At 42.5% G+C, this 137,500-nt stretch overlaps 1 long non-coding RNA gene, 1 other non-coding gene and 1 pseudogene across 3 annotated transcripts; 2 read left to right on the forward strand and 1 right to left on the reverse strand.

The window, feature by feature from the left end:
• Nucleotides 1-16,610: 16,610 nt before the first annotated feature.
• LOC145391902 (uncharacterized) lies at nt 16,611-96,366 on the forward strand. Of its 2 annotated transcripts, none has more exons than XR_013895915.1 (4): nt 16,611-16,720; nt 64,236-64,296; nt 88,795-88,873; nt 96,066-96,366. It is a non-coding gene; the product is annotated as an uncharacterized LOC145391902 (long non-coding RNA). The 2 variants fall into 2 exon arrangements; XR_013895916.1 differs by having other exon boundaries at nt 96,069-96,366.
• A 14,898-nt stretch (nt 96,367-111,264) lies between these two features.
• Nucleotides 111,265-111,381, forward strand: LOC145392027 (5S ribosomal RNA; annotated as a pseudogene).
• Nucleotides 111,382-125,522: 14,141 nt separating this feature from the next.
• On the reverse strand, nt 125,523-125,641 carry LOC145391985 (5S ribosomal RNA). Its single transcript, XR_013895927.1, has one exon. It is a non-coding gene; the product is annotated as a 5S ribosomal RNA (ribosomal RNA).
• Between the last annotated feature and the right edge of the window lie 11,859 nt (nt 125,642-137,500).

The raw sequence follows: 137,500 nt of genomic DNA on the forward strand, positions 1-137,500 counted from the left end.
CTGCTCTCGCTCTCTCTCTCTCTCTATCTATCTACCTATCTCCCTGATGCGTGTGTGTGTGTGTGTGTGTTTGTGTGTGTGTGTGTGTGTGTGTGTAAATTGCCCTAACCACCTAATTGGCTCATCTCCGTCTGTCTGTGCTACAAATACCCCTCGTCCATAATGACAGGCTGGCGAGCGTAGAATATAGGAAGCTACGTACATAGGGAGGCACGTACATATAGGGAAGGACGTACACATGGGAGGTACGCACACAGGGAGGCAATGTGTACACAGGGAGGCAATGTCTAATGTAAATATATACAGAAGAGATAAACACATAAATAAATAAAAAGAAACTAGGCAAAATAATAATTAATAATGAAATAAAAAAAGCATCACACTAGAAATGAATAAAGGACGTCAATTGCCACGTAAATTTTCTCGTTTCGTGTCTGTGGCGAAAATGTTCCCTGGTGAAGATGGGGAGGTTGTGGTTATTATATATTAATTTAGCCTCCCCCCCCCCTGCATCCTTTATTACCGCACCCTGTCACCTTCTCTCTCTCTCTCTCTCTCTCTCTCTCTCACCTCCTTCGTTTTTGCCGTACCCTGATACCTTCAAGCGTAATTTTAGGGAATGTGAAAGTCCTTGAATTACCCATCCATTTTTCCTCTCCCTGTGTGTGTGTGTGTGTGTGTGTGTGTGTGTGTGTGTGTGTGTGTGTGTGTGTGTGTGTTTTGAGGGAGCAATACGGAACTAAACACAGCTTCACAAATAAACTAAAAATGATATACTGTGGTTAAATAAGTGGTTCTCAAACTTTCCCAGCCCCAATACCTCCATGATCAACCCCAAGTCAGCCTCATATCCCTTCTCTATAATCAATTCTCCTCTCACTTTCTCTATAATCAATACTTCTCTCACTTTCTCTAAAATCAATACTTCTCTCACTTTCTCTAAAATCAATACTTCTCTCACTTTCTCTAAAATCAATACTTCACTCATTATCTCTAAAATCAATACTTCTCTCACATTCTCTATAATCAATTCTCCTCTCACTTTCTCTAAAATCAATACTTCTCTCACTTTCTCTAAAATCAATACTTCTCTCACTTTCTCTAAAATCAATACTTCTCTCACTTTCTCTAAAATCAATACTTCACTCATTATCTCTAAAATCAATACTTCACTCATTACCTCTAAAATCAATACTTCACTCATTACCTCTAAAATCAATACTTCACTCATTATCTCTAAAATCAATACTTCACTCATTACCTCTAAAATCAATACTTCACTCATTATCTCTAAAATCAATACTTCACTCATTATCTCTAAAATCAATACTTCACTCATTACCTCTAAAATCAATACTCCTCTCTTTCTCTAAAATCATTACTTCTCTCACTTTAAAATCAATTCTCCTCTCACTTTCTCTAAAATCAATACTCCTCTCACTTTCTCTAAAATTAATACTCCTCTCACTTTCTCTATAATCAATTCTCCTCTCCCTTTCTCTAAAATCAATACTCCTCTCACTTTCTCTAAAATTAATACTCCTCTCACTTTCATTTTCCTGTAAAAAGGCTGTGCTTGCTTTGTTATTCATATCCCTTCTCTTGTTAGTATTATTCCTTTCACTCTCGTTTATTTGTAAACTGTCTCTTGTTTTGTTTTTCTGTACTAGCACTGAGAACCCGGAGTGGAGTACATGATATTCTCTCTCTCTCTCTCTCACGATGCGCTTTTCAACACCCCAGGAACCCCTATCGATGTCCGCTACAGGTATTTACGCACGGCTAAAAGAACACCTGAGTTTTACCTGAGTTAATTGGACTGAGGACTAGGCAGGTATCATGTGGCTTGTAATTAACCGAGCTGAAGTAAAAAATAAACACTAACAGCATTTTTCTTACCTTGTTTTCAAAGTCGATGCTGCGGGTAACCTGATCTGTGTAGAGTTTGGTCAGTAAGAGCAGACCCGTAAAAAAAAAGAAAGAAAGAAAAAAAAATGGCAAGGGAAGTATGGGTAGTTGTCAATAATAATAATAATAATAATTTTGGTGATTTGAGAGAAGCTGTTTATCAATATCTTTTTCTATATAAATAATTAGAACATGAGACAGATGGTTGATTATGAACAGGAGTAGTAGTAGTAGTAGTAGTTATAGCATCATTAATAGTCTCTAGATACAGACTATTAATGATGCTAAAACTACTACTACTACGACTACTGCTGTTCACAATCTACAACCTGTCTCTCATGTTGTAATTATTTATACAAAAAAGATATTGATACACACCTTCTCTCAAATCATCACCAAAATTAAACCAGCCACACAACAGACAAGGAAGCAAACAGCGTAAATAAATCAATAAAAAACAAATCAATATCATCATTAACTCACTCAATTCCGTCGAGATGTCATCAGTTCACCAAATCTGGCGCGAAAGTGTTTGAATTTTTGGCGGGAAATCTTTTCAGCTGTGATTCCGGGCTCGGGGGCACGTGGTCCCTAAAGTTGGTAAACATTGGCGGCCATCTTGAATTTCCTGGCCCTGCTGATTGCTTCTCGTCCCTGGGGCCTGCAATTTGAGAGAGAGAGAGAAAAAAAAATTAAAGCTGGGGTTCTCAGGTTTTGTTTATTTTTCATTTTTTAATGCAACAAGGAATGTGTAATAAGTTTGCTCATTTACTTGTAATATGAACACGAAGAGAGGAGAGAGAGAACTGGAACGGAAAGAAAACCGTGCGATATTAAAGTGAGAGAGGTATGTGTAATATGGAGTTCTTTGCGATGATATATGCGTAGGTGTGTGTGTGTGTGTGTGTGTGTGTGTGTGTGTGTGTGTGTGTATGTGTGTGTGTGTGTGTGTGTGTGTAAATATTTTCGTGGGGTTTATCCACGTATACACTGTGTGCGTTCGTATATATGTGTGCAGCATCGGTAAGGTGTGGTGTGCGTTGGCATGAGTTAAGTGTGTTGTGAGCATGGCTGTGATTGTATTGGTTATATAGGTTTGGTGTGGTGTGTGGTGTGTGTATTGGTTATATAGGTTTGGTGTGGTGTGTGGTGTGTGTATTGGTTATATAGGTTTATGTGGTGTGTGGTGGTGTGTATTGGTTATATAGGTTTGGTGTGGTGTGTGGTGTGGTGAGCTAAAGTGTGGTGAGGTTAAGTAGGATGTGCTGTGTAGTGGCGGGTGGTGAGACGAGGAGGTGTGGTGTGGGAGATGCAGTGTGCGTTGATGTGAGTGTGCTATGTGCGTGTGTGTGTAGCATTATTGAGTGTGGTGTGAGCGTAGGTAGGACGCAACAGGTGGCGGGGTGTGGAGCCCTCGTGCAATATTCAGCATCACAAACCTACACACAGAACGGAAACAACAGAAAACAAGCAGAGTCCAATACTTGCACATCAAACTGACTAAAACATTATCCTCCTACGCATATATAACCACACTCCTCTCCTCATTTTTCTCCTCCTCGATTCTTTCTCCCTTCTATTCCTTCCTCCTCCTCCTCCTCCTCGTCATAATAACACTTCTGCTACATATAACCACATTCCTCTCCTTTTCCTCCTCCTCCTCTTCAATTCTTCATTTTCTCCTCCTCCTCATCATCATCAACAACTTCTTATTCTCCTATCCCTCCTCCACTGCTGCTTTTCTTTCGTCTACTTCTCCTCCTCATCATCAACAACAACTACAAATAATAATAATAATAATAATAATAATAATAATAATAATGAAACCCAGAATCTCACAACATCTCCAACACCGAATAAGCCAAATGCACCGAATGTGACCTAAAAGTGTCCCAAAAGACCTGCCATTGTGGTAAGGGGAAGGGATGGTCTGAGGGGCGAATTTTTCCCTCGCTCCCCCTCTCTCCACACACACACACATACACACACACACACACACACACAGAGCCAGATTTCCAGTGCACTGAAAACTCCCACAAAAAGCTCTTAACTCACCACTTTCTTGGCTTTTAGAGAGAGAGAGAGTTATGGTGGAATAACGGAGAGAAGAGGATGGGAAAAAGGGGAGGGAGGAGATGTTGATGATGATGAGGAGTGAGGAGGAGGAGGAGAAGGGGGGGAGGGAGGAGGAGGAAATGGAGGAGGAGGAGGAGGAGGAAGTGAATTTTGAAGGGCAAAGAAAACTCTGGAAAATTGCGAGAGGGAAGAAGTTGAGAAAGAAGGAAAGAGTGGGGAGGAATGGGGGGAGAGGTAGAAAGAGGAGGGGAGGGGAGGGAGAGGTAGGTAGGGGAGGGGAGGGAGGGAGAGGTTGGAGGAGGAGGGAATGCAGGGAGAGGTAGGAAGAGGAGGGGATGGAGGAAGAGGTAGGAAGAGGAGGGATTGCAGGGAGAGGTAGGAAGAGGAGGGAATGGAGGAAGAGGTAGGAAGAGGAGGGGATGGAGGAAGAGGTAGGGAAAGAGGAGGGGATGGAGGCAGAGGAAGAAAGTGGGAGGGAGGAAGAGGGAGAACAAGAAGAGAAGATGAAAAGGGGGCATGAAGTGATGGGAAAGAAGGGTAGATGAAAGAAGGAAGGAGAGAGAGAGAGAGAGAGAGAGAGATAATGAGCAGGAGGAGAAAGAAAAATGAAGACAATTGTGTGTCCCCTTGACAAAACATTTAGATGTTTACAAGTTTCAAAACCAACAGTAGGGAACGTTCACACAAACATCCAGCAAGAATAATAAGAATAATAACAATAGTAATAGTAATAATAATAATAATAATATGGAAGAACATAGCAGTACACACACACACACACACACACACACACACACACACACACCTTCAGCTTTAGAGGACAAATTTATGAACAAGATTACATGAAGTATTTTATGAATAAATCACATCCCTGCAGTCAAAATTAATACACAGTTTTAAAAAACGATACCCGGTATATATCCGAAGCACGTATGTCTGGTTTCATAATTTATACCTGCCTGAAAAATATAGCCATGATAAAAATAACTAGGAACATTAAATTACTTCTACCTTCAAATAAAAAGGAAAATAAGTTATAAATAAAATACTCTGCAGTGATAAAAATAGAGTAAAAAAGGAAAACTTGTGCATAAAAAGAAATTACAAGCAAAAATCAAAACCTAACAAAAAAAGTGATAGTAACTCCAGTACAGTACATATAAAGAAAAGACAGAAAAATAATAAGAGAACTAAGACAATACAGTGATACATTACAACTGTGGCAATAGAGAAAACAGGGTCCATTAATATTTTATCAAGATGCTGCTCTCTCCAAAAATACCAAGGTAAGGAAATTTAATGCTTTGTTTGGGTGAATAGGAGTTAATAAATATAGCCTCCTTGGCAGCCCCAGCTTCTTTATGCAACTGTCATCCATATATAACGCATCGCAGTACTCATTAGCTGTACGGATAGCTCAGTCTGCTGGTGTGGGAAGCAGGATCGTTTAGGTAGCTTCATGAAATTGCTGATCCATCCGACAATCAATGGACGACAATTATGACGATGATGGTGACGATGACAATGATGGCAATGATGATGGAGATGATGATGAATTTACATGTCTCATAATTTATTCAATCTTTTCATGCCTAATATATCTGTCTTTTCCTGTAGGCGTGATTGGGGTCCAGGAGAGGAAGGGTCGCTTATATCACACAACGTGGGCGGGCGAGAGGGACACCGAGAAGCGCGATATTCCCTTCTTCACAAAGCTATACACGCTAGCACAGATATTAGGTATGCCGCAATTTCCACCTATGCTGTCTATCTATCTATTGCCAGACAACTTTATTTCAAAGGGGTGGCCACAAAGAATCACCTCCATGTCACCCTGTCCTCTGTCAAAATATCTACCTATTCATGTATCAGACACTAACTTCATAAGGGGTGACCACAGATGAATTGCCTCTCTGTTACACTCACACTGCAAATCATCCCCCACACCACAACACACAACATACACCACACCAGCACAACATAGTCCTTCACCATAACCTCAACAAGGAATCACTGGGAGCAACCATTTACCCACCTATATCCTGAGGTCCACTGGGTTCAATACAAATAACAACCACAACCACCTCACCAACCACAACTAAAACAACTACAACCACAACCACCACAACAGATCCTCCCACTGTGTTTTGTCTCCAGTGTGTAGAAGAAACATACAAGGCTGTACAAGCAAAGGGCAAGTGTCAATCCTGGAATAGCTTAGATGTTGGGAAGGGAAACACAGGTGTGAGGTTCTGGCATGATCTGATGTCTAGTAAAGTAATGCAATAGACAGGTAGTGATCCTGGCATTAGTACTGACAATGATGATGAAATAAGTAGGTAAAGATATATAAAAGCAATTTGACGATGATGATATAAATAGGTAAATAAATACAAAATAATGATATGATGACGATGAAATAGACAGGCAGCTACTAAAAAATAATAATAGTTTCACAATCGAAGTTACAGTTGCATTAAAAAAACTTTACATTTCCCCACAACTGGTACCGTAAACTGAGAAGTGGCAAATTAGCTTTATACGTAGCAACAGAACTAATAGGCTATGTTTTTCCTTAATTTACTGTCTTATTAACTGGGGGGAACATTAGGAAAGATTTACAACAAGGACTTGAGGTGGGGAAAATAAAAAACTCATTCAGACACTGCTTATTGCAATAGGACTCTTAATTATGTTTCTATCAATCAATCTACCTGTCTTTCTATCTGTCTATAGCCAGATGAACTGAACCCCAGAAGGGGTAGCCACAAACAAATCACCTCCAAGTCATTTTCCTCTGCCATCAGGCTTTCCTTTCTCCAACTCAACCCCTGCTCTTTCATGTACAGTACCTCTCCACACCATTCCAAAAACCATTAGCATGCGACTGATATGCACCCTGGGTCTTACAGATGCTCCTGGATCTAAAAAGGTCTAAATTCACATGTCTCACATTATGTACTCTATATTATTCACGACGTTCTACTGTTAGTGTGTACAGTACAGTACATTACAATTATAATAAGGCATGTAATGAGTGCTTGCGCATGAGGGTAGTGGGGAAGGTTTGGGATACAAAACTACAGTATTTTCTGCATCTTTTAAAAGTGAACAACACATTCTATTGACTGGCTTTCTATGCCAATATTATATCGAAGTAATTAACAAACATAACCTGATTTTCTTCCATAATATTTACACACATCCTTTCTTTTTCTTTTTATGCTTATTTTTATTAAGCCATTTACTTTTTTTTTTTTTTTTTTTTTTTGTGAGCTTCTTTGCAGTATTGTATAAGCTTTATATTACTATAATACCGTATATGATAAATGGCTCTCTCACTGTAGGCATCATATTTTCAAACTACTTGAAACCATTATTTTCCATGCACCACTACATGAGCTCTGTTTGTAACTATGAACATAATTAAATTATAATCACCAACAAGAAAGAAAACTGACCTAGTCGCAAAAGAACTGAACTGTAGTGCAAGTTACCATGGTTGAGTACATGTTATGCCTGTGGTAGTGGCTGCTGTACTATATTGCTCATTGTGCTTCTTCCTCCCCACTGTAGGTATATTGACAGTAGTGCTGGTAGGTGTATGGTGTGGTAGTTTCCGTGGAGGGTTTGCCTGGAGCAGTGACCCTCATCTGCAATTCAACTGGCACCCGTTTCTTATGACCCTTGGTTTGGTCTTCCTCTATGCTAATGGTAAGCTGACCTAACCTGCCTTGTACAGTGACCCTGATTGTAGATGGAGGAATAAGTCTTTGGAACAATTGTAACAACCTATTAAGCTAGTTCAAAGTTGTGGAAGATAAAAACCTCGAGAACAGTTGTTGTTATCGGTGATGTACGAAAATTCAGTGCCACAGCCTCACAGAACTTTCCCAAACTGGGTGGGCATGGGTCAACCAGTGCAATGCCAACCATAACACAAGCTGTGTTTACGGGCGAGTGCGAGTAATAGCTCAGGCTGTGCTCTTAACAGCTGCTCTTAAAAATTTTCTGCCAAATTGGAGAAAATCGTCATTTGTAATCTCTCATTAGCAGCGCTTCTCTCACCACATTGCCACCTATCCTTTTGATCCTATGGAGGCCAGGAATAGCTTAACTTTATCTAATGTCACACCTACTCACTTATGCAGTCTTGATAATGCTGCTACACCCGAACAGTCGTATGGCCTGCAAGTTATCTGTCATTGCAATCATACAAAACTTGAATACGGAAAGTATAATTTTTGGTCACCTTTTACACACTTGGGCAGGTCTTAGGACAGGTATTTGTGCACTCTGCAGGTTAATCCTTCATGGTACAGGATGGTGGTATGGGTGAACTTGATTTTAATTTAAAAATTAGCCTCCTATTTTCTGGGAGGGTCCTAGTGTGAACAGCTGCACACTCCACACATATCTTTAAGGTCCAGGATAGTGAGATGGCTGAAAGCTATATTGAGGTTAAAAATTAGCTCTCTATTTTCCTCGCCTAGTGGTGCGATTTGCAGAGAGCCCCAGTCAGTTGCACTGTGACCTAAGTGCTTCAGTTCAGAAGATGGTCAGAGGTTTTTCTGTCGTAATCGTTACCAGGGGCATAGGATGGTCTTCTACCCTTAAATGTTCTGGACTAACAATGGCCTACATTTGGAAGCAAGCAAAATGGGATTTGGCATTTCTTATTAACTTTCCTCGCAGGTGCTCTGATCTACCGAGGGTTCCGGTATGAGAAGAAGAAGAAGCTGAAAGTGATACACATGCTGGTGATGTTGGCCGCGTTTGTGTTTGTCATCGTGGGGCTGGTGGCCGTGTTTGACTTCCACAATGCAAGCAACATTCCAAACATGTACTCCCTTCACTCTTGGATGGGCATGGCCACGGTTCTCTTATTTGCTTTCCAGGTTGGTAAATGAATAACTGAATAGTGTGTGTGTGTGTGTGTGTGTGTGTGTGTGTGTGTGTGTGTGTGTGTGTGTGTGTGTGTGTGTGTGTGTAAATTCTTTATTTGTTTTCCAGAGGACCCAGAAATAATACTCATAAAGTATTTGTTTCTCATGTAGAATGATATGTAAAGACATCAATCTATCAATCTATCATTTGCCAGGTGCCTTGTCTTGTAAAAAGTGACCACAGACTAATCGCCACCACATCGCCTTGTCTTATGCCATTTGACTGCCATCCCTCCAACTCACAGCTCTCTCTCTCTCTCTGATATCTCCCCACCCCACCATGTTACTAAAAGGGTAAATTTATTCCTACTGTGTCCTCTGGTAACAGTGGGTGGCTGGCTTCCTGACATTCCTGTTCCCGGGGCTGCGTGCGTCCGTGCGGGCAACATACATGCCGGTACATCAGTTCTTTGGATTGTTCATCTTTGTTGGAGCTGTCACAACATCACTTCTTGGACTCACCGAGAAGATTCTCTTTACTCAGTGAGTATCATATAATTGTTTAAATATGCTATGTGGAGCTACAGTGGCTTAAGAAGTAGCATATTTCTCTTGCAGTGCATTTGTGCCCCAAGTCTTAGGTTCAAACCTATACTATAGTGGTTATTTAGAGTGTATTTGAGTCTGTGTTGCCCTTTTATATGCTTGAATATGTCAGCATCCTTTCAGTGGTATATGCAGACAACCACACAAGCATAGTCATCATAACATCTTGATTTTCACACGCACCACCCTTCCTACAGACATCTCTGTAGGGGGAATTGTTAATTATGACAAACACTCTTTCATGGAAACACTACAGTCCTGCAATGGACTACCGATATACTGTAGGTGTGTGTGTGAGAGCATGTGGATTTAAGGCACAATAAACTCAATTTCTTTCCTTTTCTTAACCCAAACATAAATCTATACACAGCATGAACAAAAGAAATGCAAGTACTTAATCTTCTGGAATTGGATTATGAAATATGGCAGCTTTACAATAACTTTGCAGGGAGGGAAGTTTGGCTACAAGCTTGGTAACTACCCACACAAACAGGAAACATTCAGCCATAGGTACAATAATTTCAAAGCCCAAGCTGTCTTACACTGCAACAATATTAAATATCTCACATTTCTTTTTTTCCCTACGATTTGTGCGACTGTTTAAATCAGAATATTGATCAAGACAGCTGGTTTAGCTTCCAATCCTTAGAAAAAATCAGCTGTAACAAGGCTGACTCCAATATGAAGATTCCTTATGATGAGGCATGGCGTAACATTATTGATTCAACGATTTATTATTCTAATTGATCCCCAAAGCCTACAAAAGCTGGCCAAATGAGTGTATAGGTCACCCTCACTTTTACGACTGACCATTACATGATCATTTGCTTATACTGTACAATGTTACTGTTTTGGTACTTTCTGAATATACAATCACTATTTTCACAAGATTGCTATGATCCCCAGCGAAGCACTATTTATTCACTTCACAATCGCCAGTTTCACATCTGCATTTGCTGTGATCTCTGCCTTTGATATATGAGCAATTATCCTGCAGACATAACCTGATCATACTGTATAGTGAGGCTGACCTGTACTGATCAGTGCATTTACATTTATTACTGAGAAACAGAGTCTGTGTTAGAATAATGATGACGAATTAAACTGCAAAACCAAAAATTTCTCTAGATCCAGGCCTACAAAATATCCACCAGACTAGGGCACAATGATACGTGGAATTTTCATTTTGGGTGATTGACCATGATGACAATGACGAAGGATAATTTTGAGAGAGAGGTGATGATGACAGCAGTGATCAACATGTGACAGTGATGATGACAAGTGACGATGGCAATGACAACGATGATGATGATGTTAATGATAAACACCTAAAAACTTCCTTTCCAGTAGGGCGGACTACAAAGACCTGCCAGACGAGGGCATCCTGGTCAACGTAACGGGTCTGGTGTTCATCCTGTTTGCTGGTTTAGTTGTCTATCTCACTGCCACGCCTGCCTACAAACGCCAGACCACTGAGGATGAGGTTTTGCTAACGGACACTGTGCTGGAGTAAACACTTGGGAGCCGCATTGGGTTTGAGGGTTGTGGAGCCTACTTGTGAACTGCACTGTCACATTTTTCCCTTTTTTCTTGATGTTAATTTTCATTTATGTGCACAGTGACTTCCCAAAAACTTTCCTAAACAACATACTGCCTTTTTCTTTTCTTTTTTCTACAGTACCTTCACAGTAACCAACAGCAAAATTACCAGTAAATGTATTAACTATATATCTTCTAACATTTATTTTCACAGTGACATGACTCAAAGTGACATACGTACATGGAACTTGCATAGAGATTTTTTTTTTTCTTTCTTTCTTTTTCCCAGAGTCAGGTTCACAGTGGCCTACAGAAAGCTTGCCTATAAAGCGTATTTGCCAGCATATACAGATTTAAGTATCATTTGAACAAGAAAGTTTATATTTTCTATGATATTTTCAAACATCCATAACACACCTGTAGGTGGTTTGATTTCATCTGATAGGACTAGACTACTTCCGCAACTTGAAAATTAAGTCTTGATTGTGTGAAACTCATTGAGACTTAGTTACAAAGCAAGAATGAGTCTCCATGATTACTAATTTACCCTCCAACCTGACTACACCTGGCCATCAAGTAAGTAGGAAAGGAGGTATGGATATTAGTCAGATGAAAACAAATACCATCTATCGCTCTCTCCTCCTCATCACTTTCTGACAGCTTTAATTTGGACTGTGGTAGTATGAAAGGATGGTTTTAGAATTAGGAGGGTGATTATTGTGGAAAACGACCTATTTTTGGTACAGCTACATTTGACTTTAGTTGAAATTATATCTGGTTTGAGTTTAAATAACTGCAGAGTCAAATGCTTATGTAAAGGTAAATTTAACTACAGTACAGGCTGTAGTTAAGGCCACTGTTGAGGAACCATTTGCACTGTATTTGTACCTTTGGATTCATGTTTACTTGAAGAGTTTGTAACTTCTTTGGATTCTTATGTTTGAAGAATCATTTGCTGTATTTCTATTCATGTTTGTATTGGATCATATACATTTGTGAACATTGGATTCATGTTTGAGGGATTACAGTATTTGTACTTGTAAGCTTTGGATTCACTTTTATGTTTGAAGAATCATTTGCATTTGTAAACACTGGATTAATGTATGAGAAGTCATTTGTATTCATAAACTTTGGATTCACATCTATGTCTGAGGGATTATTTCAGTAATTTTGTTCTGTTAGAATTAAGTTTAGTTCATGTTTATTTGGTTAGGCAGTCTTGCAGATCAAATTAAAAGGTTGTGAGAGCAAACATGTTGGGTTGCTTTAGTCAAGTGAGGTTGACGAGTCAGGTCTTGAACTTAAAACTCTTTGGCTATGGTAAAGTGCGTCTTTGAGTTAGGTAAAAATCCGTGTCATCACCTCATATAATAGATGGTTCTTAAATCTGTCTATCTATCTCTCCCCAACTGCCTTAATCCCAAACGGGTGGCCACAAATGAATCACCTCCAAGTCATCCTGTCCCCCATCAGGATACCCTTTCTCCGACTCTTTCACATCCCTCTCTCTCATAAACTTCTCCACCCTATCCCCTCTCATCCGTACTCTCCCCTTACACTAATAATTCTATCTATAGCCAGATGCCCCATCCCAAAAGGGGTGGCTACAAACAAATCACCGCCATGTCATCTCCTCCACCATTAGGTCAAGTTCCCTTCCTCCAACTCTCATTCCTTTCTCACATACCCCCTCATCCCTCCATCTCATCCCTCAGTCTCACCCTTCCCCTGTCAAAGTCACATTAAATGTGCTTTGTGCATGATGGCTTTATTTGCACAAGTAGAATTATCTGCCATAACAATCAATCTGAATTCATCTGACAAAACTGGGCCATTCCCTCTAATCTGTCTCATGTAGTGGTTCCATTAAGTTTAATGAACTTTTGTTATGAAGTAGGAATATTTGATCACCAACCAAACTAACCATTCCATCAGACTACATTTGCCCCTCAGCCAAGAAAAGGAGTTATGGATTTTTCTATCAGGTTAGAATAAACACACTATGGCTTGAAAACAGTAGTTAGTTCTTAAAGCTCCGCCTCACTGTGCAACAAGATCATTTATACCATATCTGCAATTTCTTTTAAATAGTTGAATAAAATGTGAGTGAAAGTGTTAAGGGAAATAATTTTATGGTCATGTGGAGAGTGATGGAGAATGAGAGACCGACTAGAGGAATGGATGTGAGTGAGGTGGTGGAAGAGACCAAGGATGAGATGGGGGGATGAAGTGGAGATATATGCGTCTGACTAGAAGACTGTGTGAGTGAGGTTGAAGGGGACAGGAGGAAGGGTGGAAATTAAGGATGAGATGGAGGGATGGAGTGGAAAAATATATGGGAGGGGGGGAGGGTGAATTGGAGGGAGGACAGTCAAACAGAACAGGACAAGGCAACATAGAGGCAATTTTTCATGGCCACCCCTTGTACAATTAAGGCATCTGGCAATATATGTAGAGAGAATAAAATAGTTTCCAGAATGAGATATAAATTTCACATACCACTGCCAAATGGTTGAGAGAGAAATATCAGCTGGGAGTAGATTAGACAGAGAATATACCTGAAGTGTTATACCTAAGAACTGTCTGACGGTGGTTTGATGATCAACGGGATATAGAGTTGCTGTTATGGCCTAGTAAAGGTGCTGATATCAACCCAATCGAGCATGTGTGGAGTAATGTGGTAAATACGTGGGAACCTGGTCACGAGAGAACTTCGCAGGAGCTGCTACAACATGCCGAGGCTGAATGGAACACATTTCGTCGGAATCAAAACACAATATATAATCTGGTTGCATCAGTCCCAAATAGACTTACAGAGGTCATTGAAAAGGAAGGGGGATGGACCCACTACTAAACACGAGTGTATGTAATAGTAGGAAAGGGATAATCATAATGTGCAAGGGTCGTTTATTGGTTAGAGATGCTTATAAGTAGGGTCTTTGGCAATGCAAACCATAGAATAGAGCACATTGCAGCCATTGATGAAGTTTTTTCCCTTCTGAGTTAGATGCAAATGTATAGTATGTATAAAGTATTTAAATAAATATATTAATTTGTAAGTCTTTATTACAACACCGTTATGCATTCTGTATGATAATTGTCAATATGTTCATCATGTGATATTTTATAACAGCAAACATGTTGAACGCACATATCATAGAATGAGGAGAGTGCGGGGTTAGTGTGGTGGATATAATTCATGACCAAGGTTATGGGTTCGAAACTTGTTGCCACCACATTACCCTGCGGGTAGTGTGGCTTCCATCCAATTTTATCCTAACTGATCTACGTGCCCTTAAATGCATACCTCGGAGAGAGAGAGAGAAAAAAAATGCGAACATAAGGCATTTAACAGAAGTTACGCGGCCTGGCTAATAATTTGACAAAGTCAACTGGCGTTACTCAGAATAAAACCCATCTTTCATTTTGTCCGACGAGAAGTTATCCTGGGATAAATAAACTCCTTCGTCATCAGCCAAAGGAAAAATTCCCTGTTTAGCTCGAGCACGTTATTTACTCGCATTGCATAAGATCATGTGTATGTAGCCGGAATGAAGCTCATATCTACCCCTTTATCAGCCTGGCAAACTCCCTGTAAAAAATACTATTTTCTACCGACAGACTGAGTTAAGCGGTGAGACTCATCTCTCCTGTATGGAAATCCACCCCGCCTCTGTGTGTGTGTGTGTGTGTGTGTGTGTGTGTGTGTGTGTGTGTGTGTGTGTGTGCGTGCGCGTGTGTGTGTGTGTGTGTGTGTGTGTGTGTGTGTGTGTGTGTGTTGAATTGCGAGTCATCTGACTTGTGGAGCATTACTGACTGGGTTGGTGGATTGGTTAGTGTAGGCTGGTGGTTTCACAGGCGGATTAGGTGGAGTGGGTGGGCGAGAGGGAGGGAAAGGGTTGTTGGGTTGGATAAGTTGGGTGGAGTGGGGTTCGTGCATTAAGTGGGGTGGATGGTGGAGCTACGTGAAGGACAAGGCAAAAGACGGGTTTATGTCGTCCTAATTTTGAGACATACTATATTGAGTAAGGTTGTGGGTATGTGCGTTGATGGGTGGGGGTGTAGGTGGATGGACAGACTGTGGGAAAATAGGCCTCTGGGATTACGTCATATGAGTGAATATGTCCAAGTTGGGAATAGTTCAGTGTGTGGAAAATCGGTGCACAGGGGATATTATTCTGGAATCATGCAGAAGTAGGTATATATATCCAGTGGGATACAACAGGTCCATCGTGCAATACGTCTGTTGGTTAAGAGTCTGTGTTTCAACTGCACGCATCAGTCGGTGATATAACCACGTCAGATAATAGGTTTATGAGGAAAATAGGTTCGCTGTGAAAACTATGTCCATGGGTATACGTCCATGTAGGAAACCTGCATCCATGGAGAGATTCAAGGTCGACGGAAAAATTGGTCCATGGGGAGAAAATACATCAGTGGGGAAAATTAGTTCATGGGAAAATAGGTTTACGTAGAAAAGTAGGCGTCTTAAAAAAAAAAAAAAAAGTCATTAAGCAATATAGGTCCATGGGCGATTATGCACCGAGTGGTGAAATGTCCATTGATAAATATATTCATAGGGTGAAAATAGGTCCATAGGGGCATGCACTTACTGTAAACATACATAGAGCTATTTAAAATAAATAGGACTTAAAATATCCAACTTTTAACAGCGACCGTTGCCTGGAATTAGGCTTACCACTGCACACCTTGGACCAAACCCTATTACCACTTCGTCATCCAGCTATTATATTTCATAATTTACCTTCATTTAGTCATAAGCCAACCGAAACGAAAGGAAAAATCCCTGGGTAACTGTGCTGAGCACCTCATTTCTCCTCCTCATTCCTCGAAATTTCACAGGCATTCACTACTCTCTCTCTCTCCTGGTAACAAATGAATGCTTCGAACTTGTTCACGCTGTGTTCGCTGGTTCAAACCTACAGGAAATCGTGGAGTGGAGTCAAATATACATATCTGTCACTTGCTTGGCTCTATACGAGAAAAAGTTATTAAATAATCAGTGTGACATATTCCTGTTATCAGAGTCAAACCTTCAGAGTAAATATTACTATTGCTTTATCCACTAGTACAAGCCGAAAGCTGAAGGGATACTTTTCGGCAGAATTGCATCGAAGGCAACCTCTGTGCTCGTGAATGCGACGTTGCCACATATACGGGTTGGCTGGACGAGGGTGGCTAAGAACTCCTGTCCGCTAGGTTAGGCGAGTCCCTTCCACCATCGCTGACCAAACAAACTGACACAGCGGAACATAGCAAAAAACAACGGACAAACGGATTTCACTTGAAACGTTTACTTACTCCCCCAGAAATAGTCAGAAGAATATAACAGACTACAGTAAAAGTCCTTTAATCCAACACCCGATGGTCCGGAAATCCCGATGGTTCAGACTTTTCAACCCAAGGTCATTTTTAGCTTTTTCGGATACGAAATTGAGATAAAATACGAAAAAAATTGAGAACTATCGAAAAATGGCCAAAAGCAGTGCGCTGAACTATGCAATTCTGCACCCAAAACTTAGTCAACAACCCGCGCCGACATTCGGGAGGTTCCCAATCCTCCCAACTGTATGTTTACCCAGCTGATTGTGCGTGTTGTACGTTCCATGCGTTGTCTACCAAATTTGCTTGTTCTTTTTTTCAGTATTTCACTAGAATGGCTCCTACTACACCACCTACTACTGGTGAGAAGAGGAAGCATGTTATTAATTACTATTAGTAAGAAATTAGAAATAATACAACAGCTGGAGAAGGATGCACTGGTGAAGGACTTAATGCGGGAGTTTAATGTAGGCTGGTCAACCATTTATGGCTGTAAAAATAAAGCCAAGGAACTGAGGGAATATGTCACAAGCAGACAGTCTATGAAGGGATGTGAGAAAAGGAAAACTCATAAGAAACCAGCACTGGCACAGTTAGACACAGTTCTTTATAAGTGGTTTTGTGGAAAACGATGTGAGGGCAAGCCTATCAATGGGTTAATGATTATTGAAAAGGCCAAACAATTCTGTTAGGAAATGAAGATCGACACTGATGTGAAGTTTTCTGATGGGTGGCTTAGAAACTTTAAGACTCTTCAAGGGATAAGGGTAGTGGATGTGTCAGTGGAGAAGAGGTCTGCTGATGAGACTGCTGCAAAGGAGTACAGTACCATATTTTGTCAGCTTGTTAAGGAACACAGTCTCACTATTTACTATTATTTTTGTTTTTTTTAACATTTTCTGGTATCTGTCTGATAATCCGGAAAATCTGATAATCCGGACAGTCTGTGGGCTGCTGCAGTCTGGATTAAAGGGCTCGTATGGTATCAGGAAGAAGAACTAATTTGGTAAGGCTTCTGCTGCTTCAAATAAAGCGTGTGTGTACCTGGCAGACTTACTGGGTAGCAAGTTGAATCTTGGTTAAGTTAGGGTAGGTCAAATTTCTTGGTTAGGTTAAAATGTAGCTAAGGTTAGTAAGAGGTAGCTAGCAAAAGGTGACGGGGACATATGTTGGAGTAAGTGTCCGCTGTTACTCTCGAGAAACAGTTGATACAGCAGAAGGAACATGGCTAAAAACATTAGGGAAAGTAGTCTAATGTAACACATTCTTTTACCACCCCAAAAATAACCAGAAAACTTTCAATCTGGAAGAAGAAGTGAATTGGTAAGGTGCTTCTGCTGCTTAAAGTAAAACTTATTTTTTACCCTGGGAATTATTTCACATGTAGACTGTCAGATGTTGACTTTTTTTCTTTATTAAGCAAATCATGAGAACAGTACAGTAATATCCTGCTATATGAATCCCCTTTATGCAATACCTCGCCACTGTGATGTAAAACAATTAACACCCTTCCTTGCCTATCAGTGGCCAGTCCCTGGTTATCCGATGAGAATTGTTTGTTGATTTTAACTGATTTTTATTTTTTTCAGATTCTGATGATATTTTAGACTTAATATTTGTATTTAGGTTGAATTGTAAACTGTTTTTAGACTTTAATGTGTTTTAGACATAGATGGGGTGAACATTGTCATTATGAGGTACAATTTACTAAGTTTGATTTGTTTTTTCAGACTTTTATGATTTTCAGATTTTATTTTTGGGTTTAAGTGAGTTAGTTTAGCTTGTTTTAAAGCTGTCTGGGGTTTTAGGTAAGCTAGAAACTAGTTTTTGGACTCATTTGGGTGGGTTTTGGACTTGGTTGGGGGGAGATCCCAAGGCTCTCAAATGCATCCCTATACAGTCCGCGCAAATGAAAGTGGCGTGACTTGCCGTGGATGTAAAAAAAACAAATACAAGTACCGGTAGGAAGAAAATACAGAAAATGAGCACTTACCACGTTCTAGTAGCATGTAGGCATCCCCCTACGCTTAATGCATTCATCGAGGTGGTTAGGAAGAGAACTGGCGAGGTTTTGTAGTGTGGCAGGGTCAATTTCCTTCCATACCCTCATTATTGCTGTCTTGAGCCAGGCTACCGATGAAGTATCTGCTTCTCGTAGTTTTCGTTTTAGAATGGCCCAAAGGTTTTCTATGGGATTTAAATCAGGTGTTACCTGGCCAATCACTGAAGAATGGAAAGTCACAGTCTGTAAGCCATTGAGTCACTCCCTTGGCAGTGTGGCAGGGTGGACCGTCCTACATGAAAAAGTTTGCCTCGCTCTTGTCAAAGGAATCTGGCAGATGTTCACACAGGAGCTCCAGGTAATTGTTTTTGTTCATAATCACATTATCAGGAAGGAATACTAAGTCACCAACACCATGAAATGAAAATCATCCCCATATCATCGCTTTGTCTGGGAATTTCACGACACCCCTGGTGTTCTTGGGGTTAACGGGGTCGCTGCCTCGAGGCTGGGACACCCTGCCAGACGTGTTGCCAGTCACACAGAACACTGCCTCATCACTCCAGAGCACACTACGCCACTTGACATCATCCCATTGTGTGTATTTCTCGGCAAAAATCACTCTGTTCTTCCTTTGACGTACCGTCAGCTCTGATTTTGGCACTGGCCGGTACAACTGGTACTTCAGATCGTCATGGATATAATGTTGCACTGTACGTAAACTAACAGTACCAAGTAAGTTGGGATTGTTTTCTTTTATTTGTTTTGCTGAAAGACGTGGATTAATCTCTAGTTGACATCTGATAACATTTAAAGTCCGTTGGTTAATTTTTTTTTTTCCTTTGTCAGGATGTTCTTTGTGCCGTGGTAATGAGACACCGTCACCATCCAGAAATCTCTTTATCCAGCGCTGCACAGTTCTCAGTTTAATCTATCTATCTATCTATTGCCAGACGCCTCAATCCCGTTTGGGGTGGCCACAAACAAATCGCCTCCAAGTCGCCCTGTCCCCCGCCATCTCACTGCTCTGCTCCCAACTCACACCCCCCTCTCTCATATACCTCTCGACCCCATCCCATCATCTCATCCTCGGCCTCCCCCTCCCTCTTCCCCCCTCCACCTCACTCACATACACTCTCTTCATCAGTCTTTCACCCTCCATCCTCTCCACATGGCCAAACCACCTCAATGTGTTCCTCATAACGCTTCCTATCACATCCACATCCACACCACAACGCTCCTTTATATCCTCATTCGTCAGCCTGTCTCTCCATGTGACTCCACAGGCTCCTCTTAAATAACTCATTTCCACTGCTCTCACTCTTGACTTGTGTCCTTCCAACAACGTCCAAGCTTCACTTCCGTACGTTAGAGTTGGTATCACAATACTGTCATGTAGTAACTTTTTCACTTCCATGCTCACTTCCCTGTTTCTTATCACTGCTTTCAAAGAACCAGCAACCTTTCTTCCCTGCTGTACCCTTTCACGCACTTCACCCTCCAAACCTCCATCCTTACTCATCACACTACCCAAGTACTTAAACGTACTCACATTTTCCAATTCCTCACCATCCGGCCTCGCTGTACATTTACTGACTTCACCTCTCTCAAAGACCATCACTTTACTCTTCCCTACATTCACCTTTAGATTCCGTTTCTTACACACACTCCCAAACTTATCCACCAAGCCTTGCAGCTCCCCTTCGTCTTCACTCAACAACACAGTATCATCTGCAAACAACAGTACAGGGAGTTTCCAAACACTATCTTCTCTCACCAGGGCCACTCCAACATCCACTACCCTACCTTGTACCTCTTTTATTACCCCATCCATGTAAAGATTGAACAATCATGGAGACATGACACATCCCTGTTTCAACCCAACTTTCAAAGAGAAAAATTCACTTAGTTCACCATCCACACGCACTGCAGCCTTCGCACCATCGTACATACTCTTCACAGCATTCAACAACTTCCCATCTACTCCATATATTCTTAACACTTTCCACAATCCTTGTCTATCCACCCTGTCATATGCTTTCTCCAAATCCATGAAAGCCGCATACAACTTCTTTCCCTTCTCTAGAAACTTTTCCACTAAACATCTAAGAATGAATATCTGATCTCACAACCTCTTCCCTTCCTAAAGCCTCCCTGTTCTTCTCCAACTAATTTCTCTGTTCTTTCTCTAACTCTGTCAATAAGTATCCTACCATACACTTTTCCTGTTATACTAAGAAGACAAATGCCCCTATGATTACCACACACTTCTTTTTCCCATTTTCCTTTGTACAAGGGAATAATTATACCTGACTTCCAATCCTCCGGGACTCTACCTTCCTCCCAGGCCAATCTGCACATCTTCCACATCCATTCTACTGCTATCTCTCCCCCATGCTTCAGCATTTCACCACACACTCCATCAATTCCTGGGGCTTTCCCCAATGTAACTTTCTTCATTGCTTCCACAACTTCTGTCCTACTGATTTCTTCCTGTCTTCTCACCTCCCTCCTTCTCCCAGCCATTCCCCAGCCACTTATACTCGCATTACTTCCATCCTCTATGTTCAACAATTCCTTAAAGTGTTCTCTCCATCTGCTCACTTTTTCTCCCTTCTCCACTAGTAATCTACCATTTTTATCTTTCACTCCTCTGCTAACTTCACTTCCACCCTGTCTTACTCTTTTCACCTCTTTCCAGAACATTTTCTTACAGTCCCTCCACTTTACACTCAAATTCCTTCCAAATTCCTCATCCACTCTCTTCTTACTCTCTCTTACTAATCTTTTCACCTCTCTCTTTCTTTCTACATATAACTCTCTCTTCCGCCTCTCAACTCCTTCCACGCCCCTATTTCTCATCCATTCATTGTATGCTTTCTTCTTTTGTGCCACAGCCTGTCTCACCTCTTCAGTCCACCACGCTGTTCCTTTCACTTTCAATTTGCGGTCTCACAGACATTTTTGTTGGAGGAGGTATGTAAAGATAGGCGAGACAAAAAAAAAAAAATAACATACGAAAATCAATCTCTCATCTTAAATGTCGAGACCAACTGCCTAGCCTCGGCCTCCTACGCTCCTCATGGGACAATGTTGGATTGGATGATGGATGAATGGATGGAAAATCGATCGCTTTCCACTGCACTAACCTCCTCATATGACTTGCTGACACACACTGTCGTCAAAGTCAACAGTTAAAAAGGGTGCATTCTGGTTGCCAGATGCATGAGAAACATATCACAGGTAACGGTTGAACCAGTGAGGAGAGTGATTTGAAATACAGTGAGAGACGATGCATCATCTCCGTGTCATAAATTTATCGCTGCGTTGCGCCACTTTCATTTGCGTGGTCTGTACAGTACTGTACTTTTTGTGTTTGAACGTCCCCGGTAACTGATACCCCGGCTCAGTAATGGGTTTTCCCAAATGCACCTCATTGTTATAATTTGGACCTACTGTACTGTACCATTCCACTACGCAGTCTTCACAAATACTGTTCCACTATGCAGTCTTCACAAGTAGTAATACGTTTGGCTTGTATAATGCTCATAAATAGTTTGAACAGAACAGTCTTTGACTGTAACCACGGCATCACAGTAATATGTGGAATTCCATGGAAGTACGGCCAACCATCCAAAAATTGTGAAATGGATCTACAATTTTCAGAAAGTCCTGTGGCCTAGATCACATGTTTTTCTATCTATCTATCTATAGTCCGACGCCCTAATCCCGCAAAGGGTGGCCGCAGACAAGGCGCCTCCAAGTCGCTCTGTCACCCACCATTTGACTACCCTCCCCCCAGCTCACCCCCCCTCCCTCATATACCTCTCAACTCCATCCTTCCACCTCATCCTCGGTCTACCCCTCCCTCCACCTCACCTACATACACCCTCTTAGTCAGTCTTTCATTCTCCATTCTCTCCACATGTCCAAACCATCTCAGTGTATTTCTCCTAATCTACCCCACAATGCTCCTTCACTTCTTCATTCGTCAACCTGTCCTTCCATGTCACTCCACATGCTCCTCTCAAGTAACTCATTTTCACTGCTCTCACTCTTGACTTGTTCCCCTCTTGCAAGGTCCACGTCTCGCTTCCATACGTCAGGGTAGGGATCACAATATTATCATGCAGTGACTTCTTAACTTCCATACTCACCTCCCTATTTCTCATCATTGCTTTCAGTGAACCAACAACCTTCCTTCCCTGCTGTACCCTTTCATGCACTTCATCCCCCAAAGTTCCATCCTTACTCATCACACTACCCAAGTACAGTACTTGAATGCACTCACATTCTCCATATCCTCGCCATCCAACGTCACTGTACATTCTGTGACTTCATTCCTCTCAAACACCATAACTTTACTTTTGTTTACATTAACTTTCAGCTTCCTTCTCCTCCACACTGTCCCAAACTCATTCACCAAACCTTGCAACTCCCATTCATCTTCACTCAACAATACTGTATCATCAGCAAACAGCAACACCGGAATCTTCCAAATCTCGCCCTCATTCATTAGAGCCATCCCCACATTCACTGCCCTACCTTGCACCTCCTCTACAACCCCATCCATGTATATATTAAACAGCCATGGAGACATCACACAACCCTGTTTCAGTCCCACATTGAGTTCAAAGAACTCACTCAGCTCACCATCCACTCGCACCGTAGCCCTAGCTCCTTCGTACATACTCAACAGTTTCCCCTCCACTCCATATATTCTTAATACCTTCCACATACCTTGCCTATCTATTCTGTCATAAGCTTTCTCTGAGTCCATGAAGGCAGCATACACTTTCCCTTCTCTAAATACTTCTCTGCTAAACATCTTAGAACAAATATCTGATCTACACACCCTTTTCCCTTCCTAAATCCCCCTTGTTCTTCTCCAACTAGCTCCTCTGTCATGTGCCTAACCCTATCAATGAGTATTCTACCATATATTTTACCAGTCACACTAAGAAGGCAAATACCCCTATGGTTACCACATACTTCTCTCTCCCCTTTTCCTTTGCATAAAGGAACAATTATACCTGATTTCCAGTCCTCTGGAACCCTTCCCTCTTCCCAAGCCAATCTACACAACTTCCATATCCACTCCACAACAGTCTCACCCCCATACCTCAGCATTTCACCACACACTTCATCAATTCCTAGGGCCTTTCCCAACTTGATCTTCTTCATTGCTTCCACTACTTCCACCCTGCTGATCTCTTCCTCCCTCCTCTCATCTCTTCTTCTCCCAGTCATTCCCCAACCACTTATACTCGCACTGCTCTCACTTTCTACGTTCAACAAATCCTCAGAGTGCTTCTTTCATCTCCTCAATTTCTCCCTCTTCTCCACCAGCAATCTATTATTCCTATCTTTCACTCCCCTACTCTTTCCCCTTTCACACGGCCTTACTTCTTTACCTCCTTCCAAAACAATTTCTTACTCTTCCTCCATTTCACACTCAGATTCCTCCCAAACTCTTCATCCACTTTCTTCTTGCTCTCCTTCACCAGTCTCTTCACCTCCCTTCTCCTGCTCACATATACCTCTCTCTTCTCTCTCTCATCTTCTCCTCTACCTCTACTCGCTAACCATTCACTATATGCCTTCTTCTTTTGTTCCACAGCTCGTTTCACCTCATCATTCCACCATGCTGTCCCTTGTACACCCTTGCATCTCCTCCTCACTCCACAAACCACCTCACACGCTGCGCCTATCTCTTCCGTGAATATCTTACATAAGTCTTCCACCCCTTCCATCTGCTCTAGCTCATATCTTCCCAATCTTTCTTCCACTATGCTCTTATACTCTGCCATTTTCTCACTATCTTGCAAAATCTCCACTCTTCTCACAGGAGCTGCTTCCTCCTGTCTTCCCCTTCGTCTCCTCAACCATTTTCTTTGCAGCTTTATCTTGGCCATCACTAAGTGATGGTCAAAGATTCCATTCCCCCATCCTCTCCATGCTCTTGCATCCAACACTTGTCTTCTCATTCGCTTATCCAAACACACGTAGTCTATCATTGCCTTTCGTTCAACAAGTTCACCATCCATCCTCCTCATTACTCTCCATGTATACCGGTGGATCATCTTATGCCAAAAGTAGGTGTTGGCTATTGCCAACCCCTTACCAGCACAGATGTCCACCAAAGCACTACCATTCCCATCTACTTCAGCTGGCACACCCCACTGACCAACCACTCCATCCACTCGTACGTTCCCAACTTTGCCATTCATGTCTCCAATCAAAAGCACTCTCTCTCTCTCCTCTCAGATTTGTCCATACATGCTTCTACTCTCGCCCAAAACTCATCTTTCACTCTTGCCACTTGGTCCTCTGTCGGAGCATACACACATACAATCGCCCACGGTTGTATACCTACTTTCATCCTCACCCATACAGTCCTTGCACCCACTGTTCCATACTCTCTTATATTCTCCTTCCACTTCTTAATTATCATCAAACATACTCCCTCTCTTGCCCTCTCATTCTCAGTACCTCCCGCACATATACCTAAACCATATTCCCAGTCTCTCGCCCTTTCACATTGCCATTTAGTTTCAGTCAGTCCACATATATCCACTTTTGCATCCTTAAGCATCTGAACAATCTCTCTCTCTCTCACTTCATCATTCACTCCTCTCACATTCCATGTTCCCACCCTCAGAATGTCCTTTGTCCGTTCCGAAGTCGTCAACATGTGGTCTGTCCTGGTCTGAGGCACTTTATTTGCTTGTTTAGTTAGTTCTTTTTATGGGGTGGGGCACTAACCCACCACCAACCCTTTTGGTCGCCTCGTACGACAAGCAGGGATACTGGGGGTGTATTCTTGAGACCCCCCTACCCCCAGGGAAGGTAATGACGAACGTGTCAAATCAGTGTTTTGAGATAAACAGTGTTAAAAATTTGTTTCATTGTAGCTCATTAACAGTAGCCTGATTTCAGTAAACAATGTCTCAAAAAACAGAGCTGGTAAAATACTTTAAGACACATGAGAATAAAATACAAAATATATGATAGATCATGTTATAATGCTGTTCAGTTATTAACCCCATACCATTCTACCCCTGTGGAAAAAAGAAAAAAAACTAATTTGAAAATAACCAAAAATATGAAAAGGACAATCTCCAACCCATGTACAGTAGTGGTCTATCTATCTATCTATCTATTGCCAGACGCCTCAATCCCGTTTGGGGTGGCCACAAACAAATCGCCTCCAAGTCGCCCTGTCCCCCGCCATTTCACTACCCTGCTCCCAACTCACACCCCCCTCTCTCATATACCTCTCCACCCCATCCCTCCATCTCATCCTCGGTCTCCCCCTCCCTCTTCCACCCTCCACCTCACTCACATACACTCTCTTCGTCAGTCTTTCACCCTCCATCCTCTCCACATGGTGGATGTATTTAAGTGCTGTGGGGTGTGTGAGGATAACAGTAGTCTAGTGTATTGTCGGTCTACTGCCTTCTGTTCATCACTAACTTGTTTTTGATTAGGGCCAGTGCCTTGCTTGTCAGTTTCCACTGATCCAGCTACAGTCACTTTGTCGAGTACTGAACAAACTCTATGCTCATCTAAACCATGAACACTGATTGACAAACATCATAAGTCACATTAGCATACCGGTACTCAACACAATAACTAATCGTACATGACTTGCCTGTTTTATGGCCCTTTACATGAGGCTGCTTCATAGCAACACTTTTCACATGACTGGCAAAGTAACTGGTCTGTTTGGTATAATCACTCATTGCCTAAAAAGCTGTAACTAGATCATTTACTTCATTCATTGCCCAAGTTGTTGAAGCAGCTGAGCCACACTTCCAAGAAGGACCAGTTTTCCTAGCTGGCTTTTCCTTTTTTATGCTATAACTCATGTATTCATCCCCAGCATTTTGTTTTTGCTTGCCAACTGCATGTTTCCAAAAAGATGGATTACGTTTTCACTTCATGTTTTCACTTCTGCGTATGCTCAGGGACTTCCTGCTTGTTATCACTATGTTAGTCACTCATGTTGCAATGTAAATCACTGTAAATCCGAGGTGAAAATAATGTAATAAATCAAAAGCACATGTGTGTGGCTTACAGTGTAAACAGAACTGGGAAGGGCAGGATCTGACCACACCCATGAGCCAACACACCCACAAAACACAGCTGCTGATTGGCTGTGAGTGTGACGTCATCATGAGACCCACTGCTCATTGGTGGCCTGGAGGAGTGCTTGCTGACATGTTTATCTTTCTTCCACTACACCTTTCCTTGGGAGAGACACACAGGCCACGAGTACCAACCTGCAGCATGTTGGGACAAGAATCCCCTTTGTTGTATAGGACTTTCGACCATGTTGTAAAGACGAACATGCTTTTGAAAACGTTTCCACTGGATAGAAAAATGGTAGACGAGTGTGTTGCGACCTAAAGCTTAATTTTAGATGTTTGGTACGTTTGTCGTTATTCGACTAAATGCCACAAATACAGTTTGGTCATGCAATACAGTAGGGTTGCGTCAAGTGAAAAGCTGTTGCATAATGATTTACTGTACAGTAATCACTCTGATATCTGGACGCCCAATAACCGAACATCCCCACTACCCGGACCTAATCGTCCTGGGATCCAACATTGCCAAAATGGTCTGAAAACCCCAAAAAATTTGAAAAAAAAAAAGATTTTTTCCCGTCCGTAATTTGAACTTGCCGCGCACGCCGCAGGAGAGCATTGTTTTGGCGTGTCATTCCTCCGACATCCGATAGAGCGCCGCTGCATCCTCCCCACTTCCCGCCTGTCTCTCACCGCGAGTGTACGCTCCTCGTAATGGCTGCCCACGTGATCGCTTTTGTGGTGGTGCCCTACCTGCTGCAGGGCCTCCTGCTGCTCTCGGGCCTCCTCTAAGTGTGTGTGATGATGGCCCCGCCACCTGAGAAAAGGAAGAGAGTGGTGTTGACTCTGGAGAAGAAGAGGGAGATATTGGAGAAAGTGGATGCGGGTTGGTCTTCTTCCCGCATTCTTCACGAGTACAACCTGGCCCGGTCTACTTTGTTCGATATCAAGAGGTCCCGAGACAAACTCATGCAGTACACGGCTGACTTCTCGTCGAGAAGCAAACGCAACGTGGAAAGGAAGGTTATGTTTATCCCCAAGTTTGCAGAAATCGACCGATCCACGTTGATTTGGTATCGACAGCAACGTGCTGCTGGTGTGATGGTACTTGGAACGGAGCTGAAGGCTGCTGCTGAGAAGTTCGCCAGGCTTCACGACGCCCTAGACTTCAAGGCATCCGAGGGTTGGCTCTTCGCGTTCAAGTTGCGACATGGCCTTACCAGCCGTAAAGCACATGGCGAAGCATTGGACGCTAACGAGGATGGAGTTGACGAGTTTCGGCACAAGGTGAAAGGCTTGATCGACAGGGAGGGCCTAACTCTCGGTCAAGTCTACAATGCTGACGAAACTGGCCTATTCTATCGCTCGCAGCCAATGAACACTCTAGCTGAGGAGACGGAGAAGCGTGTACCTGGCCGCAAGCTTTCCAAGGAACGGATATCTGCTTTGTGTTGTGCCAGTGCTAACGGCATGCACCGGCTTAAGCCCGTTGTTGTTGGCCCTGCAAAGCAGCCTCGGTGCCTTCGTGGGGTGATGGATGTCCTTCCTGTCGTCTGGTACCATTCTTTGAAGGCATGGTTCACAGCTGTGATCTTCAAAGACTGGTTTCAGCGTCACTTCGTCAAGGAGGTCATCCATTACCAGACGAAGACACTGGGAATCCCGCGCGACCAGGTAAAGGCTTTCCTTCTACTCGACAATGCACCTGCCCACCCGTGCGACAAGGACTTGGTTGCTGAAAATGGCCGTATTAGGTGCATGTTTCTGCCACCTAATACGACTGCCCTCATTCAACCAATGGACCAAGGAGTGATCGTGGCAACAAAGCGCCTATACCGTCGGAAGTTCCTGGACGAGGTGATGGTTGTTCTTGAGGACGAGGACGAGCGCAGGGAGGGACGGGACACATGAGGCAAGTGGACTTTGGAAAACCTTCGCTGCTACAACATCAAGTGTGCGCTGTACAACTGGGCTAGTGCATGGAAGGAAGTCCCTGTGAAAACTCTTGAAATTTTTTTTTTTTTTTTTTTTTTTATAAATAACAGAACAGAGGAAGGAAAAACAAATGAGTAAAAAAAATAATCCATACACCAGATTACTGGTGTCCTCTGTTCATAAAATATCTGTAACAGTTAGACTTGAACAGTTGTGGGTTGAAATTTGGAGGAAAACAACTCTGGGGAAGCGAGTTCCAGAGAGATGCAGTTTGGGGAATGAAAGAATTCTGATAGGCAGAAGTTCTGCAATATGGTTGAGTGACATTCCAGTCATGAGCGCTACCAGATGCCCGTGTAGCACGAGGGAAGGCATGGAGAGGTGGCACCATGGACGCAACTTCGTCTGAGCATTTGCCAAAAAAATATCTGTAAAATAATGCAAGGGAGGCAACATTCCTTCTTACTTGCAGGGGAGGTAGTTTATATGTAATGGCAGGATTGTTAATGATTCTAACAGCTTTATTCTGAATTTTGTCCAGTTGTCTTAATGCAACCTTTCCACAACCATTCCACAAGGGTGAGCAATATTCAAGCTGAGAGCGCACATGACTCTTATAAATTATAGCTAACTGCTCATTGGCGAAGAAGTTACGGACTCTGTACAATAATCCAAGTTTCTTAGAGGCGGTTTTAGCAAGTGATCTGACGTGAGAGGTCCAGCTGAGGGCACTGTTAAGTGAGACACCAAGAATTTCAATACTTTTGGAGATGGGAATATTAGTAGCACTGCAGGTAATGTACGAATCTGGCAATATCTGTCTATTAGTAAACTGTATATATGTAGTTTTACTAGCATTAAAAGAGACAAGGTTGTTTTGTCCCCATTCACTGATTGTAGATAGATCTTGATTTATGGAGACGGCTGTACTGAGTTGAGAGGTAGAGATATTAGACTTTGTAAATGGATGTCTGAGTGTGAATGAACTATGTAGTGTTGAGTCATCTGCATATGAGTGAATGGGATTGTGAGTGACAGATAAGAGATCATTAATATGACCCGGAAATAGGGTTGGCGCCAGAACTGATCCCTGCGGCACGCCGGCGTTAATTGAGTGGAAATTCGAATATACATCATCTACTTTTACTCTTATTTTCCTGTCACTAAGATAAGAAGAAATCAAAGGAACAAAAGACGTTAGTCCATAGCAAGGGAGTTTGGACAGCAGGGAACGGTGCCATACTCTGTCGAAAGCTTTAGAGATATCAAGAGCTACTGCATGAGTTTCTCCAAAAAGATCAATTGATTGATGGATGGTATGAGTTAAGAGATTGAGTATGTCAATGGTGGATCTTTCGTGGCGAAAACCGTATTGTCTATCACTAATTAAGTTGTTGGATTCAAGATGTTTAACAATATGCTTATTAATTAAAGTTTCAAATACCTTACCAAGAGAAGCTGTGACAGCTATTGGTCTGTAATTGGAGGGGTCAGACGAACTTCCTTTCTTCGGAACTTGGTGGATATTGGCTTCTTTCCATAAATTTGGGAATAAAGAAGTTCATATGCATAGTCTGAATAATTTAGCTAGGACAGAGGCAAGTTCAGGGGAACACTTTTTCAAAACAATTGGCAGAATTCCATCTGGGCCTGGAGCTTTGTTGGTAGGTAAATTGTCTAGGATGGATTTTACGTATCTTGTCTGTATTTTAAGTGGGGCAATTTCAGGAGAATCAAGTTCCAGTACTGAGACATTCTGGCTGGTATCATCTATGGTAGAGTTTCTGGCAAAGGTACTAGCAAAGATATCTGCTTTCCCACGTGGGTCATTTGTAATATTGCCATCTGAAGATTTTAGTGGGGGAATGGAAGATGACTTGTTAAAGTTATTATTGAAAGAATTAAGAGTTGACCAGAATATTCTATTGTCATTAGGGTTGTTAAGCACTTTTGATGCTTGCTTTTGAAGAAAGTTTGATTTAGATAGATTTAATACAGCTTTTGCATGATTTCTAGCAATTTTAAATTGGGAGAGTGATTCAGATGTTTTCGATTTTAAGTAAGAGTTATATGCTAATGACTTTTGGGCTGTTGCTCTGGCACAATTGCCATCAAACCATTTTGGAGAGTTTGATTTTTTAGTGAATTGTTGACTTGGTATGAATAAATCCATACCAGCTAGTATTAAGGCGCAAATGTGGGACTGGGTAGAATTGGGATCACTAGAGAAGAAAGACTGCCATGGAACATCAGCAAGATAATTTCTAAATCCATCCCAGTCTGCCCTGTCAAAGTGCCATCGGGTGACCCTGACAGGTTCAGAATGGGGAGGTGTAGGATGGTTAACTAATGAGGCATTGATGAGATTGTGGTCAGAGGATCCAAGTGGTGACAGTACCTCTATCCTGTATTGATCTGGATTATTTGTCAAGAATAAATCCAAGAGATGGGCATTATGGTCAGGATTATCAGGTATTCTGGTTGGTTGCTTTACCAACTGGGTGAGATTAAACGATTCCGCAAACAGCTCGCATTCTAGACCAGCGTCGTCAGTCCGGGCAGAATGCAATAACCATTCAACATTGTGTATGTTAAAATCACCCAAAATGGTAATTTCATTGCCAAGGGCAAGATCAAGGTTACTCAACTGAGTGGATATGGAATCAAATACACTGGGTTCCGAAGAAGCATTGGGGGAACGATAAACTACACAGATATATTTGGTAATGTTTTGGCAATTTAATTTATATAATGAGTAATCAAAACTGGATGAAGTGAAGTTTAAAATAGCGTCTCGTCTGCTTCTCGGAACGGATGTGGAGTACGATTTTCTAGGGTTTGACGTGGATGACTTCCATGCACGGCTACGTACGCACGGCGACGATGTAGATGTGGACGATGTTCGTGAGTGGTTGGATGACGACGAGGCGCGATCCTGGGTATCAGACGTTGTCTGATATTGAGATCGTGTCTTCGGTTGCTGGTGTCAGTACCGAACTTGAAGATTCCGACGCTGAAGGCGACGATGATGCGGACTCCTCTCAGCAGGACACTACTCCAGCCATCCCCAAGCTGAGTGCACTCCGGGAACATCTAGAGTTTGTCCTAGACTACCTGGAACACCTGGACTGCGACAGGGAGATGGGGCCCTTGGGACTCGTGGAGGAAGTGCGTGCTTTCAGGCAGCGCATCATCAATCGTCAAAATCGTCGGTCATTGCGTCAATCAACCATTGACAGTTTTTTCAGGCCCGTGACCCCCGCTGTGCCCAGCCCTGGCTCCACTCCGTTGCCTCCCCAAGACAGGCCCTCATGCTCCGAGCCACAGCCCAGCACATCAGCCACGGTGGAGTCACCGCTCGACGTGAGTTTGTGGCTTTCTTCAGAGTCCTCTGCAGTGGGTACGCCATCACCACGACCCAGCGATGCACCCCTAGGTCGCCTGCCAGTGATATTCTTAGACTCTGACAGTGAATAAATAGCAAGAACTTCTCCACTAGACCACACGGGAATTTTGAGTGTTGTGCAGTGAAAAAAAACGGTGCGTTGTGTTAAGGATTTAAAGTTGTGAGAGAAAAGACTCAGTAGAAAAATAATGTAACGTAATTAGACTTGTTTGTTTTGCCTTTAGAAAATTAAAAAAAATTGGGAAAAGTTAAAGTGCAACACTAAGTTACAATGGAGCATTATTTGGACAAAAGTGAACACTGTGAAGAGAACGCACTTCTGTGTGTTATTGACTAAGTTCAGTGCAAGACTTCAGGAACAGTGTACTGCAAGTGCTTCAGGAAATCATTCTTACTGTGAGAGTCTGAGAGGAGGCGGTTATTCATCGAGGTGGCCAGGGACTTGCTGTAAGTAGCCAGAATGTTTCATACTGTACTTTTTTCCCTACTATACTTACCTCATTTCACTCTTTAATATCCTTTATTGGTGTGAATAGGGTGTTGGTAGCTATGCGTGTGCAGAAGGAGTGTGTTTTTCTGAGTTAGGCTAGGTTACGGTCCATAAGTACCAGAATGTTTATTAATGTATGAACATACTTCTAAACCCTCATTTTATGTTTCTTTTGCATTTATTTCAGTCATTTATGTGCCTTATTGGTGTGATTTGGGTCTTAAATAGGTGCTATGCATGTCCAGAGGGAGTTGTATAGGTGTTTCTGTGAGTTAGGGTCCATAAGTACAAGTCCATAAGCTGGGGCCCAATATCTGGACAAAACCAATAATCGGACCTACCTATGGCTCTATTACGTCGGATATTGGAGTGATTACTGTATAGTGTTGTTGATACAGGTTCAGTGGGGTAGTAGTAGTAGTTGTTCCCTAGACAGTCTGGCTGAACAGTCCCGAGTCCCTAAGGAAGGCCACGGCTGAGACCAGGCTTTCCCACAGAGCTCTCAGGGAGTGTATGTTGTGTTGTTGGCGTAGATGATTGTGTGCAATGCAGTCTTCCATAATGTGCTTCATAGTATGGGAAGCTGTGTTACATTCTGGACAGTCATCAGCGACGGAGTCATCCAGCCTCTTCTGATAACTCAAGAGGGCTGGATGATGCCCGCATCTCAGCCTGGCCAGGTGGACCCTGTCCTCACGAGGGAGGTAGGATTCAGAAGGGTGGATATCAGGAGGCCGTGCATGGAGCTGTGTGTTGTCTTTGAGTGACTGCATGGAGTGGAGAGTGATTTGAGTATGGATGTGCTTCTGGAAGCTGGTCTGAGGTGGGCAAGGGGGGAGGGATGGCTGTATTTGGTATGATATCGTGTGCTGGTTTTGATGTTCCTTGGTGTGTGTGGATGTGCTGCCATGTAGTGTAGTGGATGGTGTGGGTTTGTGGAGGCTGGAGTGAGAATTTGGGTGCCTCTCATGTCTAGATGATCCTTGACTTTGGGGACTTTGATTTCTTGGTGTAGGTGGTCTATGGGTATAGTAGCTGTGCAGCCCGTGATTATTTTTAGTGCCTTGTTGTTGTAGTGTGTTTTAGTGAGGTTAGAAGCCTAAGCAGGGCTTGCATAATTCATCACTGAACGTATTTGGTGTTTGTTTACTGTGGTGGTGGTTTCTTTGTTGTGTCCAAATGTTGTATGGGCAAGTGACCTCAGTGCATTAAGTCTTCGTGTTAACTGATCTTTAATATTTGTGATGTGTTGTTTGAATGACATTGATGTATGTTACACCAAGGATTTTGTGTGTGTGTGTGTGTGTGTGTGTGTGTGTGTGTGTGTGTGTGTGTGTGGTTGGGGAGTGTTGTTTATGGTGAAGTGTAGAGTGTGACAATGTTCTGCTGTCCAGTTTGTGAGAAGGGTCACTGTAGAATTGATTGGGGCTATTTTGAGCCTGTTTGTGGTGAACCATTCGTGTAGTGTGTTGAGGTAAGGTTGGAGGATGTGTGCAGCTGTGTTTGCATTTTGGTGTGTACATGTAAGTGTTAAGTTGTGCGCATAGGAAGCTGTGTGTATTTGTGATGTGTGGGGCGTGGGTATGTCGTGCATGTATAGGTTAAAGAGACTAGGGGACAAAACAGATCCTTGGAGGACGCCATTTGTGAAGTTTCTGATGTTCGAAGATTGACCGGCAAATGTTACATGTGCACATCTGCCTGCTAAATAGCTTGTCAGCCATCTTTTTGTGTTAGTGTGCATGTTTGTGTTGAATATTTTGTTTGTGAGGTTGTGGCTGGGGATGGCATCAAAAGCTTTGCTAATGTCTAGTGTGACTTGGAGTGTTCTGTGTGATGGGCTGGGTGAATTCATGCCATCTAAAACTCTGTGTAAGGTCTGTAAGAAGAGTGTTTATGGAGTGTAGCGGCCTACAACCGTGTTGTGATGGGGCTAGGGGGGTGTGAGGTGTAACTATAGTAGTGGTGCACGACTCTGAGGTTGTTATTATCGTACCCTGGCAACCTACCCGTCAACAATGCGTCTGATTTCGTGTATGAGATGCGTGTGATTCGTGTAGAATATGTTCGTGTATAAAAATATTTGTATATAACATTCGTGCTTAATAATATGATTCGTGTATAATATGATACAAAGTCAGATGCACATTTGAATGGTAGGTTGCCAGTGTATGAGAATGACAACCTCAGAGTCGTGCGCCGCGACTATAGTTGTAATACCAGTCGTTCAGTGACTTCTATTGGGTGTAGAGGAGTGTGACGGAGCTATGTGAGGAAGGTAACGTGGGGTCTTTGTTGGGTTTGGGGATAGTGATGATAATGCCATGCTTCCAGATGTTGGATACAGTGAGTCTTCGATATACGAAAGGGATAGTGACCAAAAGAAACTTTCGTAATTTGAAATTTCGTATATCGGAACGATTTTCCTCGTTGAAATATACATACTGTATAAATGGGGGATGCGTCCCAGGACCCCGTCGGACCCCCCCCCCTAAACTTAACCCCCCACTATTTTGAAGTAAGCAGTACCTGTATACAATTGTAGAGAAAGAGGTGGCCATATTCTTTCTTGTATATCTCCATTTTCTTCGTCACAGTCCCAGTGGTGGAAGCTGCAAGGCCTAAAGCACACCCAATCTCCGAGACTCCCTTCCCCTCCTCATGGGGTCTTATAATTTCCAATTTCCTTTCCAGAGTTAGAGTACGGTGCTGCTGCTTCTTTGCAGCGGGCTCCCCCAATGCTGGAGATGATGCAGGGTGCATGGGAGGCAGGGTGAAACAATACAAAAATGTGAAGAGCTGTGAAAATATCCTCACGTACAGCGAAGCCGCAAGGAGAGGAGGGACGTGGACTCAACTGAGAAGTGCGCTAAAATTTGTTTACCAGAGAGGGGTTAATTCGTTTTCTCATGGCAAGCGAGCGCGGTGCACATTTTGAATTTTTCATACAGTATTCCATAAACCCCTTCATAGCTGCCGGCCTTGATCAACACTTTACTGTTTCGGTGTCAGTGACATTGAGTTAGGGCATCGTATAAAAAACAGCGAACAATTATGGGAAGAGAACGAAGGTCACTGGAGTGTTTACACGACCCTACTCTACCATCCCAAGCAGTCAGGCGTTCTCTTTACTTCAGAAGTACTCGCTGATGTTTACATGCTTATGTTACATGTGCCCTAATTTTGAGTAAGTTTCTTTCAGCAAGAGAACATAATTTACCACTCTCAAAATAGTCAGGAAAATACAGACGACAAACTAGAGGAATATGAACTGAATTGGTAAGGTCTTTAGGCTGTATGCTTATGCGAAAGATTATGGATTGTACAATTTTGAGAGATGATATGGAACAAAAATGTTTGCTAATCAGAAGAAAAAATTACTCTTTCCTCCCACATGTTCTCGTAGGTTAGAATTCAGTTTCACATTCTTCGTTCGGCATCGCTCTTCCCAACATATTTCTGACTGACGGAGCACAGTTATTTCTGCTCCTTAAAGTTAGTGTACATTTACTGCTCATTCTTTTGTTCATTCTTACGTGTGTGTGTGAAAGAGAGAGGACAGATACAAACAATAACGTATTCCATTATTGCTTTCATAGATGCTGGCTTTGAACAACACCTTACTGTACCGGTGTCAATGACATTGAGTTAGGGTGAGCTATAAAAACTGTGAGCAATTATGAGAAGGGAACGAGGGTCACTGGTGTGTTTACACAACCCTAGTCTACCATTCCAAGCACTCAGGCATTCACAGTTCACTTCATCCCAGATGTTTTCATTGATGTTTACATGTTAATGTAACAGGCATCCTTATTTTATTAATTCTTCACGAATCATAGCAAATCACAAGATGGGTTTAGGGGAGAAAATTAAAATAATAAATAAAGCCAGGCGTGCCAGACGAGTCTTTTCACATATGTAAGAAAAAGAAATTGATTTTAGAACTTTGAAAAAATTATCCCAAGGCCAACCACGGGAACACGCAAATTTCTGAACCCACAGTTAGGGTGCAAAACATAGCCTTTATTTTAAGCAGTAAAAGCACCTTACCATATCAGTTCTTCCTGATAGTCTGTTATATTTTTCAGATTATTTCTGGGTTGGGAAATACAGTAAACGTTTCTTGTTAAATCTGTTTCCCCGTCATTTTTAGCTGTTCTGGTGTGACAACTCTTGTTATTTTGTAGAAATAATGGCGGAAGGGACTGTTCTTCCCTAAGTGTTTAACTAAACCAGACCTAACCAAGCTTGCCTGTGCCTAATAATTTAACCTAATCTAACCTCCAGTTGGGAAATTCGGAAGTGATATCCATATTTGAGCACGATGAGTTTCTTCCACTGCGCTGGAAACGATCGTAGGGGAAAGTGACGATAATAACAGGGATAAAATTTTTCAGCAAGAAAAAGTAATTTGCCGAACTGAAAGTTGTCAGAAAATTACAGAAACAAGCTGGAGGATTATGAATTGAATTGGTTAGGTCATTCTGCTGCTTCAAATGTACAATGAAAGACACAAGTATCTTCCCAAAGTCTGACTGAAGCAAGGTGGAAAAATCAAACCATTTGAAACACGCACTAGTAGAAACAGGGTTTTCATTGTATTTCGCCTGGTGTAAATTTTCTTCAGACAGAACTGGGAAGAAAATTGTGTCTTTCATTGTACATTTACCGGTAAATAAATCAGTCTAACAGTATTTGTGTTTTATTTCCGCCAGATTAATCGCGATTTCAGACTATTCAGGCATCTCTTCACATCATATAGTCTGGATAATTGGGCTATCTGTGTATATCCTTACGTATCGATTTTCGTATAAATGAGACAGATATTTTCGTATTGTGAAAATTGTCCTATATTCATCGCTTTCGTACCATCGAAAATTTGTACTTCGGGTTTTCGTATTTCGAAGGCTCACTGTATTATGTTGTGTGAGTAGCTGTAGTTCGATATGTTGGTGAGTGCTTGTATGCCTTGTGGTTCAAGGTGTTTAAGGTGTATGTTGCTTATGTTGTCTGGTCCACAGGCAGACGAGTGCTTAAGGTTGCTAATGATGTGCTTCGTCTGGTTGTAAGTGAAAGGTGCGAAGTCTGAGTCTGTGGGGAACTATCTCTTGCGTCAGATGACACGTCATTCGTCGCGATGGGGGTTTAGATGACTGACTTGTGAAAAGTGATTGATGAGAGTGTGTGCTTGTTGCTTGTTTGAAGGTATGGTGTCTGTTGTTGTGATGGCAGCATGTGATTAGGTAGTGTTGTTGTTGGAGAGTGTGATGCTGTTTAGTGTTTTGTAGAGATTGCTAGTGTTTGTTTTGTTATCAAGTGTTTGGAGATAATTATTCCAGTTTAGTGTTTGCTGCTCTGATATTTTATTGTTTATCTGAGTGTAAGAGGGAAGTCGAGGAACGATTGGGCAAATATGAATTGGAGCACATGGGGGACGTGGAAGGTGTGTGCAGGAAATTCACAGAAGAAATATGTGCAGCATGTGATGTGGTGTGTGGAATGAAGAGAAGACGGAGGGGGGTGCAAGGAACAGCATGGTGGAATGAAGAGGTGAGACAGGCTGTGGCACAAAAGAAGAAAGCATACAATGAATGGACGAGAAATAGGGGCATGGAAGAAGTTGAGAGGTGGAAGTGAGAGTTATATGTAGAAAGAAAGAGAGAGGTGAAAAGATTAGTAAGAGAGAGTAAGAAGAGAGTGGATGAGGAATTTGGTAGGAATTTGAGTGTAAAGTGGAGGGACTGTGAGATAATGTTCTGGAAAGAGGTGAAAAGAGTAAGACGGGGTGGAAGTGAAGTTAGCAGGGGAGTGAAAGATAAAAATGGTAGATTACTAGTGGAGAAGGGAGAAAAAGTGAGCAGATGGAGAGAACACTTTAAGGAATTGTTGAACATAGAGGATAGAAGTAATGCGAGTATAAGTGGCTGGGGAATGGCTGGGAGAAGGAAGGAGGTGAGAAGACAGGAAGAAATCAGTAGGACAGAAGTTGTAGAAGCAATGAAGAAAGTTAAATCAGGGAAAGCCCCAGGAATTGATGGAGTGTGTGGTGAAATGCGTAAGCATGGGGGAGAGATAGTAGTAGAATGGATGTAGAAAATGTGCAGATTGGCCTGGGAGGAAGGTAGAGTCCCGGAGGATTGGAAGTCAGGTATAATTATTCCCTTGTACAAAGGAAAAGGGGAAAAAGAAGTGTGTGGTAATCATAGGGGCATTTGTCTTCTTAGTATAATAGGAAAAGTGTATGGTAGGATACTTATTGACAGAGAAAGAACAGAGAAATTATTTGGAGAAGAACAGGGAGGCTTTAGGAAGGGAAGAGGTTGTGTAGATCAGATATTCATTCTTAGATCTTTAGTGGAAAAGTTTCTAGAGCAGGGAAAGAAGTTGTATGCGGCTTTCATGGATTTGGAGAAAGCATATGACAGGGTGGATAGACAAGGATTGTGGAAAGTATTAAGAATATATGGAGTAAATGGGAAGTTGTTGAATGTTGTGAAGAGTATGTATGATGGTGCTAAGGCTGCAGTGCATGTGGATGGTGAACTAAGTGAATTTTTCTCTTTGAAAGTTGGGTTGAAACAGGGACGTGTCATGTCTCCATGGTTGTTAAATCTTTACATGGATGGGGTAATAAAAGAGGTACAAGGTAGGGTAGTGGATGTTGGAGTGGCCCTGGTGAGCGAGGGTAGTGTTTGGTAAATCCCTGTACTGTTGTTTGCAGATGATACTGTGTAGTTGAGTGAAGACAAAGGAGAGCTGCAAGGCTTGGTGGATGAGTTTGGGAGTGTGTGTAAGAAACGGAATCTAAAGGTGAATGTAGGGAAGAGTAAAGTGATGGTCTTTGAGAAAGGTGAAGTCAGTGAATGTACATAAGTTGGATGGTGAGGAATTGAAAAATGTGAGTACGTTTAAGTACTTGGGTAGTGTGATGAGTAAGGATGGAGGTTTGGAGAGTGAAGTGCTTGAAAGGGTGCATCAGGGAAGAAAGGTTGCTGGTTCTTTGAAAGCAGTGATAAGAAGCAGGGAAGTGAGCATGGAAGTGAAAAAGTTGCTGCATGACAGTACTGTATTGTGATACCAGCTCTAACGTATGGAAGTGAAGCTTGGACGTTGCTGGAAGGACACAAGTCAAAAGTGAGAGCAGTGGAAATGAGTTATTTAACCCTTACACCGCGGGCATGTTTCCCAATGTTTTGCGTCTCCCGCGGGGTTATTCGGGCTCCGACAGACTCTCAAAAAATATTTGCCAAAAATCAGTTATTAGTCCTAGAATATTAAAATTATATATGCATATGGCACATACCTTCTGCTTTCTCCTGGGATGTTTGTTGAGCCTTCGTCGATTACCGTAGGACTTGTGGAGACCTCTGAAGTTGGGTAACGAAGTCTCCACTTTACACTTCCCGACAACCCGTAATATGATTACCACAGCCAGATATTAACACTATAAACACTACTCTATGCTTATCAAGTAGTTTGGGATTCATACTCCAAATAAAAACCACTGTGAAAGCAATGAAAATTATGAGTGCATATGACCTTCCCACTTGCGCTAGTTCGCTGTTGGTATTCTGTCATTTGTTATTCATAAAACCCTTCACACTTTATATTTCTATTACTATATAACACTTATATATATCTACAGTCTTTATCCATAAGTTTCCTTCAGTAGTATTAGTTTACTGTCACTGTAGGGATTCAATTTCTTTCAGTAAAATACGTAGCATTCACTTTCTTGTCCTGTATACTAGCATTGAGAGTGAATGTCACTTTCACCTTCACTCTCATAACTCATAGTATTCAGACATGCTTGAGTAAAACTTTCACTTTCATTACTCCTAGGGTATATACTCGTATTCTTATAATACTACTCATTTTCATTTCTATTTACGTTCTCTATTTTATTTACGTTATTTACATTTCTATTTTATTTACAGTGTTATGCACTGTCACTTGAAGTAACTTATAAGACTATTTTCCACTGTTCACGTATATTTACATTCATTACTTTCACTTGCTGTTTACACATTATTTACACATTATTTACAATTCCACTTGCACTGTTTTACTCAATAGAAAGATCGTAGTCACTCTTTTATCAATTGTCAGCCCTTTACCTCTTTCCACACGAGGTTTAGTAGGGGGTAAAGGTCACAGGGCCCTTTGCATGGGGGTGAAAAGTGCCTGAAGTTAGCAAGAGCAAACAGACGTACCTTCACATTGGAAGATAAGAGTGAACTGATGAGGGTGGGCCAGGGTGGTGGCCTACCTAGGGAAATGCATTACTGCCAATGTTAGCCTCTTGACAGCAGCTAATATATAGCGGTGAAATGATTGGCAGGAAATCTAGACAATACATTATAAATTAGGTAGTTCCAGGTGCATGTAAATATCACTTAGGCTTCTCCCTTCCCTCCTTATATGTATATTTATTACGAAAATAGATTATACGGAATATTTCAAGGGGAAATAAACAGCCAAAATTAGCGAACGAGTGCACGTGAGGTGTTGTCAGGTGATAATTAACCAATTCCAGGTGTATGGCACTCTCACTTACCTTATTTCTTTCTTGTATATATTATTTGGTATAAGAATAGGGCATAGGGCTTATTTCAATGGATGAAATCAGTGAAAAATTCCAGGGAAGATTTACTTAGCGTAGCACGGCCGGGCAGGCGAGAGGATAGGGTAATGGAGGGGGGGGTAGGGAGGGGAGTCAAGAACGGGGAGAAATGGCTAAATTGTCAACAACGGATGGGAGTACAGATGAGATTAGGAGTGCTGACTAGTGTTGGACATTGGCAGTACTGATAGATGATACAAGGCACCACTTGAAAGCCCGGTAGAATTCAAAATAACACAGAATCACAAAAGTTACACCCCGCGGTATGATCCCTTGCTCCCAAGCGTCACGAAAGTGACGCCCCGCGGTTAAGGGGTTAAGAGGAGCCTGTGGAATCACATGGAGAGACAGGCTGACAAATGAGGATATAAAGGAGCGTTGTGGTGTGGATGTGATAGGAAGCTTTAGGAGGAATACACTGAGGTGGTTTGGCCATGTGGAGAGGATGGAGGGTGAAAGACTGATGAAGAGAGTGTATGTGAGTGAGGTGGAGGAGGGAAGAGGGAGGGGGAATCCAAGGATGAGATGGAGGGATGGGGTGGAGAGATATATGAGAGAGGGGGGTGTGAGTTGGAAGCAGGGCAGTGAAATGGCGAGGGACAGGGCGACATGGAGGCGATTTGTTTGTGGCCACCCCAAATGGGATTGAGGCGTCTGGCAATAGATAGATAGATAGATCTGAGTGTTGAGTTCTTGTATTTGTTGTATGGTATCTTGTGTATGGGGTGTTGGGTAGTGTTGTAGTAGAGTCCCGTTGACTGATGTGGTCTTGAATTTCTGGTGTGAAGTTGGGGTTGTGTCTAATTTTGTTGCTTCTAGGGATGTGTCTTTTGTCAGCATTTTGAATAATTGTATTGAAAGTGTGCACAGCGGTGTTGATGTTTGTGATGTGTGTTGTCGGAAATGTACACTATTAGAATCCAGCCCACCGAGAATCCCTCACCTTCAGTACAGATAGTTAATATAAGGCTTGAAGAATTTTGTGAATAATATCAAACATTAATATCCTTGTGAGAATATAATTACTAAAACTGAACAGACAGTTACTTGTTTAGTAGATTTAGATTTTGATAATGTTATTGATATCGATATTATAGGATTGGACTATTCCTGGTTGCTGCATTTAAATAAAGCCTTGTATAATATATGTAAAATCACAATATAATGTTAATATGGGAATATATCACTATATACAGTAATCCCTCCAATATCCGATATAATAGAGCCATAGGTAGGTTCGGATAGTGGTCCTGTCCGGATATTGGGCCCCCAGCTTATGAACTTGTACTTATGGACCCTAACTCAGAAAAACACCTATACAACTCCCTCTGGACATGCATAGCACCTATTTAAGACCCAAATCACAACAATAAAGGACATAAAAGACTGAAATAAATGCAAAAGAAGCATAAAATGAGGTTTTTGAGGTAGGTTCATACAATATTCAACATTCTGGGTACTTACAAGTCCCTGGCTCCTGGACTGGTAGTTATGGACCCTAACCTAGCCTAATTCAGAAAAACACCTTCCTACTGCACATGCATAGCACCTAAGACACAGCATATTCACACCAATAAGGGACATAAAAGAGTGAAATGAGGTGATTGAGGTAAGTATAGTATGGAAAATACAGTAGAGTACAGTATGAAACATTCTGCCTACTTACAGCAAGTCCATGGCCATCTTGATGAATAACCGCCTCCTTCTGACAGTAAGAAGGATTTCCTAAAGCACTTGCAGTACACTATTCATGAAGTCTTGCACTGAACTTAGTCATTTGCACTCAGAAGTCCATTCTTTTCACAGTGCGCACTCTTGTCTAACTTATGCTCCATTGTAACTTAATAAGTGTTGCACTCTGCACTTTAACTCTTTCCACTCTTATAACCGTTTTCTAATGCAAAAACACACAAGTCTATTTACGTTAAATTTAGTTCAAAAATTGTCTTTTCACTCACAACTGTAAATCCTTAACACAATGCACTGTTTTTTTCACTGCACAACACTGTAAATTCCCGTGTGGTCTAGTGGAGATGTTCTTGGCGTCTATTCACTGTCAGAGTCCGAGAGTATCACTGGCAGGTGACCTAGGGGTGCGTCGCTGGGTCGTGGTGATGGCGTACCCCCTGCAGACGACTCTGAAGACAGACGCAAACTCATGTTGAACGGTGACTCCACCGTGGCTGATGTGCTGGGCTGTGGCTCGGAGCATGAGGGCCTGTCTTGGGGAGGCAATGGAGTGGAGCCAGGGCTGGGCACAGCGGGGGTCACGGGCCTGAAAAAACTGTCAATCGTTGATTGACGCAAGGAACGACGATTCTGACGATTGATGATGTGCTGCCTGAAAGCACGCACTTCCTCCACAAGTCACAAGGGCCCCATTTCCCTGTCGCAGTCTGGGTGTTCCAGGTAGTCTAGAACGAACTCTAGGTGTTCCTGGAGTGCGCTCAGTTTGGGGATGGCTGGAGTTGTGTCATGCTGAGAGGAGTCCGCATCATCGTCGCCGTTCTCGTCGGAATCATCAAGCTGGGTACTGACACCTGCAACTGAAGATGCGATCTCGATATCAGACAGGGTCTGATACCCAGGATCACCCTCGTCGTCATCCAACCACTCACGCACATCGTCCACATCAACATCGTCGCCATGTGTACGTAGACGTACATGGAAGTCATCCTCGTCAAAACCTAGGAAATCGTACTCCACATCCACTCCGAGAAGCAGATGAGACCAACCATTTTCTAGAGTCTTGACAGGGATTTCCTTCCATGCACTGGCCCAGTTGTAGATTGCAGACTTGATGTTGTAGCGGCGAAGGTTTTCCAAAGTCCGCCGGCCTCGCGTGTCCCGTCCCTCCCTGCGCTCGTCCTCGTCCTTGAGAACAACCATCACCTCGTTCAGGAACTTCCTTCGGTACAGCCTCTTCGTTGCCACGATCACTCCTTGGTCCATTGGTTGGATGAGAGCAGTCGTATTAGGTGGCAGAAACATGCACCTAATGCGGCCATTCTCAGCCACCTTGTCGCACGGGTGGCCAGGTGCATTGTCGAGGAGAAGGACGGCCTTTAACTGGTCACGTGGGATGCCCAGTGTTTCCGTCTGGTAATGTATGACCTCCTTGACGAAATGGCAGTGGAACCAGTCTTTGAAGATCTGGGCTGTAAACCATGCCTTCAAAGAATGGTACCAGACAACAGGAAGGACATCCATCACCCCACGAAGACACCAAGGCTGCTTTGCACGGCCAATAATAACGGGCTTAAGCCGGTGCATGCCGTTAGCATTGGCACAACGCAAAGCAGATATCCGTTCCTTGGAGACCTTGCGGCCAGGTACACGCTTCTCTGTCTCCTCAACTAGAGTGTTCGTTGGCAAAGAACGATAGAATAAACCAGTTTCGTCAGCGTTGTAGACTTGACCGAGAGTGAGGCCCTCCCTGTCGATCAAGCCCTTCACCTTGTGCCGAAACTCGTCAACTCCATCCTCGTTAGCATCCAAGGCTTCACCATGAGCTTTACGGTTGGTAAGGCCATGCTGTAACTTAAACGCAAAGAGCCAACCCTCGGATGCCTTGAAGTCTAGGGCATCGTGAAGCCTGGCGAACTTCTCAGCAGCAGCCTTCAGTTCCGTACCACGTACCATCACACCAGCAGCACGTTGCTGTCGATACCAAATCAGTGTGGAGCGGTCGACTTTAGCAAACTTGGGAGTAAACATCACCTTCCTCTCCACGTTGTGTTTGCTTCTCAATGAGAAGTCAGCCATGTACTGCATGAGTTTGTCTCGGGATCTCTTAATATTAAACAAAGTAGATTGGGCCAGGTTGAACTCGCAGAGGATGCGGGAAGAAGACCACCCCGCATCTACTTTCTCCAATATCTCCCGTTTCTTCTCCAGAGTCAACACCACTCTCTTCCTCTTCTCAGGCGGCGGGGCCATCATCACACACACGAAGGAGAGGCACGAGAGCAGCAGGAGTGCCTGCAGCAGGTAAGGCACCACCACAAAAGTGAGCACATGGGCAGCCATGACGACGAGCGTGCACTTCCGATGAAAGACAGGTGGAAAGTGGGGAGGATGCAGGGGCGCTCAAGCGGACATCGGAGGAATGACGCGCCACAACAAAGCTGTCCCACGACCCGCGCGCCAAGTTCAAATTACGGGCGGGGAAAAATCAGTTTGTTTTTTTCTATTTTTTTGCAGTTTTCGGACCATTTTGGGAATATTGGATCCCGGGAAGATTATGTCTGGTTAGTGGGGATGTTCGGATATTGGGCGTTCTGATATTAGAGGGATTACTTATAGATTAACCTGCCCCGTACCGACCACTTTATAACCCAACCTACCCCCAATACCCGACAGACTTTCTCCTCCAGTTCCACCTTAGACGATTCCGGTGCTGTTCCTCCATCACTTCCCCCCTCTGACTTCCTCATGGCTGACATTAAAATTTCTTCAGTTGATGTATTTTCTGCCATCACTGGCCTCAGTACTAACAAGGCATATGGGCCTGATGGGGTCCCTCCTGTTGTTCTCAAGAACTGTGCTTCTGTGCTTACACCCTGCCTAGGCAAACTCTTTCGCCTTTGTCTGTCAACTTGTACCTTTCCTTCTTGCTGGAAGTTTGCTCTCATTCAGCCAGTCCCAAAGAAGGGTGACCACTCCCAACCCTCCAACTTTTGTCCAATTGCTTTAACGTCCTGTATTTCAAAAGTTTTCGAGTCATTTCTTAATAGAAAAATTTTAAGGCATCTTTCCTATCACAACCTTCTTTCCGATCGTCAGTATGGGTTCCGTCAGTGACGCTTCACTGGCGATCTTCTCACCTACCTTTCAGACTCCTGGTCATCCTCCTTTCGGGACTTTGGCGAAAGCTTTGCCATTGCACTTGACATCTCAAAGGCTTTCGATCGAGTCTGGCATAAATCTTTAATTTCCAAACTGCCCTCCTACAGTTTCTATCCTTCTATCTGTGCCTTCATCGCTAGCTTCCTTTCTGGTCGTTCTATAGCCGCTGTTGTAGACGGCCATCGTTCTTCTCCTAGATCTATCAACAGTGGTGTTCCTCAGGGCTCTGTCCTATCACCAACTCTCTTCCTTTTATTCATCAATGATCTTCTAAGCTGTACATCTAACCCTATCCACTCATACGCTGATGACTCCACCCTTCACCTTTCCATTCGGTTCCCGCAACGCCCATCTCAACAGTTACTTCAACAAACAAGGGATGAGGCTATGGCACACCTAATGTCTGACTTGGCTCGTATCTCTGACTGGGGTAAAAATAATATGGTTGTCTTTAATGCATCTAAGACTCAGTTCTTACACCTATCAACCCAACAAAATCTTCCACAGGTATACCTACTAATGTTTAATAATATTCAGCTTAATCCTGCATCATCCTTGAACATGCTTGGGGTTTCATTTACTCGGGATTTATCTTGGAAAGATCATATTACATCTCTTGTAAAATCTGCTTCCAAGAGATTGGGTGTGCTAAGCTGACTCCGCTCTTTCTTTACCCCTGCACAATTGTTGACTCTATACAGGGGTTTTATCCGCCCCTGTGTGGAGTACAACTCTCATGTGTGGGGAGGCTCCCCACATACAGCACATCTCAATAGGGTGGAGTCAAAGGCTTTTCGTCTCATTAACTCTCCTCCTCTTACTGACTCCCTTCAACCTCTGTCTCTTCGCCGCACTGTTGCATCTTTATCTCTTTTCTATCGCTACTTTAATGGTCACTGCTCCTACGAACTGTCTGCTTGCATTCCTCCACCTCTACGACGGGCGCGTAGCACCCGTCTGGCAGCAAACTCTCATCCCTTTTCTGTCCAACTCTCTAATGCAAGAGTTAACCGTTACTCCCAGTCTTTCATTTATGCAACAGGTCAGCTCTGGAACTGTCTCCCTCTGTCTGTATTTCCTGCTGCCTATGATCTCCAGTCTTTCAAACGCAGTGTGTCCAGGCATCTCAAAATGATCGGATCTTGAATTTGGCTCTCTATTGTATTTTGTTTTTCTCTTGGAGGGAACTTTTACTGCGGGCTCATGGCCTTTGGTTCCTTCTTCCTCGCATAAAAAAAAAAAAAAAAACTTTTCAATTTTTTTTTGGTGGGGGGCTCAAACCTCCGCTTTTAGTGAGAAATAATGGAAAATCACCAAGAAAGTGGTTTCCTAGGCATTTAAATGGTTGGGACAGGTAAGCCTCCGCTCACCTGGGGCTCATATATATGGAGGCGCGATGCAGCTGCCGCCTTTTCTGTGGTGGGGTAACTATTCCAAACCACCCATGGTACAAAGTACAGTAATACATTTATTTAGTCAAAATTTACAGGTACTACAATAATATATTGCTTTTCAAAGAAAAATATAGGCGATATAAGCGTAGGTTCATTATTGTAACACCTGAGAATTGCCGAGTTTTGGCACAGTTGACTCCCTGAGACTGTTGTTTCAACTCACATTCTATTTCCCAACTTACATTATACTTTTCAACAATCATTATACTATGTTTAACTTTCTATAACACTTTATCAAATATTGACAGGCTTTACTATTATATTGAGCGCAATATCGTATATTGACATGCTTTACTATTGACCATGATATTCTCGCAAGCACACAGTATTACATTTTTATTTTCAACTTCAGGTATAGTTTTCCACAGAAATTATACCAATTTTCAACTTCTAAAACTGTTTTCACATATATACCTGACTTAGTATTATACTGTGCGTGATATTCTCACAAACACACAGTATTGCATTCTGTTTTCCAACTTTCATTATACTTTTCCACCAAGATTATTATCATTTTCCAACCTTCTGTAATTGTTTTCACTTATGTACATGACTTAGTATCATAGTGAGCATGATAGTCTCGTAAGCATACAGTATCACATATTGAATGACCTTACCTAGAGTATATACGCACATTATCAGTAATGTTGTAGTGTATGGAACTCCTTGAAACAGGGCTCAAGGCACAAGCCGACATTGCTATCGACACACTCGTATCTTGTGTCTCGTCTGCCTGTGCTTGCTCTGATTTTGGAGCTGCTGCACACATGACAGCGGCGCTGTGGTCTGGGGCGGTTTTGTGAAGGGTGGATGGTGCTGAGGAAGTGGCGTCCTGTGAGGCAGAGAGGCATCTGGGTGGCAGTGGCGATGCGGGTGCGGGGGTGGGGCCTTTCCTCCGTGTATTTCCCGATGATCTCTCGGGACAGCTCCCTCACAAACCCCTTGAAGTTCTCGGAGGTTCCTATAGTCAAGGCATGGAGGTAGTGGCAGTTGAGGACCGTGATGTCGAGCAGGTGGAAGAAGAGTTTCTTGTACCACTTCATCGTGGCCCTGGCACACTCCACACTGGAATCATGGAATCAGACTGGTCCACCTGCCTTCTTCATGTTGTACTCCACTACTGACTCCGGTTTCCAGACGTGAGCCCTCCTCTGGCCGGTGTACTCCTTGGAGTCTGTGCGGTGCATCAGGGGGAGTGTACCGTCGACAGGAGGGAAACTTCTCTCTTATGGTTCCATACAGTGGCGAGGATGTGGTTTGTCTTGAAGAAAACCACCTCATTCATGTTGAGTTTCCTCCCAATTCTAACCATATGACGGCGGTTTCTTTTCATAGTGCCACAGACTCCGGTGTCATGTTGGTGGAGGTACCGAGTGAGAAGCTTGTGTACCAGTTGTCCAGGTACAAGACGTGACCACGATGAAGTTACTCCTCTATCATGGTCTTCACCATGACCCCAGAGAGTCCTATACTCCGATCATCTGTTATGTCTGTCTGTGCAGCAGTGTACAAGACTATGTCTTGCACATAACCAGTTTTACAGTCACACATAACAAAGATCTTGAACCCAAAACGGTGTCTTTTGCTGGGTATACACTGGCGAAAGGAAATATTGCCTCTCCACAACACAAGACTCTCGTCTATGATGAGGGCTCTGTAAGGATAGAATGACGAGGCCAGTAGGTGATCAAAAACAATTCTAATTCTCCTCATTTTATCTATGTTATTTGCATTTGCAGGGTCATCTGCATCATAAAAGTGGAGGTGGCTCAGAATGTATTGAAACCTATTCCAACTCATAACTTTGCCAAAGAAAGGTGTGTAAGTAATCGGGTCAGTAGACCAGTAAGCCGGAATTTGTCCTTTCCATACAATACCCATGAACAGAACCAAGGCCAAAAATAGGAACATCTCACCTACTGTTAATGGGTAATCATAGCGCTGTGAGTGCCTGCTCGTCGTCCCCTCACGCTCACTTTCACTGCGCATCCTCCTGGCGAAGGTGTTTGTCTGCTCCACTATACGCTCCACAAACAGCACAGAGAAGTAAATGTGGAAGAAATCCACCCTGGTGGAGCCTTGATGGATGTGTGGAGCAGTGCAGCCAGACCGCCACTCCTCTGTGAAGGGGTGAATCGTGGGTTCAAAATCACTGCCATCCTCCCAGAACCACAACACATGATCATCTCCAGCCTCGTCACCCTCATTGCCTTCGTCGGTGTGTGGAGGAGAAGGTGGTGGGGGTGGTTGGGGAGGTGGAGAGCGGCACCCTTCCCCATTCATGCTCCCTTTACCTTTCCCTTTTCCTTTCCCCTTCCCCTTCCCTTTCGTCCCTTTCCCTACATCATGGGACTGTGGGGAGGGAGCGTGGGAATAATGCGGGGCGAAAGATGTGCTTGAGACTGGCTCTACCTCACCACCCCACCGCCCAGGTGCACCACGTGGGAGCCCCTCCCTTCCTACCCACACCACTTTCATTTTCACTTTCCCTACCACTTCTCACTCCTGCCCCTACACTGCCGTCTTCCCCAGACAAAACAATAGGCCTATACCTCACATACCCCTCACTCCTTCTGTTCCACGTGGCGAGATCCACTCTGACCCCAGCTACGTGAGAACACCACGTTCACCTGCTCTGTCCTCGCCCTCATCCTCATCCGTCCCTTCGTGCACAGGATGGAGAGAGGTGCGTCCATGTGGTCTTGCCAGGCCTTCCTTTGCCTTACGATAAGTCACACATTGCTGCATCCTAGGTGACGGTATCTCCTCATCACTACTGCTGGTCTCCTCAGGTAAAACATAATCTTTATGAAGGACATTATCGTCGAGTGGTGAATCACTGTCCCCAGTGAATGCCTCAGCTGGGTAGGCGTCCAGGATGGCTTGAATTTCCTCGTCAGAGAGACCTCGTCGCGCTATGTATGTCCTGGGTCACTGCTACAAGGTGAGTGGACGAGTCACAGGTGAGCGTGGGTCACGCGGTGTCGGGGAATGTCCCCATCTGGTAACGGCTAGAGGAAGGTGTCACGCGTCTATGTACCAAAAATCATGTAGAAATATGAAAAATGTGCAAACGGTGGGCCTTGCAATTGCAAAACGTACACCGTACGTCAGGGGGACTGAGTGTGAAAAAAACTCCCAACGTGCATCGTACATCAGGGGGGCGGGGCAGGTTAATATAAAGTTTAAGATATTTATCTTTGTCTATTGGATATTATGCAGCTGAATGATACAGCATTATTAATAGTGATTATATTGTACTGACCACCTAGATTTCTCTCTCTTAACCCAAACTTAACCCTCAATTGGCCAACCGAGAAGAAAAGAATGAAATTATACTTAACTGAAAGATTCCGTTAATTTATATACGGTGGTTAAATCACTAGGGTGTGGCGATGTGCGCCTTTAACCCAGTCTAGTTTGGTACTGACTCTATGCCGTGCATTTCTTACTTCTCGTCGAGTTCGACTCTTCAGTATGAAACAGTTGTTGTGTCAAACTCTTATTTGAAACAGTTATACTGTATTTCTTAGTTCTGAGTTCTACATGGCTATATTAAAGTGTTGAATTGAGTATTCAAAGCTTCAGCAGCTCGATCATAGGAGTTATATTTTTACAAGTTATGGTTCATATTAATTTATATCTCCACAGAAAGGGAAATTATTTCCTTTCCTTTTATTAGGAGTAGCATTTGCAAACTTCAAACCTAATAACCCTAAATATGTACAAGTTTACCTTTGAAATAAACAGATAGGAGGAATTTGACTTAAAGCAACCCTTCACTGAACTGTCGTTATAATTCAACAGGTGTACTGTTTAATGTTTCAAAGTGTTGTTCTGTTTTGCTTGTGAAGGCCTCCCAATTGGCTCTCTTATAATTAATGCATGTATGTCTGTGCCCAGCTGGGATGATTCTAGTTTTGGTGGTGATGATGATTGAGAGGTGGTCAGAGCCAGGGGTTTTGACCACTCTTCAGGATGCTGTGGGGGTGAAGTTTGGGGAGCAAAAGGTGATATCTGGAGATGATGGGAGGAAGAGGGCTTGGTGTGGGGTGTGGATATGTTGATGGAGAGTATTGAGGGGATTGTAATACCAGCCCTTTGACAGTGTCAGGGTTGTTGACATGCCAGGCTGACGCCTTGGCGTTGAAATCACCACTCAGGATGATGTTGGGTATGTTAGTGATGTGGTGTATTTGTAGAGAGTAATTGTATGATACTGTGGGGGACAATTGGGGGGGAATGTATGTATTGGCGATTGTTATGTGTGATTTGTTACCAGTGCATATTTTAATTGATTGTATTTCTGTTGTGGTGTTATGTAGGGGGAGAAGTGACTTTGTGTGTGCACTAGTATCTGAAAAGTTGATGGATTTGTGTACCAGGATGATGAGTCCACTGCTACCACCGTCAGCCCAGTCTTGTCGAATGGTGGTGAAATTATGAAATGTAGGTGTTTTTTGTGTTCTGTGTAGTTTTGTTTCTTGTAAGATGGCAATATGTATGTTTTGTTGTTTGATGAATTGTGTGAGTTCTTTTTTGGTGTTTATCCCATCTATATTTATTTGAAGAATGTTTATGTTGTGTGTACAGTGTGTGTTGGGTGCTACAGCATGGGAGGGAGGTGGAGGTGTGGGTGGAGGGGAAGCGGTAGAAAATGGTTGTGATGGAGGTAAGGGTTGGGGTGAATTAGAATGGGTTGGAATGGGAGGGGTTGGGGGATTGGATGGTGTGGGAAGGTTCAGTGGGTTAGGCTGAGGAGGTTTGGAGGAAGTAGGAGTGGGGTTGGTGGGGGGGTTAGTGGGTGGGGGGAAGGAGCATAAGGAGCAGGTCCAGGTGTTTGTGTAACTATTATTTTCTGGATGCAAGTGTTGTGCAGGTGTAATGGGTCCAGTTTTTGCAGGAATTCCACTGAACTGAACCCTTTATCTGTTGGCTTGAAGTGATAGGTTTTGAGCATGTTGGACATACGTATTTGTTGGCAGGTCCTGGATCTCTCTCAATGTCCCCGGATAGAAGAAGTCTTCGAGAAATGACCACCGGTGAGTCGTTTCTTGGTGTAGAAATAATGGTGTTGTTGTGTGTGTTGTGTTGAGAGATATGGTACTTTTTCCGGGAGACCGAAGCCACTCCCAGGTTCTTGGGCCCCATGAGGGGCCGGGTAGGTTTACGGTGGTTTGACCCCCATGCTGTCCTCCTCCTCTGCTTTGACAGTTTTTGGGGGTAGACCCACAGAGAAGATGCCACTGCTTCAGGTCCAGTTCAGTGGGGTTAGGGAGGGTGTCCTCAACTGTAAAGCCTAAAATGCCCCCAAAACCTCTGTCACAAACCTGTAGTGGTAATCTATTTGGGAGTACAGTAGTGCACCAACTTTCGCTACAGCAGGATTCGCGGAATCCACTTTCGCGGCATGCACCAAATATTCCCTAACTTCCACTTTCGCTTGAAAAAAATTGATTTTCGCGCACAAATTTTGGGTTTGGGACAATATTTTGAACTTTGAATTTCCTGCACCACCCGCCCCAACCCACCGCCATCTTGAATGACGTCATGTCAACACTCTGTCCACCCATTCCCGCCATTGTGTACGAGCGTGTTAGCTCCATTGTGTTGGATTCTCACGGTTCAGTGGCCTCTACTATACCTGGTAGTGTGGGGAAAGGGCCTGGTGGTGTGGGGGGAGAGCCTGGTGGTGTGGGGGGAGGGCCGGGAGGCAGTGGTGGTGATAAAAAGTGGCCGGGACATTCAAAGTCGGGAGGAAAGGCCAAGGCTAAAAGAGAGTATCGTGTTGGAGTGAAGAAACGGCAGTATAATAATGCATCAAGTTGCATCTGAGGAGGCAGAGAGAGAGAGTGGTAGCAAGGCAGCAAGAGGTGGCGCCAATACGTCTGGCGTGGCTATATAAGCCCGCCACGCGCCTCGGATACTTACCCCCAACATCCATTAAACACCTCAACCTGGTCTCTGTGGTATGTTTCTCCTCATATAATGTGTACTGTACAGTTTTTATTGTTTGTATCTCGCAATGCAATGTACAATAGTGATTTGATGTACTGTATTGCAAGTGAAAATGAAAATCTGATGTTACTTTAGGATAACCGGGAACCAATTAGCCTTTTTGCCATAAAGACAATGCCCCAACTTTCGCTAATTCCACTTTCGCGCATTATTTTTGGACCCAATTAGGCGCGAAAATTGGTGCCCCACTGTATCTCTGCATTGAGTGGCAAGCCAAATGATTTCCTGTAAACCAGGAAATCATCTGATATGCTTGATGGTAACCTTATAACCAGCCAACACATGTGTCTTACATGCCAGCAAGTGGGTTGGCGGAGGGTTAGTTCCCCTCCCCGGAAAACAACTACCTAAAAATACAAAGAAGAAGCATCGGACCAGGTGTGACCAACAGGTGATGACTAACTACCGAGCAAAGGACATGGTACGGATTGCGACTTTTAATGTAAGGAGTGTGTTTGGTGGGGTGAGAAAGAGATTGTCCAGGTGCTTGATGGTGCAAAAGTAGACATATGTGGTTTAACTGAGACTAAATGGAGGGTTGATAGAGTGGGAATATGGATGGGGTATATGTGCGGGAATAGGTAAGAATGAGAGAACAAAAGATGGAGTATGTATTGTTGTGTGCAACAGATGGAAGGAGAATACAAAAGAGTATTGTTCAGTTGGTTCAAGGATTGTGTGGATAAGTTTGAGAGTAGGATTACAAATGTGGGCGATTGTGTGTGTGTGTATTTACCTATTTGTAGTATACAGGAATTGAGCAATGCTCGTGTTGTCCTGTCTCCATATCCACATTTATCAAGTCTACCTTTACACACATGAATGATTATCTCATGCACCACCTCTTTGTCTGAGTCGTTCTAAATATTTAAGAATATACCTAATTGTGATATACACGGAATGTACTATGCTCGTGGGTTTCCGTCGCTGTTTCTTAATAAGTCGAATTTAACTTTAAACTCGTTTAAGTTTTTAGACTGGACGATTTCTTTGTCCAGGCTGTTCCATAAGTCTATACTTCTGTAAGGAAAGCTATATTTCTTGATATCCTTCAAGCAGCTTGACTTTTTCAATTTCATTCCATGTCCTCTTGTTGCTCTCTTATCCCATACAAACAGATCTTCTTTGTCAATTTTATCTACTCCCACCATGGTCCTGAACACCGCAATCATGTCTCCCCTCTTTCTCCTTTCCTCTAACGAAGGCAAATCCAGTTTTTCCAGCCTCTCTCTGTATGACAGGTCTGTCAGACTGGGGACCATCTTGGTTGCTGTTCTTTGTATTCTCTCAATCTTGTTTATATCTTTCTTTTTGTGTGGGGACCACACTACCGCTGCATATTCTAACCTGGGGCGGATCATGGCCACTATCAATTTTTTCATCATTTCCTCATCCATATAATGAAATGCTACTCTTATGTTAGTCAAGAGCTTATAAGTCTCTCCAACTATCTTGTTAACCCCTACACCGCGGGCTTGTTTACCAATTACTTGCGTGTGCCGCGGGGTTATTTGGGCTCCGACAGACTCTCAAAAAATATTTGCCAAAAATCAGTTATTAGTCCTAGAATAATAAAATTACATATGCTTATGGCACATACCTTCAGCTTTCTCCTGGAATGATTGTTGAGCCTTCGTCGGTTACCGTAGGACTTGTGGAGACCTCTGAAGTAGGGTAACGAAGTCTCCACTTTACACTTCCCGACAACCCGTAATATGATTACCACAGCCAGATACAAACACTATAAACACTATTCTACAATTTTCAAGTAGTTTGGGATCCATACTCAAAAAAAAAAACGCTGTGAAAGCAATGGAAATTACGAGCGCGTCTGATCGTCGCACTGGCACTAGTTCGCTCATGGTAGTCTGTCATTTATTATTCATAAAACCCCTCACACTTTATATTTCTATTACTATATAACACTTATATATATCTACAGTCTTTATCCATAAGTTTCCTTCAGTAGTATTAGTTTATTGTCACTGTAGGGATTCAATTTCTTTCAGTAAAATACGTAGCATTCACTTTCTCGTCCTGTATACTGGCATTGAGAGTGAATGTCACTTTCATCTTCACTCTCATAACTCATAGCATTCAGACATGCTAGAGTGAAACTTTCACTTTCATTACTCCTAGGGTATATACTCGTATTCTTATAATACTACTCATTTACATTTCTATTTACGTTCTCTATTTTATTTACGTTATTTACATTTCTATTTTATTTACAGTGTTATGCACTGTCACTTGAAATAACTTATAAAACTATTTTCCATTGTTCACGTATATTTACATTCATTACTTTCACTTGCTGTTTACACATTATTTACACATTATTTACAATTCCACTTGCACTGTTTTACTCAATAGAAAGATCGTAGTCACTCTTTTATCAATTGTCAGCCCTTTACCTCTTTCCACACGAGGTTTAGTAGGGGGTAAAGGTCACAGAGCCATTTGCATGGGGGTGAAAAAAGGCCTTGAAGTCAGCAAGATGAAACATACGTCCTCTCACTTCGGAAGATGAGACTACACTGATAACGTAGGGGCCAGGCCAGCTAGCCTAGAGGCCTGCTTTAGGGGTTATTCAGAGTTACCAATATTACTTCTTGAAACAGCTAAGTCTAGCACTGATATGATTGGCAGGAAATCTAGACAATACATTATAAATTTGGTAGTTCCAGGTGAATGTAAATATCATTTAGGGTTCTCCCTTCCCTCCTTACATGTATATTTATTACGAAAATAGATTAGAGGCCTACTTAGGAGATATATAATCAGAGCTACCAATGTTAAATCTTGAAACAGCTTTGTGTAGCACTGATATGATTGGCAGGAAATCTAGACAATACATTATAAATTAGGTAGTTCCAGGTGAATGTAAATATCACTTAGGCTTCTCCCTTCTCTCCTTACATGTATATTTATTACGAAAATAGATTATACGGCATATTTCAAGGGGAAAAAAACAGCGAAAATTAGCGAACGAGTGCACGTGAGGTGTTGTCAGGTGATAATTAGCCAATTCCAGGTGTATGGCACTCTCACTTACCTGATTTCTTTCTTGTATATATTATTTGGTATAAGAATACGACATAGGGCTTATTTCAATGGATGAAATCAGTGAAAAATTCCAGGGAAGATTTACTTAGCGTAGCAAGGCCGGGCAGGTGAGAGAATAGGGTAATGGAGGGGGGGTAGGGAGGGGAGTCAAGAACGGGGAGAAATGGCTAAATTGTCAACAATGGATGGGAGTACAGATGAGATTAGGAGTGCTGACTAGTGTTGGACATTGTCAGTACTGATAGATGATACAAGCCCCCACTTGAAAGCCCGGGTGAATTCAAAATAACACAGAATCACAAAAGCGATGCCCCGCGGTATGATCCCTTGCTCCCAAGCGTCACGAAAGTGACGCCCCGCGGTTAAGGGGTTAATGTGCTTTTCTGGTGACAAACTATCTTGGACCAGCACTCCCAAATCTTTCTCTTCTCTCCTTTTTGTGATTAATTCATTACCCAAAAAATAATTCAGTGATGGTCTCCTGGTACCATTTCCAATATTTTACATTTCTTTACATTAAATTTCATTTCCCACGTCCGGCTCCAATTGTGTATCCTATCCAAATCCTCCTGCAGTATTTTACAATCCTCCTCAACCTCTATCTTCCTCAAGATCTTTACATCATCAGCAAACAGACTCGCATAACTGTTCACTCCATCTACCATATCATTTACGTAAATCAGGAACATTACTGGCGCCAACACTGAGCCTTGAGGGACTCCACTTGTTACTTCCCTCCATCCAGACATCTTTTCCTTTATTACTGTCCTCATTTGTCTGTCTCTCAAAAAGTCTCTCATCCATTCCAGAAGTTTCCCCTTTAGTCCTCCTATATATTCTAGTTTCCACATTAGTCTCTTATGAGGTACCTTGTCAAAGGCCTTCTCTAAGTCTAAGTACACACAATCCACCCAACCATCTCTCTCCTGTACCACATCAATCGCTCTTGAGTAAAAGCTCAACAAGTTTGAAACACATGACCTTCCACTTCTGAATCCAAACTGACATTCAGCCAAAATATTCATCTCTTCCAGATATTTTATCCATCTGTCTTTCAGGATTCTCTCACACAATTTTGCGACCATGCTGGTTAGAGACACTGGTCTATAATTCAGGGGTTCTTCCCTGTTTCCTCCCTTGTAAATTGGTACCACATTTGCCCTCTTCCATTCTTTTGGCACTTTCCCCTCTTCCAGTGAGCATACAATTAAGCTGTGAATTTTATCTGCCAGTTGTTCTCTGCATTCCTTCAGTACCCAGTTAGAAATTCCATCAGGTCCTGGGGCTTTCCTTACATCTTGAGTTTCCAGTAATTTATACACTTCCTGCACCTCCACTTTTATATCTTTCATCACCGGAACATTTCTAATCACTCCCTCCCCTTCCACAAGCTCCTTTTCTTTAGTGAAAACTGACTGGAAACGTTTGTTCATTATTTCTGCTTGCATTGCCGCATCCTTAAAGACCTCTCCATCTACTTTCAGCTTGGTGATTCCTTCCTTTTGTTTCAGTTTGCCATTAACAAATCTATAAAACAGTTTGGGTTCATCCTTGCATTTGTCAATTATACCTTTTTCAAAATTCCTTTCTTCTTCCCTACGTATTCTTGTGTACAGTATTTGTTTCTTGTTCTTTTATATTCTTCCTTTGTTCTGTCGTTACCTCTCTTTCTCCAATTGTTCCACGCCTTATCTCTCTTTTTTTTGGCTATCATACACCTTCTATTAAACCACTCCTTTTTCCTGTTTTCTTTCCCTCTTACTCTTGGTACAAATTTTTCCACTCCCAAATTATAGAGGTCTAGAAAGATATCCCACTTCCTCTGTATCTCTCTTGTTTCTCTGAATTTTCTCCAATCCGCATTTTCAAAAAAGTTTCTCAATCCTGTAAAATTTGCTTTGCCAAAGTTGTATCTTCCCTGTCTATGAAGCTCATCTCTTGGCTCAACGTTTCCTATTAACATCTGGAACTCAGTGACCACGTGATCACTTTTTCCCAAAGGACAGAGATATTCCAATGATTCTATTACATCGGGTTCTTTGGTGAACAGTAAATCTAACCTTGCTGGTGTGTCCTCACCTCGAAACCGTGTCTCTTCTTTGACCCACTGCGTCATCACATTATTCATTATTATATTTAATAACATAGTACCCCACGAATCCTCGCCGCCTCCCGAGTACCATTCCTCCCAGTTCACCTCTTTACAATTAAAGTCACCCACCAAAATTATATTATTGCTTTTCTCAATTATTTTTTGCAAGTAGCTAGCCATATCTGACAACATCTCATGGTATTCGTCATCCTTCCATGCTCTCGTCTTTGGGGGAACATACACTACCGCCATATCTCTCTTAACATTCTCTCCAGTTTCTAATTTCATATATATATCACTTCAGCCCTGCCTTCTCCCATTTCCACAGTATCTACATTTATGTTGTTCTTCACTGCTATCATCACTCCTCCTCCCTTTTTTTCTTTTCTGTCTTTTCTCCACAGTTTGTATTTACCATCTCCCAAATGAACATCAATATCTTCTCTTAATTTGGTCTCTACAAAGCACATGACATCAGGTTCATGTTCTCTCAAGAAATCATTAATTTCGATCCTTGTCGATATGAAACCATCAACATTAGTATATATCACCTTCAAATTATTTTTGACATTATTAATACCCTCTTCTCTCCTACTCTCTGTCCGTACCACTTCCTCAACTTCTGATCTTTCACAACCATCCCCCCTAGTTTCCTTCACTTCTATTTCCTTAAATACCATTTCCTTACTTTCATATCCAATACTCTCCAAAAAAAGTATTACGTTCTTCCTCTGTCCTCTTATCATTTTTTTCCTTTACTTCTTCCTTTAATGATTTTAAAACTTCTCTTTCTTCTTCATTCAGATCTTTTCTTATTATAATATTTTCCATCCCCGCCTCTTTGCTTAATTTCCAGGTCACTTTAAGTATCTCATTTATTACACTTTCTGATGTAAACTTGACTCTCATTGGTCTTGTTTCCCCTTTCTTATAAGGCCCTATCCTCCTTACTTCCTCAATTTCTTTTACCCACTTGTCTCCTTCGGGGTCAATCTTGCCTAATATTCCTCTCACCATGTTCGTGTCTCTCTCGAGTCTTGCGAACCTAACCTTTTCTTCCTCTTCCCTGTTTCCAAATACTACCACACATCTGTTCCTTTCTACAGTTTCTCTCACTATTTTCTCTTTTTTCTTCAGTATTTTCACTACATTTTTTTCCATTTCTTTCTTGTTCATTTCCCTTTCTTCCTGGATGATCTCTCTTAAGCTGACCACTTCTTTCTGTTCTTCTTCTACGTGTGCCCACTTTGCCTTGTGTTCTTCTAGTACATTACTCACCTTCTCCGTTTTATTAGTACTCTCTTCAAGTTTCCTCCTCAGTTCAACATTTTCCCTCTTCAAATTCTTAATCTCTTCATTGGCTGTTTCGTTGGACTGGATTAGACTCTGTATGGTGGTTTCCGTATTTCCTGACACATCCTTTATCACTAGATTCTCTACTTTTTTTTCGAGTTCACTAATCCTCATAATTAATGTTTTCACCAGGTCCATGACATTAGTATTAGCATCAAATCCTTGAAATTCCATTCCCTCATTGTTTACATTTTCGGCCATCTTTAACGTACCGGTAAAGTACCTGAACAGCTGTTACCGAATAAGCCACAAACATTCATGTATACTATTGCCAACAAATCTTTACATTTTTGGTAGTCTACCAACTTTCATTATTTTAAATTTACAGAAAGACCTTAGGAGACAGGACAGACAAAATTCCTGGAACTACTCAAGGTTAGGAGCGATGCCTGGGACGACCTCTCTCTCCGGCGGTTCGTGTGTGTGTGTGTGTGTGTGTGTTCTTACCTAATTGTTCTTACCTAATTGTATCTTTACAGGAATGAGTCAAGCTCATACTGTCCCATGTCTTAAACCATATTTATCGTACATATCCTTAAATTTATGAATTGTTTTGGCACACACTATTTCATCCGGTAGTGCATTCCACTGATCAATTGCTCTGTTTGGGAAACTGAATTTCCTCACGTCTTTATCACCTCTCTTCTTAAGTAGTTTTTTGCAGTGTACTCTTGCTGATGCTTCTCCATATGTTAAGTAATCATTTATGTCTATTTTCTCCTTTCCTGATATACATTTATATAGCATTATCATGTCACCTCTTTTCCTTCTCTCCTGTAGTGTTGGTAGATTCAGTTTATTTAGTCTTTCTTCGTAGCTTAGGTCCCTTAAGCTTGGTATCCGTCTTGTAGCGGCCCTTTGAACTTTTTCAATCTTGTCTATGTGCTTTTTGAGATGAGGACTCCAGACTACTGATGCATATTCCAGGGTTGGTCTAATGAATGATGTTATTATCCTTCTTAGCATGTCTTCATTTATGTATGTGAATGCTATTCTCATATTTGCAAGCAGTGTATACATGTTCCGTACCTTCTCGCTGATGTGGTCAGCCGGAGATAGTCTGTTATTGATAATCACACCTATACTCAGTTTTTTTTTATTGAGGCAAAGATGCACTTGATAGGTTGGTGACGATTGGCTGAATGCAACATGTCCGAGTAACGTTTACTAACCCAAATTTCCCCATCAGATATATGTTGTCAATTAATAATAAAGAAATTATGAAGTAATGTTGCATTCTGCCAATCATCACCAATCTGTCAAGTGCATCTTCGCCTCGATAAAAAAAAATGAGTATAGGTCCTTCTCTCTTTCTGATGTGTGTAGGGTTTTATTTCCTAACGTACAATCCCAATCAGGCCTTTTTCCACTTTTACCAAACTTGATTACATGACACTTGTCCACATTGAATTCCACTTGCCATGTATTACTCCATTCATGAAGTTTATTTAATTCTTCTTGTAGCTCTTTACAAGACTCTGTGTTAGTAATTCTCCTTTGTATTTTTGCATCATCTGCAAACATAGCTTTGATTTCCAGTGTTAATGTCTACATCATTTATATGCACTAAAAACATGATTGGTGCCAGCACTGAGCCCTGTGGTACTCCACTAGTCACCTCTTTCCATGATGAGTAGTTTCCCCTTAGTACTGTTCTCATTTCTCATTTTATGAGAAAATCTTGCATCCAACAAAACAGTTTGCCTCGAATTCCTCCTTGATGGTACGGTTTCCATAAAAGTCTTTGGTGTGGTTCTGTGTCAAATGCGTTCTTGAAATCTAAATAGATACTGTCCACCCATCCTTCTCTTTCCTGTATTGTGTCTGTTACTCTGTCATAGTAGCTCAACAGATTAGTAACACATGATTTTCCTTTTCTGAAACCAAACTGTCTTTCTGTTATCATATTGTGTTCTTCTAGATGATTTACCCAAGCTTTTCTTATAAGCTTTTCTAATACCTTGCTTACAACACTGGTCAGTGATACTGGTCGGTATTTGAGTGGATTTTGCCTATTCCCTTTCTTGAATAAGGGGTCAATATTTGCTTTCTTCCAAGTATCAGGTAGTTTACCTTGACTCAAGGATTTCTTGAAAATTAAAAATAATGGTTTACTTAACTCCTTTGCACATTCTCGTAGCACCCAACATGAAATTTCATCAGGACCATTTGCTTTTCCTCTGTCTAATTTACTTAACTCCTCCTGTATTACTTTTTCTGATATTTGTATATCTGGTAGTATGTGTGGCCTTGCATGTTCCACATAGTCCCTCTCAAAATTTTTTTCTTCTGTAAAAACTAATTGGAAATTCTTATTTAGTGCTTCACAAATATCTTTCTCTTGTGTATAGGTGATTCCCTCGTCTGTAATGGATTGTATTTTATCTTTTACTTTGGTTTTGCTTCTGATGTATCTGTAAAATAGCTTTGGTTGATCACTACTTTTATTTATGATATCCTCCTCAAACTGTTTTTGGGCTACCCTCCTTATTCTTGTTTAATCGTTTCTTGCCTGTTTGTAATTATTATATGCCCTTTCACTATTGTGTGGATGTGGATGTAATAGGAACACACTGAGGTGGTTTGGCCATGTGGAGAGGATGGAGGGTGAAAGAGTGACGAAGAGAGTGTATGTGAGTGAGGTGGAGGGGGGAAGAGGGAGGGGGAGGCCGAGGATGAGATGGAGGGATGGGGTGGAGAGGTTTATGAGAGAGGGGGGTGTGAGTTGGGAGCAGGGCAGTGAAATGGCGGGGGACAGGGCGACTTGGAGGCGATTTGTTTGTGGCCACCCCAAATGGGATTGAGGCGTCTGGCAATAGGTAGATAGATAGATAGTTTTCTGTATTTATTCCACAACAAATCTCTTCTTTCTTTTGATTTTTTACATTCTGTATTGAACCATTTCTGTATTTTCTTACCTGCTTCTTTGTGTTGTGGGATGTACTTCTGGACTCCTATTTCATAAAATTCACAGAATTTTTTATATACAGCATCTAAATCTTGTCCTCTAAGCTCATTTTCCCAATCAACTTATAAGAAATACTTCTTTAGGTCATGATAATTTCCCTTTTTATAGTTTAGGCTCTTTTGTAACTATCATTGCTGTTAACTATGTCATATGCTATCCTGAAGTTGCAATTTAGTACTGCATGGTCGCTTTTGCTGAGTGGAAGGTGATATATTAAACTGTCAATATAATTTTCTTGCCTAGTAAATATGAGATCTAGCATTGAAGGTACATCGAGTCCTCTTTTTCTGGTGGTTTCCCTCACATGTTGCATTAGGAAAAACTCTTGCTCGAGATCCAGGAGCTTTTGGTCCCAACAGCTTTCTTGGCTTATTATGTCTAGAGTATTCCAATTTATATTTGTATTAAAATCTCCAGTTAGTATAATTCTTTCCGATTTCTCTTCTATTTTATGTAGTAATGCTCTTAAACTCTGAATTGTACTCTCTGCCAGGTCCTCATATACGTCTCTTTCCCATGTGTTTGATCTGGGTGGCATGTACAAATTGGCTACAATTACTTTCCCTTCAGATGTGTTGATCTCTTCTGCAATCAGTTCTACTTGTGACTGTATATCTAGTTTTATTTCATTGACTTTTAGATTTTTCTTAGTTAATATTATAATTCCTCCTCCTTTTTTTAAGTTTCTATTTCTTCTCCATATATTATATTCCTCCAAGTTTAATATGTCATTTGATATACTTGGTGTTAATTTTGTTTCAGTTAGGCATATTATATGTGGTTAATTTTCTCTGACATAATCGTTCATCTCTAATAATTTAGATACCATTCCATCCACATTTGAGTACATCAACTTAATGATCTTGTTTATATACTTGTCATGACTTGGTTCTACTACCTTCCTCCTTTTTATTCCCTCCTGTTCATGTACCACTTTTGTACCTGCAATCCTATTACTTTGTAAAAAAATGTGTTCTTCTCCTCTTCTGATCTTCCCTCATTTTTTGTTTTTGCTTCCTCCCTCTTCTCTTTCAGTTTGTGTGTGTGTGTGTGTGTGTGTGTGTGTGTGTGTGTGTGCACCAAAGCAAGATTGTGCAAGCAGAGTGAAAGAAGAGTTTTGGGGAAATGTAGAAGCGTGAATGGAAAAGTTTGGGAGGTATGAGACAGTGTTTGTGATTGGCGATATGAGTGGAAAAGTATGGAATGTGAAGATGTGTTGGGGTGCAGTTTGACCTTACACCTTGTCCTAGTTCCCTTCTCAAACTAAATTCCAAAAAATGCTACGTGTTTGACTGGGGAACTCTTGGCCTAGGTTAACCCCCATTTTAATTCAGAAGCTCTGCTCCAGAGTAACCACCTGGGTAAAGTGCTATTCATAAACAGAGTAGGTAATATGAAATAAAACTCAACGTGGGTTTTCTTTTCTTATTAACACTAACTTGGAGACATTAAAAAATATAAGGGGTTTTGAGTTAAGTATGAGGTAGCACCATAAATCACTAAGTTAGGTATCACTTATCCATTCTTTTCAGGTTGTCTCCATCAGTCCTCTGGCCTGATCTCCCCTGGCAGTCTGCACCTGGGGCCTGTCAGGTAGGTCTGAGTCCAAGCCTTCAAAGTCCATTCCAGACTTGAAACTCAAAACCCATTCCCATAAATCCAACATACTTCTTATACTAATTATGGTCTAATTAAAACTAACTGTGCTTTGGATATCTGTCTATCTATTGCCAGACACCTCAATCCTGCAAGGGGTGGCCACAAACAAATCACCTCCATGTTGCTCTGTCCTCCGCCATTTTGCTCCCCTGCTCCCAGCTCGTGCCCCCTTCTCTCATATACCTCTCCACTCCATCCCTCCATCTCATCCATGGCCTACCCCTCCACCTCACGCACATACACTCCCCTCATTAGTCTATCACTCTCCATCCTCTCCACATGGCCAAACCACCCCAGTGTATTTCTCCTGATGCTTTCTGTTACATCCACATCCACACCACAATGTGCCTTCACTTCCTCATTTGGGAGTCTCTCTCTCCATGTAGCTCCACTTGCTTCTCTCAGATAACTCATTTCCACTGCTCTCACTCTTGATTTGCATCCCTCCAATAAGGTCCAAGCTTCACTTCCATACATTAAAGTTGGTATCACAATACTGTCATGAAGTAACTTTTTCTCTTCCATGCTCACATCCTAATTTCTTATCACTGCTTTCAGAGAACCAGCAACCTTTTTTCCTTGCTGCACCCTTTCAATGACTTCACCTTCTAAATTTCCATGTTTACTTGTCACACTACCCAGGTACCTAAATGCACTCACATTTTCCATTTCCTCCTCACCCAGCCTCACTGTACATTCAGTGACTTCATTTCTCTCGAAGACCATACCTTTACTCTTCCCAACATTCATCTTTAGATTCCATTTCTGACACACTCTCCCAGACCCATTCACCAAGCCTTGCAGTTCCCCTTCGTCTTCACTTCTGCAAACAACAATACAGGAAGTTTCCAAATGATGCTCTTTCTCTCATTAGGGTTGCTCCAACATCCACTGCCCTACCTTGTAACTCTTTTATAACCACATCCATTTACAGATTGAACAACCATGGAGACATGACACATCCCAGTTTCAATCCAACATTCATACAGAAAAATTCACTCAGTTCACTATCCACACACACTGTAGCCTTAGCATCCTTATACACACTCTTCACGACATTCAGCAACTTCCCATGTACTCCAAATATTCTTAATATTTTCCATATTCCTTGTCTGTCCACTCTGTCATATCTATCTATCTATCTATTGCCGGATGCCTCAATCCCGTTTGGGGTGGCCACAAACAAATCGCCTCCAAATCGCCCTGTCCCCCTCCATTTCACTGCCCTGCTCCCAACTCACACACCCCTCTCTCATATACCTCTCCACCCCATCCCTCCATCTCACCCTCGGCCTCCCCCTCCCTCTTACCCCCTCCACCTCACTCACATACACTCTTTGTCACTCTTTCACCCTCCATCCTCTCCACATGGCCAAACCACCTCAGTGTGTTCCTCATAACGCTTCCTATCACATCCACATCCACACCACAACGCTCCTTGATATCCTCATTCATCAGCCTGTCTCTCCATGTGACTCCACAGGCTCCTCTTAAATAACTCATTTCCACTGCTCTCACTCTTGACTTGTGTCCTTCCAACAACGTCCAAGCTTCACTTCCATACGTTAGAGTTCGTATCACAATACTGTCATGTAGTAACTTTTTCACTTCCATGACCACTTCCCTGTTTCTTATCACTGCTTTCAAAGAACCAGCAACCTTTCTTCCCTGCTGCACCCTTTCAAGCACTTCACCCTCCACACCTCCATCCTTACTTATCACACTACCCAAGTACTTAAGGGGGCCGACCACCTTTTTAGGCTAATTTTCGATGATGTTGGCCGTTTTCTGTTATGCCATCCAGGGGGTAGTCTAACGCCCCCTCTAACCTCATGAGGAGTCATAAGGGTGAAAACCCATTCTAAAGCTGGTAAATTCAGGCTTATTTGAAGGTATCTCGAGCTAATACGCACGCCAGAAACGTGTTTATAACCAACATATTGTTTGCAAAGTTGTTTGCCATCCTAAATACTCTGACAGTTGTTTTATATTGACAAAAACGTATGTATTTATCACTACAGCCTTCTGTCTAGTGACATTTGGTAATCCCTCCCTCACACTGTCATCTGTCACGAAGAGAGAGAGAACATCATTCAGTGCCGGGTGAGTCCCTGTACAGAGTAGGTCTATGCCCCACGCCTCAATCATTCCCCTTGACACTCGCACCTTACTTGATATATTTTTCTATTCTCTTTTGGGCATACCAACAGCTTCAGCTAAGATGCCAAAGAAGCCTGCCAAGAATGCTAGAATGCGTGCATTACGCCTACAACAGCTACGCATGACAGATGTCCTGCCACGCCCACCATCACCCATCCCGCCTACACCTCCCACCAAACCTCCCTCACAACCTTCTACATCAGGCACAACACCTACCTCTCCACAACACCTACCTCTCCTCCTGATTATGATTCTTGGTGTTTTTACAAGAGGTGGGAGGCAGACAAGACCCAGCCATGTCGCAAACACAGTGATAAGCCTGGATACCTGAGCAAGTTGTCAGACGAGGAAAGGAAGATGGTGAAACAGGTTTACCTGGACTTGACTGATGAGAAACTGCTTAGTAGATGCCTGAAAGGACGGACCCAAAATCCCAACGAGAGCATTCATCACAAGCTATGGATGAAGACCTCAAAGTCCAAGTATGTTGGCCTTGGACGTGTCACATTTCTAGCTCACCAGGTGTCCCTAGAACACAACTTTGGCTATGAGGCGGCTTATTTGCTAGCACACCTTGGTTTTGGAGTCACAGATAATAAGATAGCTAACCTTCAATATCTCCAAAAAGAGTGCGTGAGGACCAGCACCCCTCGGAGGACCAACACCCGCCAGAAACGAAAGACACCCGATGATGATGACGATGAATTTTACAGTCCTGGGGCCTTCTAATATGACAATCCTGGCTACAATGAGTGGGAGGGGCGACCCATGATACCCTTATACTATCATATTATGTGAATTCTTTTGTTAGAAACAATAACTTTCTAATCGAGGGCTATACTTAGTATGAGGGGACCAGGTGCCAGTCAGTATATCAGCACATTCTTGCCTGTACCTTGTATTTACTTGCCTATATGTGTAAATCCATGTTGCATATACAATGAGAATAGTGTATAGTACCTCTACTAGCAATTTCATAAACCCATCTTTACTAAAACGCACGGTATACGTGTTCAAAACCTTCGAAAATCTTTGACAGCGATTTTCTCAAAATGTAAGTTATAGCACTTTCAAGTCTATTAACTCGAGAACCAATGCACCTACATAAAAACTAATGATACCATTGGAATCAGCGTAAAAAATACAATAATTACACACAGGGATTTTCCCCTAATCTTTTCTGTTCGTTCACACGAAGTACTCAAAGTCCGAAACTTAGCAAAAAAAATTAATTTTCTAATTACACTAATTTCCTAATACCCTAATTTCGAAACTAGAGCAGGTAAATGAAATCCCTAGCGCACAGTTATAGTAATAGTGTTGATATGCAATGTGTCCTAAGGAAATTACAATAAAAACATCTTGGTATGTCTAGATAGTGTATTCTATCTATCTATCTATAGCCCGACGCCCCAATCCCGCAAAGGGTGGCCGCAGACAAAACGCCTCCAAGTCACTCTGTCACCCACCATTTGACTCCCCTCCCCCCAACTCACCCCCCCCTCCCTCACATACCTCTCAACTCCATCCCTCCACCTCATCCTCGGTCTACCCCTCCCTCTCCCTCCCTCCACCTCACCTACATACACCCTCTTAGTCAGTCTTTCATTCTCCATCCTCTCCACATGTCCAAACCACCTCAGTGTATTTCTCCTAATCTTTTCAACCACATCCACATCTACCCCACAACGTTCCTTCACTTCTTCATTCGTCAACCTGTCCCTCCATGTCACTCCACATGCTCCTCTCAAGTAACTCATTTCCACTGCTCTCACTCTTGACTTGTTCCCCTCTTGCAAGGTCCACGCCTCGCTTCCATACGTCAGGGTAGGGATCACAATACCATCATGCAGTGACTTCTTAACTTCCATACTCACCTCCCTATTTCTCATCACTGCTTTCAGTGTGCCAACAGCCTTCCTTCCCTGCTGTACCCTTTCACGTACTTCATCCCCCAAAGTTCCATCCTTACTCATCACACTACCCAAGTACTTGAATGCACTCACATTCTCCATATCCTCACCATCCAACCTCACTGCACACTCTGTGACTTCATTCCTCTCAAACACCATAACTTTACTTTTGTTTACATTAACTTTCAGCTTCCTCCTCCTACACACTGTCCCAAATTCATTCACCAAACCTTGCAACTCCCATTCATCTTCACTCAACAATACTGTATCATCAGCAAACAGCAACACCGGAAGCTTCCAAATCTCACCCTCATTCATTAGGGCCACCCCCACATCCACTGCCCTACCTTGTACCTCCTTTACGACCCCATCCATATATATATTAAACAGCCATGGAGACATTACACACCCCTGTTTCAGTCCCACATTGAGATCAAAGAACTCACTCAGCTCACCATCCACTCGCACCGTAGCCCTAGCTCCCTCGTACATACTCTTCACAGCACTCAACAATTTCCCCTCCACTCCATATATTCTTAATACCTTCCACATACCTTTCCTATCTATTCTGTCATAAGCTTTCTCCAAGTCCATGAAGGCAGCGTACACTTTCCTTCCCTTCTCTAGATACTTTTCCACTAAACATCTTAGAACAAATATCTGATCTACACACCCTTTTCCCTTCCTAAATCCCCCTTGTTCTTCTCCAACTAGCTCCTCTGTCATATGCCTAACCCTATCAATGAGTATTCTACCATATATTTTACCAGTCACACTAAGAAGGCAAATACCCCTATGGTTACCACATACTTCTCTCTCCCCTTTTCCTTTGTACAGAGGAACAATTATACCTGATTTCCAGTCCTCTGGAACCCTTCCCTCTTCCCAAGCCAATCTACACAACTTCCATATCCACTCCACAACAATCTCACCCCCATACCTAAGCATTTCACCACACACTCCATCAATTCCTGGGGCCTTTCCCAGCTTAATCTTCTTCATTGCTTCCACTACTTCTGACCTACTGATCTCTTCCTCCCTCCTCTTTTACTATTTTGTACGAAAATTTCGACACAAAATTGGCCATAACTCGAAAACTATTAGACATATCCGATTTATTTTGGTATCAGTTTTAACTACTAATGGACCCCTATAACTGTGCCAAAAATGGTTATGATACCTTAAAAATTACCTGCCCCTCAAGAGTAAAAAGTGGGAGTCCCCCTTAAACGTACTCACATTTTCCAATTCCTCACCATCCAACCTCGCTGTACATTCACTGACTTCACCTCTCTCAAAGACCATCACTTTACTCTTCCCTACATTCACCTTTAGATTCCGTTTCTTACACACTCTCCCAAACTTATCCACCAAGCCTTGCAGCTCCCCTTCGTCTTCACTCAACAACACATTATCATCTGCAAACAACAGTACAGGGAGTTTCCAAACACTATCCTTTCTTACCAGGGCCACTCCAACAGACCCTACTTTGTACCTCTTTTATTACCCCATCCATGTACAGATTGAACAACCATGGAGAAATGACACATCCCTGTTTCAACCCAACTTTCAAAGAGAAAAATTCACTTAGTTCACCATCCACACGCACTGCAGCCTTCGCACCATTGTACATACTCTTCACAGCATTCAACAACTTCCCATCTACTCCATATATTCTTAACACTTTCCACAATCCTTGTCTATCCACCCTGTCATATGCTTTCTCCAAATCCATGAATGCCGCATACAACTTCTTTCCCTTCTCTAGAAACTTTTCCACTAAAGATCTAAGAATGAATATTTGATCTACACAACCTCTTCCCTTCCTAAAGCCTCCCTGTTCTTCTCCAACTAATTTCTCTGTTCTTTCTCTAACACTGTCAATAAGTATCCTACCATACACTTTTTCTATTATACTAAGAAGACAAATGCCCCTATGATTACCACACACTTCTTTTTCCCCTTTTCCTTTGTACAAGGGAATAATTATACCTGACTTCCAATCCTCCGGGACTCTACCTTCCTCCCAGGCCAATCTGCACATCTTCCACATCCATTCTACTACTATCTCTCCCCCATGCTTCAGTATTTCACCACACACTCCATCAATTCCTGGGGCTTTCCCTGATTTAACTTTCTTCATTGCTTCCACAACTTCTGTCCTACTGATTTCTTCTTGTCTTCTTACCTCCCTCCTTCTCCCGGTCATTCCCCAGCCACTTATACTCGCATTACTTCCATCCTCTATGTTCAACAATTCCTTAAAATGTTCTCTCCATCTGCTCACTTTTCCTCCCTTCTCCACTAGTAATCTACCATTTTTATCTTTCACTCTCCTGCTAACTTCACTTCCACCCTGTCTTACTCTTTTCACCTCTTTCCGGAACATTTTCTTACAGTCCCTCCACTTTACACTCAAATTGCTTCCAAATTCCTCATCCACTCTCTTCTTACTCTCTCTTACTAATCTTTTCACCTCTTTCTTTCTGTCTACATATAACTCTCTCTTCCGCCTCTCAACTTCTTCCACGCCCCTATTTCTCATCCATTCATTGTATGCTTTCTTCTTTTGTGCCACAGCCTGTTTCGCCTCTTCAGTCCACCACGCTGTTCCTTGCACCCCCCTCCGTCTTCTCTTCCTTCCACACACCACATCACATGCTGCACATATTTCTTCTTTAACTATCCTACACACACCTTCCACGTCTCCCATCTGCTCCAATTCATATTTGCCCAATCGTTCCTCCACTTCTTTCTTATACTCTGCCTTTTTCTCATCCTCTTGTAATCCTTCCACTCTCCTTGCAACTACTCCTTCCTCTTGTCTTTCCCTTCTTCTATTCCTCCATCTTACTTGAATTCTAATTCTGGCCACCACCAAGTAGTGGTCAGAAAGTCCACTCCCCCAACCTCAGTAAACTCTTGCATCCATTACACATCTTCGCATCCTTTCATCCACACACACATAATCAATCATTGCCTTCCTTTCATTCAGTTCACCACCCACCCTTCTCATCACTTGCTATGTATACCTGTGGATCATTTTATGCCTGAAGAGGGTATTGGCTATCACCAACCCCCTCCCAGCACAAATGTCCACTAATGCACTCCCATTCTCATCTATCTCAGCAGGCACAACTCACTCACCAACTATTCCATCCACCTTCACATTCCCAACTTTACCATTCATATCACCAGTCAAAAACACTCTCTCATTCCTTCCAAACTTTTCCATGCACACTTCCACATTTGTCCAGAACTCTTCTCTCACTCTTCTAGCACGATCTTGCATTGGCGCATACACCAACACTATCGCCCACATTTGTATTCCAACTTTCAACTTTACCCACACAATCCTTGACCCAACTGATCCATACTGTCTTATGCTCTTCTTCCATCTTTTACGCACAACTATACATACTCCTTCCTTTGCCCTCTCATTCTCACCTACTCCTGCACATATACCCCATCCATACTCCCATTCTCTCACACTTTCTCCTCTCCATTTTGTTTCAGTTATTCCACATACATCTACTTTCGCACCCTCAAGCACCTGGACAATCTCTCTTTCACTTCATCATTCGCTCCCCTTACATTCCACGTTCCGATAACTATGTCCTTTGTTCGGTCCTTGGTCGTCATCGTTTGGTCCGTCCTTGTCTGAGGCTTATTGTTTGTTTTGTTTAGTTAGTTGTTTTCCGGGGAGGGGCACTAACCCTCCGCCAACCCTTTTAGTCGCCTTTTACGACAAGCAGGGATACTCTAGGAACGTTTCCATGAGAGACCCAAGGATGAATATCTGATCTACACAGTCTCTTCCCTTCCTAGAACCTCCCTGTTCTTCTCCAACTATACTTGATTTTTTTCCAGCTAATGATCCACTTCCGTGAATGTGGCACCTGCACATTCCTGCCACATTGGTTCGTTTCAGTTTCATACCTGAAGTATCACATTTACAAAAAACATTTGTACCTTATATTCCAATTCTCATAAATGCTGTTTTGCATTGTCATTGTACTATACAAACAGACATGAAATGAGTATGTGTGCTTCACCCAAACGGACAATGAATTTGAGGAAGTTGAATTTGAATTTAAATTTTTATTGCTGTAAATGGTACAGAGTTGTTGCAGCTCCCTATATTAAAAAACAATAACTTTATTGTGGATCACACCTACTCCATTGCTTCGATACCTTCTCCCATATTATCCGTAAGTATATATATTTATTCATTTATTAGAGATGCAACAACTCTGTACCCTTTACAACACTAAATATTTCATTTCAAATTCAACTTCCTCAAATTCATTGTCCGTTTGGGTGAAACACTGATACATACTCGTTTCATGTCTGTTTTTATAGTACAGTGACAAAAACAATTTGTTTCGTCTAGCAAGATGTCAGACTTTATTATGGATCACACTTACTGCATTGCTTCGATACCTTCGCCCATATTATCCATAAGTATATACTGTATATCCATAAGTATATATATTTATTTATTAGAGATGCAACAACTCTGTGCCTTTTACAACAATAAATATTTCAATTCAAGTAGCAGCCGTGGCTCAGTGGGTTAGAGCGCTCCGCTCTAACCGAAGGGTCGGAGGATCGAATCCACCCAAGGGTCATTGGTAGACATCAGGAAGGGCATCCGGTCATAAAATGCTACACGCTCCAGTCCAAAGTCCTCTACCCAGGGGCAACGCCTTAGCCCTTCGGGGATACCTGGCGTAAAACCAAATTATTATTTTTTTTTTTTATAAATATTTCAATTCAAATTCAGCTTCCTCAAATTCATTGTCTGTTTGGGTGAAACACAGATACATACTCGTTTCATGTCTGTTTGTATAGTACAGTGACAATGCAAAACACTATTTATGAGAAGTGGAATATTAGGTACAACTGTGTTTTGTAAATATACTTCAGGTATGAAACTTAAACCAACCAATCACGTGGCAGGAGTGCACAGGTGCCACATTCACGAAAGTGGATCATCAGCTGAAAAAAAATCGAATATAATTCCTCTGTTATTTCCCTATCTCTGTCAATAAGTATCCTACCATATATTTTTCCTATTACACTCGGAAAACAAATGCCCCTGTGATTACCACACACATCTATTTCCCTTTTTCCTTTGTACATATACATGTCTGTTATATACACCTGCAGAAGATACTGAAAACCCACTCTTAAAAATATTCCAGGCAGTGGAAAGAGTGCTGGACTATATGTGTCAAGTTAGAAGGGGCCTACTTGAGGGGGATAGTGTCCTAGCTAAACTGGTTAGCTGTTTATTTTTTAGAGCCTACAGTCGGATACTTCCTGAACAGACCTTGTATAACCAACCCACCCATTCCCTACCTAAGGCCAAATTATCAGGTCAATCGTTCACTTTGTCAGGAAAGCACCAAATTTTACACGGGTGTAGAGTGGACCCATACGATCATTTTTCGAGATGGACCCCCCAGATTTGGCCCTCCTGGTGGCTGCCATCTTTGATTTCAAAATGGTAGTAGTAGTAGTTGTTCCCTAGGCAGTCTGGCCGAACAGCCCCGAGTCCCTTAGGAAGGCCATGGCTGAGACCGGGCTTTCCCACAGAGTTCTCAAAGAGTGTATGTTGTGTTGTTGGCGTAGGTGATTGTGTGCAATGCAGTCTTCCATAATGTGCTTAATAGTATGGGGTGCTGTGTTGCATCCTGGACAGGCATCAGCGATGGAGTCATCCAGCCTCTTCTGGTAGCTTAAGAGGGCTGGATGGTGCCCACATCTCAGCCTGGCCAGGTGGACCCTGTCCTCACGAGGAAGATAGGATTCAGAAGGGTGGATGTCAGGAGGCTGTGCATGCAGCTGTGTGTTGTCTTTAAGTGAATGAATGGAGTGGCGAGTGATCTGAGTGTGGATATGCTTCTGGAAGCTGGTCTGAGGTGGGCGAGGGGGAGAGATGACAGTAGTTGTGTATGGTATCGTGTGCTGGGTGTTGTTTTGATGTTCCTTGGTGTGGGTGGATGTGCTGCCATGTACTGTAGTGGATGTTGTGGGTTTGTGGAAGCTGCGGGAAGAAACTGGGTGCCTCTCATGTCTAGGTGATCCTTGACTTTGAGGACTTTGGTTTCTTGATGTAGGTGGTCTGTTGGTGTAGTAGTTGTGCAGCCTGTGATTATTTTTAGGGCCTTGTTCTTTATGGTCTGTAGAGTGTTGTAGTGTGTTTTGGTCAGGTTAGAAGCCCAGGCAGGGCTTACATAATTCATCACTGAACGTATGTATTGTTTGTATACTGTGGTGGTGGTTTCTTTGTTGTGTCCAAATGTTGTATGGACAAGTGACCTCAAAGCATTGAGTCTTGGTGTTATTTTATTTTTAATGTTAGTGATGTATTGTTTAAATGACATTGATGTATTGTATGTTACACCAAGGATTTTGTGTGTGTGTGTGTGTGTGTGTGTGTGGTAGGGGAGTGTTGTTTATGGTGACAGGAAGCGTTATGAGGAACACACTGAGGTGGTTTGGCCATGTGGAGAGGATGGAGGGTGAAAGACTGACGAAGAGAGTGTATGTGAGTGAGGTGGAGGGGGGAAGAGGGAGGGGGAGGCCGAGGATGAGACGGAGGGATGGGGTGGAGAGGTATATGAGAGAGGAGGGTGTGAGTTGGGAGTAGGGCAGTGAAATGGCTGGGGACAGGGCGACTTGGAGGCGATTTGTTTGTGGCCACCCCAAACGGGATTGAGGCGTCTGGCAATAGATAGAGATAGATGGTATATGTGGTAGGGGATTGTTGTTTATGGTGAGGTGTGGGATGTGACTGCGTTCTGCTGTCCAATTTGTGAGAAGAGTCACTGTAGATTTGGCTGGGGCTATTTTGAGCCTGTTTGTGGTGAACACCCCTGGGGGTAGGGGGGGTTTTCAAGAATACTCCCTCAGTATCCCTGCTTGTCGTAAAAGGCGACTAAAAGGGTTGGCGGAGGGTTAGTGCCCCTCCCCAGAAAACAACTAATTAAAAAAAACAACAATAAGCCACGGACAAGGACTGACCAAATGATGACGACCAAGGACCGAACAAAGGACATGGTTATCGGAACGTGGAATGTAAGGGGAGCGAATGATGAGGTGAAAGAGAGAGAGATTGTCCAGGTGCTTGAGGGTGCGAAAGTGGATGTATGTGGAATAACTGAAACAAAATGGAGAGGAGAAAGTGTGACAGAATGGGAGTATGGATGGGGTATAAGAGCAGGAGTAGGTGAGAATGAGAGGGCAAAGGAAGGAGTATGTATAGTTGTGCGTAAAAGATGGAAGAAGAGCATAAGACAGTATGGATCAGTTGGGTCAAGAATTGTGTGGGTAAAGTTGAAAGTTGGAATACAAATGTGGGCGATTGTGTGTGTGTATGTGCCAATGCAAGATCGTGCTAGAAGAGTGAGAGAAGAGTTCTGGACAAATGTGGAAGTGTGCATGGAAAAGTTTGGAAGGAATGAGAGAGTGTTTTTGATCGGTGATATGAATGGTAAAGTTGGGTATGTGAAGGTGGATGGAATAGTTGGTGAGTGGGGTGTGCCTGCTGAGAGAGATGAGAATGGGAGTGTGTTAGTGGACCTTTGTCCTGGGAGGGGGTTGGTGATAGCCAATACCCTCTTCAGGCATAAAATGATCCACAGGTATACATGGCAAGTGATGAGAAGGGTGGGTGGTGAACTGAATGAAAGGAAGGCAATGATTGATTGTGTGTGTGTGGATGAAAGGATGCGAAGATGTGTAATGGATGCAAGAGCTTATAGAGGTTGGGGGAGTGGACTTTCTGATCACTACTTGGTGGTGGCCTGAATTAGGATTCAAGTAAGATGGAGGAATAGAAGAAGGGAAAGACGAGAGGAAGGAGTAGTTGCAAGGAGAGTGGAAGGGTTACAGGAGGATGAGAAAAAGGTAGAGTATAAGAGAGAAGTAGAGGAACGATTGGGCAAATATGAATTGGAGCAGATGGGAGACGTGCAAGGTGTGTGTAGGATATTTACAGAAGAAATATGTGCAGCATGTGATGTGGTGTGTGGAAGGAAGAGAAGACGGAGGGGGGTGCAAGGAACAGCGTGGTGGACTGAAGAGGTGAGACAGGCTGTGGCACAAAAGAAGAAAGCATACAATGAATGGATGAGAAATAGGGGCGTGGAAGAAGTTGAGAGGCGGAAGAGAGAGTTATATGTAGAAAGAAAGAGAGAGGTGAAAAGATTAGTAAGAGAGCGTAAGAAGAGAGTGGATGAGGAATTTGGAAGGAATTTGAGTGTAAAGTGGAGGGACTGTAAGAAAATATTCTGGAAAGAGGTGAAAAGAGTAAGACAGGGTGGAAGTGAAGTTAACAGGGAATTGAAAGATAAAAATGGTAGACTACTAGTGGAGAAGGGAGAAAAAGTGAGCAGATGGAGAGAACACTTTAAGGAATTGTTGAACATTGAGGATGGAAGCAATGCGAGTATAAGTGGCTGGGGAATGGCTGGGAGAAGGAGGGAGGTGAGAAGACAGGAAGAAATCAGTAGGACAGAAGTTGTGGAAGCAATGAAGAAAGTTAAATCAGGGAAAGCCCCAGGAATTGATGGAGTGTGTGGTGAAATGCTGAAGCATGGGGGAGAGATAGTGGTAGAATGGATGTGGAAGATGTGCAGATTGGCCTGGGAGGAAGGTAGAGTCCTGGAGGATTGGAAGTCAGGTATAATTATTCCCTTGTACAAAGGAAAAGGGGAAAAAGAAGTGTGTGGTAATCATAGGGGCATTTGTCTTCTTAGTATAATAGGAAAAGTGTATGGTAGGATACTTATTGACAGAGTTAGAGAAAGAACAGAGAAATTAGTTGGAGAAGAACAGGGAGGCTTTAGGAAGGGAAGAGGTTGTGTAGTTCAGATATTCATTCTTAGATCTTTAGTGGAAAAGTTTCTAGAGAAGGGAAAGAAGTTGTATGCGGCTTTCATGGATTTGGAGAAAGCATATGACAGGGTGGATAGACAAGGATTGTGGAAAGTGTTAAGAATATATGGAGTAGATGGGAAGTTGTTGAATGCTGTGAAGAGTATGTACTATGGTGCGAAGGCTGCAGTGCGTGTGGATGGTGAACTAAGTGAATTTTTCTCTTTGAAAGTTGGGTTGAAACAGGGATGTGTCATGTCTCCATGGTTGTTCAATCTTTACATGGATGGGGTAATAAAAGAGGTACAAGGTAGGGTAGTGGATGTTGGAGTGGCCCTGGTGAGAGAGGATAGTGTTTGGAAACTCCCTGTACTGTTGTTTACAGATGATACTGTGTTGTTAAGTGAAGACGAAGGGGAGCTGCAAGGCTTGGTGGATGAGTTTGGGAGAGTGTGTAAGAAACGGAATCTAAAGGTGAATGTAGGGAAGAGTAAAGTGATGGTCTTTGAGAGAGGTGAAGTCAGTGAATGTACAGCGAGGTTGGATAGTGAGGAATTGGAAAATGTGAGTACGTTTAAGTACTTGGGGAGTGTGATGAGTAAGGATGGAGGTTTGGAGGGTGAAGTGCTTGAAAGGATACAGCAGGGAAGAAAGGTTGCTGGTTCTTTGAAAGCAGTGATAAGAAACAGGGAAGTGAGCATGGAAGTGAAAAAGTTACTACATGACAGTATTGTGATACGAACTCTAACATATGGAAGTGAAGCTTGGACGTTGTTGGAAGGACACAAGTCGAGTGAGAGCAGTGGAAATGATTTATTTAAGAGGAGCCTGTGGAGTCACATGGAGAGACAGGCTGATGAATGAGGATATCAAGGAGCGTTGTGGTGTGGATGCGGATGTGATAGGAAGCGTTATGAGGAACACACTGAGGTGGTTTGGCCATGTGGAGAGGATGGAGGGTGAAAGAGTGACAAAGAGAGTGTATGTGAATGAGGTGGAGGGGGGAGGATGGAGGGGGAGGCCGAGGATGAGATGGAGGGATGGGGTGGAGAGGCATATGAGAGAGGGGGGGTGTGAGTTGGGAGCAGGGCAGTGAAATGGCGGGGGACAGGGCGACTTGGAGGCGATTTGTTTGTGGCCACCCCAAACGGGATTGAGGCGTCTGGCAATAGATAGAGATAGATAGTGTGTGTGGTAGGGGAGTTTTGTTTATGGTGAGGTGTGGGATGTGACTGTATTCTGCTGTCCAATTTGTGAGAAGAGTCACTGTAGATTTGGCTGGGGCTATTTTGAGCCTGATTGTGGTGAACCATTCGTGTAGTGTGTTGAGGTAAGGTTGAATGATGTGTGCAGCTGTGTTTGCGTTTTGGTGTGTACATGTAAGTGTTATATCATCTGCATAGGAAGCTCTATGTATCTGTGGTGTGTGGGGTGTGGGTATGTCGTGCATGTATAGATTTAAGAGTGTAGAGGACAAAACAGATCCTTGGTGGACGCCGTTTGTGAAGTTTCTGATGTTAGAAGACTGACCGGCAAATGTTATGTGCGCACATCTGCCTGCTAAGTAGTTTGCCAGCCATCTTTTTGTGTTATTGTGCATGTTTGTGTTGAGTATTTTGTTTGTGAGGTTGTGGCGTGGGATGGCATCAAAAGCTTTGCTAATGTCTAGTGTGACTAGGAGTGTTCTGTGTGGTGGCCTAGCTAAATTCATGCCATCGAAAATTCTCTGTGTAAGGTCTGTAAGAAGGGTGTTTGTGGAGTGTAGTGGCCTAAAGCCATATTGTGACTGAGCTATTGGAATGTGAGGTGTGACTAGTTGTAGTATCAGTCTTTCAGTGACTTTAGAGGTGCAGAGGAGTGTGATGGGGCGATGTGAGGAGGGTAACATGGGGTCTTTGTTGGGTTTAGGGATAGTGATGATAATGCCATGCTTCCAGATGTTGGGTATTATGTTGTGTGAGTAGCTGTAGTTTGATATGTTGGTGAGTGCTTGTATGCCTTGTGGTCCTAGGTGTTTAAGGTGAATGTTGCTTATGTTGTCTGGTCCACAGGCAGATGAGTGCTTGAGGTTGTTAATGATGTGCTTCGTCTGGTTGTAAGTGAAAGGTGCGTAGTCTGGGTCTGTGGGGAACTGTCTCTTACGTCAGATGATACGTCGGTCTTCCGGATGGGGTGTTAGATGGCTGGCTTGTGAAAATTGATTGATGAGAGTGTTTGCTTGTTGTTTGTTTGAGGGTTTGGTGTCTGTTGTTGTGATGGCAGCGTGTGATTGTGTGGTGTTGCTGTTGGAAAGTTGTCACGGGTTTTTTTATAATGTCACGGTGTTTTTATAATAAATACTATGTATTATTTAATTGATAATAATATTCAATAATATTAAAGAGCAGGGACAATGATTGTCTTGCTAAATCGAGCAACGATTCTCTAAGAACAAGAATTTATAAACTTTCTCAACAGTACATAGCAGAGACTAATTACTCACAAATGCTGAATTAGTACTGTTAGCCTCTGGAGAAAGTTACATCACCCGACAATAAATAACTAATACTAACATCAGGTTCTTGCTAAAGCTTAACTCCCAGGTGGCACAACAGATTTTAAGTTAATACAACAAGACTGGTCTAAGTACCAGTTATGAAAGGCAAGACGTCTATGCAAGCTAGGAGCTGTGTGGGAAATAAGCTTAATTATGGAGAAATGAAACAAGAGTTTACATTACATTAAGCTCAAGCAAAAGAACTGTTAAATTTTTTTATTACAAAAATAAATTTAACGTTACACTTCAAAATCAAATGAAGAGATCGCACTCACTCACTCACTCGAGAGCTAAATTCTTATGTCTAGGAAAAACACCTTAATTAAACTCTTAAGACTAGGGAAATACAAAATGGAAATACTGGTCGATGAATGCTGCGTATCACCCGAAGCTGAACTAAGGATGGGAGTACTGAAGAACTGTGAAGTGGAGTTTGGGTACTAGCTGACCTCTCACACTGCTGGCACAGGACCTCTCTCCGTCACAGCAACAACTGGACTGAATAAGTCGTGGGAAAGAAAAGCAGAGCACTAGGCCGCATTTTTCTAACGGTCGAGTGAGCGAAACGGCTCAAAACAAATCGCTCAGCGGAAGCGCCAATGTCTCACACAAGGACGATCACTTATGACACTGACAAATTGATTTGAAAGGACTCCCGCCGATGAGCGGTTAACTGAATGATAAACAGTGAGCTTTCCACTAATAGTTCGTGGCTTCTCACAAAAGGGAAATGTCGCGAATTTGATTCGTGACATTACGCCCCATGAAAATTAAATCTTTCTTCCTTCAGAAGAAAGATTTCAATATACATACATATAAATCCTAACTCAGTCACACAAGATTCACACTGTGGTGTGTGTGCTATCCTGCTACAGGAGAAAATCGCAGTCGCCAGTGAGCGAAAAAACATCGTATTTACGTTAATAGAAACAAGCTTGAGGGAAAAACTCCGTGACGACGGTGAAAATCCTGTACTCAGGTCAAACTGAGCGAAAGTTCGCTACATTTACATTAACAACTAATTGTTATGTAGTGTAGTGTATGTAATACACGGTGTAGGTGCGACAGTTGTAGTGTATCTGTACCTACGTGTAAAATGACACAGTAATACAAATTTATAGTAAAATAATGATGACGAGGCAGAAGAGAAGGGGCGGCAGCATGCGACAGGAACGACCAGCTGATCTGCACGGCAATGCTGCACCCACCAGCTACACCTGCGAAAGGAATTAAGGTGGAGCATCAAAACTGTTATTTCTCTCTCTCTCTCTGCCTAGCAATCAGTACTTGTCGTTATTAACCAGGAAACGTAATTCTTGAATTCACAAATTGCTTAGAACCCTTATAGCTTACTGGTTAACGCTTATTAACTAGGAAATGTGCCAGTTCTTGAATTACTCAAATCTCTTAGAACGGGCAGTTTACGAGTTAACCTAACATTGTTAACCAGGAAACGTGCCAGTTCTTGAATTCACAAATTGCTTAGAACGGGCAGTTTACTGGTTAACCTAACTATACACTTACGACTAATACAGCAAGCTGAAAATCGCTACGCAATCTCGGGCAGGTCATGTTTTAACACCCACCGTGGGTGTGAACACTCATGTGGTAATGTGCATTCTCTGGGAATCCTCAGAGAGGCCCACAGCTCGAGACGTTCCACAAGGTAATTCGCACACAGCCTCGGACTGTCTCTGCAGGGTTCTCAAACTTCCCCCTTAACTTATGGTATACATGTATGTACAGGCCCTGGATATACTGTGTCCTGTGGGGCCAATGAGTGAGACGTCTGGTCTACACTTTTAACTGGGAACCAGGCTGGTCCTTGGATTACTCAAATCTCTGAGGCCGCATATCTTACGGGACCCAGCATACAACAGTTGCTAGTTAGTATGCAGTTAGTAGGTGAGACATCAGGTCTACACCCACATTACCACTACCCTGTCTCTCAACTGACTCAGAGATTACAGGTGTGGTTAGAAACGGCACAGGAAGGGCATGTCCCTGATTAGTGGTGTTACTTTGACACACACTGCAGGAACGGACAAAACTATCTATGTCTCGTCCCATCCCTGGCCAGAAAAAGTCAGCTCGGATACGGCCCTGGGTCTTCCTTTTGCCCATGTGACCTCCTGAGGCTGAACAATGACCCCATTGTAACACTGCTAGGCGGTACTTGGCGGGAACAACAAACTGCAGTCGAACCTCGCCCTCGGGTGTTCGTGACTCACGGCAGAGCCGTCCTTTTTTGCAAAGGAACTTGGCTCGACCTCCCCGTGAATACTTAATCACTCGACCCTTTTGTTTGTTCCGCACGGCAGCAAGTGTCGGGTCGAAATGTTGTTCTTGTACAACAAGTTGACTACACATCAGATCTTGCGGCGATTCAATGATCACTGGGGTGACACAATCTGGAGCCTCAGCCATGGCTCGTGTTACCGTAGCAGCCGAAGTCTGAGTTGTGTCATCATCGGAGCAACTATCCTTGACTCCGTGAATATTTCCAATGATGAGGTCAAATAAAGGTTCTGGCATGACAACTGCAGCTGTCAGGCCAGTGAAAAATGGAGACGCCACCTGGATACGTGCCTCAGGGAACAATCTCACTGATCCATCAATAAGTGTAACTTGGATCTGTCGACCTGTATACTCATCAGGCCGAACCAAACTCTGCTTAACAGAGCAACCTGAGGAACCATTGTCCCTCAGGACATTTACAGAAACACCTCCCACAGACCCTGACTGAACAAGAAAGGCAGTGTTGCTGGTGGAAGGGTCTGAGGAGGTAGCAGCCAGTCATTCATGAGACTGCGGAACAACAGATGCAGCAAACATGGCGCCCTGGGAACTAGGTGTCTGAGGAGAGTTAATGGTTGGAGGGGGACTTGTGAACTGTTGGGAAGTACATGTACTGGTAGAGATGGCACCACCGGGTAGTTGTTGTGGAATAAAGGCTGCATTTGCCTCCTGCCTCCGATACACTAATTGACCTGATTGAGGGTTACGTGGCTTGTCCTTGTATTGCTGCTGCTGCTTGGGGAACTGCTGCTGGTTGGGGTGCTTGTTGTACCGCTTCCACTCAGCTTTCTGAGTGTTTTGCCCCTGGTCCTTCCACTGCTGTTTGCTTGGACCTTGGCCATAACTCTGAGAATGGCCTTGTTGGTGGGGTTCAATCTGAGACGGTTTCCCAGATTTATCAGGTTTTCTGTTCCAGGTGTTTTGCTTACGAGTTTGATACCCGTATGCAGTAAAGAATGCGTCAGCCTTTTCTACCATTTGGCTGGCATCTTTCACCTGGCAGATCTTAAGTTGTGCTATGAGCTCAGCAGGCCACGACCTCTCTAGCTGTGTACGCAGCATAAGGTCAGTTATCCCCTCACGTGTGGAAGGAGTTTCATCTTTCTCCATCCACTCACCTAAGTAAGCAGTGAGACGGTCGAGGAACTTAACAGCTGTCTCCTTGTCTTGGAGACGAGCTCGCATGAACTGAACTTTGGCGTCGTCTACTGTGAGACCATACGCCTTAATGAGTGCAGCTTTCATCACTTCATATGTGAGATTGTCTCCACGAATTCTGTGGAGAATATCGAGGGCAGGACCCTCAAACAGGCTAAGAAACTGAAGCCGCTTAGCTGCATCATCGAGCTGGTAAAGTTGAGCCATGTCTTCAAATCGAGCTATGTATGGCTCGATTCGCTCACCATCTTTGTATGGGGGAAGCTTGATGCGTGGGGTCGCCAGGACATGTGCAGGGAGAACGCTCGTGGAGCTTTGACCAACTGCACCAGATGTGTCTGAAGCCAAGGAATCTCGCTTGAGCTTCAGCACTTCAAGTTCATGTTTTTCTCGTGCCTCTCGTTCGGCACGTTTGTATTCACGTTGTTCCCACACGTGTTCTAAGTCGAGTTCGCGCTGTTTCTGCTCGTGTTCGCGCTGTTCTCGCTCGTATTCACGCTGTTCTCGCTCGTGTTCGCGTTGGATTCTACGCTCGTCACGAGCATCTTTCTCACGTTCCTGCTCGATATTAAACCGTGAGAGGACGTAGGTTTGTATTTTTTCTGGGTCAGTAAGGCCCATTTCTTTAGCTTCCTGTACATAAACACTGGCTGCCATGATGCTAGCTCAATCTAAATGACTAGTGACTCTGTACTGATTGCTTCACAAGCGAATGCTAATAAATACAAGTAAAGAGTACAGACACAAGCTAGTGGTGACCAGTCTTATCTAATTAACTAGAAAAGAATAGGGCAAAAATGCAAATGACTGGGAAGACTCAATAATTAACGCAATGGGTACGGCGGCTACCCAGGAGCAAATAAAATCGTCTGGCGTTACCAAGAATAAAGAACTAAATAGTGTTAAGCACTCTGTGGATTAATAAAGCAAAAATTCACTTGCTAAATTAACGGTAAACACCAGTAAACTTGTGCCTATAAACTTTAATAAATACCTAAATATGAATGAGTGAGCACTATCTCGTGAATAGCTTTAGAGCTAGGAGTTAATATCCTGGCGAGGTCGCCAATTGTCACGGGTTTTTTATAATATCACGGTGTTTTTATAATAAATACTATGTATTATTTAATTGATAATAATACTGTATTCAGTAATATTAAAGAGCAGGGACAATGATTGTCTTGCTAAATTGAGCAACGATTCTCTAAGAACGAGAATTTATAAACTTTCTCAACAGTACACAGCAGAGACTAATTACTCACAAATGCTGAATTAGTACTGTTAGCCTCTGGAGAAAGTTACTTCACCCGACAACAAATAACTAATACTAACATCAGGTTCTTGCTAAAGCTTAACTCCCAGGTGGCATAACGGATTTTAAGTTAATACAACAAGACTGGTCTAAGTACCAGTTATGAAAGGCAAGACGTCTATGCAAGCTAGGAGCTATGTGGGAAATAAGCTTAATTATGGAGAAATGAAACAAGAGTATACATTACATTAAGCTCAAGCAAAAGAACTGTTAAATTTATTGATTACAAAAATAAATTTAACGTTACACTTCAAAATCAAATAAAGAGATCGCACTCACTCACTCACTCGAGAGCTAAATTCTTACGTCTAGGAAAAACACCTTAATTAAACTCTTAAGACTAGGGAAATACAAAATGGAAATACTGGTCGATGAATGCTGCGTATCACCCGAAGCTGAACTAAGGATGGGAGTACTGAAGAACTGTGAAGTGGAGTTTGGGTACTAGCTGACCTCTCACACTGCTGGCACAGGACCTCTCTCCGTCACAGCAACAACTGGACTGAATAAGTCGTGGGAAAGAAAAGCAGAGCTCTAGGCCGCATTTTTCTAATGGTCGAGTGAGCGAAACGCGCTCAAAACAAATCGCTCAGCGGAAGCGCCAATGTCTCACACAAGGACGATCACTTATGACACTGACAAATTGATTTGAAAGGACTCCCGCCGATGAGCGGTTAACTGAACGATAAACAGTGAGCTTTCCACTAATAGTTCGTGGCTTCTCACAAAAAGGAAAGGTCGCGAATTTGATTCGTGACAAAAGTGTGATACTGTTTAGTGTTTTGTAGAGTTTGCTGATGTTTGTTGTGTGGTCAAGTGTTTGGAAGTAATTTTTCCAGTTTAGTGTTTGCTGTTCTAATATTTTACTGTTTATCTGAGTGTTGAGTTCTTGTATTTGTTGTGTGGTGTCTTGTGTATGGGGTGTTGGGGAGTGTTGCAGTGTGTCCCATTGTCTGATGAGGCCTTGAATTTCTGGTTTGAAGTTGGGGTTGTCTCTCTTTCTGTTACCTCTAGGGATGTGTCTTTTGTCTGCATTTTGTATGATTGTATTGAAAGTGTGCACAGCGGTGTTGATGTTTGTGGTGGGTGTACTGATTAGTGTTTCGAAATGTTGTTCTGTTTCAGTTACAGAGGCCTCCCAGTTGGCTCTCTTATAATTAGTGTATGTGTGTTTGTGGCCAGCTGGGGTGATTCTGGTTTTGGTAGTGATGATGATTGGGAGATGATTAGAACCTAGGGTTTTGACCACTCTCCATGATGTAGTGGGGGTGAGGTTTGGTTAGCAGAAGGTGATGTCTGCAGATGATGGGAGGAAGAGGGCTTGGTGTGGGATATGGGTATGTTGGTCTAGACTGTTTAGTATGAAAAGATGATCTGTCTGGGATTGTAGTACCAGCCCTCTGTCTGTGTCAGGGTTGTTGACATGCCAGGCCGACGACTTGGCGTTTCAAAATGGTTACCTAGCAACCCGTATTTTCTTCAATAACTCCAATAATATGATAAATGGAAGCAAAATTCCAATGTCTACCCCTATGTTTTCAGGGTCTGGCAATCCACTGGGATCATTGTTGGACCTGGCAGAGTTCGTCCATCTTAAGTCCAGTATGGCTGCCGGCTGAAATAGGTCTTTCGTTATAATGCAAGGCTATAAAAGATAGATGGAAAATTTCAAAGGCAAACCCTACTTTTTCATTGGAATCATTTTCGTGTTCATCTGGTGTCGGCCGTCTTGAAGTCCAAGATGGCGGCCCAGTTCTGTAAAGTTTATACTCAAACACACCACTTGTATTTACTACGGTTAGAGATCTATGATGTAGCACAACCATTGCCAGGTCTTTTCAGGTCTGTTCTTACTGGATTTTCAAATACCCTAAATATACATTTTTAGTAAGTTGACTTACATCAGCTGCTGCCTCCCATATTGAAAAGTAGGTACTGCCATGAAGCTGTATCACATTTTCAGTTATCTTAGTTAACTTCATTATAATTCTAATCAGGCTTAATGTTCTGAATAATCTGACTGGAAAATGATTTCAGAGCCAGCTCTTGGTAGGTATAAACATAAAGAATGTAAAAAGTGAATATTGAAAACTGAAATATGAAAGCCCAACTTGCTTGGCCCAAAACTGAAATATAAAAGCCCAACTTGCTTTGTCCTTTTCTACATACCGGTATATGAGAGGCCATTTCTGCAAAATTGAGTATGAAGTACATTTATACCATTTTCTTTCAGTTCAGAGACTACAAGTTCATTCTCAAGTCCACCTTACAAGACATACTAGAGTTATGTCAGTTGGTGTGTTCATGTATGTGTACAGTGATTTATAGTGCTAAAGTACTGTAGTTGGATCTGCGGGTGTTGGGGTCTTTGGGCAGGAGAGTTGAGTGGGATCGCTGGGTGGATTGGGGGCAGAAAGAGGTAGCGGTTGTAGCGTACCGGCTTTATCAGCTCTTGGGTGCAGGAAAGCAGAGGCATTGGCCTTTTTTCTTGCCTTCACGGGTTGTGATACCCTGTCATTCTTTGCCAACAGAGGTAAGATGACAGCCTGGAAGGCATGGGAGGTCTTTCCTGACATCACAGCCAGTTTTCATGCTCTGTCCACCAAACCTGCATCTGTCTCCAGTGAACTCCACAAACTAGAATTTGTTCATGGCAGTGGTGTATGACATGACAATGGACTTGAAGTCTGTGAATGACGTGCACAGGTTCTTATTCCCAAAGAGGGCAAGGACAATTGAACACGTTCCCCCCACAGCTGATGCTCTTGAGGAACATACCAAAAGAGCATAGTACCAGGATGGACATGTTTGGGGCCAAGCTTTAGTTTCCCAACCAGAGCTCCCATCACCATCTGTCTGGGGTTGGCAGAAACTCAACAGTACTTGGCACCCTGTATGGACAAAGTTGCCTGTTGTCCAGAACACTGCTCAGAATCAATCAGTTGCCACTGTAAAACTGCTTGCGAAGGGAACTGCAAGTACTACAAGGCTAACTTGCCATGTATGTTATTATGTGACTGTGATGGACATTGTTTTAATATCTGAATTTCATCAAAAAGACATGCAATAGATGTTTGCCATTGTATCAGAGTTATAATGGAAATGGGCTTCAGCAGGTAGCCTCCTTGAATTCCAAGATGGCCGACCCTCCACATCGGACAGTGATTCCATTGGATTGCCAGACCCTGGAAACATAGGGTTAGTCATTGGAAATATGTTGCTGTCTATCATAGTATTGAAGTTATTGAAGAAAATAGGGGTTCAAAGGCGACCATCTTGAAATCCAAGATGGCCGACCTTTGCCGGGTCAAAAAAATCATTCCATTCAAGTGGCAGACCCTAAAAACCTGGGGTTATAGGAATTATGTTTCTGTCTATCATATTATTGGAGTAATTGAAGAAAATATGGGTTGAAAGGCAGCCATTTTGAAATCCAAGATGGTGACCATCAGGGGCCCAAGATTCTGGAAGTCCGTCTCAAAAAATGATTGTCTGGGTCCCTTCTACAACTGTGCAAAATTTGGTGTTTTCCTGAAAAAGTGAACGATTGTTTGCCTTATACGCTGGACTAGTAAAACCACTAACTCGGAGACAGACGGCCACCCCTTATGGGTTTATGGTTTGGCTCTAGATAGATATAGGGGGTAGGGTGGCTCAGTGGTAGAGTGTCGAACTTGGGACCAGGGGTTGTTAGTTCGAACCACGCCCGGTAGCTGCCGTGTCGGGAGGGGTAGCACCTTCTTTTTACCTAGCAAGGCTATATGATCTAGTGAGGTCTAGCTCGGGGGAACATTTTCCCTTTTCTGGATCGATAGGTAGACACACTCCTGTCATTGTTTCTTAATTTTGCATCATCCCTTAACTACCTGGAAGTCATCACTATCATCATAGCTTGGTCTCGTCCTTGACCACTCTTGTTTCTAAATTACCTATCATGCCTAACACTTCTGCTGCCACTTACTCTGCCATACCAGCCTCACTTTCCCACTCTTATAACCAGTCCTTTACATTAATGACCTCACTCTTTCTTCAGATTTCTCTACTAAGCTTACCTGCTGAAATGCAAATTAATTTATTTTTTAAGGACTAGATACATGCAAAATGAGGGCTCACTGGGCAGTGTTTTTAAATTCATAGAGATTCTTGTCTAATGGCAGCTCTTGTTGCAGGTCCACAGCTGAAATTGACTCTGCAAAGCACAGCTAAGCAGTGTGGTCATCAGAGAGCCACCTGAGTAATATATACATGGTAAAGTGTTGACATTATATAGGCACATTTTGTGTTGTCTCAGTACAGTACTGTACATCCTACATGAGGTGCCTCTTCCAAATATATGTGGTTTATACTCTCTGTTCATAATATCCTTCATTGTAAGAAGTGTGAATTACTGGATGAGTGGTAGGAGTTGATCCAGGATCATTTAGCTGTTGTGATATCCTTTGCATTTACTGCTGTATAACCGCTTAATAGACACTGGATAAGGACTGGTAAAATAAGGAACCCAGTGGTATTTTAGACTGCATTAATAGCTTAAAACTCAGCAGTGAACTATTTATTTGAAAATATGGTTACATAGTACTTGCAAGTGCAGAAGTAGTTATTGTTCAGTAATAATGACCTTTGTATCAGCAGTATTGTTCAGTGGAGACTAGTTTGTGGCAGGAATTAAGAGAGTTTGGGGGAATCTTATGACAGGATGATAAAGGAAGAACCAGATGTAAAGATATATAGAGTCTGAGGTAGGTGACAAAATAGTGTAGGTGGCAAAAGATGAACCAGATGTAAATTTGAGTATGAGGTGGATGACAAAATAATGGAAGTGGTAAAGGAAGAACCAGGTCTAAAGTTACAATGTGAAGCGCTTAACAGAATAATGGAGGAGGTAATGGAAGAAACAGATGTAAAGTTAGAGTGTGAGGTGGATGACAAAATAATGGAGATGGTAAAGGAAGAACCAGATGTAAATTTAGAGTGTGAGGTGGATGACAAAATAATGGAAGTTGTAAAGGAAGAAACAGATGTAAAGTTAGAATGTGAGATGAGTGACAAAATGTTCCTCAGTGGCAATGAGACTGTCCTGGATGCAGTGTCCTCAGCTGAAGTTAAGCAGTTCAGATGTTTGGAGTGTGATAAAACATTTTCTTTTAAGAAAAATCTTAAACAACATGCAGTTGTTCATTCAGGAGTGAAGAATTTTAAGTGTGATGAATGTGGTAAACGATTTGCACTGAAGGGTGGTCTGACTCAGCACCTATTAATTCATTCAGGGGTGAAGAATTTCAAGTGTGATGAATGTGGTAAACTATGTGCACGTAAGAGTGATCTCTCCAAACACCTATTAATTCATTCAGGAGTGAAGAATTTCAAGTGTGATGAATGTGGTAAACGATTTACACTGAAGGAATGTCTCATCAAACACCTATTATTTCATTCAGGAGTGAAGAATTTCAAGTGTGATGAATGTGGTAAACTATTTGCTCAGAAGAATGGTCTCGCTCGTCACAGATTTATTCATTCAGAAGTGAAGAATTTCAAGTGTGATGAGTGTGGTAAACTATTTGCTCAGAAGGATGGTCTCGCTCGTCACATATTTATTCATTCAGAAGTGAAGAATTTCAAGTGTGATGAATGTGGTAAACTATTTGCACAGAAGCGTGGTCTCACCATACACACATTAATTCATTCAGGAGTGAAGAATTTCAAGTGTGATGAATGTGGTAAACGATTTACATTGAAGGAATATCTCACCAAACACCTATTAATTCATTCAGGAGTGAAGAAGTTCAAGTGTGATGAATGTGGTAAACTATTTGCACGTAACAGTGATTTCACCAGACACTTATCAATTCATTCAGGAGTGAAGAAGTTCAAGTGTGATGAATGTGGTAAACAGTTTCATCAGAGAAGGTGTCTCACCACACACTTATCAGTTCATTCAGGAGTGAAGAAGTTCAAGTGTGATGAATGTGGTAAACAGTTTGGTTGGAGAAGCAGTCTCATCACACACCTATTAAATCATTGTGCAGGGAAGAGTTTCTAGTGTGCTTAATGTGGTAAACAGATGACTCAGTTGATGTCATCCAACACTGTTTAATTCATTAAGGAGTGAAGAAATTCAAGTGTGATGAATGGGGTAAATGGTTTTATTATAGGTTCTCTCCAGTATCAGTTCAGGAGTGAAAAAATTTCAAATATCATGACTGGAAAACTGTGCAGATCAATCATTTCCTGTGGCACCCTCGGGGATGCATAGGGCCTCGATGAACTCACACCACCACATCCTATCTTGTGCTAACTCCTCAAGATCTCCCCAACACTCATCTCCAGCATCCCGTCTCATTGTCCTCACCCACGTCTCTTTTGGCCTTCCTCTACCTCTCCTACCAAGTGCCACCCACCCTGGTGTACCTCGTACTATTCCCTGTCTCCTATACACATGTCCTAGCCACTTCCATCGTGAGAACCTAACATATTCATTGACCGGCTGCACTCCCGTTATTTCTCTAATTCTACTACTTGGTATCCTTTCCCACCACTTAACTCCTAATATTCTTCTAAGTGCTTTGTTTTCAAACACCAAGAATTTATTTTCCATACTCACTGTGCTGTACCAAGACTCGTGTCCATAAATTAAGATACTCCTAACCATTACCTTATAAAGTTTGATTTTTGTGTGCACAGAAAAATTTTTATTATTCCAAATATTTTTAAGCATTCCCATTGCCTGAATAGCCTTCTTTAACCTTTCCTCGAATTCAAAGTTCAAAGAACCATCCTTGGCTAAATAAGTACCTAAATATTTAAACCTATCAACTTGCTTTACAACCATACCTCCAATTACACATTCCTGCGCATTTTCCATATTCATATTGATTATTTCAGTTTTTCCACAATTAATAACCAAACCCACCTTGCGACCTTCACTCACCAAACAGTCCAACACTCTCTGCATCTTTTCTGGCCCATCACAAATCAAAACTATATCATCTGCATAATCTAAATCCAAAAGTTTCCTGTTCTCTCCCCAAAGTATACCTGCACCGGTTTCTGTTCCAACGCGTTTCATAATGTAATCAATGACCAATATAAATAGTAAAGGCGATAGAACACCACCTTGACTTACTCCGGACTTGACTTCAAACGAATCACTCAGACAACCATCAACCATCACTTTACAAAATGTGTCCTCATGCATGTTCATAATGACCCTCACAAACTCCTCTGGTATTCCATAATGTCTCATGATCTTCCCCATAGTCTCTCTCGAAACACTATCAAAAGCCTTTTCAAAATCAACAAAACAAAGACTTAACGGTACTCTCAGTTCATTAACTTGCTGCATCAAATGCCTAACTATAAAGATCTGATCATTGCAACCACATCCCTTTCCAAAACCAGCCTGTTCATCCCTCAGAATACCCTCAACCACCGGCTCCAACCTATTTAACAACACTCTACTGAAAACTTTCAAAGCTATCGGTGACAAAGAGATTCCCCTCCAATTACCACATTCACTCAGGTCTCCCTTCTTCGGAACTTTAACAATTACACCATTCTTCCAAACTGATGGTAGTAACCCTGTCACCCATATCTTATTGAATAGCTTGGTCAAGATCATTATTAATCTATCCCCCTCCACTTTAAACATTTCTGGAAATAAACCATCCTCCCCTGGTGCCTTATTATTCTTTAACTGTTTTACTGCTTTCTCCACTTCTGCAAGCCTCAACTCTCCTGTTTCTATATTTAAATCTTCCTGAACAGACGGTATATCCTCTTCTGGTGGTATTGGTCTATTAAGAACTGTCTCAAAATGCTCTTTCCATCTATTTTTAATATCTCCATCTTTGGTCAATAAATTTCCTTCCCTGTCTCTAACTGGTATTTCCTTGCGTTTACCTGCATTACCACTCAGTTCTCTAATCGATTCATATGCTATTCTTTGACTCTGTCCATCATTTTTGTTTATTAAGATTTCAGGCTCTGCAACCTTTTCATCCACACATCTTCTTTTATCTCTCCTAGCTAACCTTCTTACTTCTGAATTCAGACTCCAGTACGCAGCTCTTGCTAATTCAATCTCTCGTTCATCAACGCATTGCATCTCACTCCTCAATTTAGCCTCACCTCTCTTTTTTATCATATCCCACGTTTCCTCTGATATCCATTTCTTTCTCCTGAATCTATGTTTCCTTCCAATCGTACATTCAGTAGTCTCATGCAAAACTTTGTTCACATCCTCCCACATCTCATCTACACTTCTCTCCCCCTCTTCCAACGTTTCCAACACCAAAAACCTATTTCTGCATTCTAATCTGAATTCCTGCTTTTCTTCTCCTTCCCTTCTAAGCTTAACAATATCGTATCTACCAGCACCAGATTTTTCCTTCTGATTTTTAAGATTAAACCTTATTTTTGCAATGCTGAGTTGATGGTCACTACCAATATCCGCTCCCCGTTTAACATGAACATCTAGCAGAGAACTTCTACGCCTCCTACTGATAGCGATGTGATCAATCTGATTTTTATATTTTCCACACGGCGACACCCAAGTTGTCTTGTGTATATTGCAATGCTGAAAGAGTGTGCCCCCGATGACTAAGTCATTTGCTAGACAGAAGCTTCCAAACCTCACTCCATTTTCACTCATCCTACTACCAACTCCCATCTTACCCATACATGCCTCAAATCCCTCATTTGAACAGCCCATTACTGCATTAAAGTCTCCAACGCAGATCAAAACATCATGTCTAGGTACCCCTCCTACTCCTTCTTGCAACTTTTCATAAAATGTGTCTTTCCTTTCATCGAGTGCATCATTAGTAGGTGCATAACACACAAACAGACTGATGTTGCCATGATTTGATTTAAACCGTGCGTTTAAAATCAAATCATGGCAACAGAAAAAAAAAAAAGTTTTTATTCACTTGGCACCTGACAGTTCATTCGGGCGTGAAAACAATTATATAGTTATGATAAATGTGGCCATGTGGAGAGGATGAAGAGTGAGAGACTGATGAGGAGAATGTATGTGAGTGAGGTGGAGGGTGAGAGAGGGAGGGGGAGGCCGAGGGTGAGGTGGAGGGACGGAGTGGAGAAGTACATGAGGGAGGGGGGTGTGAACTGGGAGCAGGGCGGTGAAGTGGCGGGGGACAGGGCGACATGGAGGCGATTTGTTTGTGGCCACCCTGTATGGGATTATGGTGTCTGGCAATAGTTAGATAGATAAATGTGAAAAAGCTTGAAGAAGAAATCAGGCTTTAACCAGGCATCCCCCCCCGTTTCCTTGCTCACTGTTGTTGTGGAGGGGCTCCAGAGATGTCGATTGGGTCTTGACAAGTGGCGGAGCTATGGTGGGATCTCTACTCTGCCCTCTCCCCTCTCCTTGGGTCCCTGTCACTGCCTCAACTTATTTTGCAATGCTCTTTTTCCTATTGCTTCTTCCTTCCTTTTCCCCTGTTGTCATCAAATAGTGGAGGCCTTTAGTGATGATACTAGTCTCCGCCCTTTTGTCATATCGGGCGAGACTGCTTCCTCCCCACATGTTTGCCGTGCGTGGCGACCCTTATATTGCTTGCACCCCACTATCTGGGAGTTGAGTCCACCATGGGGCAGGATGCAGTTCCCTGCCGTGGGCAACACACTCCTTTAGTAGGTGGGTTGGCATAAGACGGGCAGCCCAGTGTGGACCCGCCAGGCAAATCAGCTGGCCATGTGTTGGCTCAGTCAACCTTGGCTAGGGTCAAGCAGGCCCTGTTTGGTGGGCACCGCATTGGCCCGTAGCTGCCACTCCACACCAAACCGTGTCCGCATATACCACTCCTGCTATCCCTGGGGCTCTTGGGTGAGTTGGACCCAACATCAGCCTCCCCTTGTTGGGCTTCATGGTGGGTGGGGGTGGGGTGGTGAAGTCTGCCAATTCACATTATATGGATACAATTATTTCTTCTCACCTGATTATGTTGATGACCCAGGGCACCCCTTTGACTGTGGCCTCAACTTCTTCCCCTTCCCCTACACGTTCGGTTACATTAAACACCCCATCCTCCCCGCCTACTGTGTCTTCCACGCCTCCAGCTTCTGCTCTGTCTACTTCGGTCAGCCCTTCTACTATTGTCACACTTCATCTTTACCTTCCTCCTTCACTTCCTGTAGTGCCCGGAAGTGATATTGAGTTGCATCTAGGTTATTTTATATGACCAAAAGTTCGGTTAAGTGAGAGAGTGTGGCCTGGGCATGGCTGTTTCCATGCGGACTTTACCAGAACATAGATTAAGTTACCTAGTTGCTAAGTCACTTTTTTTTCCTACTGTAATTTACTAGTATTAAGTCTCTTTATAATATAAAAACTCGAGTGAGATGGGAACGTGTGCCTTTGGTCGCATAATCCAGAATGTACGCATGTGCAAAGTGATGTAAGGCATGATGATTTTCATTGTTTTTCGATGTAAGAGTATAAAGAGAGAGGTGCTGGTGAGTAATTATTGTGACTAGAGTATGTTATTTTTTTGGGTAATCGATTGTAAGGGGAAAGACATCACATTGATTCTACCACAAGTCTGTAATAATAAAAATCTTAAATTACGTATGCCGTCATCCCCCCCTCCCCCTTTGCTTCACGCAGTTTTGGCATGTCTCACTCGCTCACCAGCCGTGATAGGTGGCAGATGGTCAGTACTGTTGTCATCCTCCACCCCCCCCCCCTCCAAGGAATTTTGTAAGTAATTTGATATTAATGATGTCTGATATGTTGAAGCGTGAATAGTGATACTCCACGAGTGATAATAGTGACGAAATAAAGAAACGGACTCGAGTAGAATCAAGTGTTGTCATTCCTCAGGAAGTGTAACGGGGACGCCATTAGCTGTTGGAAGAGCGAGTCCCGAGTTTCCCACTTCACTCTGGTATTGTGAGCTGAATAGTGAGGTATTTCCCATATATTTGTGTACTGTACTTTATATTATTATTTAGTGTAACTGAAGCAAGAGAATGATAGCTACAGAGTTCTGTCTGAGCCTCAGATAAATGTGTGATTTTTGTAGGCCAAGTATCAGGTGCTTGGGGACTGTGAATTTTTATTATTGTGTTGAAATGACTTTGCAATTCAGTATTTATTAGGCCTATGTTGTGAGTAAATGTTCACGTAGTTACTTTGTGAGGCACGGTGATATTGATGCAGTAATGATTTTCATGGTTAGAGTTACAGTTATTCATGCTTACTGTATTTGTTATAGTACTTTTTCTTGCATGTTAACCCTACAGTAAGTATTATTTTGAGCAGACCTATGTGTCTGTAGTGCCATGTGTTATTCTGTTATTACGGTACTTAAGATGTCGAGTGTTGTAACTCGTGTTTCTTTATTATGAGACTTTCCTGATCATATGAAGGGATTACATGCATTTGGGAGAATAGTTATTCATTATACATATTAACTTCTAGCAGGTCCAAGTGTGGAGGTCGAAGTACCTGTGAGTGAGTCAAAGTTCAAGTCTGGAGATCAAGGTCCCAGTGTGGAAGTTAAGGTCGGGAGTGGCAGAGGACTGGACCAGTGAAATTTGTGCTCAGAGGGACGATTATGAAGAAACACATTGGACCGAGACAGAGGAGCTAAGTTTTGTGGATTTGATAGTAGGACCATATAGAAATATATTTTTTGAACAATGTGCCAACTGATTCATGTTTAATCTGTAAAGCAAGTAGCTGGGGAAGATTTCTACCTTTGCTCTTGTTAATACACATTTCCTCCCACTCAAACATTATTGTTTGTATAACCTTGAGAACTGGTGGTATAGTGCTTACCTAGTAGTTTATTAATGTGCAACTTAGAAGCATTCTGGGAAACTGCGAAGGTTGGGCTTGGTTTGGCCTAGTTGGAGACTGGCCCCGTCATTTTGGCATGCTACCACTCTTAACTTGGCAACTTGAAATGTAATAAACGCAACCGAAGAGGCCGCTAATGGGAGAGAGTCTCCATCAATCTGAGTTCCCGACCGTTCCAGCACACATTGGTCATCAATAGTGACTTGTTTTCTGCCTCTTTTGACATGTAAAAGTCTGGATCGCAGAGGTGACAGTACACTCCTGTCTCTAGTCCTTCTATGTCCTCTGTCTCCCTCTCCCGACGTCATCCTTCTTCCTATGTACCTGCCTCGTCCCTCACCTCCTCAATTTTCAGTTCACAGACATGGTCAAAATTTTTCAGTGTCCATAATACGACCAACGACATCTCACTCCACCTCTCTCTACTTTGACACGTAGGCAGGGATGTCACCTTCTCGGCCCGTCCGAATGGTTCCCGTCTCCTTGTCATTCACAGTGCTGCCCAAGCCGAGAAAGTGACATCCCTGGTCAGCAATGCAGGACAATCCATCTTCGTGTCCTTAGGCATCCAGCTCAGTTCTGCCACTGGCACCGTCTGTTTACCATCTTCGATGTCCTTCGGCCAGAGGGCTTTCACAGATTGCTCTAATGACATTGAGCTAATCCTTTCAGAACAGCTTCATCCAATACGTTCAGTCCATTGTTACACAATTCCTCCTCGTGGACGATGCCAAGAGCCTGGTAATATCATAAAAATAGTTTTTGCCTTTAGCGATTGCCCCCCACAGTCATCATTGGAGGCACTTTTCTCCAAGTATGTGAGTATACTCCATCTCCTCGCCAGTGCTCATCTTGTTGGCGCTTTGGCCATCCAGCCAAATACTGCCAATCATCTGCAATCTGCACCAGCTGTGCACTGGCCAGTCATACCACCTCAGAATACATTTCCACCATCCGATGCTGTCCTAACTGTCAGGGTAGCCATTCTGCCACCTACCAACAATGTCCCGTCTACCTCTTTGAAGTAGAAGTGTCCAGCGTCCGCTGGAAAACTGGCCTCTCCCTTCATGAGGCTCGTTGCAGAGTTCGCGGCCTCAGTCACCATCCTAACGTTACCTACGCACATGTAGCTCATTCCCCTCCCGTAGTAACTTTTAGTACCAGAACTGGTTCTTCTTCCCCTTCTGCACCTGTCTCTGTATCTGCTGCCCCTTCTTCCTCTCCTCCCACCTCTCGTCTTCCGACCTCTTGCTCTGTCCCTACCCCTGTGACTGTTGGCTCCTCTTCCCTTCCTCCTAGTACTCCTATTTCCACCTCTCCCTCCTCTCTACCCAACCCCCCCTCTACCTGAGTCCTCCCCTTACAGACTTCTCTTGATCCTGTCTCTATTTCTTTCTCTGTTTCAGATTCCTTTACCCCTACCTCCTCTCCATCCCCTTCCTTACCTGTTCCCTCTCCTTGTCCATTCCCCCATTCCCAACCTTATCTCTCCTCTCACTCCTCCAGTTCTGTTTCCCATACTGGCCGTTTGGCGCCTTTGGCCCAACATCCTGTCCGACCCCCATCCTCCTCTAGTGGTGGGCACAGGCTACCCATCGCATTGGACTGTAAATCTCTCTTGCCCATCCTCCTACTTCTCCGGCTCGTAAAGTTCGCGCGATGAATACCCGCCCCTCTCAATCATATACACTCTACCGCGTCGAAGTCCACATCTCAGCAGCCTCCTCAGTCATGTCCCTGGACTGCCCCACCACCGGCTGATTGTAACACAAAACCCTCTGGCGATGACGACAGTGAAACCATCCCCAAGATTATGGATTACATTTTAACTTCTCTGCCATATTCAGTAGACAGTGCCTTACCCTCTCTGTTGAAGTTCATCCTGTACCGCCTGATCTCCCTCCTTCACCTTCTGTCCCCTCCTCCTCTCTCCCCCCTCCTTTTCCACTTCTTCCAATACTCCTTCCCCTCTATGTCTCCCCATGCCTCCTGGCTATGGTGGCCGTCCTGCTTATCCACCACTTCCACCTTCTGCCCCTCTTCGTACTATCGTAATGACTCGGTAATATATGTTACTATTCTGTATTATATTTTTACTTAAGGATGGAAGTTTTGAGGGTGAGGTGCTTGAAAGGGTACAGCAGGGAAGAAAGGTTGCTGGTTCCTTGAAAGCAGTGATAAGAAACTGGAAAGTGAGCATGGAAGTGAAAAAGTTACTGCATGACAGTATTGTGATACCAACTCTAACGTATGGAAGTGAAGCTTAGACGTTGTTGGAGGGGCATAAGTCAAGAGTGAGAGCAGTGGAAATGAGTTATTTGAGAGGAGCATGTGGTGTTACATGGAGAGATAGACTGACAAATGAGGAAGTGAAGGAGCGTTGTGGTGTGGATGTGGATGTGATAGGACATGTTAGGAGAAATACACTGAGGTGGTTTGGCCATGTGGAGGATGGAGAGTGAGAGACTACTGAGGAGAGTGTATGTAAGTGAGGTGGAGGGTGAGAGAGGGAGGGAAAGGCCAAGGATGAGATGGAGGGATGGAGTGGAGATATATGAGAGAGGGGTGTGTGAATTGGGAGCAGGGCAGTGGAATCGTGGAGGACAGGGCAACATGGAGGCGATTTGTTTGTGGCCACCCCTTAAGGGATTAAGGCGTCTGGCAATAGATAGATAGATAGATAGTAATATATTTTACTTCCTGTGTATTTATATTTTGCTTCCTATGTATATATTTTATCTTTAGTATTAATTTCCTTTTATCTTTCCTAGACTATTTTTCTGTTAGGTTTTACTTTTATTTGGTGTTTTAAGGTTTTAGTATGTCTATTTTATAATGGAGCATACGCAGTTTTACGGCCCATCACAATGACCTTCTCTATCAGTTCACTGTCCGTCCTTAGTCTGTTTACGAGAACCCCGATTGTCTTCCCCCATTGGTACCTATACCTGGCTATTGTTTCATGTTCTCTCCTGCTTCTCCTTCTGTTTCAGCTATCCTAGTCCACCATACAGTTCCTCTTGAACGTCTGTCCATTAACATCACTGTTCCATGTCATTTTATTTGCGTTTTTCTCAGACGTTGGATTACAGTGGTTGCTATTATTTCTCTCCCTCCCAGCGTATTGATTTCTTTGCCTTATCTCTTTTATTATCCCAGTTACCCATCCCAACTTTACTGGGAGATTTTAACAGTCATCATGCATTATGGGGCGATGTCATTACTAATTCGCGTGGCCTCCACCTTGAGTCTTTTATTTTTAATAATGGTATATCCATGTTGAATACAGGAACTTCGATGCATTTTCATGCTAAAACCCGTACTTTCTCCTGTTTGGATCTCTCCTTGTGCTCCCCTTCTCTTTAGAATTCCATTGGTCTTTCTTTCAGACGTTGTATATAGTGATCACTTTCCTATCAAACATACTCTTACTACATATTGTCCGGTAATTAGACCCCCTCGATGGAGTTTTCCGAAAGCTGACTGGCCGTCATTTACTTCTTTAACTGTTCCTTCTATAACCCCTTCTTCCTTCTCTACTGTTTTAGATATGCTCACTTATTTTACTGTGTGAGTTCTGAGTGCAGCTTTAACTGCGATTCCTAGGTCGTCCTGTCCTTTTACTTTGAAGTGTGTGCCTCGGTGGGATTCGGATTGTACTGTGGCACTCCATGTTAAATGTGCATGTTGGAAGAGTTACCTACGCAAACGCAACACCTCGGATGAACAGAGTGCATTTCTACTGTTTAAAACGGTCCACGCTCGTCTTTGTAAGATTGTTAAATGGGCTAAACGCTGTAGCTGGAGATTATACATTTCCACCATTACTGCCAATACACTCATTGCTTCTGTTTGGAAATGTGTATGCAAAATAGCTGGTAAACATCTTCCCATGCCTTCCCTTGTCCTCCACTTGGATGGGGAGTCAGTTGCAGATGTTCATCTAGATGCTAATGGCTTAGGTCTTCATTTTAGTAATGTTAGTAGCGGCTTTCATCTCTCACCTGAATTCCATGCCATTAAAGCTGCTGAATGTACACCTGTTGTCTTCAAGCTGTCGTCTAGTCAGTCATATAACGTTCAATTCACGCTCCATGGATTGTCCTCTGCTCTTCGTCGTTGTAAGAACACTTAGGAGGGTCCTGATGGCATACACCGTAATATGCTCCGTCACTTTCCCCCCAGGCCCTGGCCTTATTATTAGCTATTTATAATCATATCTGGACAAAGTTGTTTTTCCTCCCTCTTTTCGTAATGCTGTCATTCTCCCATTTCTTAAACTGGGAAAGCAAGGCCATGCCCCTCAAGATTATCGCCCCATTGCTCTTACTAGCTGTCTTTGCAAATTGTTTGAGCGTACGATAAATCATCATCTTATGTGGCTCCTGGAATCCAAGCAGCTTTTGTCCTCTTCACAGTTTGGTTTTCAAAAAGCTCGCGGCACCTTAACTTCCCTCCTAAATCTAGAGACTTGTATCCGTTCAGCCTTTGCCACTTGGCAATCTGTTGTTGCAGTGTTCTTTGACCTTGAGAAGGCTTATGACACAGCCTGGTGCTACCATATTTTACACACAGTTCGTTCTTGTGGTATTGATGGTAACCTTGGTGATTTCTTAAAGAATTTTGTATCAGCTCGTTTTTTTAGAGTTTTTGTTCAGCATACTTATTCAGATCCATTCCCACAATATGAAGGTGTTCCCCAAGGCAGTGGTCTTAGCACTACCCTTTTTTTTACTGGCAATTAATGAGCTCTTTTCTTGTTTCCCAGTTGGTGTTCGTTCTTCTTTATATGTTCATGATTTTGCAATATATGCTTCAGATTGTGATATCTCTGCCCTTGGTGATCTTATGCAGTGTGTGGTTGCTGCTGCCTCAGAATGGGCTACTTCTCATGGCTTTTGGTTCTCTCCTGTTAAGTCTCATGCTATTACTTTTACTCGTTCTCATCTTATTTCTCAACTACCTCTTTCTCTCTATGGCTCTCCTCTTCCATACAAAACCTCCACTTCCTTTCGTGGCCTTCTTTCTGACTCCCATCTTACTTGGAGGGATCATATTGTCTCCTTGAAAATCTCAGCCTTGCAACGCCTCCTTCGCTTACAAACGTTGTCTCACGTGTCGTGGGTGCTGATCGGACTACTCTCCTTTATCTCTATATTGTTCTCGTTCTCTCCAAACTTGACTATGCTTGCCAAGTTTATTCTTCCGCTTCAGACACTGTCCTCCAACAACTTGATTTTGTGCATCATCACGGTTTGCTTCTGGCTCTTGGAGCTTTTAATAAAAGCCCTCCCCAGTTGAGAGTCTTTATGCTGAATCAGGAGTTCCATCACTCTTTTGCTGTCATGCTCTACTTTCTCTTTGTGCCTATGCTAAGTTGCACTGTTTTCCTCATACCGCTTCTCTGCTTCCTCCTAGTCCTGACTTGGATATGTTTTCCACTCCTAGGACCAAGCCACCTTTTGCAGTTCGAACTCGTACTCTCTTCTCACACTCCTTCCTTACTGTTAGTAATGTTTTCTCTTTCCGCACATGTCTTTTCCCTCTGTGGCTACTTCCACAACCCCATGTTTGACCTTCCATTTTCCCTTATTCCAGGTCCAATTCTTCTTCATTCATTCTCCATTCCCAGTTTTCAGACTATCTCTCCCACCTTTCCTCTGTAGTACCTATGTACACTAATGGTTCAAAACCCCCTGCAGTCTTTGGATTTGCGATTCTCTTTCCTAACACCTTTTATCATTTTAGCCTTCCTACTTATGCAAGTGTTCTAACAGTGGAGTTATATGCCCTCTTGTTTGCATTGCGGTATATTTGTCGTCCCTCCTCACCCTCATGTGTGATATTCTCTGATTCATATAGTGCTCTGTCCCTTCCTCAGTCACCCTCTACTTCTTACCCTGTAGTCCTTCGTATCTTGGAATGGTTGTTGCACATCTCCTCTCATCGTAAAACAGTCCAGTTTTGTTGGGTCCCAGGACATGTGGGCATCATGGACAATGAACGTGCCAATCAGTTGGCTTGCATGGCTGTTACCAAGGATGTCTCTCCTTCCTTCCTCATTCCAGTCTCTGACTTTCTTCCTGCCCTATCTTCCCTCCTGCAACACTGGTGGCAGTCTTGTTGGGACTCAGTTACTAATAATAAACTATGTGCTGTTAAACCCTTTATTTCCTCCTGGTTGACCCCTTGCCACCGTAATAGGATTACGTCTTAGAATTGGTCATACTAGACTTACCCACTCGTATTTGATGTCTGATGGTCGCCCTCCCCTTTGTACTTGTTGCAGTACCATTCTTTCTGTACGGCATATATTCCTTGATTGTCCTCTTTACACTCTACAGTGACGTATTTCATTTCCTTTTTGTCTCGCCTCCAACGTCCTCCCCTTCTTGCAGACTTTCTCCGAGAATCACCGTATTTTTCCTTCCATAATATCATGTCCTTCCTTACCTCTGTTGGTCTTTTCAACATGTAATTCCGTTCCTTACTTCAGTAGCCTCATCTGTGATATGATACACTTCTCCCAGTGACCCGTTGCTTTCATCCCCATGTCTGTGCTCCCGGCCCACCCAGCATACACGCCTTGTTGCCAATGATCTGGCTTTGCGCTGGATTTTGGCACTAGTTCCTATTGTTCTTCTTTTTCTTCTTTAACCAGGCATGGTGCCATTCACTAACAAGTGAGGGAGAAGACATGTTTTATCTCTTAGGCTGGTTTGAGAGTGTAATGAAAAATTTTAAAAAGTTGGTTGTAGGAAAAAAAAAAATTGAGTGCTTTGGTCTGTAGTGCCCCTTTAGCTACTGTTGGTACTTGTGGCAGGCCACCCCTCATGCATCGTATCATATGATCTACTGAGCCAAGACATTATTAACCATGAGTGATAAAATAATGTGAAACTCTAGATACAGTAACCCCTCAATATACCGAACCCTTTCCATGAATTTCAGTTTTAACGACCACCTTGAATTGGCCGAACATTATGTTCTTTTAATAAACTTTGGTAAAAGAATGGATGTGCAGGAAATACTCACCAGAGTTGGGTTCCTCCCCCCTCCACACACACACTGTGTGTGTGTATTAAAAACTTGAATAACCCGCCCTGTCCCGGAGACGTGAATTCACATCCTCACATGATGTGCACTCATATCCCGGAGACGTAAATTAACGCGGCAACATTGCAAGGTCCCTAATTTGCACAATTTTCAATTTAATTTGCACAATTTTCAATTTTCGCGAGTGATTTTTGGCACGTATACACGGGACACCTTCCTCTACAAGATGCCAGGCAGGGACAATGCCTTACCCAGCATGACCTCCTCCCCCCCCTGCATGCCCTTTTCTCAGCAATTCACCTGTTATCAGTGACCTGGCCAGTAAAGCCATGTCATGCCACGGTACAAAATTCAGGGCCAGAGTGATTCCCCAATCGATGACAATGTGGAGGACAAACATTAGAGGAAGAAACAGTCAGAAATGATGATCAGGTAATGTGGCAAAAAAAGGTCAGGAATGGTGATGAGTTAGTGAGTGAAACAATGCTTATAATGCCTATATTACCATTTGAAAACCAATATACTCTCGTACTACATATAAATTCGTACCAAATAAATAAATAAATACTGTTTATGAGTGGTGTGGAATAAGTTATCCTCCCATAGAACTCATTTTCTTTGCAGCCAGCCTGATAGAAAACCTTGTAAGGTAAGGAGGTACTCCTACCTGGATCGAGTATTTTAAACCTCAGGTGATCGATTTCTCTGTGAATTTTCGATGTTTCTCACCAAAAGCGAATGTTTGAGCCAAAAAAAAAAAAAAAAAGGTCCAAAAATGTCGGGACTGGGGCCCAGAAAATGTTGGGATGGGGGGGTTAATGTCCATGCAGCTGTTCTGTACTGTTTGCATTGCTATACTTTATTATGTAATACAGTATTTACTGTAATGTAACAGTTAATGTACAGTGAGTTTACCCACGCTTTCGCCGTAAATACTGATCAACCAGTGTACAGTAGTGTAAAGGCAGTGTACGGTATAGTGCAGGATTGTGGTGGTTATCAGTGACCATCTGTGCCAGTGTGGAATGCAATTTATGTTTAATGTACATGCAGGTGTTTTGTACTGTTTGCTTTGCTATTCTCTGGTATGTAGTATTTACTGTAATGTAACAGGTAATGTAGAATGTCAGTTTCTTTTACCTACACTTTCCATGTAAATACTGAGTGACAAATGAACATAGATTTATCCAAGGCCTACTTCCAGTCTTTATTTGCAGTGCAATTACTTCCTGAAAGGTAAGAATAAATATGTCAATTAGTAAATAAAGCATTTATTGAGAAAAAGAGCCATTTAGACCTACCTGTATCTTATTGTGTACGAGTATATGGCCGAACAATGCTGTACAATTACCCTAACAATCTTTGTTTGGTAAAAGCCAAAACGCCTGGGAAATACTGAACAGCATGGTGTTCGGCTTTAACGTCAAGGGTTTGGTACCAGTTAGTTCATTATATCGAGAGTGTACTGTATTAGGAGAGGGTTATTCACTGTGATAGTTGTACAGCAGTGCAGGGCATTCATTTGGTATGAAATAAACTGGGCAGCAAGGTGCACTGTATCCTGCACAACATGTGTACACAAAAATATTGTACATGTATGTATTATTTTTTTTTGTGTGTGTCCGACTCTGGGCATAGGCATCACAGCCTGCTCCCAAGGCCCAGTAGTCCTCCTACATTCCATACACCTCTACATGTCACCACTTTGGTGCTAACACCCACCATCCATATTGAATACCGGTACATGCTAGGGCTGTCTCACACAGGACTGGTGTATTGGTATTAGCAGGGGTATTTTTACGACATGTTGGCGGGTCTTCCGGTAGATCAGTAAAGTCTGGTATTTATGAAATTCAAATCCTTAAACTGTTCCCTGCCCCAGCGGAGATTTGAACCCGGGTCCATTAGGACTGCAGGCCACCTATGTACTGATTGAGCCACTGCCTCCCCCAGTTGCTCATTATGGGCAGCAACTTATCTTATTGTGTGAATTTTATAATGATATAATGATGTCTAAACGCATGGCAAGTGCTCCACCTTGTAGTGAGAGTAATCTGAGTTTTCACTTTACTGGAGCAGGTCTAATGGAACACAATTTTTACAGTACATTTGCCTCAAGTTTTCTTTTATTTTTGTCATGGGGGGGGTACTTTAATTGCAAGGTAGAGCACTAGCTGGGTGCTTAGATCACTAATGTCAAGTATCCCATGAAAAATGTTGGACAAAAATCATGTAAGAGATGTCACCCTTACTAGCATTAGTAAAGTTATATGTTTGTGGTATGCATTTTTCACTGGCATGGTGTATTTTCTCACCCAAATCATCATGCACTAGATGTGCAGTTTAATAGGAACAGCTTACATCCATATAAATACATCATAATATGAAGGCATATAACCAGAGGGTATGATGGATCTAGGCAGAAAGGTAAGATATGCTAAGGTTTTAGTGGCTGTGAAAGAAAAAGACCCGGGAATCTGTTGAAAGTATATTTATTCATTCATTCATCATCTAATCTTCTGTTGCCCCATGAGGAGTGTAGGAGTCCAAGGCTAAGCAAGTTTGTCCTGACATTTAAGATGAGTGACCAGCCTCACTCATCCCTGAGTGGCATTGCATGAGCAGTAAACTCCAACCATCCCTTGAAAATAAACCTGCACTGGCTCAGTCCAATTAGAGTGTCTTAACCCCTCCCGTCCAGCAGATGTCGCGAGCGCTCCCCCCAGCTGGGCATTCCCGAAACAAATTGGGAAAATCGTCTATATTTAAACCTTCATATCCCAGTTAATACTTAACCAAACAAAACAAACAAGGTGTCATATTACTCATCAGTCCTTCGACTTCACGCTGATTGCATCAGATGGTCCGTGAAGTGCGTGTAGGGAGAGTGACTGAGTAGGGAATGAGGGCAATTTTTGTTGTTTTTTTTGCCAGTGTCCATATGCATGGTGGAGGTTCGGTGACACAACTTAGGCTTACACTAGTCCACCACAATAATAGCACTTCGATAGCACTTCCAGAAGACCAAAATCCACTACAAACACTATTTACATGAATAATTTTCCATAATCAGTCATACTTAATGCTCATAAGCTGGTAACCATAGCAACGATCTTGAAGGCAGGCTGTCTGCTCACCTTCACCACTACCACCCCACCTTACAGACAGACACTCTCATGCTCTCTCTCTCTCTCTCTCTCTCTCTCTCTCTCTCTCACACACTTGTTTACAACAAGACGGAGATTGTAAGTATATCCTTTGCACTTTAAGTATTGCAAAATGGATACATACTTCAGTAAAACAAATATGGAAAAGAAAAGGGATAAAGGTAAAAAGCAAAATGATGATTTCTACCAAGAACTGGTTGAAGTAGAGACCCACAATAGACTGGTTGAACGTGTAAACAAACTAGAAATGGCTTTCAAAAATGAAATTGATGAAATAAAGAAGCAAATGCACTTGCAAAAGGAAGAAATAGAAAAACTAGGAAGGGAGGCCAATAAGAAAGACACAACCATCAGTGAACTAACTGTGGAATTGAGTACACTTAGGAAGAAAATTAGTGAAATGGCAAGTACAGTAGTCAATCACGAGAGTGTTAAGGAAGAGTTCAAAAATGACACAGAGACAATTAGGCAAGTTAGCAGTCTTATTGACCAGAGCAGTGATATTGAGGAGAAGATAACACAAGTAAATGAAGCTGTGCAAAGCTATAAAAATGATGTAGAAACCACGTATGCAGAAATGGTGAAAGTAAACAAAGACTTAGAAACAAGGGTGGAGGAAAAAAGCATTAAAAAGGAGGTGAAAAGAATAATCCAAAACAATCCAAAGTTAGTCAGAGATTCAGTAGAGATAAACAAATCAATAGTAATCACTGGTATAGAAGAGGATGAAGTTAAAAACAAGATCACAAGAGACAAAAAGGAGATGGCAAATGTAATGAGCTTACTGAAAGAAGTATCAGAGGAAATCTGTAGTAAAGACATAAAGGAACACAAAAGGTTAGGGAAATACGAGAAAAGCAAGACAAGACCTCTAAAGGTGACTTTCCAGAGTGTAAACACTGTGGAAGAGATACTAAAAAATGCAAAGAATCTTAAGGAAAAAGAGGAGTTCAAAAATGTATGGATAAAAAGATGTCTAACACAAGAGGAAATGGAATTACTGAAAGAGAAAAGGGAGGAAGCAAAAACAAAAAATGAGGGAAGATCAGAAGAGGACAAGAAGAAATTTTTTTTACAAAGTAATAGGATTGCAGGTACGAAAGTGGTACACAAACAGGATGGAAGAAAAAGGAGGAAGTTAGTAGAACCATGTCATGACAAGTATATAAACAAGATGATAAAGTTGATGTACTCAAATGTGGATGGAATGGTATCTAAATTACTAGAGATGAATGATTATGTCAGAGAAAATGAACCACAAATAATATGCCTAACTGAAACAAAATTAATACCAAGGATATCAAATGACATACTAAACTTAGAGGAATACAATATATGGAGAAGAGACAGATATTTAAAAAAAGGAGGAGGAATTATAATATTAACTAAGAAAAATCTAAAAGTCAAGGAAATAAAACTAGATATAACATCACAAGTAGAACTGATTGCAGTAGAGATCGACACATCTGAAGGTAAAGTAATTGTAGCAAATTTGTACATGCCACCCAGATCAAACACATGGGAAAGAGACGAATATGAGGACCTGGCAGAGAGTACAATTCAGAGTGTAAGATCATTGCTACATAAAATGGAAGAGAAATTGGAAAGAATTATACTAATTGGGGACTTCAATACAAATATAAATTGGAATACTCTAGATATAAATAGCCAAGAAAGCTGTTGGGACCAAAAGCTCCTGGATCTCGTACAAGAGTTTTTCTTAACGCAACATGTGAGGGAAACCACCAGAAAAAGAGGAATTGATGTACCTTCAGTGCTAGATCTAATATTTACAAGGCAAGAAAATGATATTGACAGTTTAATTTATCACCCTCCACTCGGCAAAAGCGATCATGCAGTACTAAACTATAACTTCAGGATAGCATATGACATAGTAAACAGCAATGATAGTTACAAAAAGAGCCTAAACTATAAAAAGGGAAATTATCAAGACCTAAAGAAGTATTTCTTAGAAGTTGATTGGGAAAATGAGCTTAGAGGACAAGATTTAAATGCTGTATATAAAAAATTTTGTGAATTTTATGAAATAGGAGTCCAGAAGTACATCCCACAGCACAAAGAAGCAGATAAGAAAATACAGAAATGGTTCAATACAGAATGTAAAAAATCAAAAGAAAGAAGAGATTTGTTGTGGAATAGATACAGAAGACACAATAGTGAAAGGGCGTACAATAATTACAAACAGGCAAGAAACGACTATACAAGAATAAGGAGGGAAGCCCAAAAACAGTTTGAGGAGGATATAATAAATAAAAGTAGTGATCAACCAAAGCTGTTTTACAGCCATATCAGAAGCAAAACTAAAGTGAAAGATATAATACAATCCATTACGGACGAGGGAATCACTTATACACAAGAGAAAGATATTTGTGAAGCACTAAATAAGAATTTCCAATTAGTTTTTACAGAAGAAAAAAATTTTGAGAGGGACTATGTGGAACACGCATGTCCACACATACTACCAGATATACAAATAGCAAAAAAAGTAATACAGGAGGACTTAAGTAGATTAGACAGAGGAAAAGCAACTGGTCCTGATGAAATTTCATGTTGGGTATTACGAAAATGTGCAAAGGAGTTATGTAAACCATTATTTTTAATTTTCAAGAAATCCTTGAGTCAAGGTAAACTACCAGATATTTGGAAAAGAGCAAATATTGTCCCCTTATTCAAGAAAGGAAATAGACTAAATCCACTCAACTACCGACCAGTATCACTGACCAGTGTTGTAAGCAAGGTATTAGAAAAACTTATAAGAAAAGCTTGGGTAAATCATCTAGAAGAACACAGTATGATAACAGAAAGACAGTTTGGTTTCAGAAAAGGAAAATCATGTGTTACTAATCTGTTGAGCTACTATGACAGAGTAACAAACACAATACAGGATAGGGAAGGATGGGTGGACAGTATCTATTTAGATTTCAAGAAAGCTTTTGACACAGTACCACACCAAAGACTTTTATGGAAACTACACCATCAAGGAGGAATTCGAGGCGAACTGTTTTGTTGGATGCAAGATTTTCTCATAAAAAGAGAAATGAGAAGAGCACTAAGAGGAAACTACTCATCATGGAAAGAAGTGACTAGTGGAGTACCACAGGGTTCAGTGCTGGCACCAATCATGTTTTTAGTGTATATAAATGATATAAACAGTAACACTGGAAATGAGAGCTATCTGAATATGTTTGCAGATGATGCAAAAATACAAAGGAGAATTACTAACACAGACTCTTGTAAAGAGCTACAAGAAGAATTAAATAAACTTCATGAATGGAGTAGTACATGGCAAATGGAATTCAATGTGGACAAGTGTCATGTAATCAAGTTTGGTAAAAGTGGAAAAAGACCTGATTGGGATTATGAGTTAGGAAATAAAACCCTATATACATCAGAAAGAGAGAAAGACCTAGGTGTGATTATCGATAACAGACTATCTCCGGCTGATCACATCAGCGAGAAGGTACGGAACATGTATACACTGCTTGCAAATATGAGAATAGCATTCACATACATAAATGAAGACATGCTAAGAAGGATAATAACATCATTCATTAGACCAACCCTGGAATATGCATCAGTAGTCTGGAGTCCTCATCTCAAAAAGCACATAGACAAGATTGAAAAAGTTCAAAGGGCCGCTACAAGATGGATACCAAGCTTAAGGGACCTAAGCTACGAAGACTAAATAAACTGAATCTACCAACACTACAGGAGAGAAGGAAAAGAGGTGACATGATAATGCTATATAAATGCATATCAGGAAAGGAGAAAATAGACATAAATGATTACTTAACATATGGAGAAGCATCAGCAAGAGGACACTGCAAAAAACTGCATAAGAAGAGAGGTGATAAAGACTTAAGGAAATTCAGTTTCCCAAACAGAGCAATTGATCAATGGAATGCACTACCGAATGAAATAGTGTGTGCCAAAACAATTCACAAATTTAAGGATATGTATGACAAATATGGTTTAAGACACGGGACAGTACGAGCTTGACTCATTCCTGTAAAGATACAATTAGGTAAGAACAATTAGGTAAGGTAAGAACACACACACACACACACCGCTCGCTGGCTCAGTGGTAGCGTTCTCGCTTGCCATCTCGTAGACGGGAGTTCGAGCCTTGTTCAGGTTGTGAAAAGTTTCACTGACGAAGTGGGTGGTTACTGTCTCCCTTGAGCAAGGGGATGGGTATGTGCATGTGTGAAGGTCACAGCCTTGCCCTTAGATTGGACTATATGAGCTCTCAGCTCCCTTCTGGAAGGGTATAAGCTGACGATCACGACCATCAAGTGATCCTGACCAACCCGGTGAATTACACATGCACAGACAGAGATGTATGTTTGTCTTGCATTGTCGCTCGATTCTGGCACCGCTGAGCGAGTAGAAGTCTGGGTATTACAACTACTAGAAATAATACTGATATTACTACTACTACCACTACCACTACTACAGCTACCCTGTTCTGGTGCCAATATTGTTTCCCACGATTAGTTATAGTTTCACACTATTGTTGGATATTATATAAAGTTGTTTATTCATAATTAACAATCTGCAACGTAGTTTGAATGATAAATAACCCATGCCACGAGTACACCGCTTCCCGTCCGATCAGCGAAGTTAAGCAACGTTGGGTCTGGTTAGTACTTGGATGGGTGACCGCCTGGTAACACCAGATGCTGTTGGCATAACGTTGTCCCTACGTGTCAGTGGGGTTGGTGGAGGATTAGTGCCCCTCCCTGTAAAACAACTCTAAGCCCTTGGCCACCCCGTTTGGGATACATGGCATCTGGCAATGAATGATGATGAACAATCTGCAACGTAGTATGAATGATAAATTACCAAACACCATTTCACTGTAAAGTGAGGCTTGGGATGGGATGTGCATCAGACATCTTCTTTTAATCAAAACCTAGAGTAAAGGGAAGGCAATAGAGAAATATGAGTTTTATATATGTTTAAGTCTTGGGGGAAATAATTACCTTGTTGATATACCTTAATGTAATCAATACTACTTTATTGAGGTGTATAATGTACATGGTACAGTTATGATGCTTTTATTCATGTATAAATCCCAGTTGTCCGTGGAGGTTTAGCACCTCTTATTTTGCTGACCTCAGCGCCACACCCAGTGTGGGGAAGGCGGCTAACAGCAGAAAGCACGTATCACTAGAATGAGAGGGACGTATAACTCCGAGCTCTCTCATTGTCGCAGTTGTATCTTTCTGTGGCCAATAGAGAGAGATTTAATCTGCTCAGTTTTGCTTCACCTGCACATGCTACCTTCTAAGTTCCTTCAACAGGATTCTACACCGATTCCCACCATCTCCAGTGTGTGAGAAGACGTTTTGGTGGAGTGTGTCAGCCGGAAGTGACTTCGACCAGGAGCAGCATTACCTTGCTTGGAACTGTGAGGTCACGACTCAGCTGATATATATAAATTGATGATCAGCTGTGGGGTTCCAAGCTGATATATTAGTGACTAGTTGAGGAATTCCATACAGCCGAAACGGTTACAGTGGCAGGATTCCTGCCTGCTGTTACATATTTTTTATGCCAGCGGTGCGACGAAACCTATTTTTGGTGCTAGTGGTGCAACGACACTTGGTGTTCCATGCTGGGATACGACAGGGTGCAACCACTCGTGATCCTGCAGATGAAACAGAAAATCTTACTCTCCTGTGCAAAGGGACTAATTGTGTAGTGAGTAAGTAGAGCAGATATCGGAGTAAATCTCGTTCTCTCTTCATCTCTGCCTGGCGAGACATCTCTACCTTCAAGCGCGAACTGGCAATTATCTCTATCTCGTACCAAGGCCAGTGCGGTGAAGGGTTGAACCGTCTGGACACATCTAGCAACTCTGGATGTGGAGGCAGGGTGAGCGTGCGGCACTACGGTGAGGTGTAGTGGAGCTGTGCGGCGCAGTGGAGCGCCTTACAGTTGCCCAAGGACAACGGTGGGGACGGCATCATCGTGTGGTTGGAGGAGAAACGTTGCAGAGCGTGTGGACCTGCAGTACGAAATTACCGGGAACTTCAGCATCATATGACACCTAAGTAGTGTACATGCACAGTGAACCCTCAAACACACTTTTTAAGCAGCACATGTTAATGTGTAAAAAAGTAAAGATTTCTCAGTTTTCCCTCAATACATACATTTTCTGTATGTCTTGTCTGCGTCCCATTCTCTATTGCTAAAAGCCATAACTAATCTATTTGTGTTAGTTTAATTTTTCCTGTACTGGGGAGGTAATAAATTCTGACAAGGTTAGATGGATACCGTGAAGAAGTGGGGACAAATTAAGGGGATATTCAGACAAACCAACCATGACGGAAGAAGAGTCTAATGAATTAGACTCAGAATTTTGTGAGTGAATTGAGACTTTGGACTGAGACTTTGGTTAAGAGTATCAAACTCTACAGTGAAAGATATCTTGGGCTGAAGATAGTCAGGACACTTCTGAGGAACTGGATAGTGGGGACTTAAATACTTTACATTTGCGTTCTGGTCGTTCTAATTCAACGGTTCCTGAAAGTTCAGTTAGGTCCAAAATGGCCACTAGTCTTGCTAATAAGGGTACTCCTAGCGAAGAGACTGTGGATGTTGAACAGGCTGCAACAGCACCCTTGGCCTCTCAACCAGATACTCAAGGTCCAATAATCTCTGATATTAATGCGACCACTCACATACCCACTTACACCTCAGGCATGTTCAGTTCACCATTAACCATTGGACAGCAAGGACAAGACCATTTATTTGCTAATGTTCCTTCTGCTAATACATGGGGCATGACTACTAACCGTACTGGTTTGCAAACCCAGGATCTTTCTGCTAATACATGGGGCCTGAATACTAACAGTACTGGTGTGCAAACCCAGGATCTTTCTGCTAATACATGGGGCCTGAATACTAACAGTACTGATGTGGAAACCCAGGATCTTTCTGCTAATACATGGGGCATGAATACTAACAGTATTGATGTGCAAACCCAGGATCTTTCTGCTAATCCATGGGGCATAAATACCAACAGCGCTGGCGTGCAAACCCAGGATCCTTCTGCTAACCCATGGGGCATAAATACCAACAGTACTGGCATGGAAACCCAGGATCTTTCTGCTAATACATGGGGCATGAATAGTAACAGTACTGGCGTGGAAACCCAGGATCTTTGGGGTAATCCATGGGGCATGAATACTAACAGTATTGGCATGCAAACTCAGGTGAATTTTCCTTCTGCACGGCATGAACCTAATATGGCGACTGTAACGACAGGATTTTTCAATCCCACCACTATTGTACCATCAGTGTAATGTTAGGATTTATAATCTTACCGGTTGTTGGTTCTGTTCGACTTACCCACTGATAATACAAATGGTACTCGACTTAGTCTCCCCACCGTGATTGACAGAAAATTCACTTCAGTAAAACAGAAGGGGGAGGGGTGGTGTTTTGACTTGGTATGATAAAGGTTAATTATTTAAGATATATTTGGTAGCGTTTGTAGTTTTGGCCGAGTCGAGATTAAGTCAGTACCACGTGTGGTCGTCGTTCCCAAAGCGGAGGAATCTTGAATTGGAAGGGGAGTGAGTTATGCATGAGAGGACCTAATTCCCTTGATTGGGTATAAAATGACATATACTTTACTCTACTTTAATAATTTTATACTGGGTTTCAACAGACATTTTTAATTACATGACCTTTAGTCATATGAAAAAGGGTTGTACATTAAAACCATGGTTTGGGCGATCATTCATACAACACTATCACCAGGCGAAACAATTTGGAACATTCAAGCTATTTCTGAGGTCATCGTACCTCACTCTTTATTGTCAGTTATTCTTGGGCTCGACAATAGCCTCAAGACTGGGACATTTATGAGCTTGGGTTGTCTTTTCGAGCTGGCATAACCTCGAACCAAAAAAAAATATATCACTTGTGTTCTGTTTCGTCCGTGTAGTATAATATCATCATGCAATTCACTATAACTCACAATCACTATCAATTCATAATTATTAACAATTCATAATCATCATTAAGGGATTAAGGCGTCTGGCAATAGATAGATAGATCAGTCAACGGGACACACTATGACACTCCCCAACACCCCATACACAAGACACCGTACAGCAAATACAAAAACTCAACACTCAAATAAACAATAAAATATCAGAACAGCAAACACTAAACTGGAATAATTATCTCCAAACACCTGACCACAAAACAAACCCCAGCAAACTCTACAAAACACTAAACAGCATCACACTCTCCAGCAGCAACACTACACAATCACATGGTGCCATCACAACAACAGACACCACACCTTCAAACAAACAACAAGCCAACACTCTCATCAATCACTTTTCACACGTCGGCCACCTAAACTCCCATCCGACGACTGATGTATCATCCGACGTAAGAGGCAGTTCCCCACAGACCCAGACTATGCACCTTTCACTTACAACCAGACGAAGCATATCATTAGCAACCTTAAGCACTCATCTGCCTGTGGACCAGACAACATAAGCAACATACACCTTAAACACCTTGGACCACAAGGCATATAAGCACTCACCAACATATCAAACTACAGCTACTCTATCTATCTATCTATCATCCAATCCTACATTGCTCCATGTGGAGCGTAGGAGCCCGGGGCTAGGCAGTTGGTCCCAACATTTAAGATGAGAGTGACCAGCCTCACTCATCCCTGAGTGGCATTACATGAGCAGTCAACCCCAACCACCCCTTGGATATAAACCTTCACCAGCTCAATTCGATTGGAGCGCAATAATTTCCCACTAAACCACCAGGCACCAAAATTTGGTTATATGGTTACCACCCAGCGTAGTAAATGGTTTCCTGGTGCCATTTGGCTTGTCACTCAGTGTAGAGTCACCCACAGGCAGAAGGAAAAGAAAAGAATGAAGGAAAGAAAGACAGAAGAGGGAGTGTAAAGTTGCCCATAGGCAGAGGGACAAGGAAAGAATGAACGAAAGGAAGACAGAAGAGGATGGAAGGAAAGAGGGATGGAGGAGAGGAAAGGGCAGATACCCGAGAGCAGCACTACATTGAGTGAGTGGATGGTGAGCGCCTCCACCTACCACAATACAGCTACTCACCCAACATCTGGAAGCATTGCATAATACCCAACATCTGGAAGCATTGCATTATCATCACTATCCCCAAACCCAACAAAGATCCCACGTTACCTTCCTCACACCACCCAATCACACTCCTCTGCACCCCCTCCAAAGTCACTGAACGACTGGTATTACAACTAGTTACACCTAACACCCCCCTAGCCCCATCACAACATGGTTTTAGGTCACTACACTCCACAAACACTTTTCTTACAGACCTTACACAGAGAGTTTTTGATGGCATGAATTCAGCTAGGCCACCACACAGAACACTCCTAGTCGCACTAGACATAAACGAAGCATTTGATGCCATCCCCCGCCACAACCTTACAAACAAAACATTCAACTCAAACATGCAAAATAACATAAAAAGATGGCTGGCAAACTACTTAGCAGGCAGATGTGCACATGTAACATTTGCCGGTCAAGCTTTGAACATCAGAAACTTCACAAATGGTGTCCCCCAAGGATATACTTTGTCCCCTACACTCTTTAACCCATACATGCACGACATACCCACACCCCATACACCACAGATACACATAGCTTCCTATGCAGATGACATAACACTAACATGTACACACCAATAAGTAAATACAGCTGCACACATCATTCAACCTTACCTCAACACACTACACGAATGGTTCACCACAAACAGGCTCAAAACAGACCCAGCCAAATCTACAGTGACCCTTCTCACAAACTGGACAGCAGAACATAGTCACATTCCACACCTTACCATAAACAGCACTCCCCTACCACACACACACACACACACACAAATCCTCGGTGTATCATAAAATACATCAATGTCATATAAAGAACTCATCACAAACATTAAAGATAAATTAACATCAAGACTCAATGCCTTGAGGTCACTTGCCCGTACAACATTTGGACACAACAAAGAAACCACCACCACAGTATACAACCAATATATACGTTCAGTGATGAATTATGCACGCCCTGCTTGGGCTCCTAACCTCACTAGAACACTCTACAAACCGTACAGAACAAGGCCCTAAAAATAATCACAGGCTGCACAGCTACTACACCCACAGACTACCTACATCAAGAAACCAAAGTCCTCAAAGTCAAGGATCATCTAGACATGAGAGGCACCCAGATTCTCGCTGCAGCCTCCACAAACCCACACCATCCACTACACTACATGGCAGCACATCCACACACACCAAGGAACATCAAAACTATACCCAGCACACGATATCATACACAAATACTGTCATCTCTCCCGTCTCACCCGCCACAGACCAGCTGCCAGAAGCATATCCATACTCAAATCACTCGCCCTCCATTCAGTCACTTAAAGACAACACACAGCTGCATGCACGGCCTCCTGATATCACCCTTCTGAATCCTATCTCCCTCGTGAGGACAGGGTCCACCTGGCCAGACTGAGATGTGGGCATCATCCAGCCCTCTTGAGTTATCAGAAGAGGCTGAATGACTGTCACTGATGCCTGTCCAGGATGCAACACAGCACCCCATACTATTAAGCACATTATGGAAGACTGCATTGCACAAAATCACCTACGCCAACAACACAACGTACACTCCTTGAGGGTTCTGTGGTAAAGCCCGGTCTCGGCCGTGGCCTTCCTTAGGGACTCGGGGCTGTTTGGTCAGACTGTCGAGGGAACAACTACTATTACTACAGTGTAGAGAAAAAAACTATTGTCAGATGTACAGGGACTGAATGAACAACTGTGACATTACATGTGTCTGATAACCTATATTTTCCAAAATGGTCTGCTGGTCATGGCTGGATGACAGGTGTGGAAAGATATTGCTGAAAAAGTTAGAGGAGTTTTACTACATCCCTCTTGTGTTGCTGCTGCAATGGCTGTCAACATTCCACCAGCTCTATAAAGAGGCAAAGCACTCTCCATGCTGAAAATAATTATGTAATAACTATGTATTTACATCTTATAATACGGTATCAATTTACGAACATAGGATGTACTGCTACATGAGTAAAAGTGCACATAATCAGGCTATACTGCTGTACAGCCTCTGACTGGTGGGCTGGCAAGAAACATTTCATGGAAGTCTATGAGGTATACAATACATTTACTCTGCTTGTATAAATTCAAGATATCCGCAACAATTATTTCGCCCAAATAACGGCATAAGTTGACTAAATCTTAGTTCATGCTTAGTCTATACAGTATACTGTATCTCGCTCATAAATGCATCCTCTTTATGCATTCTATTGCCAATTTTTGTCAATTCTACCCTATATACTCATAATTTCACATGTAAAAATAACTCCTTAGAATTAGTTAACAATGTGCATGGTTTATTAAGCAGAAGAAACATTCAAATTTTGTGTGCTCTAAGCACTCATGTAGCATAATTCTTGCCCAATCTAGCAACTGAAGTGGCATTCATACACCTGAACTGGGTTTCGCCAAGGCTGATAGTCCAGATTTTTCACAGTACTGTATAGATGATTGGCTTTCAGGAACATCTGACAATTAAACATCACTGTTTGACAGCCAGAACTCTTTGTTTATAAAGCAGAGTCCATTGTAATTTCATATATTCTCCACTTATTAGCCACTGAATTAATCCAGCTTCAAGCCTTCCATTAACAAAGGAGGACACAAATACTAAAAGGTAAAGGTGGGGACAGATGCCTTGAGGTGCTTTACCACAGTGTTCATCTCCTTAACTTAGACTGTTGAACCTGTGGTGGGTATTCAACCATTTTTCTATAACATGAGGCCCATTCATCACCCAGGTTACCACAGTTATCTTCCTCATGTGTTACTCTTGGTACTTAATTTACCTACAAGCAAACGCGGACAGACAACTGAGGGGGTGCTAGTTGCCTGCTCTAGTACTGGTTCTGGCCAGTTATACAAATGTCCCTTAACTCTCTCCCTACCAACCAAAAGGAAAATGGTGGACTGCAGATGAGCAACTTTGGCTGGAATTCAAATGGTTTTACATCTGGTAAAGCCAAAGATAAAACGTACGGATGTGTTAAAAGATGAACAGATGATCAATGCCAAGGAACAAGAGCAGGATAAGCCACAGGAGCAATTGTAGTAGTAGTAGTAGAAGTGGCAGTAGTAACTGCAACCCCAGGCTCATCTGAAATACGAGCCTGGTAGACTGCAGACTTAAGTGGCCCTCCTGTGATCTGGCATCTTTCTTCTGGGGGACAGGAGAGTAGCTGTCCAAGGCTTGTATAAGCAGGCAGCTGAGCCACCTGGTTATATCAGTGCCACCACATGAAAGCATCCCTCTCCAGCACCAGCTGTAGGAGCAAGTTTAAAATACAGTAAACCCTCATTCTTACAGACAGACTGAGGGGAAAAGGAGTCTGTTGAAACCAACTGTCCATTACAGTTCTTTCACCTTAACTTGGGCCAGATTTTCATCCCTCTGTAGTTTATTTCCTAAAGCCTCGAGTCATAATAAGACAATATAATGGCTTTACATCCTTTCTTCAGAACTTCTTTGTGACTAGGACTATGTTCTTGTGTGAATTATTTGATTCAGCTCGGCATTCAACATGGTGAGATGTGTTTTTTGGGTTCTGAATGCAGTCAAAACAGCCTAAATAATAATGAATTAATAACACCATGCATTATCATACATACAGGTTCGGAAAAAATTTATATCCATCCATCCATCCATCCTTCCATCATCAAATCCTATGTTGCCCAATGAAAAGCATGAGCCCGGGGCTAGGAAAGTTGGTCCTGACATTTAAGATGAGAGTGACCAGCCTCACTCATCCCTGAGTGGAATTACGTGAGCAATAAACCGCAACTACCCCTTGGATATAAATCTGCACAGGCTCAGTCCGACTGGAGTACCATAATTACTCATTAAACCACCAGGCGCCATAATTTGGTTATATGGTTACCACCCAGTGCAGTAAATGGTTTCCTGGTGTACATGAAACCATTTGGCTTGTCATTCAGTGTAGTCACCCACAGGCAGAAGGAAGAGGAAGGAATGAAGGAAAGAAAGATGGAAGAGGGAGTGTAAAGTTGCCTATAGCCTGAAGGAAGAGGAAAGAATGAAGGAAAGAAAGACAGAGGAGGAAGGAAGGAAGGAAGAGAGGAAAGGGCAGACACCCAAGCAGCACTACAATGAATGAGTGGATGGTCAGTGCCCCCATCTACCACAAATATGTCATCAGAAAACACTACAGTACACTGCATATAGAACATAGTACTGTACGATACCAGTTAGCAGAAAAATGAAACCAGTTACCTCATCACAGTTCACACAGCTGGTTAGGTCCACTGCCCAGGAGGGGTGGGATGACCCATGAACCATCACCCAAATTCTCTAACATACTGCCTCACAGTGTTGAGATGCACTTCCAGATGTACAGGTGGTTGGCTGTAGGGATAAATGTTTGCTTATTTATCAAAGTCAGTAATACTGGCATATATTATTAACAGAGTACATCATAAATGGAGTTGCATAAGAGAGATAGACAGACAAATGAGGAAAATAATAAAAGAAATACTCCAAGATGGTCAGAACATGTGGAGATGATGAAGAATGAGAGACTAACTAGCAGCGTGTATGTGAGTGAGGTGGTAGGGGAGACTGAGGTTTTAAGATGGAGGAATGGAGTGGAGAGGTATATGAAAGAGGGAATTGTGTGCTGGAAGGAGGGCACCTACATGGCAATGGACATGGTGAAATTGAGGCAATTTGTTCATGACCATCGATTATAGAATTAAGGTGAGTGTCAATGTATCTATCTATAACCAGATTCCTTAATCTCGTAAGGGAGGACCACAGACAAATTGCCTCCCTGTCACCCTGTCGCCTGCCATTTTGCTGTCCTCTTCCCAGCTCACACACTCTCTCTCATATGCTGCTCTGCTCCATCCCTCCATCTCATCCTCCCTCTTCTACCCTCCACCTCACTCACATACAGTACACTCTCCTCATTAGTCTCTCGCTCTCCATCTTCTCCACATGGCCAAACCACCTCAATTTACTTCTCCTAACGCATTCTATCACATCCAAATTCACACTACAATGCTTCTTCACTTTCTCATTTATCAGTCTGTTTCTCCATGTAGCCTAACTCCACATGCTCTATAGATAAGAAAAATTAAAATTTATAAAAAACCAAAACATGTGCTTCACACATGAGATCTGTTCAGAAAGAATCCGACTTTAGGCTATAAAAAACGAAATAGCTAACCTGTTGAACTAGGACACTACATTCCCCACAAAGCATGCCCCTTCTTTCCACTGTCTGAAACATTTTTCAAAATCGGTTTTCGGTATCTCCTGCAGGTGCTTCGTTGCATTCGTCATGATCTCTTCTCTTGGATGAGCGTTGCTCAGGACACGATGGAGTGTGCAAATCAGGATCCAGACTTTCTGAAGACTGTTTTTGCTGGAGATGAGACTTGGGTGTACGGGTATGACCCAGAAACCAAAGCAGCTGCCACCGGTAGAAGTATGCAGGGTTGCCTCAGCCAAAAAAGAAAAAGCACAACAGGTCTGCTGCAAGGTGAAATGCACTTGCATGCTGATAGTTTTTTTTGACTACCATGGTGTTGTGCAACACGAATATGCACCAGAAGGTCAGACTGTCAACGGACATTACTACCTTGACATTATCCGTCATCTTCGTGACGCAGTTTGGTGGAAGAGAATAGACCTTTGGAAAGCAGCAAGTTGGAAGCTGCAGCATGACAACATCCCTGTCCATTCTTCTCAATTGATTCAAGAATTTTTGGCCAAGCACAACATCCCACAGGTCCAGCAGGCTCCCTACTCACCAGACATGGCTATGTGCGACTTTGGTCCCAATCTCAAAACTCTGCTGCAGGGTTCCGTACTGGGAAAAGAGATGAGATCATGATGAATGCAGCGAAGCACCAGCAGGAGATACCACAAACCGACTCTGAAAAATGTTTTAGGCAGTGGAAAGAACGCTGGGCTATGTGTGTCTAACCAGGAGGGGCCTACTTTGAGGGGGATTAGTGCCCTAAATCAAAAGGTTAGCTATTTATTTTTTTAAGAGCCTAAGGTCGAATACTTTCTGAACAGACCTTGTGTGCTATTAGGGCAGTAGCATCCCTGTGTGGTAGTCAGCACCTCACCAGGGTTGGACCAAGATCCATTTTGTGGCAAGGTGTTGGGAAATATGAAGGGGTCTGGCTCCCAAGTGGATTGCTCCACCCAGGATACACAGTGCCACCACATGTAGGCTCATCATCAATGCCAGTTTGGACACTAAAATAGAGTACGGTATAAAGTAAATCACTACCAGATCACAGAGTTAAAAAAAAAAAAAAAACTGGTTTTATGCCAGGTATCCCCGAAGGGCTAAGGTGTTGCCCTTGGGTAAAGAACTTTTGGATTGAAGTGTGTAGAAGAGTTATACAAAATATTCTCCAACATACACACAGACACACATTCTGTGAAAAGAATAACACATCTAACCTTGAAAGTGAAGGGTTCCATGAAATTTATAAACACTAGCTTACAGTTAACCCTGTAGTGTGGCAACCACTGGTTCAATTTCTCGTGAGCTTCATAGATTCTTCCTTATCTACAAAAAGAAAAATATAGTTAGCAATATAACTTTATACAGTAATCATCATCCACTTCATGATCATCATCCTGACCCCTTTTTCTTACTACTACTGCTACTAATAATACAGTAGTAACAATAATAATAATAATCATCATCATCATCATCACCATTGCAGGGGTGACATGCATTTACACACATCTAGATAATTGGCTACAGATGTATTTAAGTTTTATTTCAACATCATAATCAGTAGCTTTTACATATTATGGAATCTGCACATTCTGACAAGGCTTAAAACTGTCATTTCTACATCTTGAATGCTGGGCTGTAATAACTGATTAATACTAAAAAATGGTGCTAGTCATGAAGAAGTGCTTTGGAAACGATGTTGAGCAGTGGTATTGTCTTATTCTGCCACTGTGCTATTAAAAAAAAAAAAAAAAAAAAAAAAGGACATGAATCTCTGCCAAATTAAGGTGGACAATTTCTAGTCATTATAATCATCCTACTTTTAAACTTCAACATCATCATCATCCAGACCTCTTCCCACATAACGATGAGGTGAGGTAGGGTCCAAAGAGCAAATTAGAAGAAGAAGAAGGAAAAAAAGAAACGACCAAAAGTGTGCTTAATTTGATGGTACACACTCCCATCTGAAAGTTAGTATGAAACAGGGATGTGTCACGTCTCCATGGCAGTCCAGTTTGTACATGGAGGGACTTACTTCATGTTTTGCTGTTTGCAGATGATACTGTACTGTTAAATGAAAACAAGGGGGAACTGCAAGACTTGGTGAATGAGTCTGGGAGAATATGTAAGAAATGGACTCTACAGGTGAATGTAGGGAAGAGTAAAGTTGAGGTGTCTCGGGCAAAATGAAGTCAATGAATGCACAGTGCTGGATAGGGAGGAAATGGAAAATCTTAGTGCGTATAAGTACTTGGGTTGTGTGATGAGTAAGGATGGAAGTTTGAAGGATGAAGTGCTTGAAGGGGTACAGCAGGGAAGAGGATGTTGCTGGTTCATTGAAAGCAGTGATAAATAGTACAGTAGTGAGCCTGGAAGTAAAAAAAAGTTGCTACATGACAGTATTATGATCCCCACTTTAATGTATGGAAATGAAGCTTGGCCCTAGTTGGATGGAAACAAGTCACGAGCAAGAGCAGTGGAAATGAGCTACCAATATTTGAGAGGAGCATGTGGAGTCACATGGAGAGAGAGACTGACAAATGAGGAAGTGAGGGAACGTTGTGGTGTGGATGTGATAGAAAATGTTAAGAGAAATACACTGAGGTGGTCTGGCTATGTGGAGAAGATGGAGAATGAGATATGAAGTAGGAAAGTGCATGTGAGTAAGGTGGAAGGGGGGAGAGGGAGAGGGAGACTGAGGATGAGATGGAGGAATGGAGTAGAGGTATATGAGAGAAGGGAGTGTACATTTGGGAGAGGGCTGTGAAATGGCAGGGAACAAGGCAACATGGAGGCAATCTATTTGTGGCCATCCTTTGCAGGATTAAGGTATCTGGATATAGATAGATAGATAGACATTCTCAGTCACTCACCATTCAAGCTCCAGGAATCCTGACTCCAGCTCACAGGCATAAGCACTTTCTAACAGCTGGAATACAATGGAGAAGTTCCAATCATCATAAGGTATCTCAAATGCACAAACATTCACACTTATGTACATCATTACCAAGTACAGTCACTCCTACGACAATCACTATTATCTAATTCAAATGACCACTGTCTAATATCTAGTGCATGTTATTTTTTTTCTTATACAATAGGTAGTGTCATTACAATGTAAATTTAATTCCTTGCAATTTGGATGGTGAATGCAAAAAAGATTATAAAAAAAAGAGTGAGAGGTTACATATTGTCAAGACAAAATGAGCTCAGTGGCATAAGCAGCGCAGACCAGGAAAGTGATTGTCAAAATTTATACAGATGTTATTGCTGTTGCTGATTAAAAGTTGGTCTGTGTACCCGAGCAGACATGTCAGTCACGGGTAAGCAACTGCATCAATGGGACCATCTTACAGATACAGCATAGTGCACAGCTACACATGTACGGAACCAGTGCCCCTTTGTGGCTGACAGCGCATCATCAAGGTCAGAGTTACATGTAAAGTACAAACACTGTGTTGCGAACCAGCACCCCCTCAGGGTGGACATCGCCTCACTAGGGTTGAACCAAGGTCCTTCCCATGGTGAGATGCAGGGAAATATGGGGGGTTTGGCTCCTGTGTGGATGCCTCAGCTGCTCCACCCAGGGTACACAGTGCCACCAACTGTATGCTCCTCATCAGCACCAGTTGGGACACTGAATAGAGTACAGTAGAAAGTAAATCAATAGCAGATCAGGTCATACAAAATTCTCTCCTGCATACATGCACGCACACGCATTCTAGGACAAGGTTAATACTGTACAGCACATCTAACCTTGAGGATGAAGTGGCAGATCAACAGCCAATCAGAGGGTTACACAAAATGTTCTCACACATACAGACATTATATAAATCAGATGTGTTAATGGAGGACTACTCAGACAGCGGATACTGTACTCATATAACGGATCGGAAAAAATGATTGCGAAACTTGTACTGTATTATGAAGTACATAACTTATGGGAAAAATAGGGTTAGGTTCACTGACCCTGCTCACATCACCGAATTTGGGTCTAAACTGACCATTCTCGAATCATCAGTTTCTCATAAAGCAGATGCTTGTATTATAGATCTCGCCTGTACACACACACACACACACACACACACACACACACACACACACACACACACACACACACACACACCTAATGAAAAGGGGTACACATCTAACCTTGAGGGTAAAGGGTTCCACCAAATCCATAAACACTGTAGCCTGCAGATGATCTCATAATGTCAACCACAGCTTCAAATTCATCACATCAGGAGCTTCATGGTTTCTTCCCTGGTTACAAAAGAAAAATCCAATTAACAATTCAGTACAGACTCTCAAATCCAAAATGCTTATTTTCATTCATTCATTGCCAGACGCCATGTATCCCAGACGGGGTGGCCAATGGCTTAGAGTTAATTGTTTTACAGGGAGGGGCACTAATCCTCCACCAACCCCACTTGACATGTAGGGATGCCAACAGCATCTGGTGTTCCCAGGCGGTCACCCATCCAAGTACTAACCAGACCCAACGTTGCTTAACTTCGCTGATCGGACGGGAAGCGGTGTACTCAACGTGGTATGGCCGTTGCTTTTTACAAAGGCTTTATGAAAAAATGAAATATTTTGCACAATGGAATCTGATACCTATGAGAAAACCACATAATAAACAATCTAGAGCACCACCAACTGTAAATGCATTGAGGTATCCTGCATTAACAATTGATTATCTGCTCTTATATATGTCTACAAAATAACCTTGTCTTTGAACATATGCACTGACTGTGTGGGGACATGTAATATCAACACCTTAATAACATGAAAAAAATAATTGAGAAAGTGGAGGATTTTGTAAACTGAATACAGTACTGTATTTGGAAATGGGAGTTAGTACTGTACTACAGTACTTCATAGTCATCATCCTGCCTCAGAAACAAGGAAAATACAGAACTGGTAGAAATATTAGCAGCAAACCCTGTGACACTACCACACCATTCAAGCCCCTGGAATCCTGGCTCTAACTCACAGGCTGCCTTCATGTAGTGGCACTGATATAAATGGGTGGGCCAGTTGCCCCATTATATATACAGTACAATACAAACATCCTAAACTTCCTGCCTATCCTTCAAAAGGAGGAAATGGACTGCAGGCTGAGGCTGCCTTTCACCTGCAGTCCACACTGCCTCCATGCCACCCTGTCCACCACCAATATGTTTCCCTCCCTCAATCTTGTACCCCCTCCCTCATATATCTCATCCTGTCTCCCCTTTCCCCTCCCTATTTTATTCACACACAGATACTTTATTCTTGTCAGTCCCACTCTTCATCCTCACCACAAGGGCAAATCATCTTAATCAGCCATTTACTTAAGTTCATTTGGGTCTACCTGGGCATCTATTTAAGTTCACTCTTGGATGTTGTCTCTTAAATTTGGGTTCAGCTCTTTTTTATTTAGTTTCACTTGTTTTTCCCCCCCCCTTCATTTAGGTTCTCATTTTGGTATATATTTAGTCATTTCTGTTTTCCTTTGTCATTTTTTTTTTTTTTGGGGGGGGGGGGTTATGTAATTTTTCTTAACTGAGGTCACGAGCTTTATCAGGTATTTATTCAATAATGTTCATGTGGGCATTTTCTTCTTCCTTTAGGTTTATTTGGTTATTTATATGGGTCCATTTTTGTTTTCTCCCTTATCTAGGTTAATCTTAATATTTTGTTAGATTCCTTTTTTTTTCTGCTTCATTTTTATAAGTAGACTAAGATGGTTTGGGCATGTGGAATGGATGGAAGATAACAACTGGGTGCGGAAGGTAGAAGTCCAAGCATTGGGCTTAAGGTTGCGAGTGACAGACCGAAAAAGACCCGGCACGAGGTCACAGTGTGACCTCAGGGATAAGGGACTAAACAGGGAGGCTGCCAGAGATCAAATGGCATGAAGAAGCACCATTAAGTGACCACGGCCAACGTATGGATGTACATTAGGCCCTTTATAAACAATATGATATGGTACGAATATGGATGTTTTTCTCCTTCACTTGGGTATTTATTTTTTCTCCCTTATTTAGATATTAATTTAGGTCAGAATGCATTTTTTCCCAATTATTTGGGTTTGTTTGGGCAATTCATAGGACCAATGTTAACACTCTCAGGATCCTACACCTATCCAGTATGTCCTCTCCAACTAGCTACTGTACAAAGGTGAAGTAACAGCAAACTGGCTTTATTTTCATCTGACAGAATTGGGCCACTCCAGCATCTTCAATACTGTCATGACTGCATACATTTTGATAAACCTTAGTTGTGATGTAGGGATAAGTCTCCTTGGTTACTAGCCATAACCAACTCTCCAACTTCTGGACACTTGGCCATCAACTGAGCTAACATGGAGTTACATGTCTTGGATAATATTTAGCAGAAGCCACAATTAGATAAGTTTTTTTAAAAGCGATTTCTGTTGGTGGTAGGTGGTGACAACCATCATCCACTCACTTGATGCAGTGCTGCCTACCTCTTCCTTCATCTTTACCATTTTTTTTTCTGGCTACCCTCCTCTCTTCCTATTTCTCTCATCTTTCCTGTCACTGTTTATTATTATTCTTTCTTTTTCTGGTGGCTTTACATTGAGAGACAAGCCTAATGGTTTCCTGTAAGCCAGGAAACCATTTACAACACTGGGTGGTAACTACATAACCAAACCATACATGTCAATAAGTGGGTTGGCAGAGGGTTAACGCCCCTCCTCATAAAACAACTAACTCAAAGACAAACGGCCACCCTTTACAGTATTATGGCACCTGGCTACAGATAGATTTCTGTTTGGTACTCCTTAACGAGACATAGGGCCACCTCTTGAAAATTAACAAAATTCCTTATTTACCTATGAACTGATTTAGTGACTTTGTAAAGGTGGTGACTTGGTGGTGGCCAGAGTTAAAGTTCAAGTAAGATGGAGGAATAGAAGGGAAAGACGAGAGGAAGGAGTAGTTGCAAGGAGAGTGGAAAGGTTACAAGAGGATGAGAAAAAGGCAGAGTATAAGAGAGAAGTGGAGGAACGATTGGGCAAATATGAGTTGGAGCAGATGGGGGACGTGGAAGGTGTGTGTAGAATATTTACAGAAGAAATATGTGCAGCATGTGATGTGGTGTGTGGAAGAAAGAGAAGACGGAGGGGGGTGCAAGGAACAGCGTGGTGGACTGAAGGGGTGAAACGGGCTGTGGCACAAAAGAAGAAAGCATACAATGAATGGATGAGAAATAGGGACGTGGAAGAAGTTGAGAGGTGGAAGAGAGAGTTATATGTAGAAAGGAAGAGAGAGGTGAAAAGATTAGTAAGAGAGAGTAAGAAGAGAGTGGATGAGGAATTTGGAAGGAATTTGAGTGTAAAGTGGAGGGACTGTAAGAAAATGTTCTGGAAAGAGGTGAAAAGAGTAAGACAGGGTGGAAGTGAAGTTACCAGGGGAGTGAAAGATAAAAATGGTAGATTACTAGTGGAGAAGGGAGAAAAAGTGAGCAGATGGAGAGAACACTTTAAGGAATTGTTGAACGTGGAGGATGGAAGTAATGCAAGTATAAGTGGCTGGGGAATGGCTGGGAGAAGGAGGGAGGTGAGAAGACAGGAAGAAATCAGTAGGATAGAAGTTGTGGAAGCAATGAAGAAAGTTAAATCAGGGAAAGCCCCAGGAATTGATGGAGTGTGTGGTGAAATGTTGAAGCATGGGGGAGAGTTAGTAGTAGAATGGATGTGGAAGATGTGCAGATTGGCCTGGGAGGAAGGTAGAGTCCCGGAGGATTGGAAGTCAGGTATAATTATTCCCTTGTACAAAGGAAAAGGGGAAAAAGAAGTGTGTGGTAATCATAGGGGCATTTGTCTTCTTAGTATAATAGGAAAAGTGTATGGTAGGATACTTATTGACAGAGTTAGAGAAAGAACAGAGAAATTAGTTAGAGAAGAACAGGGAGGCTTTAGGAAGGAAAGAGGTTGTGTAGATCAGATATTCATTCTTAGATCTTTAGTGGAAAAGTTTCTAGAGAAGGGAAAGAAGTTGTATGCGGCTTTCATGGATTTGGAGAAAGCATATGACAGGGTGGATAGACTAGGATTGTGGAAAGTGTTAAGAATATATGGAATAGATGGGAAGTTGTTGAATGCTGTGAAGAGTATGTACGATGGTGCGAAGGCTGCCGTGCGTGTGGATGGTGAACTAAGTGAATTTTTCTCTTTGAAAGTTGGGTTGAAACAGGGATGTGTCATGTCTCCATGGTTGTTCAATCTGTACATGGATGGGGTAATAAAAGAGGTACAAGGTAGGGTAGTGGATGTTGGAGTGGCCCTGGTGAGAGAGGATAGTGTTTGGAAACTCCCTGTACTGTTGTTTGCAGATGATACCGTGTTGTTGAGTGAAGACGAAGGGGAGCTGCAAGGCTTGGTGGATGAGTTTGAGAGAGTGTGTAGGAAACGGAATCTAAAGGTGAATGTAGGGAAGAGTAAAGTGATGGTCTTTGAGAGAGGTGAAGTCAGTGAATGTACAGCGAGGTTGGATGGTGAGGAATTGGAAAATGTGAGTACGTTTAAGTACTTGGGTAGTGTGATGAGTAAGGATGGAGGTTTGGAGGGTGAAGTGCTTGAAAGGGTACAGCAGGGAAGAAAGGTTGCTGGTTCTTTGAAAGCAGTGATAAGAAACAGGGAAGTGAGCATGGAAGTGAAAAAGTTACTACATGACAGTATTGTGATACCAACTCTAACGTACGGAAGTGAAGCGTGGACGTTGTTGGAAGGACACAAGTCAAGAGTGAGAGCCGTGGAAATGAGTTATTTAAGAGGCGCCTGTGGAGTCACATGGAGAGACAGGCTGACGAATGAGGATATAAAGGAGCGTTGTGGTGTTGATGTGGATGTGATAGGAAGCGTTATGAGGAACACACTGAGGTGGTTTGGCCATGTGGAGAGGATGGAGGGTGAAAGACTGACGAAGAGAGTGTATGTGAGTGAGGTGGAGGGGGAAAGAGGGAGGGGGAGGCCGAGGATGAGATGGAGAGATGGGGTGGAGAGGTATATGAGAGAGGGGGGTGTGAGTTGGGAGCAGGGGAGTGAAATGGCGGGGGACAGGGCGACGTGGAGGCGATTTGTTTGTGGCCACCCCAAACGGGATTGAGGCGTCTGGCAATAGATAGAGATAGATAGTAAAGGTGTACAGAAATGCATTTTGAAGTATGAAGAGGATCCACCACTAAACTTTAATACTGTATGCACTGGAAGCAAAAAGATACAAATCACAACCACACAGCAAAAATGTAGAACTAGAGTTACAGGCTGAAAAATCTCTTCTAGAACTTCTACATAAGTCTACATAAACAAGGAAAATATGAATACATAGGTGATAGGTTAGGTTGGGATAAGTTTGGTTAGGTTAGCATAAATTGGTTAGGATAGGATTGGGTTATTACAAAAATTTTGATTAGGTTTGGATAAATAGGCAGTGACAAGGGTATTTTGTTCAAAAACGGTGTCCTAAGATGGTACCAGTCTGTCTTCACAAACCACAAGATGCCATCCATCTGTAAGCAAACAAAGTTTTTAATGTTTTTCACCACTTTTGAAGGAAATAAAAAATGTTGAAACTTGAAAACACATTCACAAAATACCAACACAGAGGCAAGGTAAGAGAAGACCAGAAGATTACTGCAAAATATGGTGGTCCTATGTCTTTAAATATACCCATTTCTGTTTTCCATGAATAACTGAATTTGCTGCAAGGTTCTATAAAGCCTTGTTCTTATTACTGACTATGTATGACTGCATATACAATTGGTTGCAGTTATGAAAAACTATATTAATTATATTTGTCAGCAGGCTAAATACCGTATTAAATACGATCCTCAGTAAATCTCCATTAGCTGAAAAGGACGTGGCAAGATTCACCACCTTTCGTTGTACGCTGTATGCACTTTGTAACCACTGACTGTATGCATCAATATCTGCTGAAGGAGGTGTATAGTAAGATCCACCACCTCATTCTGCTGTATAGTGCTCTGTATACAGTACTTTTACAAAAATAAACAATTCACTTTTACGCTTCTGATCTCCTAAGCGTCTACTCAAGCTCCTTCAAACTATACTTGCGAACTATCACACCATGTCTACGAATAATGATCCGGTGAATTTTTAGAAGTAACCAACGTTTTCTTTTATTATTATTTTTATGGTTTCCAATGCAAAATACCGTGTTTTAATTAGTTTTGACCTTCATTTTTTGGGGAAAATCCCCCTTCTGTAATTTTCAGTGAGATTTCCAAAAGTGGGTTTATCCCCCCAAATCAAGATCAAACTGCATTAAACTAACCTAACCTAACCTAACCTGACCTAACCTAGGGCCTGACAGACCGAGTGCACACGCCTGCACCAGCCAATATGGCGCGACATTCATCCGCTACTGAGCGATAGCCTAACCTAAGCCACTACATGACGATCCCTACAAAATTAGCTCCCCCAACTCAAACTAGGCTTAAAAGGCAAGTCTTGGTTAGAATAGTTCAGGGACGTAATATAATGAAAATCGGTAACGTTGGTTACTTCTAAAGTTATACCAATGATCCTAAATATGGTGCCTGACTGCTTAATTCTCCTTAAATATGGATGCCGACTCAAGCCTGCTGAATCTCGTAAAAATATCAGCTGGACAGCACAAATTAAATTCCCACCAATGTTACAAACAAGAAGTATTGCCAATTCATAAGCCACTGATGTCACTAACCTTGTTCTCAAAAATCGCTAGAATGCAGCATAATACAGAAATATCCAGAAAATCGCTGTAACCATAGATTTTCACTAGAATATGGTTCTAGTTACGAGAAAACGCTACGAAAATGATGTAGAGGAGTAGTAGTTATATCGCCTTTTTCTGCCACCGAGTCGCTTGAAAAAAAAAAAATAAACCTCTACCATTTATAACAATAAATATTTCAATTTCATTTCAACCTCCGCTTATCTGTCTTTTTATATACCTTTCCATCTATCTATCAATCTATTGCCTGACACTTTATCATTTGAATTGTTGCCTCCACAAAATGACCTCCATGTGTATCTCTCCATACCCGAATGCTCGCTGTCACCACTTCTTCCCAAGACTCTTCACCCTTCCATACTTCCGTACATGACTCTTTATCTCATGTCCACTTCATATTGTTCTTGTTGTTGCTTAACCCTGAACTGCCTGGCCGAGCAGACCAGCTGACCGCTGGGAAGTGACTTCCTGCATAGGCACCCTACAGGTTCAGTGCAGTACATGTGGTACGCCGTCTAGGGAACCGACACTCCTTTCTGGTAGAGAGTGCCAGACAGTGCTTCGCCAGGGTTGGTTCAGGATCCTTCCCCACGGCGAGGTTTAAGTGAATATGGGGAGGTTTAGCTCCTGGGTGTACATCACAGCTGCTTCGCTCCATCCAGGATACACAGCACCACCACGTGTAGGCTCCTATTCATCACCTCCACTTGATGTAAATAACCCCAGTGCCTCACCTCCCGCCAGAGTTTTTCGTGAGTGCCATGAGGCGGGTGTCTGGGGTCAGTGTGGCCTTGTTGCAGCCAGCCGCCTTGTGCAGAACCCTCAGCACTGGTCTTGGCGGCCTTGCACCATCAGCCATCGCGCTGACTCGTGCATGAACCTGCATAAAGGGGGAATATAGAAGTGAGAAAGAGCACAGCGACAAGGATTATACCAAACAAGCGATGAAATTACAACATGCAGTGCTTGGTGATGGTGGCACTGCACTATAAGCCACGGCAGTGATTCTCCCATGGACCTGAATAGAGCAGAAATACAGCAGTGAGAATAGTACTGTAGTGAGGAAGCATGCAACGATGGTAAGTATTGTACAAGAAGAAGAACAATAAGAACCTAGTGCCAAAATCTAGCTCAGAACCGGAGCATCGGCTACATGTTACATATGTCGGGTGATAATAGCGAGCCGCCACCGGAACCTGCAGTGGTTAGTCATGGTGGCCGTGCACTATAATCCACTGGAGACTCAGCCATAAACTCGCACAAAGGAGGATTATAGCATCGAGAAAGTACACGATGACAGCCCCATAAACCTGCACACGCACTGGTGAAACAAGACATTTAATACCGTAGTGAGAAAGCGCACGGCAATGTTACATGTGTGCCGCCTTTTCCGGACCCCGCCGTGCTGGGTCTAGCCGGCCCTGCACCTCCAGCTGCTGTGGTGACTCGTGTATTAACTTTCACAAACAGAAAAAAAAGAAAAGCTATATCTCCTGCATATATTAAATTATCGTGCCATCAGAAAATTTACTTTTTCCTCCTACTACACAGTTCTTGTTGGAAATTTCATTCCTGCTACCAACAGAGGACGTTTTCGCCTTTGGAGCAATCCCATGGTTGCAAAAGGATAATGAAATAATTATATGCATTAACAATCTCTGGAAACCCCCCCCCCACCAAAAAAAAAAATATATATGCTACAGGGGAGGAACAGTCTGGAGTCTGCAAAATTACCGAAAATTATTAGCAGTCACATGGAGAGAGCCAGAAAAATGACAAAGTCGTTGTTGTGGTGCTGATGTGGATTTGACTGAAAGTGTTAAGAGAAATACTGTGCGATAGTCTGGCCATGTTGAAAGGATGAAGAATGACTGACTGGCTAGGAGATGTATGTGACAAGAATGAGATGAGGGATGGAGTGGAGAGGTATATGAAAGGAAGGGGGTGAGTTGGAGGGCGGGCAGCCAAATGACAAGGGACAGGACGACATGGAGGCGATTTCTTCGTGGCCACCCTTTTCGGGATTAAGGCGACTGACTCTAGATAGATAGACAGGTATATAAATAGGTAGATAGATCGATAGCCACTCAGTACGTTGTATTCTGAGTTCCTGCTGGCATTCTTTCACTTATAGTCACTACCTAGGAGTGTGGCAGGACGTACCGGTAAGTGACTAAAAATATATATGAATAAATAAATAAAATCGAGCAGCAGTTTTCAAGAGAAGAAAACGCCCCTTTTACATTTTTGAACCTGTAGCAAAAAGGCTATTTCTGCCCGTCTATCTACCTATTGCCAGATGCCTTAAGCCTGTATGGTGCAGCCATGAACAAATCGCCTTCACGTCACCCTGTCCTCTGACATTTGACTGCCCTTCCTCCAGGTCACAGCCCTCTCTCATACTTGTATCTCTCCATCACTCTATCTCATCCTTGGTCTCCTCCCCCACTCCCATTTCACCTGACTCACATACACTCTTCTAGTCAGTCTTTCACTCTCCATCCTCTCCATATGGCCAAATAATTTCAGATTCTAGACTCTAGAACTGTCTTCCCGAGTGTGTATTTCCCTCTGCCTATGACCTCCAGCATATTAAACGCAATGTGTGCAGGCATCTCGACATGAACGGATCTGGAATGTGGCTCTCTTTTGCCTTTTTTTTTTTTTTTTTCTCACTTCCTTTTTCCTCCTTCACTGTATAACACACACACACACACACACACACACACACACACACACACACACACACACACACACACACACACACAAACCAAAGTGCAGGCGAGATGATGAGGTTGGTGCGGGTGCCAGTCAACTGCAGCCAGCGCCAGTCCCAGGTGATGTAGGCCACCCGCTATACACCATGGTGCCCAGTGCCCAGGGTAGCGCCAGAAAGATGCCCACCGCAGCTGGCAGCCTAGTCTCACACACCTCCATCCCTGTGTGTGAAAAAAGGAATTGAGAATCAGACTGGATGAAGGAAACGTGGCTGGTGCTACAAATATTTTAAAACTGAACAAAATCGTGCCCCCTCCCCCCCCCCCCGGAAAAAAAAATCGCTATTCAAAACTGCAAAATTGCTACTTATATTTTTAGACATGAAAAGATCAGTGCACACAAAATAATGGTCGTAAAGGTATTACTTTAATGCAGTTGTCTACCTGAAAGTGTAAAAACATTTGCATTTTACAATGTGACAAACGATACCAGCATGAGAATGGCTGGTGGCTGCCTCTGCACAGCAACGTGTACAACCAGGAAGATTTCGTTCATCACCAATTTTTGAATGAAAAAAAAAAAAAAAAACTCCACATCCATCTTATTCATGTGACTTAGAAGTATGCAACTTCTGACTGCTTCCCAAACTGAAGCTTGTGATAAGAGGACAACGCTCTGACGCGAGTGATGACATTCAGTTTGAAATGACGAGCTGTGTGAAGAGCCTCAAGGAAGATGAGTAGAGGGGTCTTGTGAGAACCATGATGAGTTGCAGCCAAACTTCCATCAATCCCAGAAACGTAAGAATAAGTGTGGGAATGTAGGTGGTGAGCACTTTGAAGGGGATAACTGAGCTATATGTTTAATAGTTCAACTAAACCTGAATTTGACAACTATTTCTATAACTGCCTGGTAACACTAGTTATGGATGAAGTTTGTTTAAACATGACAGTAGCTGCAGACTTTCTTCTTTTCTCCCTCCTTCCCTCCCCCCAACCCCTCTCCCTCTCCCCCTCTCTCTCTCCTTCCCTTCCCCCAACCCCTCTCCCTCTCCCCCTCCCCCCCCTCTCTCTCTCTCTCAGTTTATGGCCAGTTACCCCAGTCAGGGCAGCCACATCTAATTAGGCCCAGTCAGATTAATCCAGAGCTGTCTAACTCACTCCATTTCTAATTATTATTATTCAGGCACCTTGCTTTCCAGTCTCATGTATTTAGGTCGGCCTAGAACTATTATAATCCCTCTACTTACCTCTACCATGCTCAGAGGTGAAACAAAACATTATTATTATTATTATTATTATTATTATTATTATTATTGAGTTCCTGTGGATGTTTTGAGCAGAGGCATCACTGAAGAAGACCCGTGGGTTATGTTGTTTGCGGATGATGATGTGCTGATAGACACCACCCGCGAGGGAGTAGAACGGAAGTTGGAGGAGTGGAGAAAGAAAATGGAGGATAGAGGACTTAAAACTAGTAGGAAAAAGAATATTTATGCTTTAATGGGGAAGAACAGGAGGATGTGAGTTTGATAGGAGAAAAACTGAAAAGAGATGGGACATTCAAGTAACTGGGCTCGAATATAACAGCTGAGTGCGGACTGGATGCAGAAATTAACCGTAGGATAGAGGCAGGATGGAGCAAGTGAACTGATATGTCAAGAGTGTTATGTGATAGAAAAATCAGCGCAGGAGTGAAAAAAAAAAAAGTATATAAAACGGTGGTGAGGCCTGCAATGATATACGGTTCGGAAACTTGGACCATAAATAAGTTCAAGAAGAGAAAGCTGGAGGTGGCGGAGATGCAGATGCTGAGGTGGACGATCGGGGTCACGAGAATGTTTGGTTCCGAAGACCGTACCAGTGGGTTTTATAGTAATTACTCGCCGTCTCGTTAGTACAGTATAGTTTAAGGATGTGGGTCGATTATTTATGTCTATAACTGTACTTTTGCGGTGAGGCTGGATGCATAGACTGTGGTGTCGAGGTCCCACTGTGTGCAAGGCTCCTTCATCACCCCTCTTGACTCACCCACATGCTCGTAGCTGCAATAGTCCTGCTAAGATAGGCCTAAAGACCAGCCAATCAGATCACCTGCTTATTGTGACTGATCCGTAGCTCCCTAACACCTCTTCCTAAGCTCTTTATTTCGCTTATTACGACTTGCTCTCTTCTTGTGTCTCATATACCTCATTATAATATCGCAACATTGTATATAAGGCTAAAAAATTGTATTAACCAGCCGTATGCATAAATAAATCGCTTTTTATTTCGCTTACTACACCTTGCTCTCCTCTTGTGTCTCATAAATCATGACCACAATACTCTTCATATATAACGTGGAAAATCATATTAACCAGCCATATGCAACAATAAATCGCTAAGGATGAGGTGCTAGGGAGTCACTTTAACAGACGTGATTACAGGTCTCAGTAATTCCAATGCATTGAGAGAGGTCTGAAAGCTATATCCTTTTCACTTTAACTTAGCCAAGATTTTCGTCTTTGTGTACCTTATTTCACGGAACGCAGTGGCAGGAAAGGATACTACTTCGGCTCTGCATCCTTTCCACAGCACTTCTTCGTGACTAGCATCATATTCCTGTGTTAATCTAGTGGCACAACTCTGAATTCACGATGGAGGGAAGGCAATTTTAGGCTAAGTTAGAGTAAAAAGAGTATTGTGTGTGATGTGTACAATATTATGGGTGCAAGTAGTTTTACAATGACAAAATTTGGGTAAGATAAAAAAAAAAAAATCATTGAATACTCCCACTTGTGTCTCATTTCTTTCTGTATGTGGCTGGATTGACTGAGTGACTGATTACATTACATAGATCACGACAGCATAAAAACTCGGGCTTACTGACGCTCTGCAATAAGAGTAAAGGCAGAAAAGGTATTAAGTATCATTATAGCTATCTGTCTGTCTATCTACTGTATCTATCTATCTGTCTG

This window comes from Coenobita brevimanus, chromosome 20, assembly GCF_032717465.1.
Source record: "Coenobita brevimanus isolate Jiangsu-jjx chromosome 20, ASM3271746v2, whole genome shotgun sequence".
NCBI lineage: Eukaryota > Metazoa > Arthropoda > Malacostraca > Decapoda > Coenobitidae > Coenobita > Coenobita brevimanus.